At 40.4% G+C, this 144,179-nt stretch overlaps 3 protein-coding genes across 10 annotated transcripts; 2 read left to right on the forward strand and 1 right to left on the reverse strand.

The window, feature by feature from the left end:
• The first annotated feature begins 15,825 nt into the window (after positions 1 to 15,825).
• On the forward strand, positions 15,826 to 82,993 carry APC (APC regulator of Wnt signaling pathway). 7 transcript variants are annotated; one of them, XM_075725776.1, is made up of 16 exons: positions 15,826 to 15,960; positions 35,809 to 35,893; positions 36,831 to 37,032; positions 45,348 to 45,456; positions 47,103 to 47,216; positions 52,704 to 52,787; positions 61,391 to 61,495; positions 65,227 to 65,325; positions 67,941 to 68,319; positions 69,531 to 69,688; positions 69,873 to 69,876; positions 70,494 to 70,633; positions 71,790 to 71,867; positions 74,960 to 75,076; positions 75,753 to 75,967; positions 76,394 to 82,993. In XM_075725776.1, the coding sequence occupies exons 1-16, from the start codon at positions 15,826 to 15,828 to the stop codon at positions 82,962 to 82,964; spliced, it is 8,595 nt and encodes a 2,864-aa protein (XP_075581891.1). In that variant the 3' UTR covers positions 82,965 to 82,993. The 7 variants fall into 7 exon arrangements, with proteins under 7 accessions (XP_075581891.1, XP_075581895.1, XP_075581892.1 ...); XM_075725780.1 differs by having other exon boundaries at positions 68,244 to 68,319; XM_075725777.1 differs by lacking the exon at positions 69,873 to 69,876 and having other exon boundaries at positions 69,531 to 69,626.
• A 15,160-nt stretch (positions 82,994 to 98,153) lies between these two features.
• SRP19 (signal recognition particle 19) lies at positions 98,154 to 105,478 on the forward strand. 2 transcript variants are annotated; one of them, XM_075726179.1, is made up of 5 exons: positions 98,154 to 98,216; positions 99,870 to 99,945; positions 100,962 to 101,033; positions 102,232 to 102,343; positions 103,388 to 105,478. In XM_075726179.1, the coding sequence occupies exons 1-5, from the start codon at positions 98,173 to 98,175 to the stop codon at positions 103,519 to 103,521; spliced, it is 438 nt and encodes a 145-aa protein (XP_075582294.1). In that variant the 5' UTR covers positions 98,154 to 98,172; the 3' UTR covers positions 103,522 to 105,478. The 2 variants fall into 2 exon arrangements, with proteins under 2 accessions (XP_075582294.1, XP_075582295.1); XM_075726180.1 differs by lacking the exon at positions 100,962 to 101,033.
• A 5,512-nt stretch (positions 105,479 to 110,990) lies between these two features.
• REEP5 (receptor accessory protein 5) lies at positions 110,991 to 136,535 on the reverse strand. The gene is made up of 5 exons (XM_075726246.1): positions 136,418 to 136,535; positions 136,131 to 136,224; positions 122,935 to 123,073; positions 114,898 to 115,066; positions 110,991 to 113,499 (listed from the first exon to the last, which is right to left on the reverse strand). Exons 1-5 carry the CDS (start codon positions 136,533 to 136,535, stop codon positions 113,450 to 113,452), a joined length of 570 nt encoding a protein of 189 aa, XP_075582361.1. The 3' UTR covers positions 110,991 to 113,449.
• Between the last annotated feature and the right edge of the window lie 7,644 nt (positions 136,536 to 144,179).

Here is a 144,179-nt window from a genome sequence, read left to right on the forward strand (position 1 = left end):
TTATAGCAGCTGCTAAAATATTTTGTCAAGTCCTGTGTTAAGATGAACTTTGCATCTGTGTAAAACAGATGTGAAATGTTTTCAGTTTATTTCGTTAATAAAATCTGTTTATACCACCTTTCTAAAAGATGCAGCCTGATGTAAGTCAATGTGTAAAACTTAGAATGGTAAGTGAAGTTCTGAAGGCAAGATCTCTTTAAGTTGGCAACACTACGTTTCACATTTGCGAGTAATACCAACCATAGTGCCTGGCAACAGAGAGAGAGAATTTAACTCATTATCCAACCCACTCACTGTGCCCAGAGTCTCTGAGGTAGGTAGTACTGTGCATGTACAATGACTAATAATGAAATATCAGTCACTCTATAAATATATTAAATAGTGAAAAGCTTCTAGGGAGAAGGGTATTGCTGCAGAGGGTGAGGTGGTGAAGGCAGAAAGAACTGTCCCATTTATGAGCCAGTTACCTAAAAACAGAAAACCTGTTGCATTTTCTGTTTTAATAGTCTTGATTTTATGAAGCAAATAAATATTTTGGGAATGTCCTTTATCTTTTTAAAAATGCGGATCTTAATCTGCTGAGAGCTTCTATTTAGCACTACTTGGTAGTAGGGGAAAACAAGTTATGACAATTTTATTTGGTCTCAAACTGGATTTCTATAAATGCAGTAAGAAGTTGGGAAATAGTGCATGGATTACATCAATACTCTATGAAAAGACTGCCGATTCGTTTTCTGGAACAAAATGCCCATTTGGCTGTTTGAGAATGCTGTGCTGGGTAGACTGCAGGGATCTTGCCCAAAATAATAGAAGTAATTGTATTTTGAATACTGAAACTGAGCTGATACTTTTCAATATTAAAATTTTGTGTCCCTGGGGTTTGATAGCTTACATGCAGAGATTTCATTCTTTTAATAGATTTCAAAGTTGGTTTTTTTTTTAATGTAATATGGAGCAGGTATTGCTAGACTTGTCTTGGTAATGGTATCTTTCAAAGAATGAAAAAGCCATCTTGTTCGTTCTGCCAGATAGAAAATAACTAACCAAAAATGGTAAGTCTAAGCAAGACGCTTCTCTGTACATTTCCTTTCTGTGTTTTATTTTTTCTGGAGAGACTGACCTTTTTTATTCCAATACTGTTCCATTGGTACCAGTTCTATTAAGCAGAGTAATGCACACAGGAAGCAGTTTTGAAAGAAAGTAAGAGTGTGTGTCACAATACCGTTCATCTGTTTGGCTATATATCAATGTTTTAACACCACTGGAATATACAGTACACGAAGGGTCATCTTATTACTAATAACATGCTGTTTATTAAACTGAATTTCACTTAATAGTGGGCTTTGCTTCAGAGGCAAGTGCATGTGACAGACATAAAACATAAGCTGCCATTTTTATGAAATCATAACAGAATGGGCATTACTATGAGCAAGAAAGGGAGAGCTTTCTGCCTCGCACTCTGTCATCTTGGCAGAATGTGTTGGAGAATTTGTGCTGCTGCTTATGCTCTGCTTGTTCTGCGAATAAATACGGGAGTTCATGCTATGGAGCAGTGAATCTAACATCACTCACCAGCACTGAATTTACTCAAACTTACACAGCTTGTGACTACCAGGCTCAGAAAAGGACTAACCTGTACCAGGACTAGCAAGAATCCTTTTGCAGAGCGAGAACTATAGTTAGTTTTTCGGAGTTGCAGAAAATGCTGTATGATATGTGTAAACGCACTTGCAACTTCTGAAGATGATTTAAAACCATTACTGGACCAACCTGACAGCTATGTAAGCCACAGCTCATACTGCAACAACTTGCCAACTGATAACGTAAGTGTTGAGCTATGTCTATACTTATTTGAGTATACATTTATGCTAATGTAAATAATTTTAGGATGGAGAGAGCTGCACAGTAACAACTGGGAGCATTTTGGTTTGCTTTTCTGAGGGGAGGAACAGTGGCGTATATCAGTAAGATGTAAAGAAAGACGGCTCTAGATCTAATACCTAGCTAGGTTCTAAACCTTAAACCTGTTAAGCGTAATGTGATAATTTGGTACTGCTGAGGGAGTATGAATTCAGTGTCTGTAGTACATCAAGTCTAAAATGAAATTGAGTGGATCAAAAACCAAAGGGTGTCAACTATTGCTGTAATTAATAGAAGCTTTGTAGCAAAAAAATCATATACCCTGAAACACCTTTGAATACTGGCCCACTTAACTTTTGTTCAGAATGGTTTACTGTAACTGCTTAAGTGACAGGACCTTGACAGTTAGCCGTACTGATGAAGTCAAAGAGGATTTTGTGTGATACCATGCTGAAGGTAGCAGATGACATAAGGTTACACATCTCCTTAATCATGAAGACATTTGATGAAAGGTTATCCGATAAAGAGCATCTTTCCTGAGAGTAGAGTATTGCGTTCTGTGACTCTAGGAAAAGGAGCCATCCAAAACCAGCTGAAACTCAAGTGGTAGTATTTAAATAGCTGTAGTGCAATTGCTCACATGCATACAGAGGCCCGTAGTGCCTTTAATTTTGTCTGGTCCTAACCACGAGGTTATCATGAGCCTGCTTGTTTCATACAAATCAAAGAAGTTATTACAGGAAGAGATTTCCTCGGATATATGTTCTTAATGAGCCATCTATCCTTATGTCCACTTGTATAGGTATGTAACTCCATAATTTATGTGAAGTGCCATAGGGAAAGGCATTCATTTGCTCTAGGTGAGAAACGGTTGCACTTTTCAAGATGTCTTCTACCAGGCATTGTTCTGTTGAGATGGACTGCACTGCCCGTAGATTTATTCTTGAATGCTTCTTCTGGAGGATTAGAAAGATGTAATATTGTGCTGTTTCTACAAAGCTGCCTTTTAGATTGGAGCTGTATTTTTTTTTTTTAAACAGCATCCCTGTAGTACCTATAAAAGTTACCTATAGATCCTTTTTTTTGAAGTAAGAATACAGACTATGAACTCAAGCAGCTGAAATACGGCTTAATTTCTGCTGTTTCTTGTATTCAGTAGTGTGCTTCTGTGGGGTTTCAAGTTGTCTTCATGAATACTTTGTTACATCCTTATCCTTAGAGAGAGACCAGTTCTGGAAGGGTATTCTAAAACAGTTTCATGAATTTATTTATTTATTCATCTGTCTTTTGGATTTTTTTCCAACCCATCACTAAACTGGTACTTACTGTTCTAATTTGGTATAGCTTAAATGCATACATACTTGATCTGTGAATAAACTACCAAGTAGTAGTGATAACTGTATATCTGAAAAGCACATGAAAACAGTCTTTTACAAAAGTGCAAGTAAATCTGAGATAACCCTTGAAGGATACGCTTACGGTTGCCTTTTTAACAAGCAGCGTCTCCATGTATTTCTTTTTAAAAAATTAGTTGAGCCATATTAGCTTCAACTCTAGTACCTGCAGAACCTTGTTTCATTTTTATATAAAAGCGAAGTATTTTCCTTTACATAAATGCGAAAGATTGTTGTCTTGCACCGTATTTAGTCCTTGTGTCCTTCTGTTGAAGGAAGAGCGAATGACATCACAGCTGAAGTGATGCAGACGCTGGTGACGTTTCCGCAGAGAGCGTGTCAAGTCTCTTGCCCGTGCCTATGCAGCGTGGGCACCGCTGCTCGGGTGTAGAACGGGGGCTGCTTTTGCAGCGAGGAGGTCCTGCCGGCCTCCTCGGTGGCTGAAAACCCACCCCGCAGCTGGCATGTCAGCCCGTGCGCGCTAGCAGCAGCCGTGTCCTGCGCCGTACGTCATGCCTGCGCAGTAGGCGGTAACGGCTTTTGCACGGCGCAGGCCTCCAGCGGGGCGCGCCGGCGGGGCGGCCGCAGCGCTGTCCAGCGGGCAGAGCGGCGGCCCCGCACGGAGCTGCGCCGAGCCCGCCTCGCCTCCCTGCCGCCGGCGCCGCGCCCCGCTTCCCGGCCGCCAGCCCCGGGCCCCGCCCGCCGCCGTTGGCTGCGGGAGAGCCCTCGGCCCCTGCGGGGGGGCTCCGCCCGGCCCCTCCCGTTGGCGCCCCGGCGCCGCTGGCGGCCGGTGCCGGTGCCGAACGCCGCAGCCCGGGCCTGGCCGCCGGCGGGGCTCCCTCCGGGCGGGGGCGCAGCCGTTGCCCGCCGAGGGGGCGGGCGCATCCTCCGGGCGCGCCGCCCCATTGGCCGCGCTGGGCGGCACGTGACCGGCGGGGCATTATTGGCTGCGGCGCTGGCGCAGCCGGTGGGCGCGGGCGGGGCCGGCCGGGCCGGGCCGGGCGCTGGCGGCGGGATGGAGGCGCGGCGGCCGCGGCCATGGGGTGAGTGCGGCGGCGGCGGCTCCACGGGGCCGCCGCACCCGGGCGGCAGCGGCGGGCGAGGCGGCGCGGCTCGCCTCCCTGCGCCTTTGACAGGGAGGCGGCGGCGCCGCCGGGAAGGGGGAAGAAAGCGGCTTTTGTGGCTTAAAAAAAAAAAACAAAAACCCCAAAACCCCCAAAAAACCGCCCCACGGGCTGCGGGAGAAGGGCTGCCGGTGCCGGGAGGGGGAGCAGCCGCGCCCGGGCGCGGCGGGGAGCCGCCGCGGGCGGCACCGAGCCCCAGCCCGCCCCGCCGGCCAGGGGCACAAAGCGGCGCGGAGCCCTGGCGCGGCCCTGCGCCCGCAGCGGCGGGGCCGGGGGGAGGAGGAGAGGGCCGGGCGGGGGTCCCGGGGCGGCCAGCCCCTGCCCGGCGGGCGGAGGCGCCCCTCGGGGGGCGGCGGGGCGCTGGCCGCGGGTGGCAGCGGCCCGGCTTTGTTACCGGCGGGGGCGGCGGTGCCTGCGCTGCCGCAGCGCGTCCCCCTCGCCGCGGAGGGCGAGCCCGGAGGCCGGGCGGGCGCGGGTGGGCGGCCGGCGGCGGGCCGCGGCCGGCGGGCCGGGCCAGCAGCGCCCTGCGGGGAGCGCTGCGCCTCCAGCGCGCCCTGGGATCCGCTGACTTCTTACAGATTTATTTAACATCACAAAGAGATGCTTGGGTCCGCGACTTAACCTGAATGCGTTGGGAAATCTTAATAAATTATGTATGAAGCAGTGGGTCCTTTCTTTCCCTTTGTCAGATACGCAGCTTTTCTTCTAGCAATTAGGTCATTGCCGGCAGAACGCTCCTTGCTTTTGCAAAAATCCGTGGCGATTTCTGGAAGACACGTATGCTGCCAAATTATTTCATTCTATTCACTGTTTGGGTCGAGATTTAAAATCCTTCCTGGTGGCTTACATGGAGGACTCTGGCTGTGAGCCGTAAGGAGCATTTTTCATTTGCTAGGATTTTCTTGGAGGCACCAGCAGAGCCCGGTTTTGACTTGATTTGGCTAGTCATACGCTGAAAGATGCCTTTTAAAGGCGTAGCAAGGAACGTACAGCTTCTTAGTTTGCATAGAAGTATTTTCAGTAAATTACTGTGCATATATGAATAATAGAATATGGATCAATTTCAGTTTTTAAATACTTCCCCCCTCTGCTGTTTGTTCTGTTGAAAGTGCTCCTTAATGTTCTTCCTACTCGGTTTTTACTACATAGTCAATTTTCCTGTTACTTCTAGTGCAGTTAATAGATTTAGGAATATTTTGTCAAAATTACAGTCCTTTGAAAATGCATGTAGACATGTGTACTGAAAGTAGTTTCCTGGAACCAGATTCTTCTGTATTTTTAAGGAGACTCGAAGTAACTGGTAAAATATTTTTTCCTCCTTCTCAGTTCTGTTAAATGCAGTGATGCACAAAAAAGGTTTCATGAAGACAAGTCTGACAGAGTGTTTAAATTTCTGCTTTATAGTACACATCCCCTTAAAGCATTTTCTATATATACACTGTTATTTTTTAGAATCATAGATTTCCTGTCTGTCAGTAAGGGAGGCTTTGGGTGATGTTAAATTTTAAAACATCAGTTGAGGACTTACCATTTGGAGTAACTGGTTTCAAAAGGTAAATTGGTGGTACTGGATGTTTCTCCTGCAACATTTTGAATGTTCATTACAGTTGTTTAAATATTAGAAGATACAATAGGTGCAGAGGTGTTTTCACCACTTTTTTCTGAAAGGAAAGAGGGTGACAATAGCACAGTAGTGGTTATGATGATTTTTATGGTGATGCTTCTTCCTGTACCTTTTTAAGTCTTAAAAATAAATGGTCTTAGTATTGTTCTGTGTAACAAGCAGAGTAGTTCCTGGAAGAAACAGCAGTCACACTCTTAAAAATGGCAGCTTGAATAAAAGATCACTTTTAAACATAATACTTAAAATTATTTATGAGTGCAGACTTTCCTAAACATCATCCCTCAAACGCTATCGTGATACTTGCCAAAACATTTGTATAAAATATTCAGTTATGGTAAGTGTTCTGGTACATGTTGTCATAGTACACTATTAGTATATCATCAGCATGGAATAATACAGAATAAGTTGGAAATGCATATGGCTAAAATCGGTCCTTTTGACTCGAAATTCTTATGTCAGATTTCAACATGTGTCTTAATTCAGTTGGTAAAATGTTCATGTTAATGAACATGATTGATTATTTTTTTCATCAGTGTAATGAAATCCTGTTTATAATAGACTGTACTACTAATGACATGCTGTGACAGTAAGTTGCTGTCGGTGAAGACCAAGTCTCCACTGGTGGTTTTCCAAAATTTGTGCAGGACCTGTGTGAACAGATGCTGATACATGTCCTGCAAGACAAATGGTTTTCTGTTCCCTACAAGTGCTGAAGGGAACCCTGATAAGTCACCCAATATGGGGAAATAGGTCTTTATTATAAAATAACTTTTTTTTAATGCTGATTTATTTCGCATTAATGGTTTTTGGTTTAATTTGTGTTTTCAGTTAAAATGTCTCAGTATTTTAATAGCTCAAACTTTCTAGAATTGAATCCTTGAAAGATTATGAGAAATAGAAAAGTAAACAGGAACAAGTCCTATGCAGTGAGGGCATACACAATTAGGCATCAATAGCAAAGGCGATCATCATGAAGAATGAGTGTTCAGGCTTGTGAATCATCCTGGTCCAATATAAGTTATGATTCAAGCGATGTCTGGACTGCTTTGTGTTCAATATAGTATTTAAATGCAAATCATGTTTCGTATTTTCACAGTCGTATTCTGAATGCAGCATGACTAACCAGCTAAGGAACTTCCCAACCCAGAATTATAAAGGAAGAAGTGGGGTACTTTTCTTGGCAGTGTAATAAAAGCTGAACTTGACTGTTCATAGCCTGCAATGTATGACTTCTGGATATCACTGTTTGGTTTTTTTTTTTTCTTTTGTAAGAATAGGTATGTTTTTTGGATTGTTAGCATTCTTTAGTAAAATCCTAAACATGGGGTCATTTCTATTTCTCTCACACACACACTTGACCTGTAATGAGGAAGGCAAGCCAAGAGTTCCGACCATCATCTTCTCTTTCCTTCTCCTCCTGGTCTTCCAAGGAATGCGGAGAATGGATTGCTTATTATTTCGAATGTTCATCAGCCAAGTTACGTTTTGGTTAGGAAGAACAGATGATACTACTTCTTATGATGGTGGGTGAGTACAGGCCAAGTATTGAACTTAAGGAAGTATCCCAAAAAACAGTGGATTGAAAGCTCTTGCCAAGTTATGAATTGGTTCATGGAAGAACAAAGCCGAAAAAGCTCTCTACCCTAGCCTCCCAGTCATAAAGGATTTAGGAAGGTCAGGTGTAGTAACACTTCAGTATTTTAGTGTGCTGTCCACAAAGATAACCTTCATGCAGAAGCGGATAGAAGAACTAAGAAGAAAATCCTCTCGATGCAGCTGAGGTTTAGAGAAAATTGTGTCGTCTGCTTTTAAAGTGACTAACCCTTCCACACATTGTATTAGGATAACTGATAATAGTAATGGCTTTTCATCTGGCCCTTGTTTTTTCTACACAGCTGAAAAAAACAGGTATTCGGAGGGTACCTAATCTAGAGATCATCATTTGGTATAGTTTGTTGTCAATTTTTTTCAATGTCAGCTTTTTCAAATTTATTAAAAGTAGTGTTGCAATTCACTTTCTGATGTCAAAGCCCTTCTTGCTAAAACAAGCTAATGAAGAGCAGTTTTCTGTGATGGCTGTATTCTGCTTCTTCCTGCATCGCTCTGATGCCCTGAGCATGCTAATGCACAACGAATGAGAACACGAACAGAAGCTATCAGATCTGCTGTTCATTCATGGGCAGTTCTCATACTGTAGTGAGTATTTTCTTAATTCTCTTTAACTGTACCCAAAGCCTTACAGCCCCTTCAGACTCCTCATTATGTTTGTGTGCCCACATAGTCTGGATGAGGAAAAACCGAACAAAATAGTCTCCCTTCTAGCTGCTGCTGACTAGAAGTTTTGGGGTTTGTTCTTAAATGCAGGTAGAGGTAGGGGGATTAAATATGCTGGCAACAAAAGCCATTTTAATAAAGCATAGGCTTATCACCAGGTGGAAATAACATAGTTGTTCAGTGTGATGCTGGAGAAGGCAGAAATACAATTTTTATGCTCTATCTGGATAGATACGATCTGAGGCTGGTGGAGTATTTTTCAGTCAGTAGGAAAGGAGAGCAAATCGGCAAGCCTGGAAATCTTGCCCCAGACTGAAATGGGTAAGACAATCCCTGGCCCACTGATACTCATTTTTGGTAAATTCTTAAACACAGCACTTAGAGTGCTGATACTTTGCTGGAGTTGAAGAAGGACAAGCAGAAGGATATTTACATATAAGCCATTTAACCTGAAGACAAGCTTCGAACAAAATAGTTGAAAATCTGATTCAGGCTTTAGTCAACAGAGAAATTGAGTTAATGCAAATTGGCATGGTTTGATATGTTCAAAATAAGAATGGCCAAAAAACCCCTCACTCAGTCTCTTGAGTGTAGTGATAAAGGTAACAATATGAAAATGGTCCATTTCAGGCTGAAGTTACTCAGCGAGGCTGGCTTACCTTAGAACAGCTGTGCTGGATTTTTGCCCCTGTCTCTCAGCCTTGCCCCTCTTTTGGAAATAGCCGTGTAACAGCTGCTGAACCACAGTGGTTAATCGCCCAGCATTGTAAGTTAAACCGACACCTATTTCAGATTACCTTGGTAGTCAGGCAGTAATCTGCAGTAGTTTAGGCAGCTGCCACTTGAGCAGCTGAGCCCTTCTCCCTTCCCTGGGTGGGAACCTTGCGGAGATGGGTAGGGCGGACAGCTGGGGGCAGGCACCAGTACAGCCCTCCCAGCTGTCCCAGCATTAGCCCTAACTGCTTCCAAGTCAGAACTTATAGACATAGTGCTTCAGAAAAAATCCTGGTTTAAGTATATTTAAGCTAAACTAATTGGAAAAATCTCCTGACAGTATGACTGTTTTTCCCCCTGTATTGAGTGTGATATGCCATTGAAGAAACAGTTCTCCATTAGTCACATGGGAAGCAATGACAAAAATTGACAGAATGGTAAAGAACGATAAGGACAAGATATTGGGCTCAGCACTGAATAGTTGGGTAAAATTTGTGGATGTAGAAAGAAATCAGAGTTGATGGTCCTTTCCAACCTTATTACATGATATTATAGATATTCATGAACCTTAGATACAATAATTACAAGTTGTTATATTAAGAAGATAAACTACTTTCTGAAAAATTTTCAGTTTACAGAGTGCAGGGAGCACATCTGCTTACTGGTGGTGGTAATACAATGCTAAGTTCTGTTTCCTTATTAGAGAGTTGAGCATCTGATTTACTAATCTCAACAAAGTTCATAATCCAAAATCAATTATATGAACAGGAGCCTTGGTTGACATCAGTGATTTTGGATTGGGCCTTACTGAAGAAAGTATTTTTGCCTTTTTTCACCAATTTTGATGTCTGAAGTAACTGTACAACTTATTTGCTAACAAAAACAAACAAACAAAGTCACCCTCAGGCAGTTACTATGGGTGACAGAATAATTATTCCATTGAAGATTTCTAAAATTGAAACAAACAGGTTGTAGTTACCTGAAAATGTTACCTGGCTTTACATATAGACAGTGCTAGATCTCTGTTTCTATTGTTGAAAAAACACATGGTAGGGTTTTATGTCTCACATTATTCTTAGCTTCTGTTCTGAAAAGACTAAGTCTAATTTGTTCTACAAAAGTTGCTTTATAAAAATAGGATGCTCTGGTAACTGATATCTTTTATGGATAAAAAATAGTAATGAGAGTCTGAAATATTTTCATAATGAGGTTTAATTAATATAGAATCATAGAATCGTTTAGGTTGGAAAAGACCTTTAAGATCATCCAGTCCAACCGTTAACGTAACACCACCATGCCTACTAAACCATGTCCCAGAGTGCCACATCTACCCATTTTTTTAACTCAAATTTTTGGGGTTCTTAAGTAGAACCGCTTTAGGGCGTGTTCAATATATATGCTTGTTGATTTCAACCTAGAAAAAAAGGCTCTGATCAATAAAAAATTGTAAGTTTTCAGAGAATATTGGGGGTTTTGCCTATCTCTTGGTATTTGAGACTAAAAAGAGTACATCTAAGTTCCTGATTTCTGGGCAGTTGTTACTGGTACAGTTTTCTTAATGTAGAAAAATGCATATCTAAATCTTAACAGTACATTTGCATAAATTTAGGCTTCTCATTAATTCTGATTTTAGTGTGTAAGAGTTATATTCAGCTTGAAATTCTTTGATGTGTATGTTCACGCAAACTGCTGATACAGTAATGCATGAAATGTCTTGTCGTAATTTCACCTTACTTTGATAGGAGATGGAGAGGAGACCTCTTAAGGATGAGAAATATGGGTCAGGGATGTAGGAGACCTAGATTTTTAGGTGTTTCTACAATGAGGGAATTAAATTTCAACGTTTCTGTATTTCAAGAGGGTTATTTCTTGGAGTGAATCTAGAGAAAGGGGTATTTCTGTTCCTCCCTTTGAATTATGACCACCGTGCAAAGAAGAAACATGGTTAGAGTGCAAAAGGGAGCTTGACTGAAATGTAATAATGAACTTGCAAAGGTGGGTCATGTTGCATGCATCATGCGTTTTCCATGGGGGTGGGTAAAATGTGAAATGGGTGTTGGAGCCCAGAGTTCTTACGCTTCGCTTCCCCTCCACTCCCTACTGTAGTGGTTTCATTTGGGGGGAAGAGTAATTTATTCTTGATTCAGCTGATTCTGGCCCCAGTAATCTTGAATATGTTTATGTGTGTACGTGCAGTGGTGGGCCTTCAGGCTAGTGGGCCCCGTGTAAACCACTCCTTGCTTTCCTTCGAACTGGTTACTGGTTACTTCTACTGTGAATGAGGTGATACGTGGCTGTGAACCCTCTCTGGCCGAGAGGGTCCCAAGTTTGACGCTTTCCCCAAGGCAAGTGTTTAGACCACTGAGAAATCACAAGAAGGGGATGCAGCGTTACAGTCCATTTCTGTTGATACCACCAATTCTGTGTTTAAAAAGGAAGTCGTCTTTTGTACTCAGATAATTTGGAGCATAAATCCAAGGATTAGTTTTGGGACCTGAACTCTGATCTGATGTGTCTAGTTTGAGGCTGTTGGTAGAAAACTATTTCCAGAAGAGAGGTAGATTTTAATTGTGAGGGTGTTAGCTCAATATACATGGAACAGCTTGTGTGTAATGAAGCCTTGTGATTTCATTCCACAAACTGAGTGCCTGAGAGGTCTTGCAGTGGTCAGCATCAGAAAGCCTAAGCTGCTTTGTAGTCATGCATTACCTGTGTTCGTTTCCCCCCATTTTAAAATTAAATAATGGTGTCTTTTGTGAAACGGCTTTGGCATTTCATTATTTCAGGAGAAAAAGATACAAATAGCTTGGAGATACAAAAATGAGTACAGTATTTTTCTGTATTGAAGTTCAGGAATATAAGCTTGGCTTTCTGAACCGCTACATCAGGTTCCTTCCTGTGCAGTGAGCTAGGCAAGGATGTTGCTGAATTTACAACTTCTAATGGATATTGCCAGCCTACATTGATAAATAACCTATTTACACCTATTTGTTCTGTGTCAGTATTGTGTTTTAACAAAAATATTTTCCTCCCTTTTGAGTGTTTTCCCCTCCCTAATAAAGTGTAGCTGTGTTGTTCCAGCCTTTGTTGTGCTGAGGCAGCAAAGGCTTGCTTGTCAGGTCTCTTCTCATAAGAGAGCCTCTAGTCCCCTGATTATGTAGTGTCTCTCTCTGCACCCACTCAAATTCACTTTTCTTACCCATGTCTTTTTAAAATGATACCTCTGGGGATTGTGTTTGCTTTCCTTGTACCAGTCTTGTGTTGGCACTGCCCAGGTGCCCTGCAGGCTGGCTGCCGAGAAGCTTGAGTTGCTTGTCCCCACTCGCTGCTTCCAGGTGACAGGATTCCTAATGAGTGACCTTACGTTGTTATGCTGTTTAATTCCACCCTGTTTCTACTGTTCCATTTCTCGGTTCATCAAATTCCTTGTGTGTTACATGTAGTCCTTTGACCTTGTGAAGCCTCTTGAATTTATGGGAGCAAGTTGTGATGCCAATTCTTGTGCCAAGGTCCATAATGAAACATTTTAAAAATACCTGCTGCAGACTAGTTTTGGGAGAACTTTGCTAACAGCCTGCTTCCAGCCCAGCAATTTGGCTTTCAGCACTGCCCAGTGTCATCTTGTCTTTGAGCTTCTACTTACCCACGTAGAGTGTTTCTGCTCATCTCTATTATGTGGCTGATGTTACATGTGGCACTGTATCAAATGCCTTGGTGCAGCTGGGGTAGGTGAGATGCATTATTTCTAAAAAGTAGTGTACTGTTCTCCTCAAATATGTGGTAGCCCTTCCTTTACAGGCAGGAAAAAGGAGAATTATCTCGGAGGACCAGGGAGGTAGGTATACATCTGGGTGCCCCCAAGAAGTCCAGATGCCTCAACCAGCGGGGTGGCAGTCATCGCTGGAAGCAAATGCCTAGGTGGCTTGCAGTGTACTGCTAATGTGCAGCTGGCTGCCTTCAGCCCAGTTTTTCAGTGTGGACATATTGACTGCAAACACGCTTTGCCCAAACCTCACCATACTCCCAGAAGATACGATGTATGCTGTTCCCCACCCCCTGCCATCTAGGAGGTTCTTTTTAAATTTGTGCCATATTCTGGAGTGCTGATGTGAGTGCCCTGGTAGCGGAGAGCAGCTGCCAGGCGTTGCTGTGGTTCCTGCTGGTGCAGGCACCTTTCCGGCAAGCACCTCAGCAGCTGGTAGAGCTGCACTGAGGCAGTGTGGCCCCTGCCACGTGCCAAACTGGCAGGAGTGTGTTTCTGCTGGTGGCAGTGTCACTTACTGCCCATTTGGGCATCTGTTTAACAAAAAATGAAGATGTTTTGGATTACCCAGCTTGTGGTAAGTGGCTGACTCAATTTTTTTCATCTGAAAACCCATGAAGTTTGACATTTGAATAAATCGGGAGGTGACTCCTAGTCTGAGGCAGAATGCTGTCTCTTAGTGGTGATGTCCTACTGCCATGTTACGAAAATAAAATACACAAAAGGCAGCTTAGGAACTCAGATCTGGAGGGGGAGAAGACAAACCAAACCTCCCTTGTAGAAACGATCCTTAATCATTTAACATAAGCGCATTTAAGCTTATTTTGCATTTAAAACATCAGAGCTGTGCAGTTGCTGTCTTTCTACTGTAGCTCCTCCCCTCGTTCAGTTTTCTCCATTTTCTTAGTTGTGTGTATGCGCCTTGTTAATGTGGCTAATTGTTTTAACATCCAAACTCGGGAGTGAGAATTCCTTAGTGTGGACAGAAAATGGAAAAACTTTTTATTTTTTATCATTACCTGTCCTTTCATACTAATTATGAATTAAAATAATGGGAGAAAAAGATACTCTAGCTAGAATCAAAATGCATGTCAGATGCATGGCACACAGCAGCTTCTGTGACTTAGATGTAAGTGGATAAATATATGATAGACTTAAGGCCAAACCAACAGATTCTATCAATAGTACAATACAATAGTAATTTATGACAATTTATGACAATTAAGGTGAAAATGACTCCACCTCTATCTACCTTTCCTTGGGCTTGTGAGGAATTGTCCATGCAGTGTATGTTCTGAAACAAAATGTGAACTACAACTGTTGGTTTTATTAATAAGAATGGAAACTGTTACTTATTAAATAAAACCATACATGAAACGGAACAGAAGCAGTCTGCCCTTTTTTTTGTTGTTTTTTTTGTTGTTGTTGTTGTTTTTCGTTATGACTCTCTTCGGCAGCTCTCCACCTTTTAAGTGAAACAGCCTGATGGTAAAAGCACAGAATTCACAGATGTTTCAGATTGCCTTCATTTCTCTAAAAATGAGGTCTACCAAATTTTGAAAAAGAAATTTGTTAGGGATTTTTTTTCCTTCAGCTTCTTGGTGTTGTCACAGAAATCACAATTATTCAAGTGGCAGGCTTCTTCCTTCTCCCATCTTTGATGATGAAAGCTACTTACGGGATGAAGACTTGATTCTTGAAAAGGAAATAAACTTGTCATATCAAGTTTAAATTTAGAAAGATTAAACACAATTTTCAAAATTTGTACCGGGGAACTAAAACATATTTGAATAATTTTAGCCATGGTTAAGTAGGCTGCATAATTCAATTAAGATTCATCTGGAAGAGCAAAGTTGATTACATAAGGGGTTGCACAAGCAGTAAGGTCGAAGGCTTAGTGAGAGGATACACAGAAAATGCTAAATAAGAGCTTTTAATTGTTTCATCTTTACCAGAGTACTGCAGTAACAATGAAAAGGAATGTTGTCCCATAAGCTTTTTATATTTTTTCCTTTGAGTTACAGGCTGTGCACTTAGGAGATTCCTGCGATGACATTGGAAGGGTAACTTGTGGAAGCTACCCTTCAAATTGAAATTGCAACACATATGAAGTGCTAGGCTTCCTGTTATTCTCTTGAGTGGCTGATAAATAAGAAATTGATAGCTTCAAGTGTAAAGAGCTTCAGACGTGGTTATCCATGTTTTAGTTAACTTGCGTTGTTAGATGAACAACTTTGATGGTTTTTTCGTTTGGAAAGTGGGAAACAATTTGAATTTTACAATTTAAATTGGAGTATTTGTTTCTTTCTCCTTTGTAATGGCTGAATTATTGTGATGGTGTTCTAGGGCTGTGTTACAGTATTACTCAAAATAATAGGGATATCTTGATATCAGGAATAGCATTTTATCTTTTTATTCTACTGTGCAATATGACCACTTCTTGTGTTGGAATTTTTTAAGTATATTTGTTTCAGTCTTTATGCCTTGGAGGGTATTTTTACAAAAGACTGATTACTACTACATTTGATACTTTTTTCTGTTAAAATTCCTCAGTATTTACTGTTTGCCTTTCATACAACATCTCCTTTAGTATGTGCTATTACGAGGAATTTTGAACATCTGACTATCTTTCACTTCATAAAATAAGTAGGCAGTCAGCCTCTTTAGATACGGTTGACGGTGCTTCCCTATCCAAAAATGGTTAAATATTGTCTATTATCTGAATAGTTTCTCAGTGTTAGAATTGAAAGGCAAATAGTAAGGATACTTTGTACGATGCTATGATTTTCTTCCATGTTTTCTGGCTTCCTCTAATACCTACTGCCATGGTTAATGAACTTCCATTTGCTTAATCATGTGTATCAAATGGAAGCCCACTGAAAAAAGTCTTTGAACTGGCATTAGTTCTAGGCATTAATAGTTTGGTTTAATGGATTTAAATTAAATGTTTAGAAAGTTGACTGGTAAACAGGGAAGAGCGAGAGATAATTTTATGGTTAGATAAATTTGGGGTTTTTTTCTAAAATGTTTAATATCTTCTCTTACTTCTTTTAGGGCTGAGGGTAGCCCAGGATGGCCGCAGCTTCATATGATCAGTTGTTAAAGCAAGTTGAGGCATTAAAGATGGAGAACTCCAACCTTCGGCAAGAGCTAGAGGATAACTCAAATCACTTAACAAAACTGGAAACCGAGGCGTCTAATATGAAGGTATTGCAAGCTCTGTGCCTGTGGGCATCAGTGTTTCTGTTACTGCCTTTTATGTCATGGACTGGTAGTTGCTCACCAAGTTTTGTGTGCTTTGAGATTCCTACACAAGTCCTTTTCCAGGCTGTGTAAGGGAGAGCTATCAAATCTACTTAGTGAAGGATTTTGGGGGTTTTTTGGGGGGGTGGTTTTTTTAGATTTGTAAATTTAAGTATTTCAAAACAGCTTTTTAGAAACAGCTTCCAGTTTTCATAGCTTTCTTTTCATGATAAGCGCTACCATTTTAGCACTGCTGTACTTACCAGCAGGAAGTTCAGTCTGCTGACATAGTTTGACAAAGCAAGTATTGTTCAGCTCTTGAAAACATGGGAGAGACTGGAGGTTTTCAGTATTTTAAGGTAAGTTTAAACATTTTGGGGTTTACTACAATTACAGTATTTGACATCCCAAAAGAAAAAGTTCATTTTAAAGTAAGAGCACAAGTTCTCCAGCCTCTCCCAACGCCTAAACTCATACTTAATAATTTCACCCAGATATATCCATTTGATGTTTGTTTATTTAGGTGCAAGCCCTCAGAGCCACCTATCCGAGAGGAAACACTAGGCTCAGCTGGAATTTAGATGGATTTTGGTCAGTAGGAAGATAGATACACAGCTGAATCAATGTGATCCGTGACACTGAACAAGGCAGAATTTCACAAGCATTATCGTGTATTAATGTAGTGTTCTTCCTAAGCTGACAAATCCTGCTGCTTTTTGCTGTCAGCCAGCAAAACCAGACTGCTTTTGGTACCTCAGTTAATATGGCTCAGAAATTTTTGGTATCTCTGCGTATACTGCTGCATAGGGTGGGCATATTCTAAATATTAAACAACATTTTTATGTCCATCCTCCTTGCTTTCTGATCTCCATATCACAGACTTACTGTTCCTTTACAACTAATCTTCGGGGGTTTTTTAATATGGTAATCTGATGAATATAGCTATTAAAAATACTTTGAACTGAACTTTCTTTTCCTCCAGCATGTAGGTTGTGACCTCTATATTCACTGTAAGAAGAAATGTTCTGAAGCACTGTCCCTAGTTAACCACACTTGAAAGAAGCTAAAGTTTTTCAGATACATTTAATCCTTGCATTGCAGTGTAAAATGAAAGTGGCTCTGCTACCTAAGTTGAAATGGAATTATAGTCCTTTACACCAGCTACTTGAAACAGTGGTTAGCATTAACAGCTGTGGAAAAAAAAAAATTGTTTGCTCAGTTCTGTATCTGAAGGCTAATTCTGTCATTTATACCATTTTTCTTAATATTATAACAAATTTGTCGGTAACTCTCCTTCCCTCCCTGTCATTTTTTTCTTTTCTTTTTTTCCTTTTTTCCTTTTTTTCTTCTCCCCCCCCCCCCCCCCTTTTTTTTTTTTAGCCTTTGTGCAGATAATTAAATTTCCACTGACCTAGAGACAGACCAGCTGTTTAAGCTGGTCTCTAGGGCATTAATTCGGGATGTGGAACAGCTTTCTGTCCTTACTTCAAACCTGGCACACCACCAGATGGAAAGTGGCTCTATCATACTCCACAGAGGAGTGCGTATGAGCATATTCAGAGTAGATGTCGCATTTTCTCTCTCCTGAAATGCCATTCTAGATCTAAGGAATTTATCCTAAAAAAATTCTCAACTCAAATCTCAAACTCAGGATGTTTCTTTTCATTTTGGGGAATGGGTGGGGAGGAAATTGTTCAGATTCATTTGATTTTTGTTTTAAATCCATATGCTATGAAGAAATCCTAATCAGCTGTGTTCCTCAGGAGTGCTTGCTCCTGCATCTGAACCAAGAAGCTGTTCTTTCCCTTGTTTGTTTCAGATGTGTTTGGAAAGGGTAGAAACCTAGCTTTGACTTGACTTGAACCTGAAGGATGGTGTGGGAATGATCTTGGAGTCTGATTGGAGTCTGTGGGTGAAGTTTGATAGGGATCATTACAGGATTCTCTTTAGTCAGGAGATAATTTTAGTTTTGCAAGCTTTTGGAGAAAATATGTGGTGGCTTTGTTCCACTGAAAGAAACTGCATGGTTGTATGGTTCCAGTGCCATAATTAGGGATAATTACAAGAAAAGTAATTAGAAGAGCCAGAGCAGTGGAGATTGAAAGCCCTTTGGCTACGATATAAGCAGTTAAAGCTCCAAATATTTTGGAAAAAATGATCCTTTGGGAGAATGTAAGTGCTACAGAGACCTAGCAGCCCCTCCCGCCAAGTAAAATCCCAGGTATTAGTGGGAGAAGGGGAGCAGCAGTGGGGAAAACAAGCTGTGGTTCTGTGGCAAACAGCACTTCTTGCACCATGAATTTTGGTCTGTGGGCTAGTGCAGAAACATCTCACAGTGATTCTTTGGGCTGTTAATTTGTTTGCTTGTGTCTCCTCTTCTGCTTTATATTCTTTAATCAGTTGTGAAAGGCAATAGTTAGGAAGGGCATTTTAAAGATTTTTGGAAGTAGTAGTGTTAAAATGTTGTGTAAGTGTGCCTCATCTTTATAATCACTCCATTTCAGAAATGTAAGGTAATCATACTGGAATTAAAAGCTTAACATGAGCTCATCTTGAGCATGTATTTATTATGAACTACTACTGACCTATATAAAAACAATCTCTGAATGCTTCATGTTTAGAGCTAAATTTCATATTTAAAAGTGAAAACTGTACATTTGCTGACCAGAAAACAACATGATGGGTAAACAAAGATAAATGTGATAATGGCGATGCCAAAGTGATTAGTAAAACAGTGTCCACTTTGGTTTTTAATTTGTGTTGTCCTAGGGATTAACTGTTCAAACAAAAGAAATCCCTCAGAGTATTATGACTAACTTGGGAAATTCAGTTGTTACTGTTGGCTTACTGTCAGATGAAATACAGCAGTTCGGTATGATAAAATCAACAAATATTCTGTTTGATGGTCAATGAAATAATGATGTTGGCCCATAAATGAAGAAAAATGGTTTCAGGGTCTAGATGTAGATAGTAACAGTAACTGCATAAAACACAGACTGTGGACAAAATTTAGAAAAAGATTAATATAGTTTTAATTCAACACCTGTAAAATTCATGAAGAGACAAAAAGCAGTCCAACATCAGCTGTACTACGTTGTGCATGTAAATGTAGGAGACTGTCAGAAAAAGACCTCGTTTTTTGAGATATACATTGCAAATTAAGAATCTCCTGCCTGGTTCTTGCAGAAGACAAGTATTTTTCTGCTAAGGATATGATATGGTTTTTTTATGTCACAGCAATTCATATCAGCATTTTTCCCTGTATAGAGTCTGGAGGGAAATAGGTATATGTAACTTAACTTCAGGTACTCAAGAAGCAGGAAAAGAATAACACCACGCTTGATTTCCACACTCACTCTCTGAGTCCTTGGATTTTACAGTAAATGAGTAATGCATGTTATCTTGTGTAAGAAAGCTATCTGATGCTCTGTGGGCAAAATGGTCTCTCTTTCATCTTTATATAGTACACTTAAAATTATACTCTACATCTGATTTTCAGCTTCTTTAATGTCCTCTGTATTGTGTCCACACGTATCAATAATAAAACAGGAAGATTGTCAGTGGAACCGATTCAGATTCCTTGAATTTTTTTAGAAACGTTCTGAATAGCTAAATACACACTGTAAAGAAGCAAGGCAATGGTTAAACTCTTGTTCTTGGGAAATCAGGAGCTGCTTATCATGGGGTTTTTTTTACAGTTTTTTTGTTTTGTGGAGGGTAGTGTTTTGGCAGATCATTATACTCATATAAAGGTGTTAATTTTAATAATTTTCTGTGGTTTTTTTTTTGTTATTGTTTGCTTTGTTAGTTTTAAGGAATACAGGTTTAAAAGACAAAGTCCTAGAGAGCTAGTTACTGTGATGTCCACTGCAGGTCCGAAGAGTGGTTTATTTTTGACATGGATGGTGTTTGTGGGTTTCTTCTGCTAATTAGACAGCAGGGTAATAAAGCTTGTGATGCTATTATGTTGGATTGGAATGGATTTTGCCTAAATAAAAAAGCAAGTGCTAAGATATTTTGAGGATTTTGATTTTGAATGAGTTTGTACAATGTTAAGCTCAGATAATTTAATGTGGTTACAAAAGAAATTTTAAGCCTGTAGAATATAATATTCCAGATTTCTTGCGGTGTTGTGCATACGTTGTGAGGTTGATTAATTAATACTCAAATTAGCAGAATTAAAGGTAAAAAGTGTGCTAAGATGATGCCACGGTGCCTGGTTTTCATCTTGTTTCGGTCGTGGTGGATTTGTGAGAATATGAGAAAGTTTATGTCTTATTAGAAATTGGTGTGATTTTTACAATTAAATATGATTAAGTTGCATTTTATTTTATCTGCAAATATAACTTCCTATAATACCTTTTTGTGACTGTCTAAAGGGATGAATATATAAATTCTTAGCAGGAACAGCAGACTGGATAGCAAGTTAGCAACTTAACAGTTACAGTAGCTTGTTTTCTTCATTAAAAAGAGGGAATCTAAAAAATGTGCTGCTTCCAGCTTGGAGTTTGTTAGCATATGTTTGTTTATAAAAACAGAAGATTGACATTCAGAATGTTCCATGAACTAACTGGCTTGCAATGTTTCAATGCTCTGTTACACTTTTTGGATGTGAACTGTTTGTCAGCCTTGTATGGAAGCAGCCCTTTGTGATCTATAAGCCATAAGAGTTTTAAAAAAAAACAAAGAGTGCCGATCCTTTACATCAGGTATACCAGTGGCTGAATCACATCTTTTTTCTAGAAGTTTACACTTGTAGTGACACACATTGGTACCCTTTATCCCCCTTGCCTAAATTTTAAGGTTTGCTTTAAAATGGCTGATGAGGGATTCTCTCTTTTGGAATGAGTGACTACTTTTATGAGCTGTCTCCTTGATTAGGTGATCACATTTTCTTTTAACTCACCAAACCCCATTTTATGGTCATACAATCTGCTTAGCCACCATTTCTTGATATTTCACCTTGAAAACTGACTTTATTCTGATCTGCTGTCTCTGATTGTCAGTGTTTAATGCTCCTCATTGTAAAGCACAGAAGGTGTTAGGAGATATTTTTGTAACTGGCACAAAAATTTTTAGTTCAGTATATCATGGTAAGCCATGTGTTTGCAAATTAGAATTTGAAGCCTAACATGTTTTTAGAGACCTCTGATACATACAGCTTAACGATTTTGTCATGTGCTAGATACATATGTACTATGTGTCTGTCTATCCCTGTATGAGGTTACTCAAATAGATGGTAGGTAAATACATTTAATGAATACCCATGTTTGCGATCCCATCTTCAGAAATATAACAACAGTTTTTCTTCTAAGGTACCAGAAATTATACATTTTGCTGGGGATACTTACTGTGTCAGATAACAGGACTTACCCATCTCTTTCCAAAGGGAGAGTGTTTTGTAGCTTCATCTTGCCTTTTCCCTTTTTCCTTTTATCTTTGGAGAGAAGATTTTTAGTTGGCATCACACACAGCAAAATGTTTCACACAGTAAAATATTTCACCAAGGCATACAGAAATTAAAAATAATTGAAAAATTATGTTAAGCTTGAAAGCAAAGTATTCAGTACCCAGAAGAGAAATGCTTGTGTTAAAGTAGATACTTTTGATTTGGAGTTGCTATTAATATAATAGGCTACATGTAGTAAGTAAACTGTAGTATAACTTCAGAAGCTTGTGTTTAAATCTTGATTTTAGTATGATAGGCATTTCTTTGTCCATCATGTTACACATTAGAGTATAGCATCACTTCCAGAACTGTCACTAGGAATCTGATTTCCAAGTGATCTCAGTTGTGTGATATGTTGTTACTTCTGCTAAGAGGTCAAGTCAGGACAAGAGGAAATGGCCTCAAGTTGCGTCAGGGGAGGTTTAGATGGAATATTAGGAAAAATTTCTTCACGGAAAGGGTAGTCAAGCATTGGAACAGGCTGCCCAGAGAGGTGGTGGAGTTGCCATCCCTGGGGGTGTTCAAATAACATGTAGACATGGCACTGTGGGACATAGTGGATCATAGTCACTTCATGAACCAAAATGAATGTTGTCGCACCTCCACAGTAATTGCCATACGTTGCTTAGGGATATTTCCCTACTATGTGGAGAACATCTCAGTGGCCCTGTCTTGAATTTAAGTGTGAGCAATAAAACTTCTAGAACAAAGGGATGAAACAGATTCAGTGAAATGTCAGAGATAAATTATATTCACCAAAGGGTTTGAAAGCAACTTGAGTATGAAATTGCTGAACTGTCAGCTGTAAGGTATAACCTTTTCGTAGAATCATAGAATTGTTTAGGCTGGAAAAGACCTTTAAGATCATCCAGTCCAACCATTAACCTACACTACCAAGTCCACACTAAACCAATCAAGGGTAGACTAGACTAAACCATGTCCCAAAGTGCCACATCTACCCGTTTTTTGAACACTTCCAGGGATGGGGACTCCACCACCTCTCTGGGCAGCCTGTTCCAATGCTTGACCACCCTTTCCATAAAGAAATTTTTCCTAATTTCCAACCTAAACCTCCCCTGGCGCAGCTTGAGCCCACTTCCTCTCATCCTATCGCTAACTACATGGGAGAAGAGACCAGCACCCACCTCACTACACCCTCCTTTCAGGGAGTTGTAGAGAGCGATAAGGTCTCCCCTCAGCCTCCTCTTCTCCAGGCTAAACAACCCCAGTTCCCTCAGCCGCTCCTCATAAGGCCTGTGCTCCAGACCCTTCAACAGCTTCACTGCCCTTCTCTGGACATGCTCCAGCACCTCAAGGTCTTTGTTGTAGTGAGGGGCCCAAAACTGGACACGGTATTCCAGGTGCGGCCTCACCAGCACTGAGTACAGGGGAACAATCACCTCCCCGCTCCTGCTGGCCACACTATTCCTGATACAAGCCAGGATGCTGTTGGCCTTCTTGGCCACCTGGGCACACTGCTGGCTCATGTTCAGCTGGCTGTCTACCAACACCACCAGGTGCTTTTCGGCCAGGCAGCTTTCCAGCCACTCCTCCCCAAGCCTGTAACGTTGCATGGGGTTATTGTGACCGAAGTGCAGGACCTGGCACTTGCCCTTGTTAAACCTCATACAGTTGGCCTCAGCCCATTGATTCAGCCTGTCCAGGTCCCTCTGCAGGGCCATCCTACCCTCCAGCAGATCAACACTCCCACCCAGTTTGGCGTCATCTGCAAATTTACTGAGGGTGCACTCAATCCCCTCATCCAGATCGTTGATAAAGATATTAAACAAGGCTGGCCCCAAAACAGAGCCCTCGGGAACACCGCTTGTGACCAGCCACCAACGGGACTTAACTCCATTTACCACCACTCTCTGGGCTCGGCCACCCAGACAGGTTTTTACCCAGTGAAGACTACGCCCATCCAAGCCATGAGCTGCCAGCTTCCCAAGGAGAATATTGTGAGAGACGGTGTCAAAAGCTTTGCTAAAGTCCAGGTAAATGACATCCACAGCCTTTCCATCATCTATCAGGCGGGTCACCAGGTGATAGAAGGAGATCAGGTTGGTCAAGCAGGACCTGCCTTTCATAAACCCATGCTGGATGGGCCTGATCCCTTGGTTGACCTGCACTTGCCTGTTGAGTTCACTCAATATGAACCTCTCCATCATCTTTCCCGGCACCGAGGTCAGGCTGACAGGCCTGTAGTTCCCTGGGTCCTCCTTCCAGCCCTTCTTGTAGATGGGTGTCACATTGGCAAGCCTCCAATCATCAGGGACCTCCCCTGTTGACCAGGACTGCTGATAGATGATGGAGAGTGGCTTGGCAAGCTCCTCTGCCAGCTCCCTCAGTACTCTTGGGTGGATCCCATCTGGCCCCATAGACTTGTGAGCATCCAGGTGGCGTAGCAGGTCATTAACTGCTTCCTCCTGGACTAGGAGGGCTCCATTCTGGTCTCCATCCCTATCCTCTAGGTCAAGGGCCTGAGTACCCTGGGGATAACTGGTCTGGCTATTAAACACAGAGGCAAAGAAGACATTTTCCACCCTCTCCTCTGCAGCTTTTGGGAAGATTGAGGTATGACCCCTTTGGCTTTAAAGAAAGAGCAAACTACAGCTTAAGAAAGAGGAGGAATCATTTACTGGAGTGATTGTGAGATCTGGATACTTCGAATTCTAGTAATGCAAATTATTTCCCTTCTGTCAGAAGTCTTCATCAGTTTGTCAGCCGATAATTTCTTGTTTGTTCATGGATCCTGTAGTTCCTCTGTGGTAGGTTCTGTCCTTGCAGCAATTCAGCAAGTATGGCTTCTTAGTCAAAGCTTCTCTTCTGTATAATCCACACTATGTCAGCCTTGCAGCTTAAGAGACATCTTCTGTTAGTTAGGTACCCGCTAGCCCCTGAGAGTCTTCACCAGCATGTTTCCACTTGCTTACTTACATATCTTCCTTTATTTGTTGTCTGTTAAATGTAATGATACATTGTCAAACTATAGAATTCAAACTGAAGGAAGTTCAGTAATCTTTTCCTTTCTCTTCCACCCGACAGACATCTGCATTGCTTACCAAATTCGTGTGTATGTATGTAATTTTCCTGGAAGATCCTTTACATGTTTAAGTGCTTCTGGTTATAACAACCACTTATAATTGTCAGACAAAGATCAAGATCTGTATTCTGTGTTTAAAATGGCTTCAGCATGCAAGTTATGAAAGGTGGCGGGTGGGATGCCACTTTTTAAGAAAGCAGAAAAGTTTAGGAAAAACTGCTGATTGCTATGGACCTGGAAGCTTGAGGTTGTAATGGTCATGTTGGAAACCACAGTAAGGAACAGACTGCTAGTGGGCAAAGAGTTAATCTTTCTTAGGGAGAAGTGTAGCTCACAAATATGAGTTCTTTGAAGAAATCATTGAGTAGGAGGTAAGCAATTGGCACTGATGAGTCTGCTTGGATTTCTAAAATGAGTTATGTCCCTCATCAAAGACTTCTGAAGAACCTAGGTTGATTTAGGAAGGTTCTTCGGTTATTATCCAACTTAAAGGTAGAAAATGAAGAGCAAAATAAATAGTTGGGGTTTGGGTTGGTTGGTTTTGTGGTGGTTGGGGTTTTTTTGTTGAGTGTTTGGGTTTTGGGGGGGCTTTTTGGTGTTTTTTTTTTTTTTTAACAAGTAGTGTCCTAGTGAGATTTCTGCTGTGGCACGTGGTTTTTTCAACATATTCATAAGTTATCTGGAAAAAAAGAATGAGAAGAAGACGTTTGAGTGATAATTTTCAGTGTGGTAAGAGTGGAGTGTGAAGAGCTGCAGAAGAATCTTGTGGTATTGAGTGACTGAATTGAATACACGGCAAATAAAATTCAGTGCTCTGAAGTGTAAAACAATCATGATGGAAATCAGCCTTAACTTTATATACATAATGAGGGGTTCTGAATTAGCATGGCAACAACATAGGTCTTAGAGATAGTGTAAATATCTGAAAATGTCAGGTTTTTTTCATAAGTTGTCACGTTAGTGTGTAGTTCAGATCCAAAAAGTTGGTCTGATACTGGGAGTTACTGGGTGTAGATAGGGAAATAAAACTAGAATTATGTCAGTATGGACACATGCTGCATCCAGAAGTTGAGTAGTATGTCCTGTTCTGATGAACCTCCTCAGGAAGGATCTAGTAGAATTAGTATAGGTGTAAAAAAAATGAGAGTGATATGAAAAGCTTCCTTAAGTGGCATGACTGAATAGAATGGGACTTTTTGGGTGGAGAGCGTGGGAAGAGACAGGGACAACAGGGTGGGAAGAAGGTTGTTGACCTCTAAAAGACCATAAATAGCATGAGGAAAAGTTAACAGGGAATTATTAGTTTCCCTTAATACCAGATCTAAGGGACATCAAATAACATTATCAGATAGCAAGTGGGAAAACAAACAAAACAAGATTCATTTCTCATTGTAAGTTTTTGCCATGGGAGCATTTGGATGCTGAAAGAATTGGTCAGGAGGTAGTACCACTGGAGACGTGGTTTCAGGAAGTCTGCAAGTCAAGGCCAGCTGGAAGCTGGGGAAGGGACATAAAAGAGAAATGAAAAGCAGTTTTTGTTTTGTTCATGTAGCCCGACTAGGTTCCTGCTGTTGCAGGTGAGATGTTGGTGTGGATGAGTGTTTGGTCTGTCTCGGTGTGAAGGACAGCATTTGCTCTTGTTCTATTCTTGTTTTTTCCCAGCTGGGTTATGCTCCCTTAAGAAGGGGGGAGGAGGAATTTCTCTCCCTTCTAGAACTCCCGAGAATTGTGAAGGAGAGGAGCCTTCAGAGGTTGGGGAAGGGGTGGGAGCTGGACTGGGGTGAAGGAGGGAGGGTGACAGCAGCAGCCTGGGATCCAAAGAGCCTGTGGTGGAGTAGGACATGGAGATCTCTGCCTGGCCAGTGATGGGAGAGCCCTTTCCTGGAACAGGTAGCACTCTGTAGTTCTCATCTGCCCTGCAAGGGTACAGTAGACAGTGGGGGGGGGTTGTACGAAGACTCAAGAATAGCAATTGCAGTGTCTCTCCAAGTAACTTTTTTTTTTTCTTTTGAATGGTTAATATTTTTAATGAAAAGGTTTATAGCCTAGTTTATAGTTTAGCTTTTTTTTTTTTGTTTAAAAACTTTTCAGTCTTCTTTGGGAGGTCAACAGAAAGTCTTAATGAGAGAAGGTCTAAGCAGATCCACCACAAAGCTCTGGCCACCTGAAAAGTAGCATGGTCCCCAGTGCATTAGTTTTTATGTTCCTGGAGAACACTTTAGCAAATAATTTCAGGAAGTATTTTTGGTGAAAATTTGTACTTACGTCAATTGGGACTAAAATGTGTGGTAATCAAAATCAAAAAAAATCAAAAATTCTATATGAGGTGGCACTAGGATAGCTTTGTCACATTAAAAAGTGGTAGATTTTGGGTGGTGGGTTTTGGTTTTGGTGGGTTTTTTTAGGAAACCAGAGTTCTTAGATTATTATATAAAGGTCCAGAGAGTTTGAATATTTTAAGTTGCCAGTATGATCCCATAATTTCTTTACAATTTATGAAGCAGTTGGAAAACATCATGATCATCTGTGATGTCAATACTATGCTGCTATGAGGTTGTGGACACATTACCATTTTCTACTGTATCCTCCGGTTCTGGCATTTGGGTTTTTTTGCTTAGTTATGCCTGTGCATGCCTGGCTTACAGCTTTTTGGAGCAGAATCCTGTTTACCTGGATACAGATGGTAGTGAAAGAAACTTCTTTTTTTGCTTGCTACTAGCAGCAGTTGAGCATAAATTTTCCCTCCTTAATTAGCCTGTGTGTCACCAACTGAGGAGAACCTTCCAGCATGCTCTTCATTTGCTTATTGCCATGCAAGTAGCGTACCTCAGAAAGTGGTGCCTGTGTTGAATCTGCCCTTGTCCTGGCATTGTTTCCATGCGTCTTCCAGCCAACTCTAATGAGTCAACTTCATTTTGTCTGACTGATTTTTCAGTGTTCTGGCTGATGTGGCCAAAGTTAAGGGTTTTGTTCTTTTTTGTTCATACTTTGTGTTCCTGGCTCTTAGGAGTTATTTGTATGGTACTGTGCGCTCTGCTGACTTCAACAGAGCTTGTTTGTCTTCTCTAGAGTTCCATTTTTTAAAGCTTGTTTTGATACATGCGCTGTCTGGCACACAGTAGAGGCTTTGTCTTGATTTCTTTGATACTTCACTGAATTCTGTTGTGGCCCAGCTTTAGGGGAGCTTTAAGCAGGCACATAAATTACAGCAGACAATAAAGGGAAATGTAGAAGGAACTAGAAGTGTTTAGGTGCAGCAGCAAATGAGGATTTTGTGAAATGTTTCCTACTTTTGAGAAGGAAGCTAAGGGAGCAAATTTATTAATCAAAAGCATAAATTAAAGAAATTTCTGTGAAATTCTTGTTTGTATGAGTTTTCAGTGGTGGGGACATTGGAATGACTCTGACCCCCAGATCTGTTCTTTGCTTGTAGCACTAACAAACCTTGTGATTGAAATGAACTACAAAAAAGTAGTAATTTACACAGTAGAGTTTATTTTTACTTTTTTTTTCCTCTCTAGTTGAAAAAAATACTGCCAAAAAAAGACCTAAAATGCTTTTTATTTGGGTTTGCACATTGAAACATTAAGGAAATGCCAGCTTCAGGGTAGGTGATGCCACCCTGATTTTGTCAGCTGATTTGTACTCCCTATGATACAATTTTACCTATTCTACAAAAAACCCTTCCAAAGTTAGCATGCTCAGTGCTCACAATAAGGATGAAAATATACCCTTGTATAAAAGTGTTATTTTCTAATTTACCTCTGCAAATGAAGTCTTTAAACACAGATTTTCATGTGTGTAATGATCTGTAGAGAGCCAAGTATTTCTCTTCAAAGTTACTTCTTGACAGAAATGCAGTCTGCAGGAAGAAATTGAACTTTTTTCCAGAAAATATATTTTTATTAAGAATATTTTTTTTTTCAGTAGTAAAACTAGAACTCCATCCTCTTCTGTCAGTTGGATTTCTTAGCCAAACCATGTCTCTGAATGAGCTGTGGTCTCACTCTGAGTGGGTTGCACACATCATGGAAATTGCACAACTTCAGTCACCGTCAGAAACACTGTCTGCAGGCAGCTGAGCTAGTAGGAGTAAATTCAGTGACAATTGTGAGATACAGATCTCACACAGCAGTGTGGCATCCTGGACAGACAGTGCTCAAAATCCAAGTACATTCAGGACAACCTACCAAAATTTGATTCAGTAATAATGTATATTTTGCTTTCCGTGTAGCTGATTTGTTTTTTATTCTGAAATAATACAGATTTTAAAAATTCACTACAAGCTAACTGTCTTTGTTGTGTACAGTAACGAATCAGCTAGCTGTAGAAATTTCACGTGATGCCTATTTAATAAGGGAGAACATTGCAAATATAATGGTAGCATAGGATCTGACACTTTGAAAATCAGGTCCTCTTCCAAATGGTTGGCCATATAGGCATTTGCACAGCAGATATGCATATACCCCTGCTCTTGGTGAAAGCCTGTTTTAGCTTTATATTCATCCCATTCTGCACAACAGGTGTGATAAAAATGGCAGAAAGTGGTGACACCTTGTTTTGTTCTTTGAGTAGCCATACTAGATTTCTACTTTTCTCCTGAAGTCTTTGTATTTGCTTAACTGCCTGTATGAACAGTCTTACTGTACATGATAATAGCTAGCTAGTCTAGTTTGAGGGTGAAATGAGCTACATAGTCTTAAATACAAAGGCTGTTGCCTGGAGAATTCTTAGGGACAAGTTGGCAGCGTACTAGTTACTATCTTTTTGCTGCCTAGTAGTCTTCTGTTGTCATTGACAATGCTTCTTTGAGGCTAAATTTCTAAAGATTTTACTCATGAAAATACTGTTTCTCAATGTTTTTCAACAAATTGATTGATTGATGAACAAGTACGGAGAATAGCCATTGATTCAGTGTTAACATTCCTTGCCTGTATAAATATTTGTGGAATAGGTGCTAAATTCTGAGCTGCTTTAACTTGTGCGGTGTGAATTCATCCAGTATTTTCTTTCCAGTGTTATGCTTGGTTTCCATTTAATTTCAATACTCCTTTTCCCAATGTGTAAGTGCTTGAACTTTTTAAGTCTTTCAGCTGTAGTTGTGGTTAGCATAGGAAACATTATATGATTTTTTCTTTTTTTTTCCCCTAATGTGAGCTTTCATCTTCCTTCTCAAATTAGTTCCCTTACTCTCACTTGGATTTTGCACATGCAGAATGTTTTTATGGTGCCCCACACACCCTGCCTTTCAGGAGGAAAGAGGTGATGTCAGTCTTAAGGCACATAGAGGAGACTGTCATATCACGATTGTGACATGGGGCAGAAGAGTACTGGTAGTACAATATATGCATAAGGAATAGAGCAGTGGATAGATCCTCTAAAAATACTGCTGAAAATAAAAGTAATTTGGAAGATATTAACGTGTATTGGTCATTGGATAAATTCTAATGTGTGAGTGGAAGAAAATGCTATACGCTGAACTGATTTTTACAAATTGAATCAAATGATGAATTCTGGAAAATGCTTCTCTTCAGTGACTGCACAGCTAATGCAGTTAGACATTTGGGAATAACTCTTTTTAGGATAATGTGAACTAAAAATGCAGTTACAAAAGTAATTTAGCATCTTACAAAACACATTTGAAAGTGAATTTATTTAAGCAGTAAAGAAGCAGCAGTGGCATTATATTGTGTTTGATTTGTGTCATCTTTTTTGGTACGATTTCACAATAATATTTTTAGCATTATCTGTGCAATTCTAAAGATTCTACCAGAATCCAAATTGGTTGGGAAATTGAATAAAAGTTGTTTGGGGGTTTTGTTTGTTTGTATGTTTTGTTTTGTTTTGTTTTTTTAATTTAGGTGAAATTGAGCTGGTGACACATGTGTAGTTACTGACATCACTTCAGACAGCATTCTTTCTGAGCATAAAATCAGATAACATTAGTTGATCTGACAGTGGTCTTGTGCTAAAGACTTAGTAGACTTGAGTATGTGGTTACAGCAAGTGACAGTTCTTGAGCACGGTGGCACCAAGCGAGTATTTTTCTTTTAGAAAATGACATTGTTTGAAATTAAAATGAACAACGTCACTTCACATAACAAATGCTTTCTTCTTTCTACAAGGTTAAAAGTTGAATTGCTCCAGTGTTTCACCTCAGTTAGCAGTGCTGTCATCGTTGCTGTTATCATTTGGACCTGGTTGTAGGGTTGAGCAACCAGGGTGATTGCTTGGCACCTCAGGCAATTAGAAGGGCTCCCACCAAGCTTGATTAAGTGGCAGTGTAATTCACCAAAATGTATAGGAGTAAAGGGCCTCTTCCATAGCTCTCACTCGGCTCTTGTGAGTGTTGTACGATGTGTGATAGTATTACGGCACTGTCAAGTTCATACAGTTATGAGGGGTCATGTAAGACCTTGAACTTAAGTTTATGCTATCTGTAAATGCATAGAAAATAGTATTCTGGTGTCCGTCCCCCCCCACTGTTTTGCCATCTAATGTTTTTGTTGAATTTGAGTTATGGATGTGCTTTTAGTGTATCTTAGCCTTTTTTTCTGCCCTTTTAAACCAGTAATAATTGAAACAATGTGGAACACTGGTTTGAACTTCAAAAATTACTTTCAGTTTAGAGTGCAATTGTATGTTAAGTTTTCAGCATATTGGGCTAAAAACATGAGTACAGATGGCATCAGAAATAGCCTTGTTTAGAAATACTGCTGATTCTGTTAAAAATAATAGTTCTGAGTCATTCGGTGTACATTATGCCCATCCTGCATGGTGCTAAGATAGGTCTTCAATTACTGTCTGAAATTATAAACAATTCCTATATTTGTGCAGTTGAACTTGGTTTTATACTCAAATGTTGTAAATCTAGTGGTAACGAAGGTAAGCATAACCTAAAAAACCTAAACTGAAGGATAACTCAATTTGGGTTTTGTTTACAAACATTGAAAGAAACACACAGTGAGGTCTACTTGTGTGTGTATATATGTAGATGACAGGAATGTCTCTTCACACAGGCCCAAGTATAGTTATTAGCTAAAAAGGAGGAACAGATATGAAGAGTGGCTTACTGAAAATTGATTGATAGAATAGCTTTTGTTAGAAGTCTTTTTAAATGTAGATTCATGCTTACCTTTAAAAGATCTAGTAAATTTTAAAACATCTTGTTGCCTTAGTATTCCAGCTGATACTGGGCTGCGAGCGTATCTGGTGTACTGCTGCCAGCGATTTCGCGTATTTAATTTTCATGATGATTCTCATACTTTTTGGCATTTGGTGAATAAACAAAACTTTTAGAAAAGTGAATACAAATAATAAAACTCATTCTATTTAAAAGGCAGGGGGAAGCAAGTAGTGTTTACAGAAGACCAAATGTATCTGATTTGTCTGAGTTGTCATCAGTGCTCCATTTCCTGCCAAAGGAGAGGTGTATGTCTAAACCAGAATGTCTTTTTACAGATACCATTTTGAAATATTTCTAAATATCAATATTAATATTTATACTTACAGTCCTCAAAAAATGAATATACTTTTAAGTCTTAACTCATTGGGATTTGAAATGTGTCATTGTTAGTGTTGTTCCTCTGTGGTTCCGTTCTTTATTAGCAGCTTGAGTAAGTTCACAGCCCTTAAGCAATTTTATTTACAACCCTTACCACGTGGCTGGGTGCCTGTACTGTTAGTTAAGGTGCTTTTCTTCTCAGTGGTTTTCTAGTTACTTGTTGATGGGTCTGATCTTTTATTATTTAATTATTCGTAAAGTAGTTGTAAAGTCAGGACTATTCATAGAGTCCAAGCAAAAAAAAAAAAAAAAAACCTGACATTGTTTCTGTACTTCACAGTCCAGAGACTGTGAAGACAGAAACCTTTTTAAATGATGATGAGTCATAGGGACAGCTCCATTTCCAAAAGCATTCTTTTGTACTTCTCCAGTAGGACAAGATAAACTAGGTTATGTTTAAGTGACCATTAAAATAATTTGACTTACATTCTTTAAAAGAACAGAAAAAAACTTTTGCAGCCTTCCATTTGCGTGTTTTATCAGTAAATCACTCCTAAGTCAGTAAAGAGTTTGCTTAGAATAATGCTGTAAACTACTACTAATACATTTATTCAAGCTTGCATAACTAAATAGCATATTAATTTAAGTTTAGTTAAATTGATTCAGGTTTATTTGTGGAGAAGATTTTACACTATTCAGCAGGCATGATACCAAAAGTAGTGTAAAATTATTGTGGAAAAGTACTATTTTAAAGCACTGTATTAATCTTGAGGAAAAAACGGGAGAACTGCATGTAGACAGCATTAGTCTTGAGTCCTGGAGTTATAATAAATGAATAAATAAAAATTCACATTTTCACAGTAATAGGTAACTTGCCGTGTTTCCTCCAAATGCGTTATTGCAGAAAACTTCTCTGTTCCCTTATTCAAGTAAAATTGTAAATTCTGCAATTTTTCATTTTAGCACACTGCCTCATTTTCCACGAGTACCTGGCCCAGGGGCTGCATCTCCCTCTCTAACCTTTGTCTGCTTTGTCAGCTTAGATTTCAAAGTGTGCCATAATTGAGTTTGAAATTGGTGTCATAGCCTCATAACAGCACTGTTACCTTAGCAATGGTGCTATAGAAGAGAGAGGTAGAAAAATATAGAAAAGAACGCTTTACCTACTAACCTGAAAAAAAGTATGTGCTGTTGAAGAAAAGGGGATAATTTAAAATCTGAAAGTTACAACCTAAATTAATGAATTGTAGCAGAGAAAATTGAGGAAGGTGATCCAGTATGCTAATGTTTAACTGTTGCCATATTCAGAAAGACCAGTCCCTAGCTGCTTGGACACCTCAGTCATGTAATTTGGTAGCACAGGAAAAGGTGAGAGTATTTCCACTTAGCTGTTCATATTGGCTCTTGAAGCAGGAAGACTCATTATGTAGGAAAGTATCCTGAATGTATGAGCTGTGAAATAGCAGAACTGCCATGCAGGGAGGTGAGAAAGAGGCTTCTAAGAAGGGAATGGGAGGAGGGGTTGGAAGTTTGGGTTGGTTTTTTTTTCCCTGCACTAAGGTGCTGTTCTCAGAGGAGGGGGATTAGTAGTTATTTCTAAATTTATCGGAGTTGACAGGTCTTTCAGAAGCCTGCAAAATTCCCAAGACCACTCCATATATCCACATTGCCCTTTTAGATTTTTTAGCTAAGACTGCTGTCTGCAGATGTTATCTGTGCTTGTTAGATAATGTAGGAGTCCTTTGAAAAACACCAGATTACTTGTGTGTCTGACTTTGCTGACAAGGCATATGTTATGTATAGAGGTGGCTGGGTCATATGGCTAATGAGGATGTCCTTGAATGTACTTAAAAAGCACAAGCACAGTGGAGATGTCTTTCTGAGAGTAGTGGTGTTATCACACCAGACTTAATCCTAAAGGCTATGCCAGCATTAACAGGTAGTGCAGTAAGAGCAGATCTGTAGATGAATTATGTTGAGGAGTCAGCATGCATACTGTATATGTTTCAGGGGATTTGGGTTTTGGACTAGCTCCAGCCTGGTCCTGTGGAGTGAATGCCCATTAGCAGTCTTGAGTGTAACTGCTGCCTTGGTTTGATGGGAAAGGAATTTGGTTCACACTCTTGAGATCACCCTGCGATGTGAACTGAAGTACAGCTGGTGGGGCAGGTGGGAGTCAGACTGATCCAAACTAAAATGCAAATGCAGACACACGCCTTGACTCTGTCACTCAGGCAACATGTAAATTGGGAAATTTGGCGTCAACTCCACCTGCAGAATTATTTACACAAAACAGTGTGAACATAATTAGTGTGTCTGTACTCCAGAATTTCTCTTCCTAGAGTACCGGCACCTAATTACACAGTGGGTGGCTGCAGTGACTGTGCTGCTACCATTTGCTCTGAGTCTAGTACTTGGATATTATTTCCCCAGAACTCTGTGCAACTCTTTACTCAAAATCCTTTTACTTTTTTTTTTTTTAATACAAGGAAAACCACTTTGAATAGAGAAAAGCTCAGTAGTGTGTCTGTTTAAAGAATATCTTGACTTCTTGTAGATGCTGTTTTGTTTCCTTTGAAGAAAGCAAAATGCATTTAACAGCTACCTTCTGTACAAGTTGCAAGAACCATTAATGTTGACAGTAAGGTATGCTAGGCTCTTAAAAGAGCAAAACAGTGATGTGGAGTTTTTTTAAATTGTCTAAAATTCATTAGTTTTCAGGTCTGAACAGAAGTACAATTCTGGGTGTAGAGTCTATGTGTGAAAAGTATGGAGTACCTTTTCATTATTCAGAATTGTTTTCATTTTCTGACTATTGCTGCTTCTAAAAATATTTTCTATGTCACAGTATGAAAAATGGTATTCTAAATTCCAGTAAGAGCATTTTGCCTTGTGGCTAGTCTTTTCAATTTATTTTTGCAATTGATGTATCCACCATTATCATATAGAAAAGGCATTCACTAACTTGCATTTAATTTTCTACCTGAATTTAGGCCACTGAGCATTAGGGACCTGGGGGCTTGCAGGCCGCTTTTAGTGTAGTATTGTTGACTTGATTCTTTTTGTGCATTAGAAGTATGTTCTTTCGGCTGTATAATTTTATCATACGTAGTTTCAATGGCACACTGCAATATTCTTGGCTTTGAAGCTTCAGCTGCATGAAGGAGTCCTAAATCTCTTGTAGGCGTGGTAGTGGTGGTAGTAGTAGTAGTAGTAATAAGCCAAATAATATGACACTGTAAGTCTTTTCCTCACAGGTGTGGTGGTGGTAGCAGTACTAGTAGTAGGAATAATATGCTCTCCTTGATGGCTTACAGTGGTGCTGAGGCCCTGCAGAAGATAAATACTGGTGCTCACTTCTGCTCTGATGTCTTTGAGGTTTAAAAAATTTTGTATTCAAGATAGTTTTGTAACTTTTAGTTATGTACCTAAATTTCATTTTCGTAAGACTAACTTTAGGCACACAGATGGAGAAATTTAACTAATTTCTCTGTGCTTCCATTTCTCCATCTGCAGATTCAAGATAACTGGTATTCACTTTGAGAAGAACTTTTAAAAAAGCCGATAGATTGGACTACCAGAGAGGATGAGTTATTGAGGATATACTTTACATCATGACAGTGCTTGGGGAAATACTCTTGAATATATTTGATGGCAATTAAAGTTATGACACTTGATCACTGCTCACATGAAATACAGTTTACATCAGTGTCTCTGTAGCTGTTACATAAATGTGCACTTGAGGGCAAGATAAGATGTATTTACCTTGTGGTTTATTATTTTAAGGATTTCTTAATTAAGCTTACTTTCTTACAGGAGGTGCTGAAACAGCTACAAGGAAGTATTGAAGATGAGGCAATGGCGTCTTCTGGACAAATTGACTTACTGGAGCGACTTAAAGGTAAATCTAGAACTATGTTTTGAGTAGGTTCATTTGTTTCTCAATTGTTTTCTTCTTTGGGATTAAATTTTCTAACTCAGCTGCATCTTCCTTCCTGTGCTGACTTTGATGGTTAAGCATAGTCTCAAAGCCTGTTATTTTTGCTAAGTATTTTAAGACACATTCTCGAAAAAGTACGTTCCTATGCTGCTTCTGTGCTTTTGCTGCTGTTACCCTAGGGCTTCATATTAATTGCTTTTGATACAACTTGCATTTCATTCAGTTCTTCAGAAAAAATATATTTGTTTAAATTAATAATGGATTAGTTCCACCAACTTTCTAAACTTTTTTATATGCCCTGCCCTCTCCATGTAGTATTGCTGGAATTGTATCTCTCATGCTGCAAACTGATGCCCCCTTCCCTAGAGTATCTGCTGGAATGTGCACCATCCCATTACATGGGATGTACAAAGCAAGCCCACTGACTCCCTGTATACATCCATTGTCCCTACCACTGAACCAGAAATGTCATAGGGGGTGTCTGCATTTAAGGGCCCTGTGGAGAACAAAGTTGTCATCATTTACATGACGGTGAAGCATCTGCAGGGTCCCTGAGAAAGAAGCTATTAGGAAATGGGCCACAAGATCAATTCATATGACATTTATGCGAAACTCTGCATATTTCTTAAGTCTGCTGGGAAGGAGGCAGGCAGGCTCATGTAGGGATACTGTTCTGATTGTCAGGATTGCAGTTTGGCCATATGCTCAGACAACTAGTATTTCTTCAAGTGTGCCATTAAGATTGGCTTTGTTCACATAATGTTCTTCTGTGCATTCCAGTGCAAAATGTTTCCATCAAGACATTTTCTTCAGGAAATAACAAATCAAGATAGAAATGATCTTTTAAATTTGTGCTGCTGAACTTCAACTCTGAAAATGTTTGCTCTTTATTATCCAGAACTGAACTTGGAAAATACCAACTTCCCTGGAGTGAAGTTGAGGCCAAAGGTGTCTGTGCGTTCATATGGGAGTCGGGAAGGGTCTGTATCAAGCCGTTCAGGAGAGTGCAGTCCTGTTCCCATGGGATCATTTCCAAGAAGAGGATTTATGAATGGAAGCAGAGAAAGCACTGGTTATTTAGAAGAGCTAGAAAAAGAGAGGTAAATTTCTTTGTTTATTCATCCAGTGTGGATTGACTTCTAATTTTAACATGAAAGTTTACTGACACACTTAGTATTTAACTAGTATGCATATGGTTTTGATCACTGGTATATTTATCTTGACGGGTAAGGAAACCAGGATCTACATTATATTTAGATACACACCAAAAAAAAAAAAAAAAAAATCTTAAAACACATCATACAGTTTCTCCTGCTTCTTCATACATGCATTTCATTGTTACTGTTTGTTGGCTGAAGGTTGTTTTATTTTTATCAGTAGATTGTCAACATCTGAAATATTTTTAGAGACAAGGAGTGGAGCATCCTAAACACTTCTGTATCTCCTCAGCACTGTTGATAAGTGGTGGAACTATAACAATGTGATGGTGCAATCTCTTTTTCTTTCTTGCAAATGGTTGTAACTGCTGAAGCTGGTTGATCAGTTATTTGCTATCAGCAGACATTTACCTAGTGATTCTGCTCTCTCAGCAAAAATGTCAGCTAAACAAAAATATTTACTGTATCTTCAAGGTGTTGTTCCCATCTGATGTTTTGTGTTGACAAAACCATGAAATTTCTTTTCTTGGAAGGTAATGGTATCCATTTAATAGGAAGAATATATGTTCAGGGCATAATACAGATTTGTGGCACTTTATCAGTCACTTACAAAGGAAATTAAAAGTAAGAGATATGCAGCTGTTTCCACTGAAGACATCTTTATATCTTAAAATGAACCTGACTGAAATCCCAGATGTTTTCAGAGGCCTGTCTGTAAGACAGGGTTTCCTAAAGATTTGGTGATTGACAGTTACTTAATGCATAGGATATCAAGTTGGGGGCTGCAAAACCAAATGAATAGCAACACAGTATTTTTATGCCTAGTAGGTGTTAACAAGCAAAAAATTCCACTTGGAAATCATAATACAAAAGTTCGGTGGGTAGTAAGTGGTTTGTGGGCAGCCCTTCAGAAACCACTCCTCTAAATGGCGTTTCTTGGTGCTCAGTAAAATTTTTGCAGTCAAGAGCTGAAAGGAGTACGTTTTTCTTCCAAGGTCCTATGTCTAGGTCCCTTTCTTTTGGTCCTACTGGTAGAATGAAAGTGACTTCCCATGGGTCTGTACTGAGCCTCTTCTAGAGGCCACTCTATTTTTTAATTTTCCTAGTTGGGATCACTAATTATATTTGTTCCATTGCATAAAACCTAGATTCCTGTGGAGCCATGTAAGAATATTTAGGGGTCGAGTGCTTATGGGTAAGGATGTGGGGGAAGGCCAACAAGGCAGATGTCCTGCTGGGAGTCTGCTATAGACCACCCAACCAGGATGAAGAGGTAGATGAAGCATTCTGTAAGTGGCTGGCAGAAGTCTTGCAGTCGCTAGCCCTTGTTCTCGTGGGGGACTTCAACTTTCCAGACATCTGCTGGAAATACAACACAGCAGAGAGGCAACAGTCTAGGAAGTTCCTGGAGCGTGTGGAGGATAACTTCCTGACGCAGCCGGTAAGTGAGCCTACCAGGGGATGTGCCTCGCTTGACCTGCTGTTTACAAACAGAGAAGGACTTGTGGGAGATGTCATGGTTGGAGGCTGTCTTGGACTTAGCGACCATGATATGATAGAGTTCTCGATTTTTGGTGATGTAAGGAGGAGGGGCAGCAAAACCATTACCATGGACTTCTGGAGGGCAGACTTTGGCCTGTTCAGGATGCTGGTTGGGAAAGTTCCTTGTGAGGCAGTCCTGAAGGGCAAAGGGGTCCAGGAAGGCTGGGCTTTTTTCAAGAAGGAATTCTTAAGCGCAGGAGTGGGTTGTCCCCATGTGCCGTAAGATGAACTGGCGAGGAAGACAACCGACCTGGCTGAACAGGGAGCTTTTGCTGGGACTCAGGAAAAAAAGGAGAGTCTACCACCTTTGGAAGAAGGGGCAGGCAACTCAGAAAGAGTACAGGCATCTTGTTAGGTCATGCAGGGAGGAAATTAGAAAAGCAAAAGCCCAGCTAGAGCTCAATCTGGCCACTGTTGTAAGAGAGAACAAAAAATGTTTTTACAAGTACATCAGCAATAAAAAGAGAGCCAAGGAGAATCTCCATCCTTTTCTGGATGTGGGGGGGAACATTGTCACCAAGGATGAGGAAAAGGCTGAGGTACTTAATGCCTTCTTTGCCTCTGTCTTTAATAGCCAGACCAGTTATCCCCAGGGTTTTCAGCCCCCTGAGCTGGAAGAGGGACAGGGAGCTCTGCTGAATGGAGTCCCCATAGTCCAGGAGGAAGCAGTTAATGACCTGCTACGCCACCTGGATGCTTACAAGTCTACGGGGCCAGATGGGATCCACCCGAGAGTACTGAGGGAGCTGGCGGAGGAGCTCACCAAGCCACTCTCCATCATCTATCAGCAGTCCTGGTCAACAGGGGAGGTCCCTGATAACTGGAGGCTTGCCAATGTGACACCCATCTACAAGAAGGGCTGGAAGGAGGATCTGGGGAACTACAGGTCTGTCAGCCTGACCTCGGTGCCGGGAAAGATTATGGAGCAGTTCATCTTGAATGCGCTCATCAGGTGTGTGCAGATCAACCAGGGGATCGGGCCTATCCACCATAGATTCATGAAAGGCAGGTCCTGCTTGACCAACCTGATCTCCTTCTATCACCTGGTGACCCACCTGGTGGATGAAGGAAAGGCTACGGACGTCATCTACCTGGACTTCAGTAAAGCCTTTGACACTGTCTCCTACAGCATTCTACTAAGGAAGCTGGCGGCTCATGGCTTGGACGGACGTACTCTTTGCTGGGTAAAAAACTGTCTGGGTGGCCAAGCCCAGAGAGTTGTGGTGAATGGAGTTAAGTCCCGTTGGTGACCGGTCACGAGCATTGTTCCCGAGGGCTCTGTTTTGGGGCCAGTCTTGTTTAATATCTTTATCAACGATCTGGATGAGGGGATTGAGTGCACCCTCAGTAAATTTGCAGATGACGCCAAACTGGGTGGGAGTGTTGATCTGCTGGAGGGTAGGATGGCCCTGCAGAGGGACCTGGACAGGCTGAATCAATGGGCTGAGGCCAACTGTATGAGGTTCAATAAGGCCAAGTGCCAGGTCCTGCACTTCGGTCACAATAACCCCATGCAACGTTACAGGCTTGGGGAGGAGTGGCTGGAAGCTGTCTGGTGGAAAAGGACCTGGGGATGCTGGTCGACAGCCAGCTGAACATGAGCCAGCAGTGTGCCCAGGTGGCCAAGAAGGCCAACAGCATCCTGGCTTGTATCAGGAATAGTGTGGCCAGCAGGAGCGGGGAGGTGATTGTTCCCCTGTACTCAGCACTGGTGAGGCCGCACCTGGAATACCGTGTCCAGTTTTGGGCCCCTCACTACAACAAAGACCTTGAGGTGCTGGAGCATGCCCAGAGAAGGGCAGTGAAGCTGTTGAAGGGTCTGGAGCACAGGCCTTATGAGGAGCGGCTGAGGGAACTGGGGTTGTTTAGCCTGGAGAAGAGGAGGCTGAGGGGAGACCTTATCGCTCTCTACAACTCCCTGAAAGGAGGTTGTAGTGAGGTGGGTGTTGGTCTCTTCTCCCATGTAGTTAGCGATAGGATGAGAGGAAGTGGGCTTAAGCTGCGCCAGGGGAGGTTTAGGTTGGAAATTAGGAAAAATTTCTTTATGGAAAGGGTGGTCAAGCATTGGACCAGGCTGCCCAGAGAGGTGGTGGAGTCACCATCCCTGGAAGTGTTCAGAAAACAGGTAGATGTGGCACTTTGGGACATGGTTTAGTAGGCATGGTGGTGTTGGGTTGATGATTGGACTGATGATCTTAGAGATCCTTTCCAACCTTAATGATTCCTAGTTTTTACTTTCATTATAAATAATCCAGCCACCAAGCCAGGAAACATGAAATTGCTACTCTACCCTGAATTGGTTTAGTGGTGGACTTGGTAATGTTAGGTTAATGGTTGGACTGGATGATCTTAAAGGTCTTTTCCAACCTAAACGATTCTATGATTCTGTGATTTGGGATTCTCTTCCCGCTTGCTCATCCGAGTCTTCAAGAATCTGATGTGTCTGCCATTTTCCATTTTCACAAAACAGCATACTTGCTTGTATTCTTCCAGTGCTGTTTTTTACTGCATTTGATACTAGAATCTTTATGTGTAGTTAGGACTTTCAGTTGCAATTCAAGTGAACTCCAGGTCACTTGGAACAAGGAGTATTAATTTATGGCAGCTGGAGTTCTTCAAGGTGGCTAGCACATCTGATTTGTGATCTGTGATCCTTTCCCGTTCTCGTGGATTCTAAGGTGATAGTTCTTTGGACATTTTTCTGAGCAGTAAAGACAGCTTAGGCAGTGAACTGGTCTTTGTTCCAAATAATGCTGAAAAAAGGAATAAGGCTATTTTCATTTCAGATGAGCTTAGGCAGTGTTACTGTCGCAGCTGATGGGGTAAATATTTGTGCTGTGGAGAAGATGATCTGTAGAGGCATGGCCAGATCACATCTGGCTTCATTATTAGTGAAATGATGGATAATCCAAACTGCCCTACTCTTTATGTTGTTTCAGGGGATGTGTAGGAATGTGTAGGGCATTGATGTGGGCCCTGGATAGCCAAATGAATCAGAACTTGGGGTGCGGGGTGTAGGACTATGCATTTGGAATCACTACAATTTCTGAAAGGAAATTAACCGCTTACTTTCCTAGGCTTTGTGTCTAAACTTGTTTGACATACTTCCTAAGTTTCTTTGTTTCTAAACGGATATATATAAACACACGTTATTTGCTAATAGACCTTTTTTTGGCACTTAAACAGACTCGTGGAACTTGACAAGCCTCCAAATATTAAAATGATTTAGAAGAAAATAAGATTTTTTGGAAACCTGCAGCAGGAGAACATTTCCACTCGGTGTCTTAACACACTGGCACAATATATGCTGCTCATGGGCAATAGTGTTTGGGCGGGGATCAGATCGTGTTAACTGTGTGTGAATGCAGCAAATTCACGACGTGTTTATTAAACTAATTCACTAGATGTTTATTAATGTAAACAAGTAAGAAACAAGAAAAAATTGCTAAAATTTGTCCCATATTGGAAAAGTGATCTAGCTTGGCTAAAAGTGATCTTTTGAGGGGAAGAAAATTAATCGATTCACTTACCAGAATGAAAACGAAATTGTCTGCCTGTTTCTCATTTGCTTAGTTCTCCTCTAATTTCGAAGTCAAAAAAAGAAAATAGAAAAGAAGTGTGTGGGGTACGTTTTCAGGCTACCAATTTAGAATATGTTATTAATTAAATATCGTCTGCTTTCTTTCTGGCTATTTCCAGGTGTATTTGGTAAGATACTGTATCAAAACCAAAACTTTTCACCTACCAATTGATGTGGAAGTATTAATTATAATTGTAATTTACATCATGTGAGTAGCCTATAGTTTGTTTCCCTTCTCCGTTTTAACTGTGAATAACATTGACATAATTATGCAGAAAAGATTTCTAAAAGAAGAAACCAGTTTTCTGCATTCCTTCACCTTCATCTATTGTTGGGAGCTTCAAAAATACCACATTAAAGTCCTCTGAAACACCCACCCTTCAGAAGCAGTTCGGATTGGATATTTCTTGTTAACTCATAAAAATAGTGTGAAGTTCCAAAAGCTTGCTTCATTTGCCTTGCTGCATTCTCACTGAACATGACAGTGATCAGAATTTTCTCTGATACTGTGAAAGTCTGATATAAACAGTTTTGGGGTATAAAAAGATGGAATAACTGCGCTGGGTTTTTCCATCAGTTTTCTTCCATGATCAGTAGCTCTTCTACCTTGAATGCTCTCCTAACCTCAGGAAGTTCCAGAAGGCTGAGAAGGAGCTATACTTCTGGTTGGTATAGTATCTGATAGTAGTGTTAAGTACAGGGAGCAGCTTATCAGACACATCTACAGAGACTTGCTTGTTTTCAAGGAAATTGAAGTGCACTGGTATAGTTTTACCAACCCTTCAAGCTTTGTGCTGAGATACCTTAAAGACATTGTTAAAGCAGTGATACCAAACTAGTAATCCCAAATAAAGCATTACTCAGAAGTAAAAATGACACTATTAAATTAAAGGAGTTGCCCTCAGGTTGTACCTTATGTTGTTTATCGAGCACTGATGGTTCCTAAGTTCTTTCCTCACTTCTAGCATCCATTGTGCATGTCAAAACAGGTTGAATGACACAGTGTTTTACAAACTGAATACCCTACATTTTGCAAGAGGAACTTAATCACATGTTCACTTAGCTGAAAGTAATCCCTCTGGTTTCTTCTTCTTCTACCACTTCTTTGACATCCAGAGGCAGAATTAGTCCTTTCACATTTGCAAATTCTCATGTGGTAAAATACTTTTTATAGGGATTGCATTATTTATGCTTTTGCAAGTTTCATTTCACAAACTGGACATAACCAGAGTTATGGGCACCCAAGGTGGTAAAAAGGAGAGCCATGCAGAATGACTGTGTGCGCAGAGGTCAGGCACCGAGGGCATGTGTTAAGAGGATGGGCAGGTGGGAGGCTAAAAAAATTACTTTCCTCACAGGCTTTCCCCAAGTACCATCTATTAGCTTGTCCTTCAGTTTGTCTAAAGGACTTAGGGAATTGCTGCCAGCCCTGTCCTTGTGGCTGCAGAATTACTGTCTTCCTGTAATCTTGCTACAGTTACCAGCAATGGTATGGTAATTGTTGTTTGTTGCTTCTTTTCACTGATTTTCATTGTAAACCTGTCTGATGTAAAAGCTGCCCAGTAAATGTGTGGTCTTGACATTCTTAAAACAATTCTGTTTCAACGTAACTTTAATCAAGTCTTGAAATTTATGTAATTCCGTTCATGTTTAAAAACATATAGCGCTCTCAGATGTGTGTAGTTTTTCAGTCTCTTGCCGTTGGAGTGAGGGATCCTGTCAATTTTAATTTTCTATTTGAACACTACTCAGGTCATCTGCATTGGTTATGGAGTATAAATATAAAGTCATCAAAACTAGTTTGAAGCATTTTTAAAGCTAGAACTAAGTCAAACAGATCCTTTAAAATATATGTTTTTAAATTGTTTCTTCTACATGAAGTTCTGCCTTGTGGAAGTTTGATTTTCTTCATCTCAAGTCATGACTGGGATGCATTATCAAAGTAGTCAGGGGAAATTTGTATTTTTGTTGTATGCTGTGTTTTTGTTCCTTACAACTTACAGTAATTATCCATAATGTGTTTGTCTGCTTTATAAAGGTTCATATGGCTCTTGCTCAGAAAGACCACAACCTGAGTTTAGAGAGAGGGATGCAGAAGTTAAGGGATGGGAAATAGTACTGGGCAAATGTGATGCACCTTTCTGTCCTCTGGCTGAGTGTTGATTTTAGCATTGCTGTTAATGAGCAATATTAAAATGTCAGAAGGAAGAAGAGTGCTCGCAGAAAGCATTTATAATCAACTGATAAACTTGTATTTAAAAAAAAACCACCAAAAAACCAAGAGTGGCTTTTCTGTGTACTCCTACTAGCCAGATTTTGCCTGAAAATTTTAATACCTATTTTGAAAAGTGTTGTAACTATGAATGCTATATAACTATATTGATAAAATTTGCAACTATATAAATGTAGTTCATGAAGGATTGACAAAATAGTATGTAAAATTTCTAATAGATTTTTTTCTTGGTAGTCTGTATATGTTAATCTTCTTACCTTTCTCATATGCTACTCAGGTATGCAGTATGCTTACGATGCCCATTTAAAATGTTTTAAACAGCTGCAAATGTATCCTGACTATAACATTTGATGGGAAATACTCTTCTAAAGTATTTTTAATACTCATAGAAATAGCTTGATTTTGTGTGCTTTACCCATAGTATGGGCGACGAAGTTAGTACGAAGACACTGCAAAGGTGGATGAGATAATTTAATTCAGTAGCATGATTCAGGGATGTATATGCTTCTGTAGCATCCAGGCCTTTTCTTAAATGTAGTTTGATGCATTGTATACAAGCGTATTGTCTTAAAAAAGCAGGATACAAGTTAGCATACAACTAATAACTGGTTTTTTGCTTTCACGAAATGGCTCTTAGCTTTAGATTTCAAAGTGGTTTTGTAGAGAAATGTATGTATTTCACTCTTTTATAGATGTGGACCTGATACACAAGAGGCTAGTGACTTGCTTAGTACAGAGGAGCGGATAGGTTGTTTAGCCAGGGCAAAGGAACTGCACCCACGTTTTCAAATGCCTTCACAGTGCTGTCTTCAAGCCTTATTTCTCATTTAACCTTTTTTTAATGGGTATCGATGCCTAGTGAGGTCTTAATAGTGAGACATTTCCCAATTCTGTTTTTAATAGATCTCTTTTGCTTGCGGAGCTTGAGAAGGAAGAGAAAGAAAAGGACTGGTATTATGCTCAGCTTCAGAACCTGACTAAAAGGATTGATAGTCTCCCCCTTACTGAAAATGTAAGTACCTTAAGTATGCTTGGTCATGTGTCTGGTGCTATGATCTCTGTTTAGATGCTGTGTGTATTTTATGAATTTGGTGACATTCTGTACTATCATTCTAATTTGAAACACTTTTGTTCACTATGTAAAGCTAATTTAGCCTAAATAATACATTTTTTCATACATCATTTTACACATTAAAATTCATACCTATCAGTATAAATGTCAGTGATAGAGAGGAGCACTGAAAAGTCGTTAGGACAAATTAATTACATGTCAGCACACTGCTTCTGTAACTCTATCTTCCAAAGGTCTTTTCTCTCTCTATTCTGTTATTTAATGGATTCTTTTAGTTTTGAGAGCAGTATTAGCCTAAGAGACAATTTACACAGGAGCTCTTAATTCGTAACAGCAGGTAAAGTGGTGCTATGGCCTATGCAGGTGTTGTTGCTCCAAGCTTTTACCTTGGCATCTCCAGACTATTTATAGTCAAGTCACCATTGTCTGGGATGATGAAGGTGTCTGATACCCCAGATAAAACGGGTTTTCCTATTGACAGACCTCAGCAGCCTGGATATATTTGCAGTGTTTTCCTTCACACATACAGTGTTAGGAAGACCCCGTTGCCCGTCTTTACAGAGTCATGCCTGATCAGGAATCAGTCAGCCCCCTGGAAATGGAAATAGACAATAGACTTCTGTCACTGGGGTGAAGCACCTGGATTTCAGCAAATCTAAAACTGAGTCATGGCTGAACTTATCAGAACACCAGAAGCAAGGGGAGGAGGTCTGAAAAGGATCTTGAAGAAGTGCAACCCATTCCCAAATGGCACCATCAGCTGTATCTGTGTCACTCTGTTGTAGCTTTTAAGATTGTCTCCCCAGTTTCATAGGTAATCCATTAACTTAGGTCATCTTGTGATTAGAATGTCTTACTTAACATCTACACTAAATTTTTTTGTGGTAATTTATATCTATTACTACTTACTCCAGCCACAATAGAATGACAGATCCCATTATTTTTAGTAGCATTTTACATATTTGTAGATGATTGTCACTTTTTGACTCTCTGAATTGAGCTTGGTGAAATCTTCTGGGAGGACTGCTCTTGGAGACTCATGTATCTGCAAACTGAGTAATTGTCCAAAACCAGTGAAGTACTTTGCTCCTGCCTTGAAAAATCTGTTGGCTGGAATGCCTTACCTTAAGCTGTGGTGTTGTTCACAAATTGAACACTTGTCCTTTTTTCAGAGGACAGTTAAAAATAGGGTAGCTAGCAGTAGTATGAATACCATCACTGTGTGCAGTAGGTTGATAGCTCTGAATATTTTTGAAAATACTTATTCAAATGGCACGCATAACAGTTTTGTTGGTATGCTGACATACCTCAGTATCCAGATGTTCCGGGCTTGTAATGAATGATACTGTCTCAATGTTTATATGTAATATTTAGTCATTTGACAAAACTTGCAGGTAGTCTGTTGGTTGAACATTATGTGTTCTTTTTTTTTTAATAATGCAGTCATATTTTAAGCATCTATTATTACATTTTGTTTGTCTATGAAGTTTGGTGTGGAAAAGTAATTGTTCTGCTTTTGTTCAGAGAAATACATAGTTTACATAAATGTTATTTACTCAAATGCCTTCTCTGTACTTCAATTTCAGTTCTCCTTGCAAACAGATATGACCAGGAGGCAACTGGAGTATGAGGCAAGGCAAATCAGAGCTGCAATGGAAGAACAACTAGGTACTTGTCAGGACATGGAGAAGCGAGCACAGGTATAATTCATCTTTCATTATTAGAAGGAATGGAAAAAAAAAATTCATGCATTTTTATTAAATTATTGGTAGTGGTATCTTTAAACTGTGTGTAAACACAGGGATACCTTAGAGGATTTAGTTAGCCTTTCAAATACAAAAATAAGAATCAGAACATAGGAAATAACTACTCAGCAAAAAGTACCCACCTCTGCCTGTTTAAAAGAAGACTTTTGAGTACACAGAAGTAGACAATTTCTTTAAAAGAAAATATTTTTTATTGTTATTTGCTTATAATTTATTACCATTGGCTTCAAGCAAAAATATATTTGAAACTGCTTGATTTGGCATCTGTCATGCTGGGTTTTTTCAGGCTTTTAAGTTTACAATAAAATCCAGCTACTATTCTTAAGTTTCCTTCCATGGTTTCCACAGAAACCATGTATCAAGGAATAAGCTTTGAAAACAAGTTATTCGGGTAAAATGTAATTCACATACATATCTGGAAGTTTGCTCTCACCAAGAGTTGTTTTGCATTCATGATGAGAACATGTACAATTCTGTATGCAAATCACGTTACACACATTTGGTAGTATAACTCGGAATATAATTGTGTGGAACCTGTAAATGGAATAATCAGTTGCTTGCTGGTTACAAAAACTATACCCCCCACAGCAGTAGAGTGACAATTTGAATTATTTATTACCATTTATTTCCAGAGATGTTAAATAATCAGTTTGGTGAGATAATCTGGGTGTTTTTTATGGTGAATGTTAAAAAAATAAATCCTTTCAATAAAAATAGGCTCTATTTTGCTCGCCAGGTTTACTCAGCATAAAATTTTGCTACTTAAGAAACATTTCTAATTAATTTTGTTTGCAATTAGAAAAGCTCCTTTAAATTTTAAAGTGAGTAATTTAGTAGGACTTTTCAGAAAATTCATGTGTGTCGTGGTTTAGCCCCAGCCAGCAACTAAGCACAACGCAGCTGCTCGCTCACTCCCCCTACCCCGATGGGATGGGGGAGAGAATCAGAGGAGTAAGAGTGAGAAACACTCCTGGGTTGAGAAAAGAACAGTTTAATAATTGAAATAAAGTAAAATGGTAATGATAATAATAACAATATAATAATAATGATGATAATAATAATATACAAAGCAAGTGATGCACAATGCAATTGCTCACCACCCGCTGACCGATACCCAGACAGTTCCCGAGCAGCGATCGCTGCTCCCCGGCCAACCCCCCCCCCCCAGTTTCTATACTGAGCATGGCATCGTATGGTATGGAATAGCCCTTTGGTCAGTTTGGATCAGCTCTCCTGGCTGTGCCCCCTCCCAGTTTCTTGTGCACCTGGCAGAGCATGGGAAGCTGAAAAGTCCTTGACTAGCATGAGCAGTACATAGCAACAACTGCAGCATCAGTGTGTTATCAACATTCTTCTCATACTAAAGCCATACCACAGCACTATGCCTGCTACTAGGAAGAAAATTAACTCTATCCCAGCTGAAACCAGGACAGTATGGTTGTAAGTATTTAGCAAAACAGATATCCTGCAATTGTCAGGTATGTCCATAAAGGCTGTGTAGGGATTTGTCTATATAGATGTACTCAGACAGACCCAAGTTTAATCTGCCTGGATAATGACTGGCTCTGATCTGGAAGCTGTATGGCTGTGTTATCGCGGTTCATCAGCAGTGGCAATGCCCGGCACAAATTCATCTGTGCAACTTGTGTCAGCCAGTCCTGAGTGAAGGAAGAGCAGACGTGGGATCGTCTGCAGATGTCTGGTTAGCCCTGTTGCAGAAGAAAGTGTTACAGCATTGGTGCTGGGAAAGTCCTCTTGCTGGTAAGAAGCTTAAGCTAGAGTAAGGTGAAGTAAGCTAAATAGGTAGGGTAGGCTGCTGGTGAAATTCTAAATGCACTCAGGCAGAGAATAAATTAATTTTTTCAGAGGAACCATTTGACTGTATTTATATCACTGTGAAAGTAATTAAGGTGTCCCTAAAGTAGCTTCTTCCCTGCTTGTTCTTTTTTAATTTCGCGTGGGGAAAAAATGCTACCAGGAAGATGTTGAAATATTTTATGTTTTTCTGAATTAATGTTTCCCCATGGGTTTATCACAACTGTTTTGTTCTCAATACATATGTACAACACTTAGATACTCACAGAAATTAGTGTCTATTGTAATTAAAGATTATAAAATAGGAACGAACTACTTCTGCATGTGCTTCTTGTGCATTTGACTGGTAATTCCCCTTGGTTTAATTTTACCAAGGATGGGTGCCAAAACTCTGTAGAAGTTCATTGGTGTACAAAAGCAAATTCTGGATTATTTCACTATGATGTTTAAATGGGCAAACTGAACCATTCCTATTTGGCAAGTGTTAGCGAACTTGCTAGTTTTTCAACTTTCTGCTCTGTATTTTCCTTCCACCCTAACAGATTGTGACACACAATACAATGCAAACCATAGATCGAAGGGAGAGAATGGTTCAGCTATATAAAGGCTGGCATTGCAGATATCTCTGTATTAAGAATTGTAAAGATTTATTCTGAGAGAGCTGATAACGTGCTGTGGCCAAAATAATTGATGCGCTACCCACCCTTTCTCATGGACTTCAAAATAACAGCCTTCTCCCTCTCATCTCTCATGATTGGGCCTTGTTTCCTTTAACCTCCTTTCTGAAGCAAGTTAGCTCACAGCAACTCACTGTTTATGTTATCTTTTATGAAGATTTTATCAAGCACATGCCCAACAGTTATTCAGAAAGATGTGTTAGAAGACTGTTAGCAATTTATTTTAGCTTGTTTAATTATTTACACTACCTGGTACTGTACCCTGAAGTTTATAACTTCACATGGTAGTTCTTACTTGAAAAAACTGAAAAGCATACTTATCCATGTTTTGACTATTTGAATGTTGTAGCCTATATATTTAGTAATGAGTAGAAGCAAACTTTGATTTCTATAAAATGTAAAAATTCCAATTCCAAGACTGAAATCGTGTTCACATAGAACTTACTTTTCCTTCATGCCAGAACAAGAAGGATTTTTTTTTTTTTTTAGGTTTAGAAATACTTACCATATCACGAAAATGCTCATTCTGATAAGAATTTATCCCAAGGTCCTTAAAAGTTTGCTGAAACAGCAGACCGCTAAAGATAGACAAAAATTTGGATCCTGGAGTCTTGCACAGATTAAGATTTCAGCACTGTTAGTTTCATACAGTGGTCTTGTTTGTAGACCAACCCATTAATAACTTCCTCTATTATGTATATTTTATTTAAAAAAAAAAAACTCAACCTTTTTAAAACAAAATAATACTCCTTATTTTTACTTTCTAGAAAGTGCCTTTTTCTATCGGTGTGAATATAGAGGAATTTTTTTGTGTTGTTAGAAGTCTTACTAGAGCAGTGAAATCTGAATAATTTGTAAATTTAAATTATTAAGTTACTTTATCCAACAATTTTGTATTAATAGAAGTGATGAATAAGTATAACAATGAATGGGAATATACTATGAACAAACAGGAATAAAAAGTGATGTTTCTTGTATAGGTTCTAAAGTTAAAACCATTCCTGGTGCTTGTTTGATTGTGTACCTCTGTTTTTGCATGTTTGCCATTAGGCTGTATGCCTTTGTGGCAAGAAACGTGTTCTTTTTTCTGCTGTACAGTGTTTAGTACAAAATATGCTCCTGGTTAATGGACCTCCTCAGTTTCCCTGTAATACAAATAATGAATTAGCAGAAAGAGGAATGGACTGATGTTTGAATTGCTGGACTAAAATTGGGAAGGGTGGATTGAATTCCTGTCCCTTTTGAGGACTCTGTCAGTGATACTGGGCAAATAACGCAATATTTATTTTTTTTAACTGAACAAAAACACTTCCCCATGTTTAGGTGTGTATATACAGATACTCAGATTCTTTTGGTGCCCTTTATGGAATAAATTGCTGTTTATACAGAAGGAAACTCAATTTAGGGGAAATTCAAGTCATTCTTAAAGACAGAGACATATTCTGTCAGTCATGCATCACTTCACCAATGCACAGTTCTTTCCAGGAATATATTTTTACTATCTTTCCAATGCTTAAGAATTTCTTGAACCAGGAGCAAAGTGGGGATGAATTATCTGTTTGCCTGGTGTTGTGCTGAAGCTTCTTTGTGCGCAGCTTTCTAATTTTTATTGCCATTTTTTCTGATGCTTTGCTTTACACACTCAAATTTATAGATTAATGTTTGTAGCTTTGCATCTTTACTAAATGTTGATGTTTATGATGCTTTTCCCATAGCTGCTTATGATGTTTGTTTCCAAAATTCATTCTATTCTGTGATTATAATTTCTTCTATATTTCTAAAATTTCTAGATAACATTGTGTTTCTATTCCATGTGTATCTTTTGGCTTCAGCACCTTTTAGAAGTTCATCTTACTTCCATTCTAAGGTTATAAAGGTGTTAAATAAGATTGGTTATAATGCTGATCCTTGTAGTGTCCACTAGATGCACAAAGCCTTTCCTTTTTTAGTATAGTATTGTAAATGTTAATCAGGTGAAAGAATCAGGATTTTTCTTTCAACTATGCATGCATTTTATTAAGGTATTCATCACACAAAAAAATACTATATAATCAGTTTGGTGTTCTGTCACATACTGATACTATTGGGCTAATTATTTTCTGCCCACTTTTAAAGCCAAATAATGTCAATTATTAAATTATCAAGCTCATACCAGGGATATATAACTTTATACACTTACTGTTTCACAGAATCATAATGCACCCTATGCTTCACAGTACAACTTGTATGGAGTACATGTATCCTGTAATGTTCAGGTTTTTTAACATTCCCTTTACTAACCACAGAATCGTTGTAGTGGGAAATGAGTAGCAATACGGCTGTAAAAGACACTTATTCAGGGATGCCTGTAAAATCCCAGACAAACCAAAGAAGCAGTATGTAGTTTTCTTCATCCTTAGCCTGTTAAATTCTTTGAGATTTGTAGGAGCAGAAAATATTCAGAGGCTGTGCGTAAGGAAAATTCCAAAATCGTTATAGTAACTGAATGTAATACAAGTAATTCAGCATTTCATACCTCAAGACACTCTGCAAATGTAAATCTCTCTCAAATACCTGTAAGGCAAGTAGAATTCTAACATTTGAGATGAAAAGTCAAATAATTTGCTAAAGTTCTGCACAAAATGTCAGCTTCAGAAACAGCAAAACAGTGCAAATTAACTGGAGCATTTTTCTGTACCTGAATGTGTACTGTGTGATGACCTATTATATCCAAATAAGTATCAGTTTTATTAAAAACCCAGCTACTCACTGTTTTGAATGTTTGCAATCATGCCTGTTTTATTATGAAGAACACTTGAATTAGCACATGAATTAAGTAGGTGTTTTTGTAGTCAGCTGTATTTGCAAAAAACTCTTCATATTGTCATCCTGTACAGCAAGTAAAAGGAGTTTTTGAACAAAATCAAACATGAAAATGCATTCATTTCAGGCAAGGGTGGCAAGAATTCAACAAATAGAGAAGGACATTCTTCGTATACGACAGCTCCTGCAATCACAAGCAGCTGAAGCAGAGGTTAGTGAGCAATTACTTGCCTTCTTTGGATTATGGTATGTATCTTTTCCTAAAAAAAAAAGCCCAAATTATTTGAATAAAGTGGTAGGCAGGATTTTTTCCATCAGCTAGTGATGTCACAGCTAATCAACTAGTCAGTATATGTAGGCTTGTACTTGCTCTCTTACCAGTAAACTGAGGGTGGAATACCTGGATTAGTCTTCATGCTACTATTGAACTTTAATCACTAATGCTATATCAGTTTAAAGTTTAACTTGAAATTTGAGTAAAAATGCCAAAGTGCAGTGTGTTATAAAGGCTGAGTCTTGGTTTTAGCGAATAATTACAACAATCAGTTGTACATACCTTTCTAAATATGAATCTCTGATAAGCACCTTCATGGTTTGCTTATCCTTTGAGAGATATAAGATTAAAAAAAAGCATGAATACAGCTTCTGTCAGACTTCATTATAGAAGCCTGACGTATTTTTAGTGTTTAAGTATTGGGTTCTGTATTAATAAATACAAAATAATATTTCCCGTAAATTACAAAGTCCATAGTAGTAATCGGTATTATCAAAAACTGCTCTTACAGTGGAAATTGACTTACAAGGTCAACTCCATTTCTTGTGCTGGTAAATGAAATATAAATTGTATGTTGGACCTGAATATTTTATGGTTTGTCTTCACCCAAAATAACTACTGTGAAAGCTCAGAGCATTATTTGTATTACTAAGGGATCTGTATTCTCCTATTATGAAAAATAATGGTTTCATAATTCTAGGATTTTGGGGAAAAATGTATGTGAAGCTGACTGTGGCATGTACAATTAAAGTTGCCTGTTTTTTTGACATATTAACCAGTCCAGGTGTTTATACACATTGATGAGACCCCCTGAGCCTTCTGTTCTCCAGGCTGAATAGTCCCAGCTCTCTCAGTCTCTCTGCATGTGAGAGGTGCTCCAATCCCTTAAGCACCATTGTGGCCCTGCACAGGACTTGCTCCAGTAAGTCCATACCTCTGTTGTACTGGGAAGGCCAGAACAGGACACAGTACTCCAGATGCAGCTTCACCAGCTGAGTAGAGAAGAAGGATCACCTCCCTTCACCTGCTGGCAATGCACTTCTTAATGCAGCCCAGGATACTGCTGGAGTTTTTGCCATGCAGGTCCATTGCTAGCATGTTCAACTTGTTCACTGGGACCTCCAGGTCCTGTTCCACCAAGCTGCTTTCCAGCTGGGTGGCCCCCAGCATGTACTGGTGGCTGGGGTTGTTCCCTCCCAGGTGCAGGACTTTGCGCTTCTTCTTGTTGAACTGTATGAGGTTCCCATCACCCCATTTTTCCAGCCTGTCCAGGTCCCTCTGAAAGGCAGCTGAACCATCTGGTGTATCAGCTTCTCCTCCCAGTTTTCTGTCATCTGCAAACTTGGTGAGGGTGCACCATGTCCCAGCGTCCTGGTCATTAGTGAAGATGTTGAACAGTGCAGGTCCCAGTGTTGATCCCTAGCATACATCACGAGTGACTTGCCTCCAAATGTACTTTGTGCTACTGATCACAACCCTCTGGTGCCCAGCTGTTCTGCCAGTTTTCAATCCATATTACTGTCCACTTATCTAACCCATACAGCTTGTCTGTGATGATGTTATGGGAGACAGTGTCTGAAGGCTTACTAAAGTTGATGTAAATAACGTCAGCTGCTCTTCCCTCATCCACCAAGCTAGTCGCCTCATTGTAGAAGGGTCAAGCTTGACTTCCCCTTTGTAAAACCCTGCTGACTGCTCCCAGTCACCTTCTTGTCTTTCATGTGTCTGGGAATGCTTTCCAGGAGGATCTCCTCTGTGATCTTCAGTCCCCAGGGACTGACATGGGGCTGACTAGCCTGTAGTTCCCTTGATCTTCCTTCTTGCTATTCTTGAAGATAGTGACATTTGCTCTCGTCCAGTCTTAAGGAACCTCTCTGTGCTGCCATGATCATTCACGAGTGGCCTTGCAATAGCATCGTCCCTCTCCCTCAGCACTCATGGGTGCAACCCATGAGGCCATTAGGACTTATGTCCAATTTGTTTAAGCTCTCCCTAACCTGGTCCTCCCCACCAAGGGTAAGTCTTCCTTGCTCCAGACTTTCCTTCTGGTCTCAGGGACCCGGATTCTTGCAGGGTGGTTTTGCTGATAAAGATGGAGGCAAAGAAGGCACTGAGTACCTTGGCTTTTTCTGTGTCCTATGTCCCAGGTCCCCTTCCCCATTCAGCAGAAGGCCCATGTTTTCCCTAGTTTTCCTTTTGCTGTTCATGTACTTGTAGAGTCCTTTCTTGTTGCCCTTCACATCCCTGCATGACTGGACAACAGCTCTTTACTCCTGGGTCACCTGACCCCACTGCTGCCTCTTGCACTCTTCCTTTTAATGCCTAAGTTCAGTTAGGACCTTCTTGCTCATCCATACAAGCCTCCTTCTGCCCTTGCTGTGTTTCCTACTTGTTGGGTTGGACCTTTCTTGAGCTTGGAGGAGGTGATCCTTGAATATCAGCCAGCTGTCCTGGGCCCCTCTTCTCTGCAGGGCTGTATCCCATGCGATACTTCCAAGCAGATACCTGAAAAGGTTGAAATCTGCTTTCCTGCAATGCATGTCTGTGGTTCAGTTTTTGCCCTTTTCCCTCCTCTTAGGATCCTGAACCCTGCCATCTCGTGGTCACTACAACCAAGGCTGCTTCTAACTTTGACACCCCCGACTAATTCTTCCTTTTTTGTAAGTATCAGGTCCAGCACAGTACCTCTCCTTGTTGACTCTTCAATCACCTGTGTCAGGAAGTTGTCATCAGAGCACTCAAGAAATCTCCTAGAATGTTTCATCCTGCTGTTGCCCATCCAGCAGATACCAGGGTGGCTGAAGTTCCCGATGAGGACCAGGGCCTGTACACATGAGGCTTCCTCCAGTTGTTTGGAAAAGGTCTCATCTGTTTCTTTTTCTGGAAGTCTTTAGCAGATGTGCACTGCAACAAGCACCCATGTTGGTCTGCCTGCTAATCTTCACCCATAAGCTCTTGACTGACTCCTGACCTGTCCCCCGGCGGAGCACCATGCACTCTAGCTGCTCTCTCACATAAATGACAACTACCCCTCCTTGCCTTAGAATCATAGAATCATTTAGGTTGGAAAAGATCTTTAAGACCAAGTCCAACCATAAACCTAACACTGCCAAGTCCCACTAAACCATGTCCCTAAGAGCCACATCTACATATCTTTTAAATACCACCAGGGATGTTGACTCAACCACTTCCCTGGACAGCCTGTTCCAATGCTTGACAACCCTTTTGGTGAACAATTTCTTCCTAATATCCAATCTAAAACTCCCTTGGCACAACTTGAGGCTGTTTCCTCTTGTCGTATCACTTGTTACTTGGGAAAAGAGACCAACACCCACCTCGCTACAGCCTCCTTTCAGGTAGTTGTAGGGAGTGATAAGGTCTCCCCTGAGCCTTCCCAGACTGTCCTTCCTAAAATGTCTGTATTCCTCAGTTGCAGCCTTGCACTCAAATGGGCTATCCCACCATGTCTTCATGATCCCAATGAGGTCATAGCGCCATGACTGCACACACTTTTAACTTCTCCTCTTTGTTCCCATGCAGTGTGCATTAGTGTAGAGGCATGCCAGAGAATCACCGAAGAGTGCCGATTCCCTATCACAGGCTTGAGAGCTTTCCCCACAAGGCTGTTCTGCTGCACCTCCTTCCTTACGTGGCTGTGCTCAAAAGGGATTCAGCTACATCTCAGTTGTGTGGATTGCCCTTGTGTTCCCTTCAGCCACAGACGTTGCCTTGCCTACCCTATCACCAACTTCTTTACTTGTTTGTTGAGAAATAGCTCTGTCCCCCGCCATTTCTAGTTTAAAGCTCTCCCTACCTGGTTGGCCAGCCTCTCAGCAGATACTTTTGCCCCATTTAGTCAGACAGATCCTGTCCCCAGAGTGTTTATCTCTTAACTCTGGTAAAAAAACCCACTGTATTTTGGACTCACTTAAGCTCAAGGACTCAAACAGCATTGAGATGCAACTGCAGAATTAAAGAAGTTTTTGTCTTAGTTCTTCACTCTTTTCACCACATTATTTAGTTGCTGAATACATGGAAATTCTAATATATCGAAATTGTGTTGTGATGTGTCTTATCTGTAAACTGTCTGGATGGCTGGTGGTATAGTTACATGTTTTAGGACAGAGTTGCCAGGGTTCTGGTGGTAAAGGAGGCAGTCACTACACACTTATCAATACTTTATAGTGTGTTCTAATCATTTCCAAAGGATGGCCATCTCCTATGGAAAACACCTGAAATTGCCTGGTGGCAAGGAGGAAGGTAGTAGCAGTCAAACTGCAGAGTCCATTTAACTGAAAAATATAAACATGAGGCATTTATTATATTTTTATACTGTGCCTGATACAGTGATACTCAAATTGAATGTGGTCCTTATGTTTATAAAGATTTAGTAACAATAATAAATACCATAGCTTGTCTACTGATACAGTTGGCCCCTGTGGTGATGCCAATCACTGTGGAATCCAAGTGCAATATATCTTGTAGAATAAGACCACATGTAGTACTGCACTGTAAAAATAGCTTTTGGAAATCAATGAGCAGAGAAAATTTTGGCTCACATTTTAGCACATTTTTAAGGTTTGGCAAATTACTAAGTCAGGTAAATGCTACTAAAAAAAATTGAAGTAATTTATCTGCAAGTGATGGTACCTTCAAATTTCCTGAGACTTCTGTTAGATATTTTGCAAGATTTTCATAATAAGGTTTGAAATCCACTGTAGAGTTGGACCCTTCAAAGAGAATTTTTGGCTGTCAGGTACAAATCTGAAATTATTTAAAAGAAAAAAGCAAATTCTTGGCAAGTGTTTAGTATGGGGTTTTCAATTTGTTATAGTGGTACAGGCCTTTTTTTATATCTGTCATTTGAAATATGTGAAGTATTTCCATTGGGCAGTGTTGTAGATGGAATGTAAAAGATTTATTCCATACAGACATTATGCTCAGCAAGCTTTAAACTGTTTAAACTGTGATGGACAGGAGTTCTCTCAAGGATCTGACTCACTAGACTTTCTTTCTTCTTTGACCTAACTGTAGCAAAATTCTTTCAGTCTTACTGTTTCTTATTTTTGTTTGTTGCATTGTTCTTTGTCTTATTTTCTTACTTATACCTGTATGCCTATAGTGCTTAATATGAAGTAATGGTAAAATAAACATTTTCTGTTATCTAGAAAATAATAGCGTATGTGTAGTTTTCAATACATAGAAGATACAGGGTAGTTTAATATTGGGGAAAAAACAGTGGTTTATGCACAGAATGTTCTTCTGTCCTAATAAATACACAAAGGGCTGCTTTGGCAACTCATGTTGACAAAGTATTAGGTAAAATTATTTGTAATTGGTTGTCTTAGCAAAAATGATCAAGGCCTGCTGTGCTTGCAACTGTTGTAAAATAGCCTGAGATGTATCATTTTTCTTCCGGTAAATACAGGGAAGTTAATAATTGACAACTGATAGTTATAGTTGACTTCAGAAGCGCTTAGAAAGCAGTGGCAAACAGGATGGAGGGAGCGGCGCTATCTTCCTGTAATAGGCACATGCATCTTCCACCATTTTGCTGCAAGAGCAAAGAAGCATACTCTGTTAAAGTGACTTTTGTAGTATGATGCCAGAATTCAGAACTGGCAGAGGACTATAAACCCAGCTTACGCTTGGAAATAATGAAATCATGCCTCAAAATAGGTGGTGCTGTTTAACCTAGGGAACCTGCATACCATTCTGTAGCTGCTCTACCTCATGTAGAGGTTAGAGAGTCTGCTGCTGTTTATGTGCTCTGGTTCTTTGCTGATGTGGTGGGTAGTTTATGTATTTTCATCTGCAGGTCCTACGTTCAGTGTTAAAAGGTAATGTGAAGAGGGGGCATACTTGCAGTGGTTATACAGTCTTTATAACCACTCATCCACAGTCTGTCAGATTAAGATTAATTTATTCACAGGAATGCTCTATGTATACAAAAATATATTTTAATCATCCATATGTCTCTGGGTACATATTATTTTTATATATTATATAGTATGCATATATAATAAATGTATGTTGGTACTTACGTTAAATCTATATTAATACTTCTCTAATAAATATTTATTTATATTTCCATAAAGAATCAGTTTTGAATAAATACCTGCTATCAGCTGCCTGTGTTACTGTTAACTCCTTTGGGCCAGTCTGCATGAAGGGAAGAGCTTTTCACTTCAAATTAATTTGCTAGCTGAAGTGGTAAAAACTCTTTGCTGTGAACTTGCAGATTTGACATTCAAGCTCAGCTGATGACTTGTGTGACGGTAATGTGTGTGCACGTTTGGGCGTGTTGTGAGTGCATACTGTGTTTAAAGTTAGATGAGCCCTGCTAGTAACTGTTGAAAATTGCCTTCTAATTATAAACTAATTCGAGTGTTATGTTGACTACTTTTTGTAGTGGCATATTTTTGAGAGCACTTGAGGGGAACAGGAAGCCACATCTTTCATAAATAGCATGTAGGAAACAAAACATCTGTGAATAGGAGGAGCACAGAGAGTGCTGAGCAGAGCACAGACTTTTCTTGTCAGAGAAATATCTGTGTTTGTGCTCTAAATTCGTCAAAACTATTTAACAGAGACACCATAATCACCACACCAAAAAAATTGCCCCAAACCCAGGAGTGTTCTTGGAAAAGTAGCATTATTCCCCCTCAGGTGACCCAGTGGATCAGAGCCTGGCTAATGAAGAGTTCAGCTTTTCACCTGTAGGTACACTGAATACTACTTTCTTCATGCGACTGAAAATTACTGTCACCTAATGACTGGAAAATTCTGTCCTGAGTTATGCTGGAGGCTTAGATCTAGATTTTGTCAAACTCATCATTACACTTTATTCAAGATTGAAAGTACTGTGAGACATGGATTTAGCATATAATACGTTATGACGTATTCAGCATGTAGTATAGCAAGGCCTGATCTTGACTGGGTTGACAGTCTTGTATTTGGAACCAAAATTTCTTTAGTTATTGTATGAGCATCAATAACAATGTCATTGCGTACACAATGACAAGAGATGGTGACTTTTAAAATTACAGATCAGATTTAAAAGAACAGTAACACTGTGTCTTCTAAAATATTTTGTGAGTTTTGCTTTGTGGGTTACTCGTTTTCCATAACTGAATATATGATGTTAAGAAAAATGTAACCCATCATTGTTTTCGATTTTCGCATGTTATTACTTTGTCTAATACTACTGTGTTCTTTGACATATCTTATTCCTTTAGTTAAGCTGTATGGATTTCATTTTTTTAAGTTTATGCCTAAATTATCACTTCACATATTTAGTTATTTATACTGGTTTCTGAAATTCTGTTCAACATTAAATATTTTCTGGGTTTGAGACTGATGTCTTTATATGAACCAAATAGAGCTAGTATGCCAGTGAGTTTGATCACCAGGTAACTAAAGGAGTTTCAGTGTATGTACATTGAAGAGAGGCATGTTTCTGCTAAAAGTAAGAGAAATTTCCATAAAGCAAGATGAGGCAGACTATGCTATCATAGGCTGTACTACTCAAGAACATTGCAGAACCGCATAGAAACTGAATTTAATACACCAAGTGTAGTTAAACAGATTAATTGAGAGGGATATAAAAGTGGTGTCTGTTAAGGTGGTAGCCTCTGAGTCTGAAAAATGAGATTTGGCATCAAAACTAATATTATGAGAGTAGTTGTGCTTCAGAGGTAAGGTGATACCTTTTCAACCAAGCCACTTCCAAGGATAGGATTATTTATGTCTTTCTGAAAATCTGAAACATTTTAAACCCTTTAATAGATGATGTTGGATACTTCACACACTTCATAACTGCTCAGATATTCTATTTGCTTTATTAAGAAACTGTATTTGAAGGCCTGATTCTCGTGTTGATCTCGTGATCCCTCTCAGTGGCAGGGACACCAGTTTAATTTTCATGTAGTTGTATAGAAAATTGGGTCTCCTGAAGGAACTGAAATATGTCTGTAACCAGCTTGCTAGATCAGTTGAATTTATTTTCATAAAATATGATTAGGTGGATGAGTATCAGTTTACATAATTTTTATTTGCATCAGAGTGGTTATTCCTGCGCTGTTTGTCCTTAAAATTTAGAACGATTCTTACGGTACAGATGTCCTTCTGTTCACGCAGAAATTACTCGTCTTTGAATGCGAAGCTTAATTGAACTGTGCTAGCTGTAGACTCCAGTAAATGCACGGATCACAGGACAGTGCAGAAAGACAGTTGTTTGCCCCAGTTCTGTTACATTTCTGATAGCAATGTGAGCACAGCTGGTGGAAAATGGTGTTTCTGTGTCTCACAGCAAATCCTTTGTCTTGCAGGGCTATAATCCTCAGAGGACATGCTTCACTTTCATCTTGCAGTTTTTCGAAGACACTCAGTCTCGGCTGTTAGTTATTGAGGCTAAGGGTTATGAAATACAAAGTACTGTTCAACCGTTTTGTGAGGATGCAGCATTGATGCGTTCACAGTCTAGAGAGCTTTGAATGGTAAAGCGTACTTCATTTCTGTATGTAATTTCATATTAACAGAGAGCACCTCAAAGCAAGCATGATGCTGGTTCCCATGATACAGAGAGGCAGAATGAAGGTCAAGGAGCAGCAGAAATCAGCATGGCAACTAGCAGTACTGGTCAGGTAAATTGATATTTTGTTTGTTGATAGTGTAATTAAATACTTGAAATGTACAATGCTTATATATTGGTATGTACCTTACGGTGTTTGTACACCTGCTCATTTTAAGAAGATACATTTTTTTCTTATTTCCATCTATGCATGAGAGATTTCTTGTATTTATTGGAAGGAGATGTTTTAATAAGATGAAGTATAAACATTTGATACTGCAGGGATATTTTTCTTTTGTTTAAATGATTAATGAGCCTAGTGCTATGAAGGAGATAACAAGAACAACTACAGAAAATGTATTTTATTGCAGGTGAACTGTAATATTAGAATTATGATTTAATTATGGAAAACTGTTCAAATTTCCACTTTAGAAATTATCACTGAAATATCAGTGTTTTTTTAAAAGAGGAGAACCAAATGTTTCTTTAATATCATTTTAGATAAAGCTTTGAAACAGTAGTATCAGTGAGGTAATCTCCTGGAAGTGGGCTGAAGGCTTATTTAAATGCTTCTAAATAATCTTTCATTGCTGTTCCTTTTATTAGTGAAATACATTAGTGGAATATTTTGAGGGGTACATTAAATTCTTTACTTGTCTTTTAAAACAAATATTTATCGAAATTTATGACTTTTCTCTTTAGCTAAAAATACTTTTGATTTATTTACCATGTGCTAATGATCATTCCCTTCATGATTTCCCACTGTAGCTGAGACATTCCCACTAGTAATTCAGGTTCTTAAAACTTCACACTACAAATTTAATAGTTGAATTCATATGCAAACTATTTTTTTGCTACTCCAGTGAAGTAGAATTATTTAAATCCTTCTGAAAGTGCCTTGTACAAGAAGATTTATCAGAGAGAATTGTGGTTTGGCTAGAATATTTCACTTGATTAAACAGTAAGCACAACCCATAATTTTGCTTTTGAAATATGTTTGATCACCATTTGGAATTAAGTTCCATCAGCCATATCTGAGCAATTGCTTGAGGCTCTGACTCTTAATTCATAGGACAGCTTTATTGTTTGGGAAGAAAATAGTTCAGTGCTGCTTTGGGGCTGAAAGCATAATGTATTTAAATAATTGATGCATTGTGGCTCTATCATCCATCTTGGGTGTATGAATCAGGAGTTATTCTGGACAACAGATATTTTACAGGGAAGGAAGGAAGAAGGGATTGTCATAGCTTGGCAGACTTAGGCAAGTGGGAGATACATTCATACTTCAATTGAGGTCTTACGTTGAGGATTTGTGCAGTTTTGGACTTTGCCTCATAAAAATGTATAAAACATGCATATTCTGTCCTCCTGAAGGTGGATAGATCCAGGGCGCTGAATCTGTGTTAAGAGACATCTGGGGATTATTTACTTCCAGTGCAAGTCCAGACAGAGGAGGTTTAATGGATTGGGCATAACACTTACTTATGATAAACCAGCTCAATATACTTTAAGCAATCACTATTCAGTTGAGTGCAAAAAAAGTTTTGACCGTATCATTTGGTTCTGACTGGTTTTGTAGTCATATAATCAATGTTAATTGAAAAACTGCTGATTGAATCCAGGATTTTTCAGGATTCAGTTATGTCTTTTTCTGCACCATCTTTTAGCTATCTTCTCTTTTCCATTACACTCACTATCCTGCTGCTGAAGTAAAATTTTTTTCATACCTTTGTTTTGCAAGTTTATAAAGGTATTCAATGAGGTTGTCTACTTTGTTAAGAAAATGTGTCACAAAATTACCTAATTGACAGAGTAAATAGCAAGCGTAATAAAACAATGAGCGAAAGACGGTAAAGTATAAGAGGAGAAAACAGGATGAAATACATAGATAGAAGATACCGAAAGAGAAAGTTCTACACAAGAAGAGTGCATGTAACATGTCCTTGTCGTTTCCCCTTTTCTCAGAGGAATGGCTACACACCTTACACTAGCTCTTTCACATTAGTCTTTAGGAGCCGGTAAGAAACGTAATTACACTTCATTTGGGCATCCTGGCGTACTCAAAGTAGCAAGGTCACATGATGGCTCTGAAGGAAATAGTTATCTGAATCAAAGTTGATGCAGTTTTGGGGAAACGATAGGAAAATTATGCTATTTCTTTCTATATCATGGTGAATTTTAATAGGTAGTGCTCCAAACCTATGTCTGTCTTACCTTCTTGGATAAAACAATCATATTCAACCTACTAATGGAGAGTTCTGGCATGTACATTATGTTGAACCTGTAATCCTCTGAAAGTAATTCGAGGTCAAGATGATATGAAGGGATTACTTGGTGTAAAAATCTGGGAATTCATTCGCATATTCCTAGCAGATTATTTAAGTGAATAATTGAGAAAATCCAATATAATTTTCATGCTAAGCTTTTAGATTTTGATTTTTTCCTATTCTCAACGGAGAAATAAGGGCTTGTTTACATAGGAAATATATATTAGAAAAAATTGTGTGAATTCACATCATTCTATTTATACTCTTTTAGCATAATACTTATTCTGGCACATGCATGAAATGTTCTGGATTCAAATGGGAGAGTGAAATGAGTATAATAATGTCTGTTTAAATATTCCAGTATAACTAGAAGTTTTTACTGTCTAGGCAAACACTACATGAAGTTATTCCTACCTTTTACTGTTACTCACTTTCAACTTCAAATTTAAGATGTTGAACTGTATGAACAGCAAATACTCAGAGAGGAATATTCTTCTTCCTTTATGGTGCACCTAGAAAAAACAGAAATTAATTCAAACATTTTCATACCGTTTTCTTCAGTGTGTTATATATTTTTGTTGGAAAAAAAATTGATACTTAGTGATCCAGATAGCTTGAAAATGTCTTGCAAATTAAACTAATAATTTCACGAACAGATTTTAGACTTTGTAGAGGATCAACAAAAGACTGGTGACTACCTCAGTGAAACAGTGTTCTGCTACTAAAAGTATTTGCTCTTCAAATGTATTTTGGAGTTCCTCCAAGTGAGTGGGAAGGGAGGGACATAGTTAGGGAAACTCCACAGATAGGAAACAGAGAAAAAGAAAGCAAGCAACAACAAGGGGAAAAAAAGGCAAAGAGTGAGTGGATAAAAGATGGTAAAAAGAGGAAAAATGTAAATACACAAAATGGATTAAAAGAGGACAAAGATACTAATAACTGGGTCTTGCTACTACAGGTAGGAGCATGCTATTTACAATAATTTCTAGGAAAATTACACTAAGTAGTGTCAACATTATTTCATAGCTTTTATTAAAAAAATGAAATAGATTCATCTGCTCATAATTTGCTTTTGATACAGACAAATTCAAGTTGGGTTATTCTTTGTCCACATGAATCTCTTTTTACTTGTCAGTTCTTGCATACCTGGTTGTGTTCTGAAGAAGTACAGACTTACTCCTGTGCACTACATAATCTGACATAAAAGTTGAGGCTGTTTTTTTCTCTCTGTAAAAATTACAGTTCAGTTTGTTGTAAAGTCCACTTCTCCTTCATGGTGAAAATTGTAATTATAAAATAGTTTCATTGAAAATACAACTCTATTGAGACTTAATTTCAGGAAAAGTTGTTAATAAAACTCAATTTAACAGTGACCTCTAAGTTGTGTCAGGGCAGAGAGGATGTAATTTAACAAAAGTATATTGACAGTTCATTACTGTCAATATGATTTCATGATCCAGTGCTGAAACTGAATTAGCCAGTAGTTGTTTTTTCACTCAGACTTTGCTTTATATTGAATTTTTGTTTCAATTTGTAGGCATCTGCTGCTCGGATGGACCACGAGACAGCCAGTGTTATGAGCTCTAGTAGTAACTATTCTGTTCCTCGCAGACTGACAAGTCATCTGGGTACCAAGGTAACCGAAGATTACAAACCACAGGTCGCTAATGCTACATTTTTACTAATACAATAACCTCATTGTTTCTGCCAGTAGTACTAATATTAGCTGAACGATCTATCCACACATAGTAATTTTATGGAGTTAAAATTTTAGAATATTTTTTCAATTTTTAAAATATATGCACAGAAATTCTTTTTTTTAGTTGTTGATGATCAGTTAAGAGTTGTTGCAGTAAGGAGAAAATGATTGCTAGAAATTACTAGAATATCTAAAAAGTTTGTGGTGTTGATTTATAATCCATGATGAAAACTAACCCTTTTAGGTGCAGTTCTTCAAATAGTTTTCCAGAGTCCAAATCCACAAAACAGATGCAATTGCTAAGAAATTAAATGGGAAAAAAAAAAAAAAATATGTAAGCCCTTCACAGTGATAAATGTCTGTTCACAAAAGGCTGTGCTCAAAGTATATGTGCAGCATAAAAAGAGAGGGGAAGAAAAGGGCAAATCTGTAACACAAAATTGAGTTAATGAACCACGGGAGTTTATACTGCCTCTGGAATCAGCAGCAGTATAGACACTATTGGTGGTGTGCTGAGCGCAGTCTTCTGGGAAGCAGGGCCTATTAGCTTGACATAGTATTAATTATTTCGGGCCTTAAAACAGCGTTATAATGTTGTAATTTCGTCTCTGCATTGTATGCATGTACCAAATGAGGGTGACGTCGGCTAGTCTGTCTGTCTGCAAGTTTTCATTGCAAATCGTAGAATTCCCAGAAGCTGCAGACGACAGGAGACCCCTTGAAGGCAGGGAAGGGGACTGAGTGTAGAAGGATACAGGCAAAGAAATAGGCTGAACGGAGTGTGCTGTGGGGTAGGAAAAGCTTAAGATTAGTGCATGAGAAGAAGGGAAAGTGGTAGAGATTCTAAATAGAGGAATGCATTTACAGATGCAGAAGGAGATGTATCTGTGGACAGTGTGTATATACAGAGAGAGAGAAATTTTAGTTTTCCCTGTACTGTATTTGCCACAACCTGGAGACTGGATTTTGGTGGCATCTTCAGCTTTATTCTCTGACAAAAGCTCCACCTTCCGAATCTAAGTAACACTGGATTAAAGCTGCCACTTGAAGTATTTGTCAAGAGGCATGCATAAAGCAGATCAAATTCACTCTCCTGTAAGAATCTGAGTGGTTTGTTGTAATACTATATTTGATTTTTCCCAGACCAAGAAGACAGGATCTCCAAACTGGGATGCTAGGCTGTCAGAATTGGCTCCAAGACTATTTCAGTGGATTTTGCATGTCATCATACAGTTTCACAGATTCTAAGCTTTCTGTTGCTTCGGCAATCCTGTCGTATTTAGAGAAGTACATATTAACAGACTGGCTGCTTAGTCTACCCACTGCTATCCAATCTTTTTATAACTCGGTATTTATACTCATCTTTAGGCACATTAGAGTTGTCTCTGAAGAAACCAAATGAAACTATTCATTGGTCTGGCAACCAGTGCAAATACCTAGTTATTAGTAGAAAATGTTGTCTAACAGTCAGGTCTCATTTCTTCCTTAATTAGTATATTCTAAAGAAACACACATGCTGCTACTTTACAATTCGCTTTGATAGTTCTTTTATGTTGTGCTTTGATTTTGAATGTTCCTGTTTATCTTGGCTGTAGGAGTTCGGAGTGTCTAGATAGCACCTAAAACTATTCTCTACATCCTGTTATTCTACTAAAAGTTCACTAGAAGAACCAAATGCATTTCTTGATCTAAAGCTATTCCTGAAGAAAACAGAATGGGAAAGATAATGTGTTGCCCACTGTATTACATGACAGCCAAGGGAATCCCTCAAAAATTGCTATTTTTTGATGAGAGATGTGGTTACTACAAGTTAAATGTGTAACACTGGGTTTTCATGACTTGATTTAATTTGACAAATGCTCACTGTTTTATATATATTAACTGAGCATTTGTTTGCTTTACTGGTTTTATCCCTGTAAAGAAATGTTAATTTAACTCTTCAGTTTTGCATTTACTGTAAATAATCTGGTCCATATGCAAGTCAGTTATCATAACAAAAAATTGCTAGTTAATATGAAATAGTTTTAAAGGAAAACTTTAGAATACATGGATGAAAGATTTTTTTAGCACAATGTAAATTAAAAATTCATGTAATCGTTCTTACCCTTTGTCTAGAATAATTGTATTTAATGCCACATAACAAATAGTCTTTCACTGAAGAGCATCTTCACATGAAAGTGTGATTCATACAGAGCATATTTTTGAGACAGAATTAATTTTAAATATATTCTAGGTTTCTCAAATGCTTTCAGTAGTATGTTTATTTAATCTTCTTGTACAATGGAAATTTAGAAGTCTTTGCCATTGGTCTTGTAGATTAATACAGTTACATACAGCTACTACCCACTTCCAGCCATTTAACCACTAAGTGATATTTATTAAGATTGTGAATGCTGATGTAGTAATAGTACTTAATTATTTCTAAATAGCACAATTTTTTGCACCATTAAATAAGGCTTTTTGGCTCATGCATACATTCAATTTTCATTTTAATTTTATTTAATGTGTGTTTTTTAAATGTAACTGTATTTTTAAAATCATTTAACCTGCAGGTGGAAATGGTGTATTCATTATTATCAATGCTTGGTACTCATGATAAAGATGACATGTCAAGAACATTGCTAGCAATGTCTAGCTCCCAAGACAGCTGCATAGCCATGCGTCAGTCTGGATGTCTTCCTCTCCTCATCCAGCTTTTACATGGCAACGATAAAGACTCTGTCTTGTTAGGAAACTCTCGTGGTAGTAAAGAGGCCCGTGCCAGAGCCAGCGCTGCACTGCATAACATCATTCACTCCCAGCCCGATGATAAGCGAGGCAGACGGGAAATCCGCGTGCTCCATCTTTTGGAGCAGATCCGTGCTTACTGTGAAACATGTTGGGAATGGCAGGAAGCACATGAACAAGGCATGGACCAAGACAAAAACCCAAGTAGGTTCTGCAAGCCATATAAAAGTGTTTCAAGGATATATTGAAAACAGTGAATTTACAAAAAGTGCAACTTTAATCTGACTTCTTATTGAATGTATGTGAGTTTTCTTACGTGTGTGTGTATGTGGTTTTTTGGTTTTGTTTTTTTTTTTTTTTAAGTTGAGATAGTGTTTAGGAAATAGCATCTGTTACAGAGATTATACCCTATTTATAAACTTGTTATTTAAATCGTAGACCTTGGTGTGCTTTCCAGATAATAATTCTAGTGTTTTATATTTATAATCTGTAAATTAATATTGAATATGTACTTACTCTGTTTTACATTTTAATGGATAATGAAACATATCTAAATAAATAATCCCAAATTGCTTTTCATGCAGATGTATTCAGGGGATAGCACATTTCATTTAGGAGGGGGACAGAGAGAACAAATTAAATAATCTCAATCTATTCAATATAATATGAACTGTTATTTATAACGTGTACGTAAGAAATACTTCACTGTTAATATACGAGAGAAGTGACAATGTAGGTGAATAGGCTTTTTCTCAGGGAACAGGTAGAAAAAAGATTTGACCTGGATTGCTTAGCTGCTTTTCTGAATTGAGTGTATTTTGTAAATACAAGCTGTAGATGCCTGTGACAGAAGCACTACTGAAATCACTGGCCTGCATCACGGGTGTTGGAGTTTACCACAAGAACCATTTAGCAGGAGTGGGGCTCTGAACAAGATGTACCACTACCATTTGTGCATTAGCCAGAATCTAGCTCACAAAATTGTGAACTTAAAAACTTCAGTGTTATGAAACAAAGGCTTTAATTAACCATTCATAAGGACATAACAACCAAAGAAACAGCTTACATTAGGTAGCATATTATTTAATGCCACCAGAATATTTAACCTTATTGATTTGTTTGACTATTTATTTTTAAAAGCAGTAAGATAATTTTTTTGTACTGGGAGTCATATTTCTTACTTAATACATATGTTCAGGATTCTCTCTAATTTCTTTTTCAGCATCAAATACGTTCTAGTACACGCATTTGTTAGTAACATTCTTAAATAATTGTCTGTTTGTGGATCACTGGGAAGATACAAACCCTGAACAAAACTGCAATTGATTTATCCTAAGATTAGATTCACTTAAGAAAACTTATGATCTAGACAAAATCACATAGGAAATACTAATTTTTACCTATTTCTGGATCAGTGCCTGCTCCAGTGGATCATCAAATCTGTCCCGCAGTGTGTGTTTTGATGAAACTTTCATTTGATGAAGAACACAGGCATGCAATGAATGAGCTTGGTAAGGCCAAATGTGTTTCTCTGACTTCTTTGAGAAGCTTGCTGGAAATAGCGACGCTCCTTGTGTATCTCACTGGGCATATGGCTTTGGTTTTTTACTACCAGTTTAAACAGATCATCAGTTCATTTGTGTCAGTTGTTGCCTTCTAAGTGATGAATGCAGTTTGAATTAACCAAACCATTTCCTGGTGGATAAATTATGATGTCAGTTACTCTTTTTTCTGGCATGAATTGTGAGTTTTGGAAGAGCGGTATTATTATGGAAATATTTGCTGGTTTAGAAGTATTGCATTTAGAACGGAGATTGCTTTCCAGGGTGGGAGGTTGGCATTTTGGTTTGGTTTGGTTTTTGTCATGAGTTGGTTCCCGTTTAACAGCCTGAATTTTTTAGTCCGTGCTCAGTAAATTCTGTGCATGCAATTTTCCTTAATTTGCCACTTTTCATTATCAGTGAAAATATTCTATGTATTTTTCTCAGAAAATAGCATTCAGTGATAATAATATTAGTAATTTTCAGATTTACTAAATAGCCTTTTATGTAAGTGGTGCAAGTTCATCAGTCAAACATGACTTTGGCTGGGTGGAATTAAAAGACAAGTGTGCTTCTTACTATTTCGTAATTCCTCCTGTTCCCATTTTCCCCTGAAATCTCAATGTCATGGTGTCATACCTTTCAGCTGCTACTAAGCACAGGATTAAAGACCCAAAGTCAGTATTTAACTATTTACCTTTCTGAGCCTTCTGGTTTTCAGATGTTTGAGATTTCTTCTGGACATCTAAATGCAATTTGCTCCTTGGTATGTATGTACTGTACTCATGACATTAGAGTACAGATATTATTTATTTTCTTATTTGTTTGCTTTTAAAGGAGGTTTGCAGGCCATTGCTGAACTCTTGCAAGTGGATTGTGAAATGTATGGACTTACAAATGATCACTATAGTGTTACTTTAAGGAGGTATGCTGGAATGGCTCTGACAAACTTGACTTTTGGAGATGTGGCAAACAAGGTGAGAGTAGAATTTTAAACGTATAGTAATTTCAGTTCATGGCTGTGTTTGAATTGTAGTTCTCAAGACAAGTGATGAAAATCTTCAGGATAGGATATTGAGTCTGAGCTCAAGACAGAAGTTCAAAATAACTCTGTCATTCCATCCTGTTCCTGACAGAGAGCACCACAAACTGTATGTTGTATCTTACAAGTATAGTATCAACTCTCATATATTAAATCACTTTTAATTTCTCACGGAAAGTAAGGATTTTATCTACTGGCTTAATTTTTTTATGAGCATTAGATTAGTATAGCACATAATGATTATAGAACAATGATTAGAGTTAGTGACTGATTTTTCTGAGGACGTTGAACTAAAACTGCTAACTGAGTCAAATTTTGTAAAGTCAGTTACTTAACAATACTATTACTGTCTGATGAAATTTTGCAAACCTCTTCAGGCTGGAGCTTGCTTTTAAAATATTCGAAGCATATCTGGCTCATAACGAGCACTACTTCAAATTATTATAACAGAAAATAGGTTCCCTAATTTCTGACAAGGACCTTGCTTTCAAAAGATAGAAAGTTTCAGTAATTTCTTGCCCCAGAGTTTGCCAAGCTGTCAGTCTTTAACTTCATACTGAGAAGACTTTTATCTTTCTACTGTGGAGTAAGGCATTTCAGGAGTGAATGGAAATAACAGGTTTCATGTAACTCACTTTTTGTTCCAAGTTTTAGACAAGAGTAAAGCATAAATCCTTGCTGCAAATGAATTGCTTCATGAAATATTGGCTCTTTACATCATCCAGTCAGTAACCGCTACAGGGCAATAGACAGTGGGTAACAGCACATTGCCAGCTCATAGGTGATTTTTATCTGGTGCTTAGTAAAGAAGGCTTCTAAGGTAGTAAAGTTCCAGATCAAGTCATAGACCTGTTATAAAAAATACAAAATTTAGCACAATTTTACCACTTGGGTATTGTCCAGAATAGAAACTGATAGTTAGGCTTAAAGTTTTAGTAGTTGTAAACCAAATATTGATTGGTGGCAACGTAGTTTGCTCATCTTTTATTGAACTTAAGATATGATTAGCTTAAAAATATCAAAACATTGTGCAGAAGCAAGCCACCTAACCTGTCATTTAATACTATTCACTTTCTTCTGATTCTTAACAGGCTACGTTATGTTCTATGAAGGGCTGCATGAGAGCTCTTGTAGCCCAACTGAAATCTGAAAGTGAAGACTTACAGCAGGTAATGTTCTTTTGAGATGAAGTATTTCTTTAGCTTGGATGTTTCCATCACTTTGCATCCCATGAATTTCATTGCATTGTATCAAAATACTGTATTTCTGCTCTCCCTTTCCTAATGCTTACCTTCCTTCCACTCATTTGGCCTCGCCACTGGTTATTTTTATACTTGAATTCTGTCATCTTCATGAAACTTCCAGTCCACTGTCCATAGCCAGCCTTCTCTTTTTTTTAATTAGGCTCTCTCTTTGAAATATGCTTCATTCATCCCAGCCTGGGTTTTGAGGTTTTTGTTGGCTGGGGTGGGGTTTTTTTGGTAATTGTTGTTCTTACGTTGTCTTGTCTGCCTTAACTTTGAAGCAAAGCTTGTACCTGTACTCATTCCACAAATTATGAAGTAAAACCTCATCCTTGTAAAAAAGCTTAACTGTGGGTTGCGTTCGGGTTTTTTTTCCAAAGCACATTGTTGTGGTTTAGCCCCAGCCAGCAACTAAGCACCACACAGCCGCTCGCTCACTCCCCCTACCCCGATGGGATGGGGGAGAGAATCGGAGGAGCAAGAGTGAGAAACATTCCTGGGTTGAGAAAAGAACAGTTTAATAATTGAAATAAAGTAAAATAGTAATGATAATAATAACAATATAATAATGATAATACCAATAATAATATACAAAGCAAGTGATGCACAATGCAATTGCTCACCACCCGCCAACTGATACCCAGACAGTTCCCGAGCAGCAATCGCTGCTCCCCAGCCAACTCCCCCCCCCAGTTTGTATACTGAGCATGACGTCATATGGTATGGAATAGCCCTTTGGTCAGTTTGGATCAACTATATTGGCTGTGCCCCCTCCCAGTTTCTTGTGTACCTGGCAGAGCATGGGAAGCTGAAAAAGTCCTTGACTAGCATAAGCAGTACTCAGCAACAACTGCAGCATCAGTGTGTTATCAACATTCTTCTCCTACTAAATCCAAAACACAGCACTATGCCTGCTACTAGGAAGAAAATTAACTCTATCCCAGCCGAAACCAGGACACACATGCAAGACATGGACTATAAAACTCACTTTTATAACCCTGATGTGTTAGTGGAAGTGCAGTTTTAAAGATAAGTTTGAGCGATCCTAGATTCTCTAATTTAGTTTACTAGTGATGGTGCTACTGGACCGGGATTACCTGGAGGGTTAATACAGTATTGTGACTCCTCCTACAGTTGCAGCAAGTAGATAATAGTAGAGGAAGCTGTATTTTAAGAGAATCTGCATTTGACTCGAGTAGCCATACATAACTACTCTTGACACCAGCACCTCACAGAGAAGCTTTCTAAGTATGAGCAAAGTGTGTGACACCTGAGTGTCTCTTCCAATGGCTCCTGCTGTGTAAAGAAAACAGCCTGAAAATAAAGTCTTTAGGAAGTGCTTAGGGTGATCCTGAGAGCTGAGAGCGCAGAACTGTTCTTCATTGGTATGGACCTTGTTTAAAATTATTAAATATTAAATTATAATCCATTTTAATGAATATATACTGTAAACAAACTGGAACAGCTTTTGGAAAGGAAAACCCTGTTTTCCTTGCAGTTTGATTGAATCATCAGATAAAAGAACAATTTCAAGTAAAATTGACTTTATCTCTTAAAACACAGTTCACAATAAATTTTCTCCACTAAAGGAGGAGCTAGCTAATTATGATTGCGAAAATAATTAGAATTACAATACAGGTTATTGGGTAGACTCTCGGATTTGGTATTAGGGCAGATATTAAGTATATTTAGCATTCTTGAAAAGGAAGTCACGGACACATTGGCCCTCTGACCCATGGTGTGACTCCAGCCACTGCCACATAGACCCCCATACACACGCATGCACACAGAGCAGGAAGTCCCTCACTCAGGAAGAGTTAGAAATGGGATTTTATAAGAATATGGAACAGACTGTGCTCATCAGGCAAAGGGCACAGCCAGACAAGCATGTCAGCCAGCTGACTGTTTAGATGCAGCGGTGCCTTTCATATTTTCCCATCCTTGTACCTCCTTGAATCACATAGATCCATCCTTTTTCCTGCCTTTGGAACCTTTGCGTCCTCCCATCCCATAGTAAGTCTATGGGGCCAGATGGGATCCACCCGAGAGTACTGAGGGAGCTGGCAGAGGAGCTTGCCAAGCCACTCTCCATCATCTGTCAGCAGTCCTGGTTAACAGGGCAGGTTCCTGATTACTGGGGGCTTGCCAGTGTGATGCCCATCTACAAGAAGGGCCAGAAGGAGGATCTGGGAAATTACAGATCTGTCAGCCTGACCTCGGTGCCGGGAAACATTATGGACTGTTTAGCCTAGAGAAGAGGAGGCTGAGGGGAGACCTTATCCCTCTCTACAACTACCTCAAAGGAGGTTGTAGTGAGGTGGGTGTTGGTATCTTCTCCCAAGTAGTTAGCGATAAGACAAGAGGAAGTGTGCTCAAGCTGTGCCAGGGGAGGTTTAGATTGGATATTAGGAAAAATTTCTTCATGGAAGGGGTAGTCAAGCATTGGAACAGGCTGCCCAGAGAGGTGGTGGGGTTACTATCCCTGGAAGTGTTCAAAAAACGGGTACACATGGCACTTCAGGACATGGTTTAGTGGATATGGTGGGTGTTGGGTTGATAGTTGACTGATGACCTTAGAGGTCCTTTCCAACCTTAATGATTCCTACTTTTTACTTTCATTAAAAATAATCCAGCCACCAAGCCAGGAAACACAAAATTGATGATACATAATCCTGAGATTATGTAAGTCTAGTGCAGATATGAAAGTAGAGCACAAAACCAAATTTTAGGACCAGTTTTTCAACCAGTGTGGGAAGCAGGAAACCTGATTTCAAATCCTTGTTTTAGGTACCCACACACAAAAGCCTGCACCTTTGATCAAACTTCATACTGCAATGTTAGAACAGTCTAGCAGGCAACACAACAAAAAGCAGATTTTAGCAGAGGGCTAGTTCAGTAGCTGAACATGACCACTGTTAATTAATCCATAGCATTCCAGAAATCCAGGGCGAAAGTCTGATAACCTGCTAAAGAAGTAGCTATATTGAGATACATTCTTTTTCTTTCATGTTTTGCAGGTTATTGCAAGCGTGTTGAGGAACTTGTCCTGGCGAGCAGATGTAAACAGTAAAAAGACTCTAAGAGAAGTCGGAAGTGTGAAAGCATTGATGGAATGTGCTTTAGAAGTTAAGAAGGTATCCTGTATAAATTACTGAGATAAATTTTGGAGAGGTTGCATTTATTTTACACAAAACACAAATATTGTTGTCCTTTTTGATAAAAGCAGTTGGTCAAGTATTTGGGCTGTTTTAGGTAACTTGCCTTGAAGAAGAGAGTTGCTTTGAGTTACCATGGCAGCAGACCATGTAGCAATGATATCTCAAAACTACTAGTATTTCTGTGATTTTATTTATGACAGTTGACAGCTTTTGCTCCTTAGTTTCATGAGCTGTGCCATTGTAATAGCCTTTTTCATAATTTTTGCAATTTAAGAAAACCTCTTTTGAGTTAATGAATAGATAACTACCACTTCTGTACTTTTCTAGATATATTTTTTGGTACCCAGACAGGATTATATTCCATCCCAGATTCCCCTGCCAGTTAGTCTTCAAGCCATTTTTACCATTATGGCAGCTAACAAGTATTGTGGCACATACTTCTGAAAACTTTGGGGCAAGCAATACCAATAACTGAAGGAACGGGAGAAGCAAACAGAAGTATTTATGTGTGCACTGCTGCCTGCATCTGGCTTACCAGCCCAGAAAGCACCAATTGGAACATATGTAGTTCCTTAATGCTAACTTAAGTATTTCTGAGAGCTTGTGATCAATAGTTGAAAACTCTAATTCTGTCATTTTGTTATTTTCCTAGGAATCCACCCTAAAAAGTGTTCTGAGTGCCTTATGGAATTTGTCAGCACACTGTACTGAGAACAAAGCTGATATATGTGCTGTTGATGGTGCTCTTGCATTTCTAGTCGGCACACTGACATACCGGAGCCAAACAAACACTTTAGCCATCATTGAAAGTGGAGGAGGAATATTAAGAAATGTTTCTAGCTTAATTGCTACTAATGAGGACCATAGGTGGGTGTACTTTTTCTGAAAAATCTTCAGCAGTTCCACATGTACATTTAGTAGACAGTTTCTACTGTCTTAGAGTCTTAATATGAATGCATGTGTTAAGTATAGTAATTAAGTACAGTTAATTTTTAAAGCAGTTGATACAGCAAGTATTTCACTTACTTAACAGGAATATGCAGACAGATTAATACCTGCTGCTTGTTAATGATGAACTGTACTAAAAGCTAACTATTCATATTTGTAATACGATTTGATTAACATTCAGATGAAAGCTAGAGGAAATAGGAGATAAATTTGCACTGGAGAATTCACGATTATCCTTTCTAAGGGCAAAACTCACCTCTAGCGTAAAAGTTTTTTGTTTTGCTTTGTCTCTTACCCGTTTGAAATGCCACTTACTAATGTCGGTTTTCAATTACTCAACACCAGGCAAATCTTGCGAGAGAACAGCTGCTTACAAACCTTATTACAACACTTGAAGTCACACAGTTTGACAATAGTCAGTAATGCATGTGGGACCCTGTGGAATCTTTCTGCACGAAATGCGAAGGATCAGGAGGCACTGTGGGACATGGGAGCAGTCAGCATGCTGAAAAATCTCATTCACTCAAAACACAAAATGATAGCCATGGGTAGTGCTGCAGCTCTAAGAAACCTCATGGCAAACAGGCCAGCAAAATACAAAGATGCCAACATTATGTCTCCAGGATCAAGCTTACCATCTCTTCATGTCAGAAAACAAAAGGCACTGGAGGCAGAATTAGATGCCCAGCATTTATCAGAGACTTTCGACAACATTGATAATTTAAGCCCGAAAGCGTCTCACCGTAATAAGCAGAGACATAAGCAAAATATATACAGTGAGTATGTCTTGGACTCCAGTCGGCATGATGATGGTATATGCAGATCAGAGAGTTTTAATGCTAGTAATGTGACTGTACTTTCACCATATTTAAATACTACAGTATTACCTGGCTCCTCCTCTTCCAGCAGAGGAAACATAGAAAATTCTCGATCTGAGAAGGACAGAAGTCTTGATAGGGATCGAGCAGTAGGTTTAAATACCTATCATCCAGCTGCAGAGAATACTGGGAACTCCTCTAAGAGAATAGGAATGCAGATTTCTACTGCTGCAGCTCAGATTGCCAAAGTTATGGAAGAAGTAACAAGCATGCATATTCCACAAGAAGACAGAAGTTCTGGTTCCACTTCTGAAATGCACTGTTTGACAGAAGACAGAAATGCCCCAAGGAGATCAGCCGCTGCCCATACTCACTCAAATACATACTTCCCTAAATCTGAGAATTCAAACAGGACGTGTCCTGTGCCTTATACAAAAATGGAATACAAGAGAGCTTCAAATGATAGTTTAAATAGTGTCAGCAGCAGCGATGGCTATGGTAAAAGAGGCCAAATGAAACCTTCTATTGAATCTTACTCCGAAGATGATGAAAGTAAATTTTGTAGTTACGGTCAGTATCCAGCTGACTTGGCACACAAGATTCATAGTGCAAATCATATGGATGATAATGATGGAGAGCTAGACACTCCTATTAATTATAGTCTTAAATACTCAGATGAACAGTTAAATTCTGGAAGGCAGAGTCCCTCTCAGAATGAAAGATGGGCAAGGCCTAAGCATATAATAGATGATGAAATGAAACAGAATGAACAAAGGCAGTCAAGGAGCCAAAATGCAACCTACCCCGTGTACACTGAAAGTGGAGATGATAAACACATGAAATATCAGTCACCCTTTGGACAGCAAGAATGTGTTTCTTCCTTTAGATCAAGAGGATCCAGTGGTTCAGATCAGAACAGAGTAGGCTCAACTCTTGGAATGAATCAGAAAGTAAACCAGTCCTTGTGCCAGGTTGATGATTATGATGATGATAAGCCAACCAACTATAGCGAACGTTATTCTGAGGAGGAACAACATGAAGAGGAAGACAGACCAACTAATTATAGCATAAAGTACAATGAAGAGGAACATCATGTCGATCAGCCTATTGATTATAGTTTAAAATACTCAACAGAAGTTCCTCCTTCTTCTCAGAAGCCATCTTTTACTTTTTCAAAGACTTCTTCGGTGCAAAGCACTAAAACTGACCATATTTCTTCCAGCAGTGGGAACACGTCAGCCCCCTCAGCTGGTTCAAAAAGACAGAATCAGCTCCACCCAAATTCTGCACAGAGCAGAGGTGGTCATGCACAAAAGACTGCCTCCTGTAAAACTCCCTCTATTAGTCAGGAAACTATACAAACTTACTGTGTGGAAGATACCCCAATATGTTTTTCAAGGTGTAGCTCTTTGTCATCTTTGTCATCAGCTGAAGATGAAATAGGACGTGATCAATCCACACGTGTGACAGATGCTAATAACACGCTACAGATAGCAGAACTAAAGGAAAACAGTGGGGCTCTATCTACAGAAGGTGCAGTAAGTGAAATCACATCAACATCACAACACAGCAGAACAAAATCCAGTAGACTTCAGACTTCTAGTTTGTCTCCTTCTGATTCCTCTAGACATAAAGCTGTTGAATTTTCTTCAGGTGCCAAATCTCCCTCAAAGAGTGGTGCACAAACTCCTAAAAGCCCACCGGAACATTATGTGCAGGAAACGCCACTCATGTTCAGCAGATGTACTTCTGTAAGTTCCCTGGATAGTTTTGAAAGCCGTTCAATTGCTAGTTCAGTTCAAAGTGAGCCTTGCAGTGGAATGGTAAGTGGTATTATAAGTCCCAGTGACCTTCCAGACAGCCCGGGACAAACAATGCCTCCAAGCAGAAGTAAAACACCACCCCCTGCTCAGGCAGTTCAAGTAAAAAGAGATGTAGCTAAAGGTAAAGTACCTAGTGCAGAAAAGAGAGAGCCTGGTCCTAGACAGGCAGCTGTAAATGCAGCTGTTCAAAGAGTTCAGGTGCTGCCAGATGCTGATACACTACTACATTTTGCCACAGAAAGCACACCGGATGGGTTTTCTTGCTCTTCTAGCCTGAGTGCGCTGAGTCTTGATGAGCCGTTTATACAGAAAGATGTAGAGTTAAGAATAATGCCTCCAGTTCATGAAAATGAGCATGGAAATGAAGCAGAACCTGAGCAGTCAGATGATACAAAGGATAACCAAGAGAAGAAAGTGGAGAAGCCTACAGAAGCAGAAAAAGACATTCTGGATGATTCTGATGATGATGATGATATTGAAATACTGGAAGCATGTATTATTTCTGCAATGCCAACAAAGTCTTCACGTAAAGCCAAAAAGCCTTCTCAAGCATCTGTTCCAAAAATACCTCCTCCTGTAGCCAGAAAACCCAGCCAGTTGCCAGTTTACAAACTTTTGCCTTCACAAAGCCGATTGCAATCCCAAAAGCATGTGAGTTTTACACCGGGAGATGATATGCCACGGGTATATTGTGTTGAGGGTACACCAATAAATTTTTCAACAGCTACATCTCTGAGTGATCTCACAATAGAATCGCCCCCAAGTGAGTTGGCCAATGTAGACAGTGTGGGTACAGGAGCAGAGTCAGTGGAATTTGAAAAGCGAGACACCATTCCTACAGAAGGTAGAAGTACTGATGACTCTCAGAGAGCAAAAAGCTCAACTGTGACTCCCCCAGGCCTGGATGATGACAAAACAGAAGAGGGTGATATTCTGGCTGAGTGTATTAACTCAGCTATGCCAAAAGGAAAAAGTCATAAACCTTTCAGAGTGAAGAAGATAATGGATCAAATCCAACAAGCATCTTCCTCTCTAAGTAATAAAAACCAACCAGAAGGTGAGAAAAAGAAGCCAACATCACCAGTAAAGCCTGTTCCCCAAAATAATGAATACAGAGCACGTATAAGAAAAACCACAGAGCCTAAAAGCAATATTAGTAATGAAAGAAGCTATCCAGAGAACAGAGATGCAAAGAAACAGAATCTTAAAAATAATTCAAGAGATTTTAATGACAAATTGCCAAATAATGAAGAGCGTGTAAGAGGAAGCTTTGCATTTGATTCCCCTCATCATTACACACCTATTGAGGGAACTCCTTATTGTTTTTCACGGAATGATTCCCTAAGTTCTTTAGATTTTGATGATGATGATGTTGACCTTTCAAGGGAGAAGGCAGAATTAAGAAAAGGAAAAGAAGCAAAGGAAACAGAAACTAAAGACTGCACTAGTCCAGAACAGTCTTCAAATCAGCAACCAAGTAACAGGACACAAGTTTGTCAAAAACACCCGACAGGCAGAAGCCAGCCTAAAACTTTCTCTCAGTCAACTAAAGATATTCCAGACAGAGGAGCAGCTACAGATGAGAAGATGCAGAATTTTGCTATCGAAAACACACCTGTTTGTTTTTCTCGCAATTCATCTCTCAGTTCCCTTAGTGATATTGATCAAGAAAACAATAACAACAAAGAAGGGGAACCTGCAAAACGTTCTGAGGCTCCTGATTCACAGATGGAATCAAACAGACCCCAGACTTCTGGTTATGCACCTAAATCATTTCATGTTGAAGATACGCCTGTATGTTTCTCTAGAAATAGCTCTCTCAGTTCTCTTAGTATTGACTCAGAAGATGATCTTTTGCAGGAATGCATTAGTTCTGCTATGCCTAAAAAGAAAAAACCCTCAAGAATAAAGAGTGAAAGTGAAAAAAATAATTCTAGAAATACAGGTGGTATATTGGCAGAAGATTTAACACTGGATTTGAGAGAGATACAGAGGCCGGATTTAGAACATGGTTTCTCACCTGATTCAGAGAACTTTGATTGGAAAGCTATACAAGAAGGTGCGAATTCTATTGTTAGTAGCTTGCATCAAGCTGCAGCTGCTGCCTCTCTGTCTAGACAAGCTTCATCAGACTCTGATTCTATCCTTTCATTAAAATCTGGTATTTCTCTAGGGTCACCATTTCATCTTACCCCAGACCAAGAAGAAAAACCTTTCACTAGTAATAAAGGTCCAAGAATTCTTAAGCCAGGAGAGAAGAGTACACTGGAGTCTAAAAAAGTAGAATCTGAAAGTAGGGGAATCAAAGGAGGAAAGAAAGTGTATAAGAGTATAATTACAGGAAAAGCTCGCTCCAGTTCAGAAGTTTCAAGCCAGTTGAAGCAAGCACAACAGACAAGTGTGCCTTCAATTTCACGTGGTAGGACAATGATCCATATTCCAGGAGTTCGAAATAGTTCTTCAAGTACTAGTCCTGTTTCCAAAAAAGGTCCCCCACTCAAAAACACGAACTCCAAGAGTCCCAGTGAAGGCCAAAGTTTGACTAGTTCTCCAAGAGGAGTCAAGTCATCAGTGAAACCTGAGCCAGCTCCTGTAACTAGGCAGCCGTCAGGGTTGAACCAGAGTGGATCAAGTAAAGGACCTTCTAGATCAGGATCTAGAGACTCTACTCCTTCTAGACCTCAACAGCAGCCATTAACTAGGCCTCTGCAATCTCCCGGGCGAAACTCAATTTCCCCAGGAAGAAATGGTATAAGTCCTCCCAACAAACTGTCTCAGTTGCCAAGGACATCATCTCCTAGCACAGCTTCAACTAAATCTTCAAGTTCAGGTAGAATGTCATATACATCACCAGGCAGGCAGATGAGCCAACAAAACCTTACAAAGCAAACTGCCTTACCTAAGAGTACCAGTAGCATTCCACGAAGTGAGTCTGCTTCAAAAGGGTTAAACCAAGCTCTCAGCAGTGGTGGATCAAACAAAAAGACTGAACTATCCAGAATGTCATCCACAAAATCTAGCGGAAGTGAATCTGACAGATCTGAGAGACCTGTTCTTGTTCGTCAGTCAACTTTTATTAAAGAAGCTCCGAGCCCAACTCTAAGACGGAAATTAGAAGAGTCAGCTTCATTTGAATCTCTGTCTCCTTCCAGGCCAGATTCTCCTACAAGGTCCCAACTACAGACCCCAGTTTTAAGTCCATCTCTTCCTGATATGTCTTTATCCACTCATTCAACTACCCAGACTAGTGGTTGGCGAAAATTACCCCCTAATCTGAGCCCTTCTGTAGAATATGATGGGAGACCAGCAAAACGTCATGATATAGCTCGTTCTCATTCTGAGAGTCCATCTAGATTGCCGATCAATAGATCAGGAACATGGAAGCGTGAGCACAGTAAGCATTCCTCGTCACTTCCTCGTGTAAGCACTTGGCGAAGAACTGGAAGTTCCTCCTCAATTCTGTCAGCTTCTTCAGAATCCAGTGAAAAGGCAAAAAGTGAAGATGAAAAGCAGCATGGAAGTTCTCTTTCTGGACACAAGCAAAGTAAAGAAAGCCAAGCACTGGCAAAAGGTACTTGGAGAAAAATAAAAGAAAACGAAATTCCTCAGATAATGAATGATCCTCAGCATTCTTCCTCGGGTGCCACAAATGGCTCCGATTCCAAAACTCTCATCTATCAGATGGCACCAGCTGTCTCTAAGACAGAGGACGTGTGGGTGAGGATAGAGGACTGCCCAATTAACAATCCTCGATCTGGAAGGTCCCCAACTGGAAATACTCCCCCTGTTATTGACAGTGTTTCAGAGAAAGGGGGTGTGAATGGTAAAGACTCTAAAGAGATTCAAGAAAAACAAATCCCAGGGAATGGAGGTGTTCCTGTTCGTACCATTGGTTTAGAAAACCGCCTGAACTCTTTCTTTCAGATAGACAGCCCAGACAAGAAAGGCACTGAAACAAAGCCTCTGCAGAATAATCCTGTTCCTGCACCAGAAAATAATGAAAGTACTGTAAGTGAGCGTACACCATTCAGTTCCAGTAGCTCAAGCAAGCATAGCTCTCCCATCGGTGCTGTTGCAGCACGAGTGACTCCTTTCAACTACAATCCAAGCCGCAGGAAGAGTAGTGTGGACAATAGTTCTGCTCGGCCATCACAAATACCAACACCGGTGAATAACAGCACGAAGAAGCGTGACTCCAAGTCTGAAAATCCAGACTCCAGTGGAACTCAGAGTCCTAAACGTCACTCTGGCTCTTACCTGGTAACTTCTGTTTAAGTGCAACAAAAAAATAAACTGATGTATTACATACAACAGCTATTAAGAAATTCTGTTTCAAATGAAACTTTAAAAGATTGGGGATTGATTTTTTTGTTGTTTTTGTTTGTTGTAAATAGGTTTGATTCTTGTTAGACGGTCCTTGTTCTGGAAGCCATATTTGATAGTATATGTTGTCTTCACTGGTAATATTTTGGAGGAATACCTGATTGACAGTTTGGAATAAAATTGCTAACACAAGTATATTTGTACAGTATGTTTAACATGTATTTAATTAGCATCCCATCCCATAATCCTTTAAATATTGCTTGTCGTTGAAATCATGGAACACTGCAGATAGAGATGATACAGTCATATTGCTTTATCAATCATTTCTAGATTACAGACTGACTAAACTACATCAGGGAAGAATTGGTATTATTTATGCAAAAAAGTATACTCAGTTTTAGTATTTGTGAGTCCATCTAACCCAATAATTAATCATGTGGCTGTGAAATTCACAGTAATATGGTTTCTGCTGAACAAGCTTTCCCAGCCTGCTTTTCTGCATGAATGGAAATGATGGTTCATTTTCTGAAGTAATGATTAACATTTCTGTGGTCACATAATGTGCATAGATAGTTATGGTGTAACAATTTACACTTTTCTTTGTGCTCTGCAAAAAAAAAAAAAAGGAAAACTGTGTAACTGTAAAACCTTGAACAAAATTATTTTACCTAAATTAGATTTTATCTTAAAGTAGGTAGAATTTTTTTGCTATGCTGTAACTTGTTGTATATTCTGGTATTTGAGGTGAGATGGCTGCTCTTTTATTAATGAGACATGGGTGATGTCTCAGACTAAAATGAACATTTCAGAATAAATTATTACTATATGTAAATTGTGTGTGTTACTTCTGCATTACATAAAAGTACAGTATTTTATTTTGAGATGTCACCATATAATGTGTTGTATAATGCACTTACACTTAAGGCCTGATCCAGCAAAATCTTGCACCTCCAATATTCATTCTTCCTTATCACTGACAAATGGCTGTTGTAGGATGCTTAAACAGTTGCAGGATCAGGCCCTAGGTCTTCTGTAATATATTTGTAATTGAGACAGTTTCACACATCTCAGGTGCGTAACAAGGCTAAAGGCAGGGTGTTTCCAGTAGCCAAGCAGTATAATTGTTTTCATGACTGCAAGCCTGAAACAATACTGTATGTATAAAAACAATATTTGTAAAACAAAAGATTTTTTTAATTGGGGGAAATAATGTAGAATGTGAAATAGTGACTATAAGATGAAAATTCTATTTGAAATCTTCATGCATTTTTTTAATTTATTTTTTAAAAATCATAAAGGGGGAAATACCACAAGAATCCCATGGCAGCAACGAATTTGTTATCATAGTAGAAAAACAATTTTATACACAAACGAGGACATTTGCTGCCTCAAGCCTTTTTGATGCGACTATGTCTTGTGCTAGAACAATGCAGAAAAGACAGATAAGTGTGTTATAAATATAGCCCAAATTTAGATGAGAATTAGTTTAAAGCAGAAACAGGAGAGAACAGAACATAAACCATTCTGTGCATGAGTGAACAAGCCACGAAATGGTATGTCAGTTTTGTTGCATCTCACCTGGACTGTTCTAAAGTTAACATTCTAAATGATTGATATTCAGGATTCAAAATGTCCTGATTTCAGGAAGCCCTGAAATAGAGCAATTTACCTTTATGGTAGCTTTAACATAGTTGCAGTGTGTATCACATCTGTGGCTTTTGTACTTCATCTGATATTGAAATGAATCCATTTTTATGTTGAATTCACCATAAGACATGCACTGTTTATGAACAGACTTGAGGTATCAGCAGACAGAAGTCAATTTAGATAAAGTTAAAAGCCAATACCAAAAATACCTGCTTGGCAAAAATGGTATCATTTGCTCTTCTGTTCTTTGCTTCCTGTCAGATTTGCTTAGAGAGGTGCCATGTTTCTATATCATCTGGTGAATCTGTTAACAACCAGCGCTCTTTGTGTTTGCATTTGAAATATTTTGCATATAGTATCTTCACAAAACTTTTAATATGAATATTAGTGTCATTTTAATGATGAAATAGAGACAGAGATTATGTGGTGTGTTCAAAGTCAGGACTTCCTGTTGTACTAGAATATAGAACTCCGTTCTTGAGTTTAAAATGCAAGACCACTTCTCTTGTAAGTGATGTGATACTTTTTTTTTTTGTGCTGGGCTTTTAACTACTGATATGAAGATACACCACGTAATCCAGGATAGTTGTTTAACACCAGCTTTACATCTATGTCCTGTTGGTTTAAGAACTTAAAGGTAAAGTCAATCTCAGTAAAAAAATTCTCATTTCAGTTTTGTAACTGAGGGAATCGGAAGAAGATGAGGTGAAACAATAAATAATTGTATCTGTATCAAACACCAGAATGTCTTTGAAAATTGTAGTGGCTTCTCTAGATAGTCTTGGAGATACTTCATGATCATTATAATTGGGAAGTTTCTCTTAATATCCTCATAACTAACCTATACTTGTAGCAAAGACAGATGAGAGAAGCTTTCCAACTATAAGGGTAGTGACACACTAAAATATGCTTCCCATGGGAGTTGTTTAATATCCATTATAGAAGTTTTAAGAAGAGGTTTATGAAACATCTCATAGGGATGGACTATAGTGTATTTCATATTGCCTGTGTGCAGAGATGGGCGTAGGTGATCTTTTGAAATCCCTTCTAGATCTACATTTCCCTGCTTCTTTACCTAAAATACTTAGTATCCACTAAGAGCCTTTTAGAATATTTAAGGACATCCATGATGTTTGATTTATGTTAGTGATGGGGATACAAAGTTATATTCTAAGCTTAACTATAAAAACAGATGCCAGAAATACAAAATCAAAAAATGAAAAATGGCTATAATAAGTGTGTTTGGTCTTGGATTTTGTTAATGGTGTCTAGAGTCATGATAGTCAGATTTGATTTATGCTGCTAAAGATTTACTCTTGTTCCTTGGTTTTATTTTTATGAAGTTGTAGGTAAGAGGACATTTTGACTTTTTTAATGTTTATGTCAAGGCAAAACTAAGAAAAGCAAGGAGCTAAGGAACCCAAGACCGATTTTAGTGTTGTTCTGGGATGCACTGCCTTTCTTTCTACAGATTTCTACTGTTCTGACTTGCACTCAGTCCTTTAGTTGTCCTTGAATTAGCTTACCATATCCCGAACATTTCAAACTTGTACTTAAAAATCAGTTTATATTGAAAATACATTCATAAAGCTCATTTCAGACTGACTTATAGCCTTGTCCTCTTGATATGAAACACAGAAACATGACCTCCCCACAGATTCTAGTTAGTTCACTTTTTAAAATGTACATTCATTTTAGTTTCTTGCAGTGTGCCACAGTTAAGGTTATTGCTCAATTTCTGTGAAAGCTCTTCTGACTAAATATTGCAAACTTTAAGGGGAACTAATCTATTCCTATTTTTCATGTGCAGTTCTCTATCAGAATATTTTCCCCTGAAAGCTTAAAGATAATTCTCAAAACTCATCAGAAATGACAGCTTAAAAATTGAAAACCTTGCCAGGATTTCCTGATGAGATTGGAATATTGTTTCAGGCAGGGTTTGGCTGCAGAATACTAGTATAGTTTATGCTATAAACTTCCATAAGAACAGTATTCTTCAACGTAGGCTAGTATCTTTGATGGCTTTGGGAAGTTAGTTGCTGTGTCTTGGGTAAAGGGGGAGGAAAAGAAAAGGGACAATTTCAGAGACCCTCATCCATAGTGTCCCAAGGATGTGCTTTCGTATCTTCCCCAGTAAATTGCATAAACTGCACAGAAGAGAACATTTTGTCCACAAAGTAATGAGGTTTTATTTTGAAAGTATACCAGTAGACTATGAAACTGCAAAACTTTTGCTTGATAATCTGACAGCTGAATTCTTTGATGGTCGCTTTGGAGTACTTCCTAACTGTCCACCCCCTCACCCCCACCCCTCTTAACAGAAACTGAGATTACCGAGAAGATAACACTGTCTTAGCTTCTTCAGTCTTCTTAAGGATAAAATCTATATTATTTCTAGAATCAACAGCATGCACTGTTGAAAGAAGTTTTTGTCTCCTGTCCATGTTCCTGGCTGTGAAACCTGGCACTCATCTGACCCTTCAGTGGACCAGCTCACCTCTTACCTAGCAGAACTGATGGTGGGGAGTAGGGTTAGTGCTGCATTTAGTATGCTGAATTTGCTCAGTGCAGAGTTGGGCAAGTGCCACCTGAGCCAGCAGAAAAGAAAATAAACAGCTAGGGCTGGTAGAAAGAGGTTGGGGTAGTTTCCTTTATGGGTGGTCAGTGAGTTGGATCAAGCCATTACAGGCAATTTTAAGCCAAAATGCCTGTTCTCCCTTTTTGAGACAGCAAAAGCAAATTAAAGTTGGGTGGTGGTTTGGTTTTTTTTTCCTTTTGCTTTTAACTATTGTTCACTCTGAACTTTTGCCTAATGGCCCCTAGCATTTTGCATTTAAATACATTTTGTTCCAGTAAATCCTTTATCCTCAAAATTCTGGTAACTAACTTCAGAAGTACTATATCAGTCTATAGTTTGTGTTGTGGAAAAGAAATATTTCTTCATAAAAAACACCCAAAGAACAATTTTTTTTACCACATGTAAACTTCCAGTTGACAATTTTTAAATTTGCAATATTAAATTCAATGCAGTAAATCCTTCCAGTGAAAAGATTTATTGCAACTAGTTGTTTTCTGGAAGAGGCTTGAAGAGCGAGAGAACATATCCCTTCCCTAATGAAGACAGTACTACTTCTAGGGATGATCTGGAAAATGTTTAGGTGGACTCTTACAAGCTCTTCTATTCATTTGTTACTAGATGCCTCCCAAACTGTCTTCTCATCTAGCTTTCACTAAATAGTATGAACACCCATAAGAGTGTCGCTAACAGTAGTGTAGAATTCCACCCAAATTTAACTTCATATATATCTACTGTAATGCCTTGCGAAGTCTCATCCACCTGACAGCTTTGTTCTTGATGAGATGTGTGATTTGGATGAAGCTGCAAATCAGAAGTGAAGTGTCAGTTAACATGAAGCATGACTTCCTCCACGTGCTTAAAACTTCGAGGACCTTCTTAATACCCAATTACCCAAATGTATTCATTCTCTGGTTCCACAGCCATCTCCTTTGCACTTTTAAGATAATCAGAAGAGACGCCCACACTTTTTTATTTCCATTTCAGATCACATACAGAAACATCATTCCTGCTTCATAGTCTCCTATATGCAGATTGTATTTATAAACGTGTTTATAGAGAATGTTAATGTAGTTAAGATTGAGTTTTTAGTCAGAATGGTAAGTTAATTGGTTACGTGTTGTGTTTGGTTACATATTGGAAGTGCAAGGGGATTTGGTGTGGTGCTGAAGAGCTTAAGAGTTCACAACAGTAATTAATGTAGGTGTCAATGAATTTGTGATGCCAAGTTGAATATAAAGTATGTATTTAATACACAGGTTTTCTACTGTCAACTCTCAGTTTACCAGATGTGCCGTTTACTTAGTCTAAGACTGGGTAATGCCTCCCAAGCATAGTTTTGCAAATAGCTTTTCTTAGGAAATTATCACATAGTTACAGGCTTATGTATTTATGCATTTCTGCCACTTCAAGATTTCAGGAGATTATTCTAATTTTGCTGTTTGTGAAAGCATCCTTTGCTTGAGTGGCTGTGGAATTGCAATTAGGATATCAGGAAGATGTAGAGGGAGCGTGTTCACTTCTGTCCAGACCTCATACATACAAACAGTCTCTCTAACGACGTACTTTTTGGTGGGATTTAACATGCATAAAGCTTGTGCTGGTTCCCTGCATGTAATCAAATTGTCATCCTCTGAGATCAGATGCGTTTTCCCACCTGTAAATGTTGTTTCTCTTGAACAAACTCAGCCCACAATTATCTTTCCTTCAGTTTTGTTGTTTGCTTCTGCCTGAGATGCATTACTGTTTATATCCTAACTCTGTAATTAATTCTTTCTTCAACTATTCTAATGTATTTTGTTTCACAGTATACTAATTCTGAATTTAGTCTTGCTATGCATTATTTATTTATTACTTGCAGTGTTATATAAAATTTCCTCCTGATTGCACCTTGTCAGAGTGGAATTGTTTTCTTGGCTACTACTGAAAGTTAGGTGTCTGTTGTATTAAAAATACGGTTTCATTTAAAAAGCAAGTTGCTGTTAAGACACTTGAGCAGTGCTTCAGCGTATCAGAACAAATGCTCTAAAAAACCATGCATCTTGGATAAAAAGTGGAGAAAAGAAGCTCAGAGACATGCGGGTTCACCAGTAGAGCTCTCTGTTCTCTTCCATGTTTCATTTTAGAACAAACTGCACAAAACAAAATCTAGTTCCACCACAGTCTAATTCCATAATCTCTCTGTTACTTACAAGAGGTTTGCAAGGCGGCTTATTTCGTTATGACTCATAAGCACAGCAGAGACTCAGTTAATTCAATTTCTTTTCCGTAATGAATCTTTAGTCCCTGATTAGAGACTATTAGGGACCTGGATTGATCAATTCCCAACACACACACAAACATGTATTTATATATACATGCATATTTTGCACTTTTATATTCACTTTAGTCTTTGACATAGTTAGAAGCATTTGAGCTAAAAAAAAAAAGCACTGTTGCTGAGTTACTAAGATGCTTTGTTTTCTAATACTTGTAGTGCTTTGTTCATAGTTTAGAAGATGAGTTCTAATTTCAGGACTGATTAGCTGGTACCTTATTTTTGAAGTGTTCTAGAGAAAGATGCACTGAAGTCTTGATTTATATGCAGAAAATGAAATTCCCTTGCTGGCAATTTAAACATTTTTATTCAGAATAAAGAAAAAGCATTAGTACTATCACCTGCTGTTTAAAGTCAGTAGGGATAGTGAAAACAAGGAGACTTCGAGTGATTGCATTTAATACAAATGGAGGTAGATTATGCCCAATTCTGTCCCTTCTAACAATCCTCTGTACAAAAAGCATATTGTTTGGGGCAGGGGGGGAAGGCAGTTTGGATACACCGTAACATAGAATTCAGATTTGCTTGTGCATCTTACCTAGGTTATTGTTAAAGTCTGTGATAGCATATATTTAGAGTGGAAAGAGCTATGCAAAAGCAGGAAGGTGGATGTAAAAATTAAGCCATAATATGAATGGTGAGAAAACTCCCAGTTTTTAATCTTTTATCATTATTCCATTGTGTGGTGAAAGGGAGTTGGCATCTTTTTTTTCTTAGTATAATTGAGCAGTTGAACAACTGTGATGGATTATTTGGCACTTTTAAGTGTTTTAAGTCATTTGGAATTCTTGCAAACAGAAATCCCCTAGCTTAAGTGGAAGCTAGGTATTCAGTGCAAATATTGTATTATTGTGTCACACACAGATGATTGATGGTTCCTTTTGATCTTACAAACTGTACACAGCTGTGACTTTACACAGCTGTCAGCTGTTCTACAAGGCTAAAACACAAGGCCAAAGAATGACTGGGGGTAAAACTGAGATCCATACTTTAGAGACATAGTCTGTGCAAATATGAAGGAATGAGAGATGGGTAGAAATCCCTATTTTTCTATTTCCATTTTGCCAGTTCTCCTGTTGCTAGCTAAACAGGGATTTGGATAGAGTCTTGGCAGTGTGGGGCCCAACAGTCTCCCCTGTATCTCAGTGCAGTACTGTATACATTTGTCTGCTGTACTTTATCAATTCATGTAAGTCAAGGCTTGGGTCTAGGTGACATAATCCAAAAGACTTTTAGCTCTGAACAGCATACAAGTCAGGACAACTGTTTCAAGATCACTTTGTGATTGTCAGCTGCTCTTGTGGTGCAGCACTTAAACAGATCGAAACTGGTAAGCCTAATGTGGCTTTAGAACATCCCACATGCCTTAAAAAGGCGTGAACATCTTAGTTCATGTCTTTTTAAGGATATACAGGCTATCAAGATTGTTTATAGGCCTCTACCATTGAGATGAATAAAAGTGATGCTTCTACTGATTAATAAAGTTGTGTAGCTGTCGTCTCTGTAGGATAGGCATGAGGTAGCACCTCTCCAAGAAAACATGTATGTAAAAGACAGGATTTTGGATTGTTAGGACTGAAAGAACTGGGGTAGTCTATGGGTTGAAAATAACTACTTTTTTTGGGAAAATGATGTATACAGTCTTTTAAAAGTGGCACATACCAAGAATGGTATGGTTAATTCTGCATGTTTAAGTTTCATGGTAAGTAAATACCAGTTTTGTGAAACTAAATGAAGAACAGCATTATTTTCTCTCTATGCTGTTGAAAGTCCTCTGTTGGACAGACTTAATTCATGCCTGTCTCTTATTTCCACCTTAAAAGCCACATTTCATGAAGTATGTTTCCATTTTGAACAGTTTCTTCCCCCCCCCCCCCCCAGCCCCTATATTTTATTTTAAAAGATATTTTTGGCATTCTTGCTTATAAAGATTGTGCAAAAAAATCTTTCTCAGCTTGCCCCCTTCCCTTCAATGTCTATTGAACCAACCAAGATTTCACTGTATGTCTCCTTTGTTCTGCGTTTTATCTGCAGTCCACTATGGAGCTGTTCCGCCAATCTAGCAGAAAATGCACCTCCTCCCGAATTACTTCACTAGTCCAATTATTATATAGGCTTTTTTAGCATGTTTAGATTATGCAGTGTAACATCAGATTAGAGAAAATTGAACATGTGAACTAGGTCCTGAGTAAGCTGGCATCTGTACACAACACTTCCAGTAAAACACAGAGAACTGTATTGCCTCAAACCATCAACGTTTTTCCCAGGTGAAATGTACCAGCCTGTATCACAACCACTTTGAATTTGTTTCACACTTGTACAGGGCTCTTGTTGCTGCGTTGTTTTGTTTGGGGTTTTTTTTTGCCATTTGTCTTCCCCAGACACCCTTAACAGTAAAAATAGAGTCTGACTAAGGACACCTGACTTGCTGCTGACAGTGTCATGCAGTGACAGAATTCTCTGCTTGAGATGCTTCTAGTGCAGTGTTTGTTCCCTGCCACTTCCTCTTCCACTGCAGTTACAGCAAATGGAATAACCTCACCAAGTTATACACAGCTTTCAGAGACCAGTATCCCTGCTACTAACTAAAGACATTATTTGCAATCTTGAAATTCTGCTGCAGACATACACGAGTCCTGTCCTTACCTGCAATTACACCTCTTTATATTGCTTTAAAGCATTTCAAAGCTGTCAGGGTTTGATTGCTTCGTTGTTCAATTTCTGATGTCAGGGATAGCAGGTATTTAGGAAGTGCACGCAGCTACAAAGTGCCTGAGCTAGTGTGCTTTGTGACCTACTTCTCTCTCTGAATTCCTCAGGCTAGAAATATGCAGAATTCAAGTTTGAAATGTATTTCTTATGGCACTAGAACAAATGCAGTGACTGGATGCATATACTTGATGAAGTCATTATACAGTGATGATGGGGATTAAATGGACAAGTCTGTACCCAGTGCTTCATTTTAGGCATGTGAGTTTCAAGATATTGTGAATTCTAGCACCAAAAAATGAGATTGGTATGTAATAGTAGCATCTGCAGTAAAAAAGACATGCTTCCCCTGTTGTAGTCAGTCATGTATGCCATATGATTGAATCTGTAACTCCACAAACTCCATTTCCAACAATTTTTAAATGATTTTTTTCTATGTGAAAAGGATGTAGAAAATAATTTTTGTCATTGCCACAAATACTGATACAGGCTATGTAGCTTTTGTTCTGTCACAGTAAGTTTAAATACTGTTCTAAAAGAGAAGCCATTAATATGTTGGTATTAAAAAGCTGTATGAATTCAAAGGAAAAAAATAACATGCAGCTGTCAAATATAACAACATTCAACAAATATACAAAAGCTTTCTCAGTGTCCTGATTTAAGTGGACTGACTGAGACCAATCTTAATATGCAATGGTGGTACTGTGCCACTCACAAACTGCAGCTGTGTTCGATGCCTTCTTCAATGTAATGTCAGAGCAGTGCTTCTCAAGCTAATGTCCAATGGCAGCCCATTATGCACCAGTAATTGCTTTACAAAATAATTGAGAAACTAAAAATGTTGCAGAAATCTAAGGGGGGGGGGGGTTGGGTGGAACTAGTGTGAAGAAGTAAATTTTAATATTTGTTCATTAAGTTTTAGCCTATTTTTTAGTTAATTGTACATGAAGCTGTGGTAATACCAAATAAATATTTCTTAGCATTTTTTCCTAAAAGCGTTAGATTGTTCTTCAATTTAAAATCTGCTAGAGCACTGTCCTTCAGAGATATATGTGTACACCCTTTTGGTGGGTTCAAGTTGTGTGTCCCAGAAGGAAAGGGCTATGCATATTATTTGACAAAACCAAATGGCAATAAGCTTAATTTGTAACGTGTTTTAGTGATGACCATATTTCATGCAATGGTCAGATCATAAGTATGCCCTGCATACTGCATCCCTGCACGGAGACACAGCGAATATAATGAAAACTAGTCTGTCTACAGTTCACATTGTATGTGCAGGCATGGATGATTAAATGGCATAAAACAGTTGTTGAAGCCTTTTTTAGCTTTAAGACCACCTTCTCCCCAGTCATAGGGACAGGGACCACAGCTCAATGTTTGGGAAGCACAACCCCACCACAGCGGGATCCAGTTGCCATGCAGGGGGCATGCAGGTGAAATGCTTGTAGGCCAAGGCTACAGAGGCTGCTGACCTGCCCGCCTCCCTCCTTCCCTCCCCTACAGCCTACCTCTGTCTTGCTGAACGCAGGTGACAACAGTGGACAGACAGATCAAGCTTCTGCCACTGTGGTTGATGCACTGAAAACCTGGACAAGAGGACAACAACTCCCAAGGTAATGGCAGCTCTAACACTTTTTAGGGGGAGATTTGAAAGAAAAACACTGTGCAAAGAAAGAACAACATACGAACTCCATTAGCAAGCTAGTGTTAACAAGATGAGAAAATTTTGTTGTTAAGCAACAAAAAATATCTAAATAATTACTTGTAATGGATTACCTCTTAGAGAGGTACACTTAACTCTGTATCAGCCAGCTTGATCGTAATTGGGAGATAACCCTCCAAAAATCTGTCTTTAGCACTGGACAACTATTGCATCAAAAGCTTCCTTTGTAACTCGACACATCTCGCTTACTTTTTTTTAGCTGAGGAGCTTGTTGAGTCACATTTGTGAGGCACTGCCAAATTGCTGCCTTGCTAACAGGCAGATGCAATCACATTTTTGACAATGTACAGCGTATTCACTTCTGACATAATAAGAGCAAAGACAGGAAGACAACAAAAATTCCCATCATTCAAAAGACTGAATACACAAATAACTTGTTAATCAGTGCCAAATGCCACTCCGATTCTTTCTGAAGCTTCTCCATAACTCTTAACTCTTCCAAGTTTTCATGAACTGTACTTGTAGTTCTTCCCTGGGAATACTGCTGCGTTGCACTAGGTCTCAGCATCCTCCTCTTCACTATTTCATCATTGGGAGCTGACTGTTTTGGTGGAGCAGAAAAAAAAAAATACAAGAACATGGATAAATATTGAATAAATACCTTCAGTTCTTTGTCCTGGTACATAACTGCTGCATGGCGTTTAGCTGGTGAGTGTAACAGTGCACAAAATGTGTCCTGTGAAATTCACACAGTGACTGAATGGTTGAGGCTGGCAGGGACCTCTGGATGTCCAACCCCCATGCTCATGCAGGGTCACCTACAGCCAGGTGCCCAGGACCATGTCCAGATGGCTTTTGAATATCTCCAAGGAGGGAGACTCCACCACCTGCCTGGGCAACCTGTGCCAGTGCTCGGTCACCCTCACAGGGAAAAGGTGTTTCCTGATGTTCAGAGGCAACCTCCTGTGTTTCAGTGCGTGCCCATTGCCTCTGATCCTGGCACTGGGCACCACTGAGAAGAGCGTGGGTCTGTCCTCTTTGCACCCTGCCTTCAGGTATGTATATACATTAATGAGATCCCCATGAGCCTTCTCTTCTGCAGGCTGGACAGTCCCAGCTCTCTCAGCTTTTCCTCCTAGGAGAGGAGCTCCAGGCCCTTCATCATCTTGGTGGCCCTTCGTGGGATTCTCCCCATTGTGTCCATGTCTGTCTTGTACTGGGGAGCCCAGCACTCCAGGTGTGTGAGTAGAGGGGATCACCGCCCCTGACCTTGTGGTGGTGCATCCCCCCCCAACCTTTTCTCTCTTCAACTACTTCACGACCTCGAATTCCTGCCAGACTGCGACCTTGTGTAGTGAGGTCTTAATTGCACCAGAAACTCCTACATGGTCAAAGCAGAGAGCGGCCTTGTCCTTATCAGAAAGTCTCACATGGTTGAAGTGGGGAGTGAGAACAATCAGTTACGCCTGACAGCCTTGAAACAGAGCAGTAATTACTGCCCCAGATTGTGGCTCGGATAGAGATGTACAGTGACTAAAGTAAATCATCTCACGATCCTATAAACAGCAGTCCTAAGTGAGGCCCTTTGAGCTCTCCTGGTCTGCAGCGGGCTGCACCAGCACCTCCCTCTGAGCGGGATGCCTCTCAGAGCTAGCAGATTCTGAAAGTTTGCTAAAATCAGAGGTCCGCTGCCAAAGACCAACAGTGGAGCCTGGGCTGAAACCCTTCACTCTTTGAGGCTCAACCCTCACCTGTTGAGAAATGCCAAGACATTCGACATGAGTATTTCACTGAACTTGAGGGGAATTTTCAACAGGCATACCATATATATATATATATTTGTATTCATGTCTGTGTGTATGCATGTGTGAATCAGTTTAAGTAGTCTGTAGATGTATGACTTAATTACCAAGTGAGTCTTATACTGCTGCATTATCCTTACTCCTATAAACCAGTGACCAAGTATGAGACTAAGACTGGACCTAGCCGCACCCAGATTCCTCTCTGAAAAGGAGTTTAGAAAGCAAGGGGGTCTATTCTGAACCTCGTGACTCAGCAGGAGGGTCCTCCTTATCCCCTGCATACACAATCTCTCTGTGAATCATTCCAACTCAGTGTAGCTTAATTTTCCTTTATGCACTTTGATGTAGTAATAGAGTGAACCGGTTATCGTAAAAGCTGGTTGCAAGAACTCTCTAAGACTCGTTTTTGGAGTTTTAGAAAGCAGGCATTCTTTATTATGGCGCCAGGTGCACAGGGGATACTTCCACCTAATGTACACACCAAGTTACTTGACTATAAAGATTATATACAATTTAAGATACACGTATTTATTACATTTCCAAGAAATTATTAGCATATTCATGTTATTTCTTGGAACTCATTAACATATGTAAATGTCCTTCACTCATGTGTACTTATGTCTGTTGATGGTCTTTCAGGGTCCTCTGGTGCTCGTCGGTAGTCTTCCTCACTGTGTTCGCTGGTTGAACTCAGGGTTTTGGGCATGCTCAGTTCATTTTTGGCTTGGTTACACAATTCTACTGATACAAAACTAGCTTATTCTAGTACATCCTCCTTATCTATTCTACTCAAGGATACAATGTCCCATGAATTCCCTTTTGTCTAATCTTATAGCAAGCTCTAAGGCCATCTACCCATAAAGTATTTGAAACATTCCAGATTTGGCTATGTTGTTGCACAGGAGGTGAATCATTTGCTTTTCTCAAGCTTGCTATCAAACATTGTCATCTTTGAATCTGTAACTAAGTTGCTGTTTTGATCAATTTTGTCCAATCACTTTGTTAATCACTGATGACTGAGTGCTATTAAAATATCACAATCAAATCCTGCGATTTGCCACAACTAACTTCTAAACTGCTACTAAATCAAAGTGTGTAAAGTCATTCATTCACGATAAATTAACGTCATCAGCAGGATTCACAAACCTGCATTTGTGACAGACCTGCTGGCAACCCTCCTCCTAATGCACCCAAGATACCATTAATCTCCTTTGCAGCAAGGGCACATTGCTGGCCCGTGTTCAACTCAGTGTCCACCAGGACCCCAGAGCCTTTCCTGCCAAGCTGCTTTCCAGCTGGGCAACCCCCAACATGTACTGGTGCCTGGGGTTGCTCCTCCCCAGGTGCAGGACCTTGCACTTCTCCTTGTTGAACTGCACGAGGTTCCTGTCAGCCCATTTCTCCAGCCTGTCCAGGCCTCTCTGGCTGGCAGCACGACCCTCCCGTGTATTGGCCCCTCCTCCCATTTTGGAGTCATCAGCAAACTTGCTGAGGATGCACTCCGCCCCACCATCCAGATCATTAATGAAAATATTCAACAGAATTGGGCCCAGTCTTGACCCCTGGGGCGCACTGCTAGTTACTGGCCTCCAACTAGACTTTGTGCCCCTGATCACCACCCTCTGGGCTCATCTTTTATTAGCGCTTGCCCTCCATTCAGGGTACGTATCATCTCTGCTGCACTCTCCTACAGCCGGTAAGGCTGCATGCTTCACACGCGTGGCAGGCAGAGCTGGTGGCAGCTGCCAGACCTCCTGCCGTTTTCTCTCTGCCACATACTACACCAGCCATGGAACAGGAACAGCACTCCCTAGCATGCAGTGTCACCTTCTGGTCATTTGTGACTTATCAGAGGCATCAGTCGACCGGTCAGCTTGAACCGCATCTTGGCTTGCTCCTCACGTTCCAGGTTTCTCCGAGTTTGTGGGCGCAGCAAAGGCGGGCGGTACGGCCTGTGCCCTCCGGCATGCAGCGAGCTACCACACCGCTTTGCCAGTGCTGGATCATTCTCGCTTAACGCTTCCGGTACTGACCGAGGAGATTCTGCCTTCGAGGGCCCGGGCCCCGCCGGCCTGCCCGGGGGCCTCCTCGGGGGCCTGCCCGGGGGCCTCCTCGGGGGCCTGCCCGGGTCCCTGCCCAGGGTCCTGCCCGGGGGCCTCCTCGGGGGCCTGCCCGGGTCCCTGCCCAGGGTCCTGCCCGGGGGCCTCCTCGGGGGCCTGCCTGGGCCCCCGTTCGGCCCCATCAGCGCATGCGCGGCGGAGGCCGCGCGCGCCCCGGCGGCGAGAACGTGGCGCCTCCTTACAGGGTGATGCGCTTTAGAGACAGCACCACCGGCCAATGGGATTGCCGAACCTGGCGGGCGGGGCGGGACTTCCTGGCGAAGGGGCAGAGGGGTGAGGCAGCGGCAGGTGGGCGGCGGTAGCGGCGCCGGTGCTGCCGCTGTTATGGCGGGTGCCGCCGCCGCCGCGTCTCCGGCTGATAAGGAGAGGTAACGTGGGCCGTGCCCTCCGAGCCAGCGGTGTGCCCAGCTGCCGCCCTCATGTCGGAGGCTGCCGGCACCCTTCCTTGGGGCGGGGCGCGGCCGGGGTCGCGTTAGGGCCGCAGCCGGCGGTGAGGGGGCGGGCGGGCGGCTGGCTGCGTGAGGTCCCGGCGCCGGGCTGGTGGCGGAGGGGTGTGCCGGCTCGGGACGGCGGGAGCTGGGTCAGGGCTGCAGCTCTAGGAACGTTTCCAAGTACGTGCGATAGTATTACAGTAACGCGTCATGTAACATGGCCGCACGCTGAATTTGATGCAGTTGGCATGCTGAGTTTCCCCCGAAGAGTCATCGTAGCGGTGAGTTGGGGTCGGATCCCAGAGGCAGCCGTCAGGTTTGCAGTCTGCCCGCAGTGCAGCGAGGCGAGGGACCAGCAGTGTCGGCTGCATCCGTGACTGACGGCAGCGGCGGTTTGTGTTGTACCGGGGAAGGTTATTGCCAATGCGTATGTTGAAGTAGGAGGTTAAGGTTTGGCAGTTTCTGATTCTGGAGTGCTTGATGCTATGCTATCCTGCCATTTTTTTTTAATGTGTCGTGTCATTTAAAGCTCAGAAAAGGTAAACTGAGCAAGAGATGGTGCTGGTGGTCAGTGTGGTATGTTGATGGTTGTGAATGTCCATACCAAGACTGAAGAGTTCTTGCCCAAAACTCTGCCATTTATGCAAAAGTACCAGCTGGCTCATAAAGAGGACTGTAGCTAATAGGAAAGAATGCCAGTGAAAAGGTATTTAGGAGAAGAAGAGTAATAAGAGTTGAGATGACTGAGGCTAGTTTTAGAGGCAGCAAGAGATGTTTCCTCAGATGCAGTAAGGATCAGTGATCCTCGTCAGTCTCTAACTGACTGAACATTAGCCTGCTCCAGATAGATTATTTGTTCACTTTCTGCTTCCCTATTTTCTTATGCTGTCTTACCTTCTCATTCAGATGTAAACATTCCTCAGCTTCTCCTTGTAGGCCTCAGCTAGTTGGTTTTTTATTGTCTATTAAGAAGTATGTTACTCTTGTCCCCTGTATGTGCTTCACAGGTTTAAATCTACTGAGAAACCTTAAGCAAGTTTCAAAGCATAGTTTTTCAGAGGCTTTATAACTTACCCAAAGTTGGGTTGTTCTGTGTGTGAGTAGGAGCAGAAAAAACCCCCGACCAAATCCACAGCAACCCTCCCCTCCCACTCCTCCTTCTTGCTTCTATCAAGAACTTAGCAATTAGTGTACTACAACCTTTTCAGGAAACATTCTTTAATTCTTTACAGGGAAATGTGTATGTTTTCTTCTAGGTTTCAGGGGTTTAAGAAGTGGGCCAAAACATTCTCTTTCAACCTTCTTCTCAAGCTAAACAGCACCATCCTTTTTGCACGCTGTGCCCCAAAAAGTGGTGTCCTGCAAGGAACATTTCAGCCAAATGGTCATGCAGTGTCCTGGTTAACTGACAGTGGGGTTTTGCAATGTCTTACTAAGTGGTCTAGGGAAAACAAATGGTTGTTCTAAGCTGCTGTGGGAACTTTTATGTTGTAGCCATGAGACTTATTTTTTTGTTTTACTAGGAAAATACTGCATGAACAATTAAGGAGTTGGTATTGGTTACTTAAACTCACTGTTTTTTCTTTTTAGATTCATCTGCATTTATCCAGCATATTTGAATAACAAGAAGACAATAGCAGAAGGAAGAAGGATACCTATAGACAAAGTAATTTTGTGGGTGGCAGGGAAATATGGTGTTTTGTTTTGCTATGCAGTAGTGTGTAGAGAGTTGGAAAATCTTCCGTATCCTCCGTGACAAGTAGCTCAATAACTGGAAATTAGAGTGTATTTGAAGATAACCCAGTGTCAGCATGTGAATTTGGTAGAAGAGCACTGGGTTTAAGTGTCTGCTTTCATGTGAGCAGCACCTTTGCCTAGCAGGTGAAGTATTGAGAAACTTAATGCACTCAACCTCCTACATAAGTAGTTTGCCAAATTTGAAAGTGATGCAGAAAAGAATAGCTAGATAACAATTGTTTGCTTGGTGACTAACTATATATTCCTACATTCTGTGCCCTGTCCCCTTTGCTGCTGTCAAAGATAGAACTTACAATACATGTGGCATATAGGCTTAGTAGTTGTTGTTGCTTCTAGTCTGTCTAGAAATATTTTTTCATCATCTCACTCCTTTATAATATTTCTAACAGCAGTCCTGGGAATATAAAGGGCTTTTCTCACTGCTTAGACTTGGATTTTTTTTTTCTGATAATAGTGAAAAATAAAATCTTTCTTGAGTATGCAAGTTGCCAATCAGAGATCTATGTGTGAGAGGAATCTGCTGCCCTGTGCTTAGAAAGTTTCTATTCTTTTCTCCTTCAGTCCTTGCTATAAGCTTGCTGTTGCTGATTCATGGCTTTTGGGGTTTTTTAAAATGTAATAAATGTTATTTCATTTCAATTATTTTTCCTAAGCAATTCTTTCACTTGCTCCCATCATAATTAATTCTGTCTCGTCTGTTTCCCATTTTACTGATGTCTTATCTCTTCTTTTTTTTTTTTTTTAAAAGTTTTCTAGACCGTAGGAGCACTCACAGATGACTTCTACAGTAGATTTGTCATTATTTGAAGTACCTTCTCTTTCCCTATCTGCTTGTTCTAGTTATAGAGTGGGAAACTGTTAACTATTGCTGTACAGGTAGTTGATAATTGAAAAATAATTATCTGTAACACATTGTTTCAACAGGCTGTTGAAAATCCCACGTCTACGGAAATACAAGATGTATGTGCAGCAGTTGGATTCAACGTGCTATTAGAGGTAATTTAAAAAAAAAAACAAACCCACAATCACTACAAACTTGGTATGTATCTCTGTTCTTCATTCATTGTATCTTTTCTTACAGACAGAATAAATTACAATTGAGAGGTTTTTGTAATCAGCCAAAATATCTGCTTGCTTTGAGTAATAAGTGACCAAAATGATCAAGTAAATGTTGGAAAAATGTATGCAAGGCAGGAATAAGCCAGATCTCTGAGACAGTGCCACTTTTTAAGCTTATAAAAAGATTACATTTATTTAACTCTACTTCTGAGAAGACTATCCTAGATACTTAAAAGTGTGTCAGAATAAAAGCTAATTTTGCAAGCTGCAACTCTGCAAATTAAGCTTTTAAAAACCTTATTTTTAATGAAAGGTGATTACCTTTTGGAGTGACTGTTTGGTAGGAATAGGATTCTGATGCTTGAAATCTTTAGGGTCCTTTGGAGTGATGTTTTAGCTAGAGAATGTTAATGTTTTTATTACAATACCTGTTTGGTCTTTAAATAGTTTAAGTTGGTTCCTTTATTGTTAGGGAATGAGTCTGGGTTTCTAGAGGGGTAACTTTTCTCAGTTCATTTTCTGAAGTAATTATTAATTTAAAATACTGTTGAATTTTCTGTCGCTTCTTTACTAAAGAATTTAGGTCCTCATCTAAGAGTGTGACTGGTATCCAAAAACCAGTACAATATCACTTGGCTTTTCAGAAGAAGTCAAATATATTCCTGTTAGTGCACACCAGCCTGTGAAATAGCCAGTAACAGTAAGAAACCGGTAACTCTTTAACAAAAATGAAGGCTATGAGTATCCAAAAGCAGCGGGCCTCAGACTGTGACTTACTGACATGCTGTCTCTAGGTGTCCAGAAGGGTTTGTGGCTGTGGAGATCAAACAAAAAAACCTCTTGTCTCTACAGTCCAGACTGGTGGGGAGAGTAGGACAGTGCCTGTAGCAGGTCACTCACTAGATTGTTCCGTACCAGTAGTTGGTTGCAGCAGTGCTTCTGAAAAAGCGATACCGTAGCTTTGGGTACTACTGCAGTGGCTAAATGGTGGGTGACACTGTTGGAGAGCTATGGTTATGGTCTGCATCTGTTCGGAAGAATTCCAGGCTGCTATGACTTTGATCAATTGCCCGACAAATTTTGCAGAAAATTATTCTAGTACTTATCATAAGAAGTGTCTCCTTGTGTATGACAGAAAAATAAGATGTATCCCAGAGAATGGAACAGAGACGTGCAGTACAGAGGTAGAGTACGAATCCAGCTCAAACAAGATGATGGCAACCCATGTTTACCTCAGTTTCCGACACGTGAGTAGAGTACCTGGGTTAGGCACTTTACCTGTTAACTGAAACAGAAAGACTTTGTGTATTTTGTTAGGTTACCAGCTTGTTTAATTAGTTTTACAAATTTTACAACTTTACTTTAAATCTGTTTGCCTGTATAAGTCAACCAAATCAAGCCGGTGTGTGAGCATTGAGTGGAGTTTGTGAAATGCTGTTGTCTTTAATCCTGCTGTTTCTTCAGCACATGAGTTGGAGGCGGTTGTGAATAGTGTTGTGTGATTACTATGTTGAACACAGCAGCCATTCAGTTTTGGCTTACTGTTTTGTTGACAGTGAAAACAGAGGTTTTGGTATTAAAATGGCTAAATTCCACCTTTTTCTTAGGTTATGTACATCAGCTAGGCATCAGTATGGGTGCCAAATTGATAAAATACAATACTGACTTCAGTTTTCTGCTGGCCATTTTCATATATTAACAATGGAGCAGATCCCTTTGACTAATTAACAAGAATAGTTCATCTTGAATGACAAGTACTTTAGTCTTTTGCATTTTTCCTGACGAGTAGTCAGTGTGTAAAAGGAAGCAAATATATATCTGAAGAAGCATGTATCTTAAAGACCAAGAAGAATGCTGAATCCAGAGTAGTGTAAGAGTGCTGTTGGTCAGGAGACAATTTAAAACCATATTGCCGCTGGAAGACAGCGGTGCCTTTTTAAAAATGTCTGTAGCTTTTGTCTGGTCATTGTGTCCCAGGTATTTTAGGCCATTAAAAGGTGAAGGGAAAGAGTAACAGGAAGGATGTAGATACTTTGAAGATTGTTAGGTTATGTGCCAGTTCCAGTGTGCTGTGACATTTATCAGTCCTCCACTTCTTTAAAATTAAAAAAAAAAAAAGGTTGATATGAGTTTTTCACAAACTTCTAGCTGTGCAGAGGAAGGAAGCAGAACTCCTACGCTTTATATCTAGTTTAACAGAAATCTAAAACGGGGCTGAAGTTTCGAACTTGAAAATGATGGAAATGTTCTTAATATAGTAGTCATGCATTGATCTCTCCCTGTATTTTTAGGTAAATCAGTGATGCTGTATGCTGCAGAAACTATTCCCAAACTGAAGACAAGAACCCAAAAGATGGGAGGGAGTGATCAAAGTCTTCAGCAAGGAGAGGGAGGCAAGAAAGGTAAAGGGAAGAAAAAGAAATGAGCTTACATCTAGAATAATTGTTACATCACATAGCTGTACATACGACAAATATGGATGGACACATTACTTGCTGCAACTTTGAAGTGAAAGATACAAGCAAGAAATAAACAGGTGAAACTGAATAGAACTGCCTGCTTTTCTTGGAACTGGAATGCATGTAGCTGCCTCGCATCTGTGTAACTATAAATCTGTCTTTATACACAACCTGCTAGTCTGAAGCTAGCATCTACTTTTAAAAAGTGGAATAACGTAAGCAAATGGAGTGGGTGGGGAATTATTGTTTCCAGAAGAAATATGCAGCTTTTGATAAATAAATAAATATTCTTATGCAGACTAGATACCTGAAAACTGGTTGCCTTAGTAAACCATTTATCTATGCTAGTGAAGTGATTGTCTTAATTCTGGAGAGTCTGTCGCTAACAGAAAAATGTAAATCAATGAAGTTAAAGGCTCTGTAAACTTCCCTTGCTAATAATATTTCATAACTGTCAAGTGTACTAATAAAGGTGATGTGTTAATTTTAAAAAAATGTAATTTTATAGAATACTTTTTCCAGAAGTGTTACTTTTTCCTCCACAGCCTGTTGTAAAGAAGTCAGTGACATATATTCTAAGGATAATATTGTAAAGTTTTAAGATAATTTAAAAAAAAAAGCTCACTTTTGTGTCTTGTATAATATGGGATACTATATTATCCTATTTTGGGTTGTTGTTTGAGAGCTTGGGAAACGTAGCTTTATTTTCTACCTGTCACAATACTATTTCAGATGTCCGAGGCTTGCAGTATCTGGTAACTTAAAATATTTTTGGTTTTTATGTAGTCCACAGACAGGGACAGAAAGTTATTTGGAGAAGATGAGTTGGTCAGAACAGCTGTCCAGTAGCAAAGCTCCTTCGAAGTAGTTAAGAAATGTACTGTGCAAGTTAAACAAGGGATAATTTAGCGTAAGAACACTGAAAAAGAAGCAGCAGTACCTGTTGTGAGTTTAAAAATAGAAATGCTTTATGAGTTTTCTAATCCTTACTATATGAAAATTAAGTCAGTTGAATGCTTTCACAGATGGCTACTGGAAGCAAGTTATCAGATGATTTTTGATAAATACCTCATGTTGCAATATTGTCTTCCAAACTTTGTCTTGTTTGTCTATCAGGTATGCTATTCTGTGGCATCACCTTTTTCCCGTTTTTAAAGATAAACGGCATTCGAAGTGTATCTAGATATTTAATGACTATACGAAAGTAATGAAACCTGGTAAAGTTCTTGATGATATCCCTGCTCAAGTTACTTGTGCTTGTAGTTTGAGTTTTCTTATATTCTTTTATTTCTTGTTCCACTCAACTGCATCTTTTTGAAGTAGATGGTGAGTTATCAGTGGCCCTTGGAAGTCGATGCCGGTAGGTACCAGTAGTGCAACTACATAGAGCTCCCAACTTGTGAATAGTTGTATTTCCTGTCTGTAACACTTGGTGAGTGTGGTTCTTGTGCTGCGTTGTTTAAAGAAGGAGGGGGATACGTCCTCTTTCTTGCTGCAGTTGTACCACATCCAATAGCTGCTGTGACAAAGTTCCTCGGGGCAAGCCCCATACTAGTGTGGGAGTAGCATTATGTAAGCTCTCTTTAAAATAGAATGGCTTAGGAGAAGAAATCCTGTGTTCTAAGGCTGTAATTGACCTTGGTTGTATACAAATGTCTTTGGTTTTTTTCTGCTGATGTAACAGTTTGCACAAGCTACCTTTTGAGTGTCTGGCCTTGAAAACACACCTAAATTTTGAGAAGTTAGTTAAATGGTATCTCTGTGAGTTGATGGTGTGCCATGGGGTAGAAACAGCGGGAACAGGTGCTGTCTGAAAGCTTTGGGTCGAGATAAGGACAGGGAGATGACTCACCATTTACTGCCATGGGCAAAACAGACTCAACTTGGGCAAAAAATTTATTGCCAATCAAAACTGAGTAGCGTAATGAGAAATAAAACCAAATCTTAAAACACCTTCCCGCCACCCCTCCCTTCTTCCCAGGTTCAACTGCACTCCCAATTTTCTCTACCTCCTTCCCCCAAGCAGTGCAGGGGGACAGGGAATAGGGGTTGCAGTCAGTTCATCACACGTTGTCTCTGCTGCTTCTTCCTCCTCAGGGGAGGACTCATCACACTCTTCCCCTGCTCCAGCATGGGGTCCTGCCCATGGGAGACAGTCCTCCACGAACTTCTCCAGTGTGAGTCCTTCCCACAGGCTGCAGTTCTTCATGAACTGCCCCAGCGTGGGTCCCCCACGGGGTCACAAGTCCTGCCGGAAAACCTGCTCCAACTTGGGCTCCTCTCTCCATGGGTCCATAGGTCCTGCCAGGAGCCTGCTCCAGTGTGGGCTTCCCATGGGGTCACAGCCTTCTTGGGGCACATCCACCTGCTCCGGTGTGGGGTCCTCCCTGGGCTGCAGGTGGATATCTGCTCCAGCATGGACCTCCATGGGCTGCAGGGGCACAGCTGCCTCACCATGGGCTTCACCAGGGGCTGCAGGGGAATGTCTGCTCCAGTGCCTGGAGCACCTCCTCCCCCTCCTTCTGCACTGACCTTGGTGTCTGCAGAGTCATTCCTCTCACATGTTCTTACTCCTCACTCCAGCTGCTGTTTGTGTCCTGGTGGGGTTTGTTTTTCCCTCCTTCTTAAATGTGTTATCACAGAGTTGTTACCACTGTTGCTGATGGGCTCAGCCTTGGCCAGTGGGGGTTCCATCTTGGAGCTGTCTGGCATTGGCTCTGTTGGACATAGGGGAAGCTTCTAGCAGCTTGTGGTTTAACCCCAGCCAGCAACTAAGCACCATGCAGCCGCTCACTCACTCCCCCTGCCCCAGTGGAATGGGGGAGAGAATTGGAGGAGTAAGAGTGAGAAAACTCCTGGGTTGAGATAAGAACAGTTTAATAACTGAAATAAAGTAAAATAGTAGTAGTAATAATAACAATATAGTAATAATAATATACAAAGCAAGTGATGCACAATGCAACTGCTCACCACCTGCTGACCGATACCCACACACACAGTTCCTGAGCAGCGATCGCTGCTCTCCAGCCAACCCCCCCATTTTCTATACTGAGCATGACGTCATATGGTATGGAATAGCCCTTTGGTCAGTTTGGATCAACTGTTCTGGCTGTGCTCCCTCCCAGTTTCTTGTGCACCTGGCAGAGCATGGTAAGCTGAAAAGTCCTTGACTAGCATAAGCAGTACTTGGCAACAACTAAAACATCAGTGTGTTATCAACATTCTTCTCCTACTAAATCCAAAACACAGCACTACGCCTCCTACTAGGAAGAAAATTAACCCAGCTGAAACCAGGACACAGCTTCTGACAGAAGCCACCCCTGGTAGCCCCCCTGCTACCAAAACCTTCCATGCAAACCCAATACATCATGTTATGCCCAAGTATTCTAAGTCAGAGTGTTAGACCACAGACAGAAAATGTGGAGTTTGTCTCATGGGATATCTGTTTACAGTGACCAGAAATTAAGTATCTTAAGAACTTGTGCTATGGTATGTATGTTGAGGAAGACTTTTAGTGGCATTGCTTACCAAAATTTCCCAAAGAACCCAAAATAGTGAAGCTATTTTAACATGTAAGGATCTTACAAAAAAGACTGAGAAGGATTTCTGAAAAGAGTAATATTGAGCTCAAATATATAAAACTGTGATTTAAGCAAATTAACAAAGAAAGCTCTATGGTATTTTGGGTAAAGCTGACTTTGTTTTTAAGCAAATGTGCACTGCTAGGAAATCAGATGATTGCTACCATTAGGGAGTTGAAGTCTGATTTCCCCAACCCCTGCCTGCTTATCCACCCATCTCTGAGTTAGCATTTTGCTTTTTTTGATTTCTGTCTGGCTTTAGAGTAAGTACACTATGTGAGCAATATTTATTCTTAAATTGGGCATCAGAAAGTTAAACACAACTCCCCCTTTCCTGCTGAGGTTAAGCTTACAAACCAGACTTGCATTCTGTATTTCCTGTTTTTTAATAAACTGGGTTCCTTAGAGGGTTAAAAACAAGCGTAACAAGATAGTAACATAAGTCAGGTTCTTCTGCAGGTCTTCCCCTGTTCTTCAGCACCCTTCCCCTCTCCCCTTCACCCCCTCAGTTCCTGGGAACAGGGAAGATGGTTAGAGGCCATTGTGGGACTGGAGACAAGTGCTGCACTGTTAGTCTCAATGCTATCAATAAAAGAAAAAAATCTTTTTTTGAAGGGAAAAACTGGGTGATAAAGGATGGCATTTTATTTCACCTGTTTTGCTTTACACCTTTCTGTGACAATTTGCTTAAGCAGTATAGTTACTAAAAAGACACTGGCTTCCTGTAGGTGGCAATATTAACAAAGACATGCATTGCTGAGCAGGAATTTACTCTGCATCTAAGACATGAGGAATATCGATATTGGGATAGTGTCCCTCCAGAAGATACTAGTCTAGCTACTTAAAAAAGTATATATTTTTTTATTTTCCTATACTCTTTTTTGGGTACCTAGACAAAGATTAAACATTTGAAATGGACATGTGAGCACAGAATCCTTATAACAATTTTGGTGTCAGCAATGGATGGGCATTAAGCAGATCTGAAGACACAGGCAAACAACAAAGCAATGACTAAAAATGAAAATTCAGCACTTGTGAGATAGATGCTTTATTCTTTCAGTCATATGGAAGAGAGCATGTGGCTGCTGTAGCAGAAGCACAATCACCATTATTCAGTTCTTAATGTAAAGAAAGTGAGTTTCAATAGATTATTTTGAAATGTGTTTTAACTTGGGAGGTGACAATAACATACGACCTTATGTAGTTCTCCACCTTCAGCCATGAAGTAAATTTCTCAAAGACCAGGTCTGCGGAAAATAGTTGTTCTTAAAAAACTTGCCTGTGTGTATATCCTGTTCCTTGTGTGCGCTTAATGGTTAGAGCCTTTTAGCCAGAACTCCCTTTTGGGGCTGCATCGGGAGTTTCCGTAGTGTAGTAGTAGTGTAGTGGTGTGTGCTCTACTGAGAGCATGAAAGATGGTGCGGCTCCCTCGGGTCCCTCCCTCTCTGTAGGTGCAGATGTAGCTGTGTTGGCATGGCGTGGCATAGACTAGACTAGAGGAGAGCAGTTCAGTTGGAAGGGGCGTACAACCGTCATCTAGTCCAACTGCCTGGCCAATTCAGGGCTGACCAAAAGTTAAATCAAATTATTACGGGCATTGACCAAATGCCACTTAAACACTGACAGGCGTGGGGCATTGACCACCTCTCTAGGAAGCCTGCCTCAGCATTTGACCACCCTCTCAGTAAAGAAATGCTGCCTAGTGTCCAGTCTGATACTCCCCTGACACCTCTTTCAGCCATTCCCTCGCATCCTATCACTGGATACCAGTTATTTAGCTTCTTGCTGTTACGACTGGCCTTTATGGGGCTATTTTTACCTCTTAGGATAAAAGAACCTCACTTTTCAAAGAGGTGTGAGTTTGGGGTTTTGGGGTTTTTTTTTCCCCCCTTAAAGAGAAAACACTTCATACAAATACTCTCTTCATCTACTGCTTCATAACTTTTGAGCCTGTCAAGTCATTTGTTTGACATGCTAAAAAGAGTAGAGGGCTCAAAGACAGTAAGTTCCCGTAAGTCATGAAGTGGCCAAATTAGGAGGTAAGACTATAGTAATGCATCATCCAGTGAAGAAACATTTTATGTCCCAGATGGGACAAGGAAAGGCAGGGCGAATGAGTGTTTATCCTTTTTGGTTGGCAATTTGCTCTGACCAAACTGTATTTTAATATGCTGGGTGTTCAATCAGCGCACATGCAGCTGCAGATTAGGTCTGGTAAAACAGCTACCAAATGAGCTGCCTTTTGCTAAAGGCCCTGAAAAGATGGGAGGATTGAATATACTGTAGTGGCTGGTGTAAGGGAGAGAGGAGGAAACTGTTAATTGTGGGTAGTAGGGGACCTGGGAAAGAGCAGGGGACACGCAAGGTAGGAACTGGGTAGCCTGCACTGTAGTGCTATTTCTTATGAAAGGGTATGTGTGTGGTTTTTTCCTCTATCAACATTTGGCATTTTTTGGGGGGGTGTGGTTTTTTGTTGGTTTGGGGTTTTTTTCCCCCCCCAGGTAGCAGAACATCTAATTGAAGGCTTTAATAATTCTCCTCCTGCAAGGATGCAATAATACAAAATGGTAGGTATATTAACTGTTGTTTGTTTTGTGGAATTCCATAGCCTCAGCAAAGATGTCAACTATATGTCCTTCCAAAAGGTGCTAAATTCAAAATTCATCTTCAGTTATTTTTACTTGGCTAGTTTATGTGGTCATCTAAGGATTTTTTTTGCTCCGGAATGTCTTAATGTTTTATGTACCAGTAGGCAACCTATTCTTCAGAAAGTTACGTCAACGTGGTTGTACAACCAAGGGCTGCCTTAGTGGTCCTAGGTTGTTATTCCTCAAGTACTGTTTCATTCCATCAGACCGAATGTAGAAGTTCTCTGGGAAGACAAGACTGATGTTCACTGTATTTGCGTGGTTGCCAAACATGCAGTTTACAGGAAATACTGACAGTCTCTCATGACCTACAAGAATTCGTGACTTCATTTTTTTAAAACTCTGTTCTTCCTCCTTTGCATAAGGAAGTTATTGTTGGTTGAGTTTGAAATGGTGGCAGGAAGGAACTAGTCATATTTTTTGTTGATTCTCAGACTATTTAAACAGAATCAACAAGACCGGAATGCAAGCTCAACACTTTCTTAAATTTGTCAGATTAAAAAAAAGTTGTGAGGGTTTGACCTGTCAACTATTAGTCACATTTTCCACTACTTCCAAGATTTTCTATTCTTTGTGAGTTTTTAAAATGTTTTTTGGAACTTTTTTTGCTTGTTGCTGAGTTTGGACACGCGTAGGATAAAGCAGAAGAAATGTCCTACTTACTGTGGTAGCAGAAACAACTGGAAGTGTAATCACCCACCCACCCCACCTGCAAATAATTATGCAGCATTATCTGTTTAGGTCATTTATAGAATGCTAGAAAATCAATGGGCAGGGAAAAAACTTTGAAATCCCGAAATCCCAGTAGCTGACCATTTTTCCTCTCTCTGTTTCTAAAGAACACTAAACCTTGATAATTCCTTAGGTAAGCAAGGCTACAAAGTCTGGAGAGCTGCACTGCACAGGCAGGCGCCTGTGGTGCTCACTGTTGAGAACAGACCCTCACTCCAAACTCTTGTGTTAAGGCCCGATGCTCTGAAAGAGCTCGGTTGCACCCTGAGATCCAGTCACAAAAGTACTTCCTTCAGGCTTTTAGAGAGGTTTCTACTAGTTCCACAGTAATTAAGTTTGGGTAAAAAAAAGTATCCTATAAAAACCTTCTGCCTTCTTAAAGTAATCAGGTTTTCAGGGTTGAGGTATAGGGTTCTTAAGAAATACTGAGGCATCATACCAGTCCTGTAAGAATCTCTTTATTTGTATCCATTTTTATTTAGCACATTACAACTTCAGCACAGACATGGAGTAGATGTGTGTACCAACATTTGCACATAAATGTTGTGAAGACGACTTTCAGAAGAGCACTGATCTGTGGAACCAGCCCAGTGGAGTTATTTGCAGGAAAAGGTAACTGGCTGCAGAAATTCAGTCATTTCTACTTGCACCAAGGCAAACACCAAGATCAAGTTCTGTTCACAACAGATCATAGTTCTAGCTCAAGTAGAAATCTGACAAAGGAGCACTGAATTTAGCTGCTGGTCAAGAAATACCAAGTTGTAAAGGCAAGAAGTTGATTTAAAGCCTAACTGTCAAGTTCTAAGAGAGACGTAAGGGAATGTTTTACCACTTCCCTAGAAATGTTTTATCCCCATTAATAACAGTAGAAGAACTGTTGAGTAGTATGAGAAATGAAAGGTAAGTTCTGTCTCTACTACAGACCTCCTTAGGCTTGGAAAGTCTAAGATTTATCAGCAGCTTTTAGAGAAGTTATGTAGTACTTTGTACCTAAATCAAATAGACTATTGAAGTATCTTTATGTATTACTTATTATTTCAAGAGGTGAAACTAATTTAGACTGGCCACACGACTGCTATATACACAGTTGATATTGTTTAAAACACAGCACTAAGATTTAGTATGGCTTACTGAAAAGTTCAGTGGGTATAAGACAGAGGAAGATAAGACAAGAAATTAAACCATTTAAACGGTGAGTCTTCAAACTTCAAACTTTTTCCTCGCTTACCCCTACAACTTTGCTGTAAACTTTATCCTCTTCAGCACATCCACTCACAACAAAAAGTTGTCATGGAACGATTAGCTGTGATACTTTACATTTTTTCCTCCAAATGACAAACTGCATGCTGTCCTACAGAAAATGATGCACAGTGGGTCTCGTACTTCCCTATCCAAGTTGACAGCTATAAGGGCTGTGTTTTCCAGCTTACAGCCTAAAATGCTTTTTCTTAATAAGACATCTCTTCTTATAATACTATCTCTCAAATTTAAAACTGACCTGCTGCGTTGCACTGTGTGCTTCATTCTTTTGCAGTTCTCGCATCTGAAAATTTGCAGTGCATGTTTATATACCAACTTGTTGCAGAAAGCCAAAAGTCTTCAAAAGTCTATTTTAAGATTAAATATTTTGAATTTAAGAATGTGGACCAGAAATCACTTTTCATCATTATCAAAAGCTTAAGCTTACCTTCTGCGTGTTCTGTGAGTTAAGAACTGTCATAGCATTACTATAGGATTTAAAGAAATGTCAGCATGGAGATGAGAACAGGGAGATTTCAGTAATTCATGCTGAATTTGTTGAAAATACTGCAGTGTGAAAAAGCAAATGCAGATTTAGATCTAAAAAAGAAAAATATTATTTTCCATTGATTGCAAAAAAGCCAAAAGCCTTTAATCTCTTAACGACTTTGGTTGCGTTCTTACTGATTGGTCAGGAATGTATCAAATAACGACAACAGCATCTCTATTCAGGAAGTTTCAGTGCTCATGCAAAGTTGTTCTTAGTACAGTCAGAACAGATTGCAGATTTTTATGAGCAGAAAAAGCTCATGGGAGGTTGTTGTCCATCCCACTGATGTCCTTCTGGGGACTGACACCACAGTCAGATAACATTTCAACAGGAGAAAGTGTTTGTAATGGTGTCATTCCTTAGTGAAAGGTGGTTTGTGCTTTTGAGTGTGATCTTAAAAGGCACCCTATCAACAATTTTAGATGACAATTTTATTTAGCAAGAAGAGGCAAGGAGTTGTACTTTAGTCATCTTGTGGTAATCTTGTGCAATTTAATGCATTCATTTCTGGGAAATTACTTCTGCTAATATAAGCTTGATCACTTGAATGAAGTTACTCTTTCCTATATTTATTCATTTAAGAATACAGACACTGTACCAAGTACTGTGTTACAATGAAACATGCGACAGTGAATAATCTCTATGACCAGGTGCCTAGAACATGTAATTTCATCATTTACAACTTTATTGGTGGGGAATACATCTGTTATGCCATCTCTCACCATAATTCCCTGCATATTCAAGAAGATCTGTTCAGACTAGTGTCTTCCTTATACAATAGCTTCACATTACCAGATGCACCACAGTCAAAGCGTTAAGAGTAATTACATATGCAAAGAGAGAACTAAAGTGCAGAGCCTGTGGGATATATACTTTTTATTTCTGTTAACTGCAAAGAGATTACTGAAAAACTTCTTCTGCATGAAGATGAATAAAATATTTTCATTAAGCTTCAGATGCTGCCCACTGCATTGCTTTTAAATAAAAATGCTTACTTTCTATACAGACACAGCATAGTAAGCAAACTTACAACACATTCCTATCAAAATGTTTCCAAGGCAATATTGTTAAAATTATACCACAGTTCCCAGTAACATCAAGCTTCATAAAGGAGGTGGTAGGGAAACTTCATCCAGTTACCAGTTTAAGTGCTCTTCTTTTCTTCACCCAGTAAGTTCACTGTTGCTTTCTTGGCTGCAGGAAAATAGAAGAAATTTTAATCTGAGAGGCCTACGGACTAAGTGGCTTATTCAGTGTTCTTGAGCTGCATTAAAAAAAAAAATACTTTTTAGGTCACAAAAGAAAATTATAGCTTTTGTATACACATACACACACACATAGTGATAAAACTGATCATACAAAGATTTTAAAAAATAAACCATAAACAAGGAGCAGCATAACGAACAGCACAGACTGACTTACAACTATTATATCAATAAAACAGAGCTCCTCACAGTGTTTAGGACATACAGGTTTACAGCAAGAAATCCACTACCAAGCTGATGAAATAGGGCTGGAACAATGCTAATATATGTGTGTGGGTATATGCATACATGTGTGCATGATTGCTTAAAAAATACATGTTTGTGGAAAACTTTATATGTAAAAACAGCAAAAAGAGTAAGTGATGGAATGAGGACAGAAAAATCCCATATGCAACATAGAAAAACATTATTTAAGAGACCTGCCTAACAATAATGATTCAGGAAGGGTCAAGCAGCAAAATTTTGAAGTGTAGTTGAGAAAAGCAGATCATTTAAATATCGACAGGAAAACAGCTTAAGTTGGTAAGAGGAAATGAGACTGCATGCATTGCTAGGAGGAAAGGAGACCTAAGGTGCTTTGAAATATCTTACAAATAAATTTCCTTTCAAATGAGATTTAAATAAACTTTTATTTTAGCTACTTAATACATTTCTTCTCTTATTCATAGAACTACCATCAGATGTTTTAGAGTACAAGGGTCCACTATAGAATGCAAGGAAATAAAAGCAAAAATTAAGCAATCTACAGGCTGTGATAAAGTTTATTCAAATGAAATAAAAGCCTGAGTAATTTCTTTAAAAGTGGGCTCAGAATCCTTGATCCCCAGAGGAAGGAAAAGTACAAAAACTTATAGACGGGCAAACTTCATTTCACATGTTGCTGTGTATCGGAGTTAAAGGATTTGCTTCACTACGCAACTGGCAGCTTTTCTATACTACCAGGCATTTGAGACGGTATTTCAGGAGATACAAGAATACACTGAAACAACAATTGTATTTACGGAAGGTATCTTGTGAGGATGTTTGGACCTGCTGCACAGAGAGTGTTTATAGTGATACATATGGTGGGAAGACACACAAGCTAATTAGCCATTTCTTCCACTCATACAGCTTGCACTCATTCTAACATAACTGTACTCCTAGAAAGTAAGATCCACTGCAATCTTCTTTTCCTGACACCTTCACCCAAATCTACCTTCTCCATTATAATTCACATAGTCTTCTTACAATTTTTTTCCCCCAAAATGATTACTATTAACTGCAATATTAGAGTTGCCCAGGGAAATTCCTCCTACTCAATGTGATTAGTGAATGGTCTTTTCCTCACCTTCTTTAGTGATGGTATCCGCGGTCTCTGCAGCCTTGTCTTTCAGGTCTTTAAAAACACTGTCGAGCTGTGCTTCATGCTTCAGGAAGAAAGGCCGGATAATTCGATTATAGAGAAACTTTGCCCCATTAGAAGGACTTGGAGCCATACACCACAACAGGAAGCCGCACTACAAGGAACAAGAATATCTGCATAAGTAGAAGAAACGAGTAGGAGACAAGGTGTAGCGTGCCTTCCTAACGCTGCCACAGACTTGAGCGTATTTAAAACAGTACATCACCCCCTTCATTTTATATGGTCACAGTCCAATGAGCATGCACATCAGTATAGTTACATACAGTGAATCTTTATATTGGAATAATTTCATGGATACTGATAGGATAAAGGAGAAGGGCTGTAGCAGTAAAGCTAATCTGGTAACAGGTGTATCAAGATTGCATGTACTTTTTTTTTTTTAAAAAGGAAGAAGTATAAAACCTGATTAAAAACAAAACATTAGTCTCTCTGGCTACCTCTAAACTATGTGGCACAAGCCTGACTGACGGTCTAGGTCCCTAAATCACTTAAGTCCAGCCAAAACATATCCTTGTCCTCTCTGCCTCCCTGCTTTGAAAATGCAGCAGGGGAAAGAATGGGGTTGTGTGCACCCCAGACCCAAAGTGATGAGGAAAGATACATCTAAGCTATACATAGTGCACAGACAAGGGTAATGCTTTTGGATTGCACAGTTTAGGTATAGCTTTTATAGCACAATCTGCTCTCTGGGGAAAAAAAGTCCCGAACACCACGGTGTGTGGGGTAATACTTCTGCATCTTACAAAGGGGGCTGGAAAGACAGCTACTACATGTATTATAAATACCTGTCTTTACTACTGAGGCACCTTTATTTGACTTCAGTTCCACCATCATGCATGATACAAAGATAGCTACGCAGAACACGATCAAAACATTTAAGGGACAGGAAGTGCCATAACTAAATTTGTTTGAGCTCTGAAAGTGTATATAAAAAGTTTTTACAAGATAAAACTACAGCAAAATTAAGCACATTTTCTCAGCAATGGTACGGTTCTTTCCAGACACAAACAGTACAATATTATTCTGTGTCAAACAACAAAAACTCAACTCTTCCTCCTGAAGAAAAAAAAAAAAAACAAACCCCACCCCACACAATTAGCTAAGTTAGGCACCAAAAATCAAACTAATCATTTAAACTACAACAAAATCATAAGCAACTTAAAAGTCTGCATTTAAATACAGTAGTGCTTATATAAATAGCTTAGATTTCAGACATTTTCCAGTTTTCACAGCGCTATCTGCAGCAGCCGAAGAGACGTTTCAATGCATGTGCTAGAGCTTCTGAAAGTAATTTAAAAAATACAGGCAAAGTTTCTTATTTATTTATGAGGTTTCCAGTACACTGCATAGTGCAAAAGCATTTCCTAGAAACTAGTTTGATCACAGTATCCTTTCAGAAATCCACTGTGCCTAGCCAGACATTTCTGTCTCCTTTCCTTCCCCTCATACTTTTGATTTTCCACTATAAAACTGCAAAGACAGAACAACATCCAAATATTTGTTTTGGTATTACATAAGAAACTCCTAAATAACAATTTGACCATTACAAGGTGATTTAAGTCAAGAGAGGTTATTTTGAAAGAAGGGTTCTGATTTGAATTTAACAAAAGGGAAAAAAAAAGAGAATAAAATCTCTTTTCAGTTATGAAAACCACATAGTCATCTTCAAGCAAGACTTCAAAATATTTTGGAATATCTTCCCTCTATTGAGCTCATTGGTGATGTCAAGATTGGAGGCAGCCTGCGCTGCAGTGATCACGCATTGGTGGAGTTCACACTCCTGAGGGACATGGGAAAAGCGAGGAGTGCAGTCAGGACCCTAAATTTTAGGAAAGCAAACTTCCAGCTCTTCAAGGAGTTAGTCAGAAGGACCTCCTGGGAGACGGCCCTCAGGGACAGGGGAATGGAACAGCGCTGGCAGATCTTTAAGGACACCGTTCATAGAGTGCAAGAGCTCTCAGTCCCCAGGTGTAAGAAATCAGGCAAGGAAGGGAAGAGACCAGCATGGCTGAGTCAAGACCTGCTGGTCAAACTAAAGAGCAAGAGGGAACTGCACAGGCAGTGGGAGCAGGGACAGGTGTCCTGGGAGGAGTACAGGGAAACGGCCCAGTTGTGTAGGGAGGGGGTTAGGAAGGCCAAGGCGAGGATGGAGATGAGTTTGGCAAGGGATGTAAAGAATAACAAGAAGGGTTTCTACAGGTATGTCAACAAAAAAAAAAGAAAGTTAAAGAAAGTGTACCCCCCCTGATGAACAAGAATACCAACCTAGTCTCAACAGACGAGGAGAAGGCTGAGGTACTCAACAACTTTTTTGCCTCAGTTTTCACTGGCAACCTCTCTCCTCACCCCTCCTGAGTCAATGGACTGCAAGATTGGGACCAGAGGGGTAAAGCCCCTCCCACTGTAAGGGAAGATCAGGTGCGAGACCACCTGAGAAACCTGAACGTTCACAAGTCTATGGGACCTGATGAGATGCATCCCAGAGTCCTGAGGGAATTGGCTGATATAGTTGCCAAGCCACTCTCCATAATATTTGAAAAGTCATGGCAGTCAGGTGAAGTCCCTGGGGACTGGAAGAAGGGAAACGTTGTGCCCATTTTTAAAAAGGGAAGAAAGGAGGACCCTGGGAACTACCATTCTGTCAGCCTCACCTCTGTGCCTGGGAAGATCATGGAACAGATCCTCCTAGAAGCTATGCTCAAGCACATGGAAGACAGGGAGGTGATTCGAGACAGCCAGCACGGCTTCACCAAGGGCAAGTCCTGCCTGACCAACCTAGTGGCTTTCTATGAAGGAGTGACTGCATCAGTGGACAAGGGAAAAGCAACTCATGTCCTCTATCTGGACTTCTGTAAAGCCTTCAACACAGTCCCCCATAACACCCTTCTCTCTAAATTGGGGAGATATGGGTTTGATGGGTGGACTGTTTGGTGGATAAGGAATTGGCTGGATGGTCACATCCAGAGGGTCGTGGTCAATGGCTCGATGCCCACATGGAGACCGGTGACAAGTGGAGTCCCTCAGGGGTCTGTACTGGGACCAGTCCTGTTTAAAATCTTCATCAGTGACATAGACAGTGGGATTGAGTGCACCCTCAGCAAGTTTGCAGATGACACCAAGCTGAGCGGTGACCTGTTGCACTGAGTCCAGAGGAGAGCCACAAAAATGATCCAAGGGCAGGAGCACCTCTCCTACGAGGACAGGCTGAGACAGTTGGGGTTGTTCAGCCTGGAGAAGAGAAGGCTGCGGGAAGACCTTAGTGCAGCCTTTCAGTACTTAAAAGGGGCCCTATAGGAAAGATGGGAACAATCTTTTTAGCAAGGCCTATTGTGACAGGACAAGGAGTAATGGTTTTAAACTAAAGAAGAATAGATTTAGACTGGATATAAGGAAGAAATGTTTTACAATGAGGGTGGTCAAGCAGTGGAACAGGTTGCCCAGAGAGGTAGTGGAGGCCCCATCCCTGGCAACATTCCAGGTCAGGTTGGACAGGGCTCTGAGCAACCTGATCTAGTTGCAGATGTCCCTGCTCACTGCAGGGGGGTTGGGCTAGATGACCTCTAAAGGTCCCTTCCAACCCAAAGCATTCTATGATTCTATTCTTCCTCAGATAACAGATATTGACACTGAATGGTCTGTAGGTTCTGCTCTTCACACCTGTAAAATTTTGGCTTTGTCTTCACTGCAGTGCCCACCACAGCAAAACTGATCCCCCTGACGCATATCAGTTGAACAAAACACCTACTGGTTTTGGAGGAGATTGCTACTCCTTTTTTCTTTAAGGCCACTTCTCATTCCCCTTGCCCTAGAGAATATCACTTACGATCTCTTTGGAGCTGGAAAGGTATCTTGACAAGCTGTCTCTCTGAAAAGGATCACTGACTCCTGGGGATAACAACTGCCTTCTACAGAAGATTTTGCCAAGCCAATCTACCATCCTTTTAGTTAAGCTTTAAGCTTTCTTCTTTAAACTATTTAATCATGGTGTCAGAACAGAATAACTTAAAGGAGCATTTGCCCAGAAGACAAAGAAGGGTTTTTCAAAGTAAAGCATCCACCAGTGAGAATGCCTACCAGAAACATTTCAATTAATTAAAAGAAATAATTCAACATGCAATAAAATTTGGCACCAGTAAGTAGCAACTGATGGAGTATCATTAAGCATGGTCAGAGAAAAAGGCAAAAAGTGATGGAATATCAATTTTCAAAAGCTTCTATTATTTGGAACTTAATATAACAGAAAGAACAAACGGTACTATCTTATGTAGTTACCTTTCTTCAAAAAAAAAAAGCTCAGAAGTGCACTGGTTCTACTTCCTTTTAAAGAATACCTGACCAATTACTGATAGCTATTTTACTTGTCCCAATATACAAAGATGTTACTTCATTCTCCTTTATTTTGGAAATCCCTCAGCTGTAAGTCCAACTTCTCTGAAACTAAAAAAAAATTTGAAATTTCCCTTTTCTTGCCTAAGAACAAAATTAGTCATTTTCATTTTACAGCTTTGTCCCAGTCTAGTCAAGAAAAAAATAAAATCTTTTACAGTTACAGATTTGTTCTCAAATGCCTATTACTTTTGAAATGTACTGAAACAGATTTTATATACATTTTCTAGAGGATGCATACCAAAGTTGCAAATCTCAGTCTTTTCAAAGCTTGAGAATGTCAGACTGCTAACTTAGCTTATTTTTCCCTTGACTCTCGTGAAACTGAGTAACATAGAGTATTAAAACTAAAGTGGTTTGTAAAAAGGTCCAGAAAGCTCAGAGTGAATAAAATTGTTAATTGGAAAAAAAACCAACCCTGTTACATTCTTTGTGACCCTCCAGACCAGCCAGAGGAGGGAATGGAATTCATGCAATAGAGTGACTTCCTTAGGTTAGACCAGCACTGGTGTCTCTGCCCACTTGATCTGGTGCTAGCCACTGTTCCTGCCATGGCAGCACAAAACCGAACCCAGCTGGGTTTGCCACTACAGCAGAGGAAGTGACTGCAGCTGAGAAAAACAGCAAGCATGCCCATGGCCAGTTCCAAGCTTCTACAGACAGACGACTATCAAAACCCAAGACACGCTCACATGACTACAAATACGAACACACTCCTAATAGGCAACTGCAGTCATTAAAACAAGGTGTTCATTTTAATTGAAGTAAGGTAGCTCTTCAGGCAAAATCAATAATTAATTGCATGGGGTGCATGGGCGAGAGGATAGGATCTCTGTCTTGAAGCAAAGTCAGACTACCACATTTGGCACGTTGCTACACTCACAATGACAACTCCTCCTGCTTCATGTGACTGAGTGCCTTGTAGCAGGAGTTTGCACAATGTACCCAGTGGGATGTGTCTGCTAGGAATTCTGTTCAGAAATAGTATTCTAATACATCAAGACAGAACCGTTAGAAGAGTCAGGAGTCTCCTCTCCTTCCCACTACCAAGAATACTCCTAGGATTATAACCTCTGCTATTTTCACTGGCTACAGTATTTTAATACCTGAATGCCAAAGAAAGCTTTAAATAATTAACAGAAGTGTTGAAAATCAGATCACATACACAGGAAATCATGAGTTGCATGCATGTCCTCTGCTTCAGGGAAAAAAGCAGATAAATAAGAAGTAGGCATCACAAAAAAAACCACAAAACCCGAGACACCTCAAAACAGTTTTCAACTGGAGAACAGAAGTATATGCAAGTATCATAACATATTCAAAGGAGTTCTTGAACATGCCTTTCTTCCACCTGTAAGAAGTCCTAGTGTGCTGAAAACTTGGAGTTGACAGAGCCTAGGTTCTGGACTTAGGGGAATATGGAACAGCTATGATCTGTGTCTCAGCCCTCCGCATCAAGGTATAAAACTCAGTCTGGAATGGAATCTACAAACTGTACCAAATAAATGCGAATATCCACATTTAGTATATTTGGAAAATGAAAGCGAGCTTGAAGTTTGCATGAATGACATATCTGGGCTTCTATTTCATAACATCATAAAAGAGACACGGAGACACCACAAACTACACTACAAGAGGTTTTATTTGTGGATGGACTGAAAGCTGGAAGCTGCCTGCTTCCTCCTTTTCCCCACATGGAGTAACTTCCAACCTTCCACCCAGTCAGCAATGCTTTCTGAGTCTCAGCCAAGACTTTCTGTCTGTCTTTGTGTCATGAAAGGAAACCTCTCCTACTACCCACTACTGATAGTAAACGCTTGACTTCCATGTGCCTTCAGCAGCTACAATAGAAAGCTGTGCACTTACCGTAACTGTTTCCCTGTGTTTGCTTTTGCTGAACTGAAAAAAGTACCTTTCCGTTGATGCCACCACTGCATGTAAACGCGGCACTTCTGATACAGTATTACCAGAGCCATCTGCGGTTAGTCTTTATTTGCTAGGTCACCCTGAATTTCAATTGCATGCTCTTCAGAAGGAGTGCTGTGCTGGCACGAAGAAATCATTGCCACATCTTTTGCCACCAAGAAGTTAAAAAAGAAGCTCTGAAAATACACTGTATGAATTCAGAACTGAGAGTATACATCACTGCAGACAATGGGTAGAGTCATAAACCTGCTAAACTGTAAGGTGAAGGTGGTGATGTGAAATAACTGTAAGTGGTTAAAAAGAGATTCTTCCAGTGCCATAAGCAATCCTTTTGGATCCCACTCAGATCAGATGAAATTGCACTTTGACCACTATTTGACTTGGTCTTAATAAAACAGTAAAACTTTCACATTATGTGTTACCCATACTAAACTTCAGAATTAGCAGGTTCCTAAAAACTTTGCAAAACCATTAGCTTAAAATGTAAACCATATTTTCGTTTTTGGTTAAGGGAAAAAAAAAAAAAAAATAAGGGGGGGTGGGACAGAAGAATTGACTTTGTGAGATAGGCCAGAATATTTTTAGTTTGAAGCAGTAGTTCAAATATGTGCTTTTTCTTAGGGAGCTAGGGAAATAAATGTCCAAATGACTGCACAGTTGATGCCTGTTAAAGATTCAAAAGGAACAATGTAGAAGTGTAACCGAGCTGTCTAAGTCAGTTTTTGTCTTTAAAATATGGCATTTCCTTGATAAAGCATTTGGCAACATCAGACCTTACCGTTAAATTTTACATGACCCCACCACAATAGCTGGCAAGCAAATCCTTTCAAGAATTTTGGTGGGGCTAAACCAGGCTAACAAAGCGAAAGAGAAGGAACAGAACAGCCCACTGAAACAGAAAATAGGTTAACAGTTCTTTAAGCTAAAGAACTGACTCTCCAGCAAGCTAGAATGTCTTCTACTCAACAGCATACATGGTAACTGGCTATATTCTAAAATAATTTAACATGTTAAAGTTGATTGACAAAACATTCACACCTTAGTTGACAAACAAAGCTTGGAACACAGTAAGCAAATCATTGTTCATAGTCAAACCACACTAACATGCACATTAGCAACAAGCTCCTCTGATACCTGCCATTTTCTTTCAGGAAAGCAGGCTTAATTAAAAATGAAGTCTGTATGATTCAGACTATTCTTATGTCGCAATTTCCTTCTTTGCTCCCAACAGCACATGTTAATACTTCCTTTTGCTTTGCGATTTTACTCTCCACTTTTGGTAATTAATTTAAAGCAAAAATAGAGCCACTCTGTAAGGTTTACCATGTGCTGTCATTCTGCCCAAATTTACCTGAACACCAAGACAAAGAACTGTCTTCCAATGGTACAGCTACACCGTCTCATTTTTCCTAAAACATTGCAGACCCTTCCCTGACACCTGTCTTGGCTTCTTCTCTTGCCTTACAAAACCATCAGCTGTAAAAAGATCATTTTCATAGTGCTAAATCACTTGTAACCAGCATCTAAAAATAAGGTGTGACCCAGGAATGACTGCAAGGGAATCTGTTGTCATCTATCCATTCTTGAAGGCATTAAATCAGTTGTATCAAAGGTCTCATTTTAGGAGAGGGGTCACATGAACTAACATACCTTTAGCATGTAGTAGAAAGGGAACCAGGACAGGGAGATATCAGAGAAGAATTCCACTATGCTGAAAACGCCATACACCACCCAGTAAATCAGCCACTGTGTGTCATCATCTTTATTGGTACTTTCAATGGCCTTAATTCTGTAAGGAAAACAAAACAAGTGAGCAGATCAGTAGCATCAGTCTCATCTATAATGGTGAAGTTTTTATGACTCAGATTTGTTGTTACATGCGAATCCTCGTAATTTAATTACTCTATGTGTTCTAGAGAACTACGTAGTATCTATCATACGGACAAGGTGCCCAAGATCTTTGACCAGCGAAGCTCTTCCCTACATGTCAGACTTCAAAAAGAAAAGATACTTAAGCTATTTCTAGCTCTGTAAAACCCAAACAAGAAACATGAGCATCCTGACCTTGTTCATGATACAGTTCATGGGACAGGGATGAGGGAGGATAACCTTTGGCCAGTTCCAGTTCTGGGTGCGAGTTCCAGTACCAGTTGTAGTAATCCTGACCAGAAGACTACCTTATATCAATGCATTAATGATCCATATCACAGTGAACCTGAGTGAGCCTGGGCCTGTGCTGCACAAGTTCCCTGGTCACAGGATAAACTCAGCAAGCTCACCGAAACAGAAGATCCCACATGCATTTCCCAGTGGGTACCAGTGATTACATCACCTGCGTGGCCTTGCCTCTATCTAACAGCAAACATCTTCCCTCTTTGACCGTAGGAACGATTATAGAGTTATTTTCTTGAAGGAAAAATCCTACAATAGCTTAAATTATCAAAATGGGGTAACCTTGTCTACAGATGAAGTCTGCACAGTGTGCTGTGTGTGGATCTGAGGCCCACTCAGTGCTGCCCAACTTGGGGTTCTCAGCACCTACAGGGATATAAGATTGTCTGTACTATTCTCTGTTTCTTTATAGCGTTAGCTCTAATAAACAGCATTTTAAATGAAGCTTTACAGAATCTGAATGCCTTTCTTACTGGGATCATAACAGATCAGCACCTCCTGGTGCAAGCAGCATCTAGAAAAAAATTTTAAATCTGTTTCAGGATTTTGAAGTGAATCTCAAATACCTTTACGCATAATGTACATGGCACTAGATTCCTCTTCGAAAAGATATAACCATAAGATTTGCTCTAACTACTAACAAGCATTTGGCCTACGGAAACAGAAGAGATCCAGTACGCCCCGCCCCACATGGTGAAGACTATGTATCTGCATCATCAATTGTGTTGCTCTATAAATCCATTCCTACAGGACTTGCAAATTCTGATGTAGACTATGGTATTAAGAATAGGGTGGAGGAACCTCTAGTAAAGTCTTGGGCTTCCTGCATAATGACTAACTGGGTTTTTGTTCTCCAGCTGCCAGGAGAATGCAGTTCAAGTTTAGACAGTTCTAAAAATAGGAACTTGAAAGACAGACACACATGTGCTTCCTTCAGTAAAAGTAGCAAAGTAGAGACTCTGGACTTGCTAAGTTCCAGGTTAGCACTGTAAGAAGTTTTACAAGGAAATGCTAACAAGTGTAAGCCTGATAATGTGAATCTTAAGAGTACTAAAAAGCATTTGTCCTCTCCACTCATGCCATAGGATTAAAATCTGTAGACTCAGTTTAATGAATTTAGTTTTAATTCTTTTGTAACTTACTCCTTTAATATCAGCTATGTTGTTGCTGAAGCAGCACCTGTGGGACATATCAAAGGTGCAAAGTTTTCTTTAGTCCATAAAAAAGATTGAAGATTAGGGAGGTTTTCAAAATAGAAACCAAATAGATGGCTGGCTGTGAGCACATTTCTTGGTTTCTGAATTGAGAAACCCTTTGGACTCTGTCACATCCCAGTTCTGTAAATTAAGGAAAAAATAGAACAGGGGGAAAAAGAAAAAAAAAAAAAAATCAATCATGTGACATGCCTTACGTTTCATTAGCAAAAACACTGGCAAACCCACCACATGCAGAGAGAATTGGTGTAGCTACTGGATTGAATTACTTTGAAATGCAATACGAGCATCTGATACTTAATTTATGTATTCTTTCCATTAGAGTTTGTGGCTGAACAGCAGGGTCCTGCAATGGGAAGAACAACAGCCGTAGCCATACCCCATCATGCACAATAAGGTGCTGTTATTGAGGTACTGCATCAGCACAACTGGAAGAACAGGTCTTCCACAGGTGGACAGCAGCAGGTCTGCTTACTGCTGTTGCTAACAACACAGTGTTAGGAAACAGTACTCCAGGCAGTCTGCTCAAAGGCAGTGACTGCTTCTGCTGCTCCTGCCCTCCCACCATAAACCACATTTTTCTATGCCCCCACCTCTCAGTATTCTAACACTGCCAGGTGAGGGGGCCCTACTAAACAGACCCCCAAACAACAAAGGAGGTAAGGGAGAGGGCTACTGAACTATTTTTAAGGTGTGAAACTGTACTTCTGGAGGGAAAGAAAAAGTACAAGTGACTAGTAGGGAAGTTAGAATGGTGGATAAATGGAGGAAAGAAAGAAAGAAAGTAATTGCAAAGTTCCTCAGTGTTAAGGAAAACTTGCTGTAGCGGTTCATCACATGAATTTCTCTGGTTCTGCCGACAACTTCTCCATTAGAGGCATACAGGAGAAGGCTTATTTTACCACAATAAGCATGCTAGCTTGGTATTTGTGACAGAACGCTTTGCAGTGAAACCACTAACAGGCTTGGTGTTTTCCAGTCATCGTCTGAAGCCACCCATGGGTTTAGTGCAGCTTTTTTTTTTTTAGCACTATTAAAGTTATCTTAGTAATCATGAAAATCAGTTTTCATAAAAAAGCTTAGAATCTCCAATTTTGTGGCAAAGAGCAGATGGCATATATCACTGTTTTGAAGCATGCTCTATTATCTTGTCTCCTGTAAAAATGGATGGCCTTTGAGAGTTCCTAAATGCAGTGCCATGGGTGTGCTCCCTTTGAACATTCACCATCTTCTGCTGTAGCTCCTTAAGGTGATGTCTTGAAGGGAATACATAAACAAGACACTTCTATGATGAGTCACAAGCACCAGTCAAAAACCCACCTGATTTAACCAACTGATATGCAGCATTAAATCTGCATGTGGTGTTTTCTTGCACACTGTAGGAAACAGCACATTTCCCCTCCTCCTACAGTGGTGTGATCTCGGTAGGCCCCATGGGACAAGCTCAGGTGGCAGACCTCTACCACATACACTAAGGTAACAGCCATGCCAACTCTGAAGGAAGGGCACAAACTGCATTTGTTAGCAATGACTCCAGTCCCAATCCCATTTCGTGGGAGGGAAGGAAGGAAAAAGCAGAATATAGCATGGCCATCAGTGAATGAAAGTTTTAAGCTGAGGAAAGGCAAGTATTTTATAAATATTCTGCTTCTGAATGGGAAATATGTCCCTCAGCTGAGACTGCCGGTGGAAATTCATAGTCTAACATGTCCCCGTTTAATAAAAGGAAAAAAGTTATCTCCATCCTTTGCTACATACACACTATTTCAATACTAAGTCGCAGAAAATACTCCTTATCCAAGAACAAGTAAATACGGTAGGTTGAGTATCTGAATGGATAGGTTTTTTGTCCATTTATCACTATACTCTTTCCAACAGGAGAATCCAAACCTAATTAGGCTTATAAGTTATCAGGTGTTATCCTGGTGTAACAGTCTGCACAATTAACCTTAGGAGATACATCATACATGTTAACTCAAGCCAAGAACATTTTATTCTTCTCCATGTTAAGTCATGAATCAACCAGTCTGATATTCAAAATGCAGTCTCCATCAATAAGTGAAAAGATAGAGATCAAGAAGCACTGGTAGTACAGCCAACTTTAGGACAGCCTTCTTGTAATGGTTACTTGTGTGTTGCAAAAGCAAATAAGTCAGTCTCATCAGCACATAACATTAAGATTTCCTAACAAAGGAAGGAGCATCCAAAGCCTAAAGTTTCAAATTTAAAAAGAAAAGAGATACTGTCAGGTTTTTCTAAGTTTTTTTGTAATACTGATATGACTAAATTCCACGTTAGATATGTGTAGTAATTACACGTCACAAAGGATTTTATATGGTGCTTACGTACTAAGTGTAGAGGACTTTATTTAAAGCCTCAAACAACTATTTACAGTAGTTCTGGATATTGGAGGTAAGAGCAGTCACTAGGAACAGGTTCCAGTAGACTGGATGATAAACACCACAGCTCAGTTCTTTCAAAAACAGATGCCTGTCCAGCAGTGAAAATGACCTACCACGGGCCAGCATTGCAACTTGTGCAGACAGATGGGGAGCCAAGTAAAAACTTCATTTTTAGACAGACCTGTTCCTTGATAACTCCGCTAGCTGATGATGCCAACAGGGAAGAGCAGAGGCTGCCATACTGTCCGGCGGCCCAGGGCTCTTATCAGCTGTGTAGCTACAGTATCAGAGTACCCGCTCAATTTTGACTGTGTGCATCCTAGAATCAAACTGAACTCTAGATCAAGCGTGGTTTCAAACTGAACTGTAGATCAAGTGCAGTTACTTTATCCTGTTACCTGATAGTAACAGATACTTGTCTAATTTTAGTAAGCTGCCAAGTAGAGTTCTTTCACTTAAAGCATCTGACTCATTTCAACAAAAAATCAGCTCTTTTCCAAGAAGAGACTGTTAGACACTCCTGAATTAGCTCTGGCATAACAAATCATTATTAGAGTTAATTCACACATACAGTACTCACAGAATAAGCATATTATAAGTACACCAGTTATGAGTTTGGGTTTGTTGTTGTTTTTTTTTTTTTTCTTCCTGAGTCCAGCTAATAAGATGCAGAAGCCAGAAATAAAGCAAGAAATGCCAAATTTTATTGCTGTAGTCTCACATGAAGTGATCACTCAAATCCCTGCAATTTACAAGGTGTACCTGACAACTCTTGTATAAATAAAATTAGAAGTTTAAGACAAAAGATCAGCTTTTGTTAAGCCCAGTGGTCATGCTGTAGTTAAGGAAGACGGGACCACTTTGTGCATCCTTCCTTCAGTTTTCTAATCAGTGCTATACTAAATGATTAGGCAGGCATATTTGTGACCTTCTTACCCAAACGTAACTCTTTTCTTTTTTTCCTGTTTAACTTAAAAAAAAACCTGAAATTACCTATACTTCTAGAGCTTACACTTACTGGTCTGCCACAAGTCTTTACAGCAGGTTGCAGTGATTCAAAAATAATTTACTTCTAGCTAGCTATCTAGACACCCCTGTGCGATCAACACTCCACTGCACCACCGACTTCCTCAGCTTGGTGCCTCCCTGTCATCCTCATTTCAGACTCATCTTGGCAGGCTGCCTCCGTAACATCTGGCATCATTTCAGTGAAACAAGTACCTGTGTATTTGTATTTGCTTAATAATTTTGTCTTCTACATTTTCACCCATCAGTTAAAGTCTTCTGTCTTCCATCTTTCTTCCTCCTTACTGACTCCAATAGCAGAGTCATGCATTTGCAGATACTGCAAGCACCCTCCTGCCAAATGCACTTACACAACTGCTGCAGTACAAGTCTACCATCTCCCCTCTCCCCTCTCAAAATTTTGTGTATCCAGAAGATGGCAGCAGACAAATTCGTGAAGGACAGCAAGGGGGGCTCACTGTCCATGCAGGGACAGATATTCATAGAATCACAGAATGGTTTGGGTTGGAAGGAACTTTAAAGATCATCTAGTCCAATCCCCCTGCCATGGGCAGAGACACCTTCTGCTAGACCAGGTTGCTCCAAGCCCCATCCAACTTGGCCCTGAACATTTCCAGGGATGGGGCATGCACAGCTTCTTTGGGCAACCTGTTCGAGTGCCTCACCACCATCATAGTGAAGAATTTCTTCCTTATATCTAATCTAAATCTACCCTCTTTCAGTTATGAGAAGACAACAACAAGCAATATAGCAGTCGTACAAAGGGTGCTACCTTCATTTCTCCAAAGGAAATGGAGACTGAGGCAACAGAAGGAGCACATGTCATTTTGCCCACCAGTGAAGTGAGTCCTACAGACTACACATTAACTCAGCACAAAGCTAGATTCGTGCAAAAAAGCAGCAATCCTCTCATTTCATTGCTCTCTGCTCATTCTTGGCCCGCTCTCTTCCGGAACAAGTATTTGTCGAGCCACACAATGAGTCAGTTCCCCAGTTCTGACTCAGGTTAAACCCAAGAACACCCCCACGCACACGCAGGCTTTTTTTGCTGGAATTAACATGTGCCTCAGTCCAGCCTGCCAAACCATTTGGTTACAGCTTGTTCTGCCACACAGGACCAGGCAATACCAGTGGTGCTGTGCAGCAGGAGCTCCAAGAGCCTTCGGCTCTCTGCTCCTGGAGAAGCCACCCACAGAGTCTCTCTGGAAGGGTGATTTCCTCCACTTCTACCCTTAACACAGGCAAGGAAAGTCACTGCAGCCTTCAGCAGGGCTCACCTGCGTATGCAGCCTCAGGCTAAGGTTTACCAGCTTCACTGTTGGCTGTACTTGTCCATATTGCAATTAGACCAGTACCGCTACACTGCCTGCTGGAGTCTAAAAGCCCTCTTTTGGAAACATCTAATAACAGCTTATATTACAGGAGTCTTTCAGGTTGTCTTTCCTGAAGGTATTGACAAGAAATTGACAAGTGGCATGCAGCGAGGGAGCTTCAGGAAAAGGCATATTTCACCTGCGTAGTGCAGACATGCTACATCGCACCAGAGGAAGCCACTTGCTAAGGATCCACAATGCAACACTTCTTGTGATAGCCAACTTTGTTAGAGGGGAAAAAAACATTCCACATGCTTTGGCTGCCTTTCCACAGCTGTTACTGTTTAGGGTGCGGGCACAGAGATCAAACAGTACTGTTGTGGCCAAGTGGAGAAGAACTGGGCCCCTGCTACATGCTTACAAAAACACAGAAGGAAGAAAAGTTAGATTTTCCTGTCAACCTACACTGCACTGTGGAGACTATATTTCAAGTATAGTTTTGTTACAGCTCTACTACTGTTTTTCAGTTCTGTTTACTGCAATGCTGGCAAAATTACACTATGGCCTTAATTTATACAAATGTACAGTAAAACATGAAATCATGGTGCAACATTTTCAGACTTGTCCCACTTGGTAAACTTGCTGTTTCAAGGTAATTAATCACTGCGTGTGGAATGTTTAAACTAGCAAAAAAATCCTACACTTTCAATTATTGAATGTAATTAAAAAATTGACTCATCAGGGAGTGGGAAAGGGATTCAAGCTTTAGGCTGAGGACTAACTTCTGGGTTGAGGCTGGTTTGCAGAGACATGAAGAATTTTCTCTGTGAGTACAGCGCTAGTTGCTAAGCTGTGTAGCAACAAAATTTTGTAATTTTTCTTTTAAAAAAAATTAAGTTTTATCTAGTGTTCACAGACCCTCACATGAAAGTTTACATGTCTTTTCCTAACAGCAAAAGACAGCCTCATCATCCTCATCTAAAAACTGTGTGTCTTGCTTATTGTATGCATAGTGAAAAGTGGGCTTCCTTCCTTTTGGGATAGCAAGACGTTGCCAGTTAGTCTCATAACTGTGAAGAAAGACTTTTAAAATGTAACTAGAGTACATCACCACAACAAAACAAACAGGAAAACAAGAAAAGCAATTAACAATAATCCCCGCTTATTTTCATCTCACTTTTTCACTCCAGCTCACTTTTTCAGCATTTAGGATCTGCAATGCTACGCATATTAAATGTTAGAAGCATTGTCACTCACTAGGAGGAAGGGTAGTTTAGAAATATATTCCAGCAAACCCCACTGATGCAAGTCTAACTATTCCTTTAACCTCTGTAGGCCTACATCAACCAAGTCACTAGAGGTCAACACAGTAGGAGGGAGGAGTGCATGCAAGGTGCAGTACTGCAGTGCATCTTGACCAAGAAGGTCTGGTAAAATGCCTTCCTTTATGCCTCAAACATATCCACAGTCCCTAAAAATATCTACATCAGTTATAAACTGGAAATCTTTCAATGAGTTTAAATCAGATTGTGGAGCCATCTGTATAACAAAGACCTTTTTCTTTTTAACCTATGTTTAAGATATGGAAGATAAATTCAAATTTTTCTACAGTTATCACAATATTAGACTCTCTTGTGTCTAACCACTTGCTATCTCTAGAAAGGAAAGCACATAATTTGTCCAACTAACAGATAAGATGGCTTTTATTTTAAACATGGCTCTCTAAAACCTAGAAGACAAAAAGCAAGTGTATTTGGAGGAACTGATTTGACATATACAAAAAAAGTCAAAATACACTTTTTAGTATCTGAAGCCCCATGAAAAGAGTATCAGCTGGGAGAGGAAACAGCACAACTGCAGACAGATTTGGAAACTTTCTGCTTATATTTACACTGAGTGTTGTGAATCTGGTTAGATACACCAGCTTTCTCAAACCATTTTTATAAGGCAGCAGCAGAGCATTACTTTTGAACATTAGCATATCATGCAGCATCTTCCATGAAGGAAAAAAGTAAGCATGCTCCTCAGAACTTGCTAAGAGAGATCAAATTTGCTGCCCTAGCTCTCAAGAAACACAGGAACGATTTTACATTTTCTAAACAAATGTGACCAAAGAAAAGGAGTGTTCCTGTTTTAGAGGTATGGAAGAGGCAAAGGAACTAGGAGACAGGCTCAAGACACAATGACAATATGCAAATTAAGACTTGAATTGCATGTTTATACTTCTCTACAATCAATACAGATTGTTTCCTGTTTGTAAAATGCCACAAGCAGCATTTACATAGTAAAAACAGCTAAATTGAAGTAACAGCATAAAATTAGCCAAAGCAGAGAGACGCCTGATTGTACTATATTACTTTTCTCCCTTGAAGACACCAGTAATAAGTTCAGACATTTTACTGCGCAAAGCTATTTTCATCTTTGCAATTTTTAAACCAAATACAACAGCACTTCTGAAATTTCCAATCCTTTGCACGCATTTCTTAGTCATCAAAGGCTCCCTTCCTGCTTGTGCTCTCCCCCTCTAATTTTTTTGAGGCAGTTAACCACCATTTGCTATGGGTGGAGCTACATTTAAACAGGCTAGCTCTGGAAAGTTCAGAGAAGCAGTGAAAATACTGGCAATGTTATTTATATACTGCCAACACTCACTTCTTCCATCTACTAGTCTGAATATTGCCTTGTGCAGTTAAAAAGTATAAAAAGTTGCTTCTATTATCTGTGGTAAACTTTTCAATGCTGGTCTACTGCAAACAAAAAAGGTTGCAAACAAATACTAGATTTCAACTTAAAATTAATTAAGTCTATTTCACCACATAGCACTTAACAGAATTTTAGGGAGTAAGACTAAGGTTTTATGACAAACTTAATCCAGATTGACTTACTGGGAAGCAGCCAGATAATGTTTATGTGGAAAACTACTGCTTAATTTTGCCTCTGTTAAAAGCGTCGGGTAGGCCCTTGCTGGTGACATGGCATAGAAGACTTGGATTTTTGGGAAGATTTTGTGTCACTAGAGATGAAACTCCTCCATGTATCAAACCACTAAAGACCTACACAAAGCAAAGCTGAAGGTGAACATGAACAAGGGGGAAGGAGAAGGGAAAACAGCTGTGCTGGCCTGAAACTGTACCAGGCATTAACCAGGGAGCTGCCCCCTCCCCTCATGCTGGCTCCGAGCCGTGGCCGCGGCCAGCACCGCAGCGATGCGAAAGCGGGCAGCAGCGCAGCTGCAGCTGTACCGCCGCACGCTGACGGCCAGGGACACCCCACCTGGGGTCTAACCCAGCGGCTACAGCCTCCAGCACTTCACTGAAATTCACACCTGCTGCGGGGCACGCACTGACAATGAATACAGAGAATGATGTAAACGAAAGAAAATAAACTACAGAATTATACAAGGCCTGCCAGGCAGGTACCTGCACGTCTGCAGAACTGTCCTGGTTTCTTGCGTGAACAGACCGAAATCTGAGCTGAGCATCCTTCTCTGGGTTTTTTTCCCCCCAATAGATTTTCTTTCAGGCAAGTGCAGAGATGAACAGCAACTATCATGACCAAGGTAACCCAGAACTAAAATCCTAATAAACCAGATTTGGAACATGCCTAATAGGTCACTCAGTGCCTGTTTGCTCTTTTAAACAAAGGAGGTGATCTCCCTTGCAGAACACAGACATCTGTCCTACTCCTTCACGAGTGTCTTCTCTGCCAAACAGAAGCCTGACCCAGTACTTCCTTGGTTCTCACTTTAAACAATTCAGTCACTGATAATGCGGAAATGATACACTGATCTACTTCACAACAGAAGAAAGTAAGCTAACTGGGGAAAATTAATCTGCTTTTTCTCCTTCAGTACCTTTCTGAGACATTTCAGGCTTGGATCCATTGTTGAAACACCTGCGTAAACATCAAGCTAACACCCTGCACAATACATTCTGTTTACAGCTCCTGTCCTCTTCCAGAAGCCACATCTTTTACAGCAAAAGCCATTTGAGGCTGTTTGCAGGTGATGAAAACAGCTGAAAACTGTTTTCTGCCCAATGTTAAGAACCAAATCTCACTACTGTCAGTTCATATAGCAGGCTCTTTAGCTGGCTTTTCAAGGGGGACAGACCAAATACAAGAGAGGAATAAACAAACCACGCTGGCTAGTGTTCTTTATGCTTTGGGTCTTTATGCTTTATGAGCATGGGGGACAGCACTTGGCAGCACCCTGACTGCGGTACAAGATCCACAGCAGCAAAAATAAAAGCAGGAATCACTCCAATAGTTCATCTTTATCTTAGGAATCACTCCAATAGTTCATCTTTATCTTCTCGCAGCTTAGCCCTGCATTAGGATAGAGATCCTACGGTAGATACAGAGAGTGGCATGGTAGCACCAAGAGAAAAAGAAACCCATGTGGTGGAAGAAGGGTAATCACCAAAGAGGATTCTTGCTCTTTTTTTATGGTCAGGCAGCCCATGCTTGACTCCAGACTGAAAGCCATCTCAGGAGATGGCACAGATCTCCCGGTGTCAGACTGATCCCATAACACTGTACAGGCTACCAAGGACAATACTGCCTATCCTGAGTTCATACACCTCACTCCCAAAAAAGGGGAAACTGAACAGGACAACAAAAACATGTGCACTAGCTCATGTCCTCCCACGCCTCCTCTGCACGCACACTGCTGGGTCTGCAGGCTTGCAGGCAGAGCAACGCATGTGGGAAAACGCTACGTACCAGCTCTGTACTTGGGAAGGAAGGGAAAAGGAGGGGATCGAGCCCACCTGTGCTGTCAGCAGGCTGCTTCATGAGCTGGAACCTGCCTGCAGGCTGCCACTGAATGACACTGGCATGCAGCACATCACATGTGTTTTAAATTAGATTTTCCCCCAAGATTATAATTTTCTCCTAAAAACGTTTCAGCATTGAGAAGACAGCCAAAGGGAAAGCATTAACTGAGCATGAACTGGAAAAAACAGAACTGGCATTGTATTCATGTGCATGTTATTCATCATGTTTTTTTGTTTAATTAAAATATGTAGCAAAGGACAATGGCATATGCACCCATTACAAACCAAACCAAAAAAAACCCCCGACCAACACCACACAGTACTAACATCCAGGAAGTAACTTTTCACATTAAGATACATTTAAAACCACCTTCCAACATGAAAATGGGTAGACACCCTAGAAAAAGATTTTAAAAATTAATTTTCCAGATTTGGAAGAAAAGAAACTGGAAAGATAAAAGCCCATTACTCATATATGATTTTATCCTGTTTTGCCTCCACAATTCTAAGAGCTTTCTTTTATTATCAATTTATTCACCATAGTTGCATAATGGCAGATTTAAAACACAATCCCAGTTTTAAAACAAATTTAAAAATTTAAATAGGAATTTAGAAAGTAATTATGTAGGTTTAAAAGTAATTATGTAAGTTTAAAAGTGACCTAAGTCAGACACAAAATATTACATAAACTAATTCCTACACAGTTATTTCAAGGTTTTGAAGCTTTGTTGGCTGATATTTTCATTTTCAGATTTTAATGAAAAAGTATCTTTTAACTAATCTTTTCACTAAAAGTTGCCTTACAGAAGATAAAATCTAAATTTCTCCAGAGTTCTTGGCCTGTAATCTCCTAAACCAGTGCTCACCGGAAACAGCATTTATAAAAGTGTTGCTTAGTTGTAAGCATCACAACTGTAAGATGATTCAAGAGAGCCTAAAACTGTCAATCTCCCACATCTCTGAAAAAACAAGGAACCTATTTTGTATTGCCCAGGAGCTAATTAGAGAGAACATATTTTTAAAAGTTGCTGACTGTATTTAAACAGAGTTACGTAAAAGGCAAGCACTGTGTTTGAATGATACAGCAGCACAGCTGGGAAGGACTTCCATTTTATGAAAGTGTTAGGCTACACAGATGGTTTTATTTAGTGCATTTCTGAAGTCTTCTGGAACATGCTCCACTGTGGTCTTACCTAACAGGAAATCCATTTTGGTCTAGTAACAATATAATACCCACGAAAGATACCAGATATTCTTAAAACACCTAAGGAGGCTTTCCTTTGAAAAAAAAAAGAAGTATTTTTAAGCCTTTTACACACAAGAGGAGGTACAGGGTCTTCTTTTCCACCTTCTCATCAGTGGTTTTGCAGTAAATAGCACTCCTTAATGCAGCTCTTGCCTCCGGCCCGTCACATTACCTAGTCCTTCGTATCAAAGATACGATGACACTGCACCAGCGCCTTCCTGCATACCTGGGAGCGTCCTCAGCTGAAAATACGGGTGCGAGTTTTAGCAAATACTGGTGTGTGTTTTAGCAAATACTGTTACAACAGCAATTCTCCCTCCTGTTACTAGCAGCAGGTTAAGACGCGGCGACCCAGCTTCTCACTCAAGACGAGAAAGCTGGGCACCCAAAGCCGGAACTAACGCGCTGCAGGAACTGGTTTGCAACGTGTGGAAATCACCCAGCATCTCCCATCTGCAATTTATTGCGTAGCACTTGCCAGACGGAAGAAGGCTCGTTCTTTACTCAGCACCTGGCGCCTATGCGTGCTAAGGGACAGGGCTGGGCGGGAAAAACAACGTTTTGGAGAGCGGTCCTGGAACCCACCGCGACAGACGGTGCCCCGGCGCAGGGCCGCGACCTTGCAGCCCTACGCCCCCCGCCCCGCGGGCAAGCCATGCGGCCACCGCGGTAAGAGGGACAAAAGTCGCGACACTCACGAGACGTAGGCGGGGTAGGCGAAGCCGATGACGTTGCAGAGCAGGGACGCGCCGCAGCCCACCACCAGGTAGACGGCCACCGCCCCGACGATGGCTGCGGGGGGAGAGAGCAGAGGGCTGTTAGCGCCGGCCGCCCCCGCCCGCCGCCGGGCGAGGCCGAGGAGCAGCGGGAAGGGCGCGGCCGCCGCCGCCGCCGCCCCGGCGGCCGCCGCCGTGCGAGGAGGCGCCCCCCGGCCCCGAGCGCCCGCGGGGAGCCGGCGCGGCGGGGGGCGGTGGCCGGAGCTCACCGGTGGCGATGTAGGTGCGGCTGACGCCGGTCTTGCTCTCGACCCGCTCGAGCACGGCCGTCATGCAGTTCTTCTCGTGCAGGAAGCCGTCAAACCCCTCCCTCATCGCCGCCGTCATGGCGAGACCGCCGCGGGCGTCCGCTCCTCAGCCTCCACAGCCCCGGGCGCACGGCGGCCGAGCGCGGCAGGGCAGGCTTCGGCTCCGGCTCCGGCTCCGGCCCCGGCCCCGGCTCCGCCTCCGGCCCCGCCCGCCCACAGCCGCCGCGGGGGGCGGCACCGCGCCCGGCCCCGCCGCCGCCACCGCCCCCGCCCTCGGCCTCGGCCTGCGGGAAGCGGCCAGGCGGGGGACAGGCAGCGGGGAGCCATCTTCCGCCGGCCCGCGGAGGCCTGCCCGCGCCGCGAAATGGAGGTCGGAGGGCGCCGCCTGGCCGGGGCCAGGCCCCGCCTTGTTTCTGGGGAGCCCCGGGCGCAGGCCGTGCTGCGGCACAGGGGCAGGGCGGCAAGCGGCGGCCCCCGGCCCCGGCCCGCTCCGGCTGCGGCCGCCTCCCGGCCGAGGCGCCGGGACTGAGTTTTAAGCGTAGAGGGGCGGCCTGGGACATCTCTGCAAGGAAGGTGCTCCTTGTTTCACTGGGCGGGTGGCGAATCCCCTGTGTGAACGAAGCTAAGGAGAAGGAGGGCCCACACGAGGCCGGCTCCCGTCCCCTAAAATTGCTCAAAACGTTCAAGGAAAAAAAAAAAAAGGCAGTATGTGTTATCACTAATTTCAGATGTGATGAGCAAAAGTCGGAAACATGGTAGCAATTGACATGATGTAGAAGAAAGGTTATGACAACATCATTGCACGGCTACCCGAAAGGTGTGTGACGAGATGGAGGACAGTGGCTCCTAGCTGTAACTGTACCCTAGAATTCACGGTGTGCACAATGTTCTTGCCAACTAAATATAACTTACTGGCTATGGTGCAGTCCTGGAAACTTCCTTGGCTGGGCTGACCCTTCCCAGCAACTCCTCTGCATCTGACTCAGCATTACAACTACTAGCATAGACTCTATGCCTTCTGCAAATGGGTGTCACTCGTAAGCATGCCAGAAAATACAAATCAGTTTTCTAAAGATTTTTTTTTTTTTGTGTATGTGTGTGTGTCTTATCTTTACCTAAGAAAAATCTAAGTGTAAATAGCACATTGTGGTTTTGAGCTGTCATTGTTTTCGGGGAAGGCATCTTGCAAAGAATTTAAACCAAATTTGTTTAACTGCTGAAACACCTTTTCTTCTTTCAAGTAGCTGTCTTATTTAAATGCAGAGGTGAGGAGAAAAGGGAGAATAATACCTAGTCCATAACCCCAGTTAAAATGTTTGTCCTGCAGTTTCAACCTTTTTTGTGATAAAAGGTTTCATCTTGTTTAATGGAATCATAAAATACAGTTAAATGGGATCTCTGGAGGTTATGGAGTCCAGTCTTCCGCTCAAAGCAGGGGTAATGCCAAAGCTAGAGCATGATGCTCAGCTTATCAGACCACTGGGGGCTGATAATCTTCATGAATGGAAGTTCTGCAGCCTCCTTGGACAACCCATTGCTGTGCTTAACTGCAATCACAGAGAAGATTTTTCTTCTTGTGTTTGCAATTTCTCTTGATGTCAGATGTGACTCATCTTGTCCTTTGCCCTAGTCCTCTGTACCTCTGAAGAGGGTCAGGGTCTAGTTCTCTCTAACCTTCAAACAGATAGCTGAAGGTAGCAATCCAATGTCCCCACTTCGCCTTCACTTCTGAGAGCAAGCACAACAATCCCAGATCCCTGAGCCTCCTCCTATGCCATGTGTTCCAGCCCCCTTCCTTTCCTTTTCTCTGTTTGCCATATCCATCTGATGTGCCTTGGCTTTTACAGAGCATGTGGGGGACTGTTGGGACTGGCATTACATAACATGAAGGGGTGCTGCTGCTTTTAAATTAATAATGGCTAGTAGCAGTGCCAGATATCCTTAAGAAATGGTCTGTAACAAGATCTGCGGGAGATTTAACTCTCAGATGGAGACAGAACAAAATTCTATACCTGAATTTAAAATACAGCAATATTAAAAATATTAGCAACTTCACTGAGATTCCTTTTTTTTGTCAAGTATAAAGACATTGCTGTGTAGGAATTCCCCATTCTTATAGGAATACTTTGCTATTCTGATGTGCCTAAGGGTTAAAAGTGATATAAGGTAGGCATCACCAGAGAATGCAGAAATCAGTGTAACTCTTATTTTGCTTATGGGTATGCTTGGATGTGGAGAAATTACAGGACCTGCCAAGTTCTAAATGAGCAATTTGCAAACTTAAAAGGGACTACAGACTTGGATCAAGTCTTGCAGGAGTGCAAGAAGCCCCACAGAAACTTACTCCGGTCTTTTGGTTTTTATTTTCTCGCCCATGCTCTCTCTCCTCACAGTTAATATGGTCCCTCTAAAAATTCTGGTTTTTTTCATCATACCTGTAAGACTGAAGGACTGAGGAGGAGAGCAGATAAGACACAAAACCGTTATAGAAAAGGAAACCTAATAAAAATGTTAAAAGCAACTGAATTCCAGCTGAGTTTTCGTAACAACTCTGTTTACATTTTTGTTCTTTTATTCAAAAACATACTTTTAAATGTGGCACTAATATCTCCCCCAGCTGATCTGTGCTAGACAAATGTTTTCAATGTACTACAATGTGCTGAGTAAATTCCTTTTAGCAGTCATGTGCGTAACTGTTTTGTTTATGGTGCTTTAATTGTTATGGAGCAAGAGAAAAATGGGTTGTTAGAAGAAACAACCTGGAAAGGCAAATAGGAACAAAGGTAGGGTACGGTACTAGAAAATACAAACACTCTTCCAACACAATATGGAGAACACACAGTACTGGGCAGTGCTCCTTCTTGTTCCCAGAAAAGCCTAAAACTGAGAACAAGGAAGGAATACTGTAACCTGAAAGAGCTAGCCTAGAGAGGAAAGTTAAAGGAGGATCGTGTGACCTGCTCAAGGAGCTTCTGCTGGAGATGAAGAAAAGCAGAAAAATGCAGCAGGACTATCCTGTGCAGGACCAAGAGATGAGTGCCTTCCCACTTTGCAAGTTTTGAAAGTAGCGGTGTCCTAGATACCAGAACCAAAGCACACACAGTAGTAGCCAGTTCTTCTAGGCTGCTCTGCCTCTAGCTGTAGATCATCGTGAAATCCCAGAGCTGACATCTGAATTCACAGGCCACAGGGCACACTTGGGCTGGGAGAGGAACTATATGCAGTCTGGCAGGCGCCGTATTCTGCCTGCTGAGGCTTGCATTCTGAAAGGAACTAAAAGAAAACAGCACGTAACAGGGTTATTTCCTTTCTATTGTCCTCCATCCTTCATTTTCCCTTTTTGTACCCTCATTTTTTTGTCTACCTTTATTTTCCTGTTAATCTAAGTTAGTATCTTTGCTTCTCCACTTTGATGTTTTAAGCTATGTAGTCTGATTTTAGGATCAGAATGGCCTAGGAACTAGAGGCGCTCACTGACTTCTTCATCTGTCTTCCACACTGTATGTCTTTTCACCCTGAGCTGTGATCCATGCCTATCATCCCTCCAGTGTTAAAGGTTAGCCTCTGGCTTTAGCACAGGTGCATACTTCCTCCAACAATCTGTTTAACTTGGAGATTGCATGGATGATCATGCCCAAAGGATGTGTAAACTTGTTACCTGGATCAGCTGGTTAAGCCTGTTTGAGTTCAGTGTTGCTGTAAGTAAACCACACAGTCATGCCCTGTAGCATGCACTGGGCTTTACTGCATGCTTGTCCTGTATGTATACTAATGTGCATGTTATTGCCATTGAATTAATGATTACCTGCAAAGTCTTAAATCAGAAAATTATTTGAGTGAAGTACTGTAATGTTAGGAAAAGCCTAATGCAGATTTTTCTGTGCAGGCCTACCACAGCTCTCTATACATAAAATAACCATGTGACCACTGACTTTTCTTTTTCCACAGGTTTCCTACCTCCTCTGCAGGGTTCAGAGAACCTCACCAGGGTTTAGTTACCATTCTTCATCCAAATCTTCTGCTGAATTCATCTTATTAATTACTATAAATTCTTGTGTATGACTACATGTGCGGCCCATTCAATGGTGCTTCTCATTTAATACAAAAAAATCATAAACCCTGCTAGATTATTTTCAGAAGATTTTTGTCGTTATTTTTCCATAACAATCAGGGAGCTGAAGCAAACATGGATATAAGCCTAAATTTTCATTAACTTTGTGTGGGTGATTTGCTATACCTAAACCTTGCTTCAAAATATTTTAACTATTTATATTTCTCAGCATGGGTTTATAGTACTGGTTATATAGTGTACCCACTGTCCACCTGACATACGGGTCTGTGTGAGCTCTCCCACTCACCTCATTTCCCATGTAACACACTAACTGAGCAGAGCAGGGGGGTAGTGCATGTATTGTTTCCTTGTAGTTTTTATGGAAATTTGACCCAAAACACCAGCTTGCAGCAACTGTGGGTGCTGAGCTCATATTGCTTACAGACATTAAATCATTGCTTTTCAGCCCCCTTCCCCGCTACCTCCATTAGCTATCCTTTGTTGGAGATTTTAGTATAGAAACCATTTATTGAAGGGCTGAGCGGAATTAATGCCTTTTTCTGATGACCTAGGCAAGCCTCAGACCAGCTCACTTCGTTACCGACTCTCCAGGCTCTGCCTCAGTCTGTATTCTAATTAATATAAGCTGCAAACACATGTTTATTGAGCTCTGGGTTTGGCTGGTTCTTGTCTTCTGAGAGTGTCCTCCTATTCAATGCAATTCTATCCTCCACTTTGGTCAGCTCCTCCAAGCAAAACTTTCTCCAGCATCAACTGTTGCTTTTCCTGCGCAATCTAGCTCCTCTTCTGAGACACCTCAGACTGTTTGGAGACTCAGACTGTGCAAAGGGCTGGCCCTTTATTTTCTGCTACCTTCTCTCCTTGTCCTGGTGCAAACAGACAACAAACATTATTTTCCAAATATCTTATTGTTGCCTTTCTGACTGATGGCCAAGGTTGACTGAGAAGCAAAGATTAAAAACCCATTTGACTACATTGCTGGGTGATTCTGCAGGTTGCTTGGAGCTGTGAGGTGTTGTAGGTACTAGGTAAAATTCTCAATGCTATTGCCTGGCCCTCCTACTATCCCAATTGCCCCTGCAGCTTGACAAGAGGTATTGCCAGCTTTCCCCTCAACAGATCTGTGCATGCAAGCTCCCCGGAGGTGCCTACATGTAGATTTATCTCTGGGGAAATATTATAACTTGAATGCGTCAGCTTTAACTAAACTTGCTTTGCATGAGCTAATGGGTAAAAGGAGTGCATGTTATTTTAGCAAAGAAACTAGAAACATACAGCAAGGTTCTAAGTGGGAAAAAAGAAACCGCAACAATTCACAGTTCCAAATCCCACTTATAAACATTTTTTTTTTACATCTCTGTTCTGGCTAACCTAGAATCTTTCAGCAATGTCTCAGAAATGGAGCAAGCAGAAATGTTCAAATGCATCTCTTCTCACTCTCCTGTCCTGGGGGTTTGGGAGTACTGCCTATAAACTTTCATTATTTTCTTCAGTTAGTACATTTCTCCGATGTTAAGCAGCTTATTATCCAAGAGTGTTTCATAACTTAGGTAACATTTGACACATTTACTTTTTCATTGTATCAGTTTTTCAGAAACTATGAATGGGCTAATAGTAGCACAGATGACACAAGGTGTCAAAGTCCATGTTCTAAAACACTTTTTTTTTCCCCTCCTTAACAGTTGTAGGAGCTCCTGGTACCACATCCGTGGGGGGCGGGGCCAAAAAGAGAAAAAAAAAAAAAAAGTAGCAGAGCAGAGAAAAACACTAGCAGGAAGAGTACCCTGACACCTGAAAGGGATGCAGATCATGTAACTTGTACAGAACCTCATATGTCTATCCTTTCTGGTAGAAACTGAACTTCCTGGAACCCTGAGCAATGAGATACACCCTTCCATCTGTCCCTCTGTCTAGCCGTATTAATAGTATTGTTAGTGCTTGACTTCCCTTCCTCTGCCAAAGTACTTCTGTAAGTCAACATTGATGTGAGCCAACCATAATCTCAAATATCACAGCAATAAACGTAGTGGGGCAAAAGTCATTGTCAAATACCACTGCGTGGATTTTGCAGAAGAGAGGCACCAATATACGTAAATGTGCTGCTTCTGCTAAGATTGTGCTCTAAAGTCTTCTCACAATACTGCTCCTTCTACACCTGGTTGAATGCCCTTCCCTTGTACTTCTGGAGCTATCATGGAGTCTTTTGTTCTTTGTTTTAACTTTGGAAAGTAGGCAAAGGATACATTTCTCACTTTCTGTCCATGACAGTTAAGAAATGAGTTGTGAATATACGTACTTTTTGTGTCTTCAGGGTAATACCAGACTGGCATCTTTGTTAACACCTTTCTTTATTCAAATGAGTCTGTAAGCACATTGAGTTAATATTAAGTGCTTAATTTCATAGCACAGCCAGAGCCAAAATTTCTCTAGACTGTTTTTCTCTTTGTTGTATTTCTCTAATTTTTTTTCTTTGCTATTAGTCTTTTTTTTCTAAAAATACTGAAATTTTAACTGGGGCGTTGAACTGGCTCCGTACAAGGCCTGGTTAAATGCCAGAGGTAGAGCAGCAGAGGGAAGCATAAAATGCGACATCCTCCTTTTGGTGCTTTCAGCAGGTTATGTTGTGCAAATTCACTACAAACCAGCTGCTCCAGGGTAGCGCAGCTACCATCCCATCAGCCTCCCGATCATCCGTTCTTATCCTCTCTCCCCTGCTGATACTGACCTAGCTGTTTTTGCTGGTTCTGGCAGCTAAAGTAGAAAACTATTCACTGCTTTTATACATGAATTTCTCTACCAGTCCTGCCCCCCGTACCTCCCTGCATTCCAGTGCAGAGGAGGACGGGACGGCAGCAGTGGCAGCCTCAGTGAAATTGCCGCGGAGGCGCGGTCTGAGGGAGCTCAGGGACACCGGCGAGGGGACAGGGCGAGAAACGCTTTGAATATTCACTGCGAACTGCAATGCAAGGCTGCGGCCATTTTCCACGAACGCCAGCCCGCCGCCGGTTCTGTTCGGCACACCTTCCTCGACCTCTCGTCTTCGCTGCCGTCAAAAGCGTTTTCTGTACGTGGCTGCTCACAGTGCGAGGCTTAAACATCTCAAAGCACGAAACTTCATGACTTCAGCCCAACGCCTCGGTGGTAACGAAAATGAATTAGCGGAAATACGGTGCTGAAGGCTCCGCATTTCTCCCCAAAGCCTGTGCATTTTACAACGCGCTCCCCCCGCCCGAAGCGAATTTGGCGTGCGGGCGGGGAGGGCGAAGCAAAACCTGACCCGGAGGAAGCTGACTCCCTCACGCCCGACTGCGGGGCTCGCCGCGCCGCGGAGGGGAACCCGCGCTCAGCGCGGCCGAGGGCGGCGGGGCGCTGGAGGGCGAGCGCAGGGGGCGGCCGCGGCACGGCCTGGCCTGGCGTGGCGTGGCGTGGCTCGCCTCGCCTCAGCGGCGACAGCGCCCGCCCTCCCGCCTGCCACCGCTGGAGGCCGCGGCCTGCGCAGGCCGGCAGTAACCTGCCACCGCCGGCGGCCGAGATGGCGGCGCTACGGCTGTGGTGACGCGCTGTGACGTGCCGTGACGTAACGTGACGCGCCCCACCGCTCCGGCGGGCGGCCGTCCCCGCGCGCACGCGGCGATGACGCCCTAGGCTGGC

Source organism: Pelecanus crispus, chromosome Z, assembly GCF_030463565.1.
Source record: "Pelecanus crispus isolate bPelCri1 chromosome Z, bPelCri1.pri, whole genome shotgun sequence".
Lineage (NCBI taxonomy): Eukaryota > Metazoa > Chordata > Aves > Pelecaniformes > Pelecanidae > Pelecanus > Pelecanus crispus.

Excerpts from the sequence above, each read along its gene's own strand:
- APC (XM_075725776.1), top strand. The coding sequence starts at position 15,826 with ATGGCCGCAGCTTCATATGATCAGTTGTTAAAGCAAGTTGAGGCATTA. Across the intron at positions 75,077-75,752 it reads GTGCTTTAGAAGTTAAGAAG|GAATCCACCCTAAAAAGTGT; the intron begins GTATCCTGTATA and ends TTATTTTCCTAG. Across the intron at positions 75,968-76,393 it reads GCTACTAATGAGGACCATAG|GCAAATCTTGCGAGAGAACA; the intron begins GTGGGTGTACTT and ends ACTCAACACCAG.
- SRP19 (XM_075726179.1), top strand. The coding sequence starts at position 98,173 with ATGGCGGGTGCCGCCGCCGCCGCGTCTCCGGCTGATAAGGAGAG. Across the intron at positions 98,217-99,869 it reads TCTCCGGCTGATAAGGAGAG|ATTCATCTGCATTTATCCAG; the intron begins GTAACGTGGGCC and ends TTTTCTTTTTAG. Across the intron at positions 102,344-103,387 it reads TTTACCTCAGTTTCCGACAC|GTAAATCAGTGATGCTGTAT; the intron begins GTGAGTAGAGTA and ends CTGTATTTTTAG.
- REEP5 (XM_075726246.1), bottom strand. The coding sequence starts at position 136,535 with ATGACGGCGGCGATGAGGGAGGGGTTTGACGGCTTCCTGCACGAGAAG. Across the intron at positions 115,067-122,934 it reads CTTTCTACTACATGCTAAAG|TGCGGCTTCCTGTTGTGGTG; the intron begins GTATGTTAGTTC and ends TGTTCCTTGTAG. Across the intron at positions 113,500-114,897 it reads GGATACCATCACTAAAGAAG|CCAAGAAAGCAACAGTGAAC; the intron begins GTGAGGAAAAGA and ends ATTTTCCTGCAG.